General features: G+C 43.6%; 4 protein-coding genes and 1 long non-coding RNA gene across 11 annotated transcripts in view; 2 read left to right on the top strand and 3 right to left on the bottom strand.

Annotated features, from left to right (window-relative positions):
* FGF6 (fibroblast growth factor 6) overlaps positions 1-1,868 on the top strand; it is a 3,671-nt gene extending 1,803 nt beyond the window's left edge. The window contains exon 3 of the mRNA XM_065665060.1: positions 1,692-1,868. Within this exon, the coding sequence (XP_065521132.1) occupies positions 1,692-1,868 (177 nt within the window). The remainder of the gene's footprint in view (positions 1-1,691) is intronic.
* Positions 1,869-18,133: 16,265 nt separating this feature from the next.
* LOC136010559 (uncharacterized) lies at positions 18,134-34,868 on the bottom strand. 7 transcript variants are annotated; one of them, XR_010610934.1, is made up of 10 exons: positions 30,561-34,868; positions 29,057-29,346; positions 28,009-28,099; positions 26,695-26,883; positions 24,285-24,399; positions 23,840-23,928; positions 22,658-22,716; positions 21,909-22,026; positions 19,725-19,796; positions 18,134-19,588 (listed from the first exon to the last, which is right to left on the bottom strand). It is a non-coding gene; the product is annotated as an uncharacterized LOC136010559 (long non-coding RNA). The 7 variants fall into 7 exon arrangements; XR_010610935.1 differs by having other exon boundaries at positions 18,134-19,796; positions 29,145-29,346; XR_010610925.1 differs by having other exon boundaries at positions 18,134-19,796.
* On the top strand, positions 21,787-26,692 carry FGF23 (fibroblast growth factor 23). Its single transcript, XM_065671928.1, has 3 exons — positions 21,787-22,356; positions 23,993-24,096; positions 24,609-26,692. Exons 1-3 carry the CDS (start codon positions 22,146-22,148, stop codon positions 25,044-25,046), a joined length of 753 nt encoding a protein of 250 aa, XP_065528000.1. The 5' UTR covers positions 21,787-22,145; the 3' UTR covers positions 25,047-26,692.
* Positions 34,869-35,018: 150 nt separating the features above from the next.
* TIGAR (TP53 induced glycolysis regulatory phosphatase) lies at positions 35,019-46,413 on the bottom strand. Its single transcript, XM_065671974.1, has 6 exons — positions 46,296-46,413; positions 44,261-44,298; positions 43,402-43,523; positions 38,708-38,785; positions 36,870-36,980; positions 35,019-36,455 (listed from the first exon to the last, which is right to left on the bottom strand). The coding sequence occupies exons 1-6, from the start codon at positions 46,325-46,327 to the stop codon at positions 35,997-35,999; spliced, it is 840 nt and encodes a 279-aa protein (XP_065528046.1). The 5' UTR covers positions 46,328-46,413; the 3' UTR covers positions 35,019-35,996.
* Positions 46,414-54,437: 8,024 nt separating this feature from the next.
* CCND2 (cyclin D2) lies at positions 54,438-91,946 on the bottom strand. Its single transcript, XM_065671990.1, has 5 exons — positions 91,168-91,946; positions 89,449-89,664; positions 86,637-86,796; positions 75,021-75,151; positions 54,438-58,691 (listed from the first exon to the last, which is right to left on the bottom strand). The coding sequence occupies exons 1-5, from the start codon at positions 91,360-91,362 to the stop codon at positions 58,536-58,538; spliced, it is 858 nt and encodes a 285-aa protein (XP_065528062.1). The 5' UTR covers positions 91,363-91,946; the 3' UTR covers positions 54,438-58,535.
* Positions 91,947-144,179: the final 52,233 nt, after the last annotated feature.

The following is a 144,179-nucleotide window of genomic DNA, read 5'->3' on the forward strand; positions in this document are numbered from 1 at the left end:
TTCCCCCTACCAAAACCAACCACATAATGAAGAATAAATAGTAAGTTTACCCTACAAAGTCAACACATGCACTTGAGAGTATTTTAGTGACCAGTTTTGTGAGATCAGTCCAAAAGGGTGAGAAAACAATAATAGCTCTTAACAATGGTATGCAGGTCATACTGAAATACCATCACCATCACCCTCATCTAGAAAGTGCTAGCTATGATATCTACATGCAATTTAATCTCCAAGGCACGAGCCAGGCATCTCCAATCTCAACATCCAGCAGAAAAAGTACTTGTTAGGGAGCAGGTTTGCAAGAGGCTGGGTTTGGGCGATAGGCAAAAGCAGTCCATCTCCAAGTAATGAATGGCACTGACTGCATTCATCTCTTTTGCCAAGAGACAACAAAACCATTTCCTTTGAAACAGCTGTACTTTCAACAAAGCGTTTCACTTGCTTAATAAAACAAATGTTGCAAAGGACGCATAGCCATTCTTAATCTGACTGATTCCGTCTCACGCAGATAATGACAATGGGGCATTTTAAGGTTCCAGTTTAGGAATATTCTTTTAATCATGTCTGATTTCAGGCACCTAAAAAGAGCCACAAGTCCAACTGTTTTGCTTGGCTAGGTCTTCCTAAAGAAATGCAGGGTCTGTCTTCAGAGCTCCCTTTGATTTTTCCCCCTAGTTTCAATCCAGTCTTCTTTATTTTGCTGCCGGTGTTCAAGGCTGGGTAGGACAGCCTTGGATGACACAGAGTAGGGTGAGGTGTCCCTGCCCATGGCAGGGCGTTTGGAACTAGATGATCTTAAGGTCCTTTCCAATCCGAACCATTCTGTGACTCTATGATCTTCAAAGACACTTTTAAAAGCTTTAAGAGATGAGCAATTTCCCTTGCAGAATGCAATGCCCTAAGTTAAACTCTTACAAGCTTTGAATGGTGGTTTTAAGAAGTCCAAATAGAGCAGCACTGGTGGTGTCTCGTGTGCCAAACATTTAATGTTGGATGATTATTCTGCTTTCTTTTTAAATTTCCTTGGTGCTCTGTGTATGTCTCCTGCTTGTCCTTGCACCTCCTCTGTCAGATAACTCCCTCTCCTTGGATTTATGTGACATGACATGAAGAAAAATAAAACTGCTTTCCTGGCTTAGAACCTGCGGCATATCTTGCTAGCAGCTAAATATAACAACACTAATGATTTAAAGAAAAGATTTAGTGCAGATCTGAGGTCTTATTCAAATGTCTTATTCAAGCAAATAGTAGTATTCAAGCAAAAAGTACTCCCTTGATGAGAACTGAAGGTTTTGACAGCTATCATGTCATTCTTTTATAGATTAAAGGACCTGTTGCAGAAGGGAGATACGAAATAAAGCTGCATCATTTAGACAAAAGAACATGATGCTGACAGAAACTACTGTTTTTATTGCAGCAAATAAAATGAAGAATTCTATGATTTATGATGAATTAACTTGATCTGTCACAGGAAGTGCACAGTCCATTATCTGGACAGGTGGCATCTGGGTTCATCTGACACCAAATTAGCACTGAGGAGGGAGATTTATTGTTGGATGCAGTCACTGCGGCACCACCTGTTGCACACTGCAACAGGCTGTTCTGTACTAACCCTAGTAAGAGGAGTTACTTGAGTCTTCTTGAGATATTTACTGTACCTGCTTTGTTCTTCCCCACCTCCTATTCTTTAGGCTGTTTTCCAAGATGAGTGCAAATTCAAAGAAACCTTGCTGCCTAATAACTACAACTCATATGAATCAGATGCTTACTGTGGTGCTTACATAGCACTCAGCAAACATGGGAGAGTGAAGAGAGGAAACAAGGTTTCTCCCGCTATGACAGTGACCCACTTTTTACCGAGAATATGAACATGGGCAAAGCTGAAGATTAAATCCCAGGAAAAACTGTTTCATTTTGCACATGGGAATAATCTCCCAGGTAAAGTATTTATACTGTTCATTGAAAAAAAATAATCTATATATCTATGTGTATATTTGGATAAAAATATTTGTACTAGATTCATCACATAGCATATGTAATACGATGCTACTTCTCTTCTACTCTGTGCAAATTTTACATGGCTGTGTGCCTCCTTTGGTGCTGAACAGAGAAAAATGCAAGCTGAATTGCAAAGGAAGTATTCGGAAGACAAAATGGCTGTGGGTAATCATCTGGTTGATCATAGATTATCTACTAAATAATACTAATTACCTCAGAAAATAACCTTTCATAGTGAGCTGTTTACATACCATGGGCCAAATCATCAGAGGACTTTGCTTCATCAGAGCTTCAAGCAGTTCACTCCATCTGAATATCTGCCTGCACCTCCCCTTCTACACACTGTGTCCTGTCTTCTAAAGCCCTCAATCTATTATATTGATCATTAGGATGCCAATTCCACGACTGTTTCTACACAAGCAAACTGCCTACTCCCAGAGTCCCTCTGTCTGTGAAGGGATTCTCCATGGTCTTCTCACAAGGACTTGCTGGCAAAATGGAGATCTGCAATCAATTTCCCTTAGGAAGGGCCACAGAATAAATGACAGATGGGCCTCAAACGCAAAATATATTTGAAGCTGCGGATTTTGAATGACATTTTGTGAGCCTAGTTTAGATTCACCTCAAATACAAAAGTGTACATCTATAATATAAATACATATGTATACATATAGACATGGGGTGTGTGTGTACCTACGTAATTACATACTTTTAATGAACCAAACATCCCAACCTCTAGATGCCCAGGTGCCTTTATATGCATACACACATAAAAGAGCATAAATACTTAAGGGCACTGTATTCCATTTAGGATGAGCCTTGTTAATCTCTAAGAATTAGAACTGGTCTGCAGGATGCATTTTATAAAATGTATGAAATTCATGAAAGCTCCCAGCAGAGGGTTATTTTAGAAAACTTCTGTGCTTTGAATTTTCTTGTGTTTACTGCTTTAAGTGTATTTGATTCTTCTCTGTCATACCTCACTGAAGTATGAATAACAGAGGAAGAAGGAGGCTATAAAAGTATGTCTTCCTGTGTTGGGGTAAATGATTTGTGCTGTAATTCCAATTTCTGTCACTTGCAAAGCATCTATTTCAAAGACAACACAGCAAGCTGTATGAAATACTCTCCAAAGCTCTCCTAGAAGCCATACAAATGGTGCATAACATTGCCTTACTATTCTGACAACCTTTTTCCAAATCACCAATGAAGCTACATTCTCTGTGCCTTTGAAGGAGTATTTTAAGGGGTCCTAAGTCAATAGTCACTATAAATGTCAGTTACCAGAAGCCTTGGGATTCCTGCACTGATGGCGTGCTCCTAAATTTGAAACTAGATTCAATGCAATGTCAGAGCATGAGCATTTTCAGCATAGATGGACCATGTTGCTGTAGAAGTCAACATCTGAGTGCAAGATAATCTCCCTCATCCAGCCAAAATGTGGCTATGTCCAGCCTTGACATGCCATTCTATTTGCAGGAGGTGTCTATTCATGATAAATTTGAGCCTTCTGACATGCATGACAAACACTGTCAAGGCTAGGTCCTCAGCTGGAGTAAACCAACCTAGTAAGACTACAGTTTATAGTTGCAGAAGACTTGGCCCAAAGAGCACACCTACAAGAATGCATCTACAGCCACGCTTTCTGAAAAGTTGTCAAGACAACTGTTTTGTGAAGAGGATACAGTTTTCCAGCTCCTTTTGTGTAATTTATACTTGAATTTGTTTTGCTCAAGTGTAAGTGGTGATCACAGTGTAAATGATGAGAAAAGAAGAATGGAACACTGCTTACAATACATGAACGGGATGCTTTGATATGGCGAAGGAAAGGAGTTACTCTTCATTTTCTGGTCTTGCAGTAAGCAGAGAGAAACAAGTTGGCACACTTTGTTCATCCACAATGTGTGCAGCAGATTGTTTTGGAAAGATGTGCATTTTTAAGAGAAAAGGCAGAATGGTTTGAGTAGGGAGAAAGGGTCAGAGAAAAGTTTGAAGGATATCAGACACTAACCTAGAGTCTCCAGATGTACAGATAGGAAGACTACAGCTGTGCTCAAATACATTAGCTGGTAACCTGTATCCTTGTGTTATATTCCTAATTGTCTTTGAAATTAAGTTTGAAGGATTGAAAAGTACATGGATGTAGAAGAAATCGTAGTTTAAATGCTAACACACAAGTTTGTTTCTGATTACAGCTTAAACCAGTGTCCTTAGGATAGGATGAAGTCTGTTCCCTCTTAATCCACTGCAGTCAAGATTAATTTATTGTTGCCAGTACTGACAAATAATGGGATAGCTGGCATAAAAGCTGAGAATTAGATTCACTGGTTCCATTTTGGACGTACTGGTAAACAGCAAGAACAAACTGTAGACCATGTCACAAGAAGTCTGTTTGGAAGCAGCCTGCCGGGCTGAACTTGTTCTTAAGAATTGCAGACCCTCGCGGATGCAGTTTTGGTGGGCATTTGGAAAGCCCCACCAGTCACTCTGCTGAGTTACTCTTTACACCGCTTTCCTTTTCCTTAGTGCATATTAGTGCCAGCCAGACCAACACTGAAGTCAACACTGAAATCGAAATAAGGTCTTCCAGTGCTAGGAATCTGACTAATATGAGAGTGAATCATGTCATTATCAGAAGTGACAGTGCAAGATGCCATTGCCAGGAGTGATAGCTGTGTCAGGAAATCCCTTCAGCACAAATAGCGCAGTATGGGAGTGTTCTGGAGTTTTAGACTAGTTGGGTATGATACTTTGACAGAGGTGAATGCATAGCTACTTTCAGGAGAGGAGTTAAGGCACATATTGACACATTAATGTGGATGTGCAAGCAGTCTAGTAGCAGCTCACAGTAGCAGAATGCACTGTGGCAGTGTTCAAGAAGTGATGCAACTTGCTCAGGAAGTGGCCTGATCCTGTTCTGCCTCAATCTTGAGTAGCTAAATTCCACTTCCTCCTTCTCAGGCCGTTAGCACCTGCATGGGAGTAGAAGGATTTAGGAAGACCACGGAACATTTTACATACCTCAGGATAAATTTGTTGAGCTGGCACAGAGGAAAAAAACCCTAAACAAACTATTTATAAGCTGGATGTACACGATACGGGGGCTATGGAGACAATATGGGTATAGTCTGGCAAACTCTAAAGCAAAACTTTCTTTGAAAGAATAGTTCCATGGATATGAGAACTCATGCAAGTGAAGGAGCTTCTCAAATCAGAGCCAAATTAGGAACCTGCTATTGACAGTTCTTGTGTGGTCCCTTTCAGAACATATATAATCTCAGCGTGCGTTAATGCAGAGTTATGATATGGAATACAAGCTTTGAAAGCATTGCTGAATGCCCCACACCAGCCTGTCTTACCCATATTTTGCACATGGGATTCTGCGTGGAGTTGATACCTGTTTTCAAGGTTTCTTCTTCTTAGGCAAATCCCATAATAATTTAAGACCTAATCCACCTGCATTAGGAAACAGTCTTGGCTGGCACTGAATTATACTCTTCAATAATGTAATTTTCCCAAAACATGCAGAGATGCAGCCACACGCAGTGGGAAAGCAGAGTAATTTTTGTATACCTCACTAACTATTTCAATTCCAAGATTTTATTTTGCACAGTAAAATGGTGCCAAAGTTCTCACACTGTTTTTTTTTTCACTAAAATATACCTCATATTCTGACTCAGTATGGACTCACAATTGAGACTGTAAATTTGCAAGAAACACAAAACTGTCCAATCGTTTGTGAAATTGCTTCTATTTTTATATGTATGTGCTGAGCACAATAGTTTAATGTATTCATAAAATAAACTTTTATACGTTGCTGGTAGTGTTTTGACTCCAAATCCCTCTTAACATTTGTTTTTCTCCTTGCTTCAAAGTTGCTGTGTTAAATCCCACACAGAAACACACACGGTTTTTGTTCATCCCTTAAACCAGAGGATGTATTGGTACACTCAGAATTGTGGTAGACTTTTGTGTCCTTCAGACTCCTTGCCTAGGAAGCCATAAGGGAGTTGTGCTTGTTGTAGCAATCTGGGAGTTTCACAGAAGAGAAGGAAAATAAAAATGCAACCTGATTAAAGACTATCTGTTGTAGTCACCTGTCTAAATTGCAGTGATTTTACCTGGGGATTTTCTAGTGCATCTCTTCTGTTGGTAGTGCTCTTCAGTGCGGAGCTGCCCTTACATATCCCTTACTTCATTAAATAAGAAAGGCCCTTTTTTGATAAATGGCATTTCTTCTTGCAGCTTGGGAAAGCAGCTTCTTGCAGCCATCTCCGACGGTTTTTGCCTCACTATGGCTCAAAGTTGGGTATTTTGGTAACACTGCTACATTTCAGTGATTTGGTAAGTTTTGCTCTCTCTTTCTCCACTCCCGAGTTGTCATTTCATCAGTCCTTCAGTTAAATGATTACGGACCTCTCCCAGAGGAGACAGATTAAGGTATTAGAAACCAATAGGTGGGAATCTGCCACATGCTTTTTGGTTCAAGTACGTTGTTTAATCCATACCAGCACTATATCAAAGAGCGCACAAGTCTCGTAAGCCCTGACTGCTGGTGGCCCTTCTCAGGAGCAAAAGAACATCAGCACCACTACACTGGCTAAAAACCATTCTCTGCATTGTGTTTTGGCTTCCTATGATCGCCCTTTGCTTACAGGTTGTCGGAAATTCTTGCATATCATTGCTCTCTGTATGTGCCACATTTCACCTGGGAGAGGACTATGTTTTGCTGGTGGGTTAAGCAATGCTTCTGTCTGCTATAGAAGTGCCATGTTTACAGCTCTGAAGGCTGGTTGCTATAGGTGGAAGTGGGAATAGGAGAAGATACACAGCCTACATGCAGTGACTGGAAAGAACAGGACAAACTGGCAGCTGATGTAAACCGACCTACCGCCAGCAAAAGAGAAACATCAGTGTTCCCATATGGATTCATCTGCAGAGGCTGGGAAAAGGCTACAGGTGGCCAGCTCACAGGACACCCCCTCAGATACAGGACAGTTTCTTCTCCCTGCATCACAGTTTGCCCTTTGAAGGAGGATGCTGCAGACACACCTAGGCAAATGCCCAGGTGCCCTGTGAGGCACAGAGAGTGCCCATGCTCCCTTTGCACCCAGTGCTTTCAGTTTAGAGAATGAAAAGTCTTCAGGGAATTTGGAGGACAAGGGATAGTAGCTAAGACCATTGCTTGGTTTATATAATTTCCTGCTTCCTCCCAGGTAATTTGAAACTTAATGATGTACCTGCTCCTCCAGGTACACCTGTGACACAGTAACCTTCCCATCTTTGATTTTGGTTTCTGCCCCAGCAACTCTCCACTGCTCAACTTGGACAAGCTGTGGGATGCTTATAAGGGAGAGAGAAACTTTAATACACAGGAGCAAAACCAATTGAAACAAAAATAATAGTCAAATGGCGTTAAAGAGCACCTCTGATAACTTATTGTGCCAATCCTGTTCTAGTCTCTTCTTTCCTCCCAAGTCTTTTTGTCTGACCTGTCACCGAAAGCATAACTGCTCTTCTGAAAAGTCTCTCCTTGCACCCACAGTGGAGCAGGAGTATCCCAGCATGTCCCTTCCCTCCCCCTTCCCCCAGATCGTGCTGCCCTCTGTGTTCCCTGGCCTGAAGCCATTGGCAGAGATCCAGAATCCATCCACTTACTCAGGCTCTGGCTTCTCTGATGACCCACCATCTATATGAGGCAGCAGGTGCTGTTTTCATTAGCACGATGAGCCCAGGTTGTCAACAGCTCCTGATAGACATGCCAGCCCGGAGCTGGCTGGAGGTGACAGTGTGAGGAGGAGCACAGGTGAGGGCGGACAGCACTCCATCTTCCTGAAGCCAGCAAACGCTGCTCAGCAAGGGTAGCGAGGTGAGAATAAAGCAAAGGGCTAAATAGGTGTTGGGAACATCCTGGTCATGGTACCAGAGACTGCTGCAGAGCTTGAACCCAAACTCTAGCTAGGTGCAGGGGAAGTTACATCAGAAGAATTCCCCCTTTCCACCCCTTCTAACAGCCCCTGTGATAGCCTCATGATTCATTAAGCTCTGGATGAAACTCTGTACAGCAATTCAAAAAGGGTCAATCACCAACACAAACAGATGTCTTAGAGGGGTCACCAGCACAGCTTATGCCTTGCTGGAAGGCAGTCTAAGAGCTGATGGCATCTTCCTATCCAGCCTTGACACGAGCCACATCTGCCCTGTGCACTGAGCAGAAGCTGTCCTTCCCACTGGAACTCACCCCTTCCAACACACATGGCTGCAGAAATCACCTGGAGGATTCGTTCCCCTGAAGAGAAAGGAATGAAAGGGCACAGGCAGAAAGAGCCTGACCTCCTGAGGCTGATGGCTGCAATTTTTATTGGCTGTTATTATTATTGCCCTCTGGTGGCGATTTTGTTATTTCGCAGCTACATGTCAGAGACCAAGCGTGGGTTCTGTACCACGGGCCTGGGCACAAGGGGGCAAGGAGATGATCACCTCATGGCTGTGATTGGATACAGGCTTCAGGTCCCTCGGTTGCAGCCTTATACAGGAAAGTGACAATTGTAGTTGTGAAGCCACAGAACACGGTGTTTGGGATACAGGTATTTTCTTGATGAGCAACTTTTCATAACACTAGGCAGGTAAACAGGTGATGAAAGCTACTTCGTTTTTGCCCCTAATTTTCCAATCCAAAGATGTGCCAAGTTTTTTGCAAGCACAGAGGCTAAGCCTAGGCATCAAAGGTAGTGCAACACACAACACCTTAAAGGACATAGACATGGATATGTTGGAGAGGGTCCAGAGGAGGGCCACAAAAATGATCAGGGGGCTGGAGCACTCCTCCTGTGAAGAACAGCTGAGAGAGTTGTGGTTGTTCAGTCTGGAGAAGAGAAGGCACCAGGGAGACCTGATTGTGGCTTTTCAGTACTTAAAGGGCTTACAAGAAAGAAGGGGACAGACTTTTTAGTAGGGTCTGTTGTGATAGGACAAAGGATGACGGTTGTAAAGTAAAAGAGGGGAGATTCAGACTTGATACAGGGAAGAATTTTTTACAATGAGGGCACTGGGACAAGTTGCCGTGAGAGGTAGAAGGTGTCTCATCCCTGGAAACATTCCATGTCAGGGTGGATGGGGCTCTGAGCAACCTGACACAGTTGAAGACGTCTCTGCTCATTGCAGGGGTAGGTTGGACTAGAGGACCTTCATGGACCATTCCAGGCCAAAATATGATTCTGTGGCTCTATGACATAAAATGACAATGCTCATTGAATCCCCCTGCTATTGCCCGTGATATCTGTGGCAGGAAATCCTGGTTAGCAGCATGGAGCACCCTGAGTGGGAAAGCAGAAAGCAGCACCTTTTCCAAATTATACTGAAGACGGCAACTTTAAAACATGTTGAGAAACCCCCCCCCCCCAGCGCATTGTTACAGATGGTGCTGCGGGCCCATTTGTAAGCTGTCACAGATGATGGTACAGTCTTCACCGCTCAGCAGAGGCGCTCTTTGCAGGACGCGGAGCCCCGGGGCAGACGCCGGTGCTCTGGCTGCCAGGGGGCAGTGTGTCCCCTGCAGAAACGACGGCTCGGGGGGTGGGGGAGAAACGCCGCGGGGAAGCACCGCAGCAGGGTCATCCTCGCTGCCAAAAACGCACGCGGAGACATTCACTAGGCTGAGATTTAGCTCATCTGGAACATCCAGAGCATCGTATAAAGCTATGGACACTTCTCATCACTTACTGCGCTAGCACAGCTTGTCTAGAAAAGTGGCAGGTGTGACTAGTTTCACATGACAATGCCGTCGGAGTTTTCCTCAAAGGAAGAAAACCCTGGGCTTTCAATTCAGTAAAAACCCCAACACCTTCAGAAGGGTTGTTTACGTATGTAACTGTAGCTCACATGCTAGAACATGCACGCAGGTACATCAGAAAAGCGACATCTGAAAGCATTCAGCATTTTTCACACATTTCTTTTTTAGATCAGTCCCTGGGGCTGGTCAGCCCCTGAGCCCTAAGTCGTTCCTGTCATATCCCTTCCCACTCTGCTATTCTGGCTCTGCACCCCATAAAATCCCATTAGTGCCCCATAGCATGTAGTCACTCAGCAGCAAGTCCCTCCTGATCCCGGACCAGTGTGAGAATGGGCCTGGCTGGACAGAGAGGCTGGTGCTAGGGCCCTGTGGGCACTAATTGGCCTTGATGGCCCCTACCGGCCTCACCTGGTCTGAAATACATGGGTTGAGATACATCATCATAACCCTGGAGATTAACAACACGGCTGTCTGGGAACTGGCAGCATTAGCATGGATTTTCACTATTCCGTACAATCTTTCTGATTCTGGAGCTGGAGGAGAAAGACACCTCGGGGACAAAGTTCACACCGGGGTTCGGTAGTTACCGAGGAAGCAGGGAACAGCTTACACGATGCTCGACTAGCATTTGGGAGTCCCAGACTCAGCTCCCAGCTCTGCCACGGGATTCGTACCTAACCCTGGATGACGAACTGAAATTCACTGCACTTCCGCCTGCGTGCCGGCAGGGGACGCTGCAAAAGCGATAAGGTAGGAAACTAAATCAGCCATGCAAGCTGGACTGGGGCAACTCTGATAAGTAGAGGGCACACAAACACTTCAGCAATGGATTTGCCACGTGCTCATAATAATCACTCCCCTCTTCTGTATGCTGTCCTTCATGCGGAAAAACTGCAGCCAGATCTGCCCCGTCATGTTCTCCAGGCTGAACAAACGCTGCTCCAACAGCCTTTCCTTGTACATCATGTGCTTCAGTCTGCACACACCTTAGTCCCCCTTCCCTAGACTTGCTCCAGCTTGTTAATATGTCTCTTGCAATGTGTACAAAGGGTTCAAAACTAGACACATTGTCAGATGTGACCTCAGAAAAGGGAAACAAACACTTCCTTCAATCTGTTGGCTATGCTTTTGCTAATGCAACCCAATATGCCATTGTTTTTTTATTGGTTGCATTGATAGTCTTTCTTACACTGGAGTCTCAGAGGGCAAGGAGTGGCAAAGGCAGAGAGTCTATAAACCAGGGATTCCCCCTCCAGCCTCTCAAGGGAACTGTCAGACATTCATTTAAGACAGTTTTGGGTAAGAGCATGACAATGGGGTGAGGCTGTTGTCTGGATTTCATTAAGTGATTTGCAAACAAAATGTTGTGAAACAGTCCGGTCCCTATGGAGCTTAGCAATGCTCAGTTCCATTCCCACTGTTCTAAGGAAAGCACAGGATATTCGGCATCTTTGACAGACGTTTGCAGGCCATGATCTAAAGGTGTCTCAGTGACGTCAGAGTGCTGGTCAGTATCGGCTGTGTAACTTAAGATACACTCATAAAAGGAAATAACCCTGAATTGGTTTTGCATTCTGGTTTTGGGGTTTTACTTTTAGCATTTACTGAGGCCACCCTGCTCTGCATCAGTTTAAGCAGTGGAGGACAGATTTAGGTCCCAGGTACTTAACTACAGCTGACTTTGTTCCTTGGAAAAACGACCCTATTGCAAGGTCTTGTGCCTCACATTTGGAATTACAAATGGCTCAGTAGAAGCCAGGAGGACATTTGATTTCCTTGTCAGAATGCAAGATTAAAGGAGGAGGTAAGAATCTCTTCCAGCAATTGGGTAACAGGGGGAGACTGAGGCTAAGACAAGCAGTGGGTGAATATCTCTATGTTTAATATATATAATGCAAACTGGAATTATGGTTAAGTGCAGTGACCAATCCTGGCTGATGAAATAGCTGTCACTGGAAAAAAGTCCTAAAACCAAACAACCAAGTATGCAGCCACAAGCGGAGATGTCTTTTTTCTCCCCAGCCAAGCCCTGCATCCAGCTCAACCTAAAAGCATGTTTGTTTTGGAAGCTGTAGTCTGCTGAAAAGTGTTTGGCCAAACTCCAAGGGGCCAACAAGTCCAGATGAGCTGAACAAGCTGTGTCCTTGGATCATGAGATGTGAACGTATTATTCAATCCTGGACTGAATGCATGCATGCATGTTGCTGTTGGTTATTTTTTGTTACAGGGTGGGGACCAAAATGCCTTGATTGGGACTAAATTTCTGCCCCCTAAATTAACTGTTTATGATTCACAATTTTATTGTGTGCTTATGTTTTCATGGGCCAGAGCTCGCAGCCCTAGAATAGCTCCTCAAAGAACAACACAACCATACCAACTTATGTGGAATGAACAATCACCAGCGACAGTGTATAAACCAAGAGTCATTTGCAATTATATTTGTTTCAGGGCTGTCTGTAGAAGAATAACTTTTTTTCCCTAAGTATTTTTGATGAGAACTGAGTTGTTCCAGGTGATCAGAGCCTGTTTCTTTTTCCTGGGGTTCCTCTGTCTGTGACCTGGGCCCAGGACTCACTGGGCCAATGCAAATCTTCCAGTTTATTGAAGAGGCTGCCAAAACATGAGGAAGGTAGCTATAATAACTTGCATTCATGTCTTCCAGTGAGATCATCATCAGTTTTCAACAGCACTTTAACTGCCGCAGTTATCCAGGGAGGGACAAACAGCTTATATTTGCCACAAGGCCAAAACACAAGCAGTTACTGCAAAATAGTGGACGCATGACAAATCCTTACCATACCTTGACCGGTATGAAGCTGGGCCTTCAGATCTCAGGCTGAGTTGATGGGAACAAGCAGCTTATTTGACTCTAACTTCATGATCTCGCCTAGCTTGATACATAGTCCCTTAGTGAAAATATGTGAAGTACTTAACCATGTAGCTAACAGTATGCAAAAGCACTAAATTCCAGTGCTAGACTAACAGCAGTGTTGGGAAATAGGAAACTTCTTTACATAAAACAGTTTTACCAAAATAAAATAGTCTCTCAGCCTACTTTTAGTCACCTTGCAGTATAGTACAACAGGAGATGGATGCATGAACTGATTTTCTTGTGAAGGCTAGATTCTTTGTATTCCTAATGACCTAGAAGCATGCACAACAGGAGAAAGAATACGTCTTGGGCATATCTGTCAACTTCGTGTTGCAGATTTTAGAGGGAAACTTGCAGATTTGAAAAGAAGGATAATCTCAAATAGAACTTATTTTCTACACCCCTGTAACAGTCAACACGCAGGAGTACAGGCCACTCGGGTGACTGGGAAACCTCTTCTGTGGGAAATTTCTCATGCAAGTTTGTGTTCTGCACAACCTCACATCGTGCTGAGCTGTTCATCAGCTGCCATGAAGGTGTTAACTTGAATTAATTTCCACTCTTTCCCCAGAAGTGGAGCCTGAGGGGTGAATGAATCACAGAGGGGTCTTGAAGTGACACCAGTGTCAAAGAGACACGTACAGGCTAGGCAGCCTCTGGCATGTAAAAAGGTCAATTAGGGCTATGGAAATGTTAAAAAGATTTTTTTTTTTTTATTAAAAAAGTGTTAAGTTGCATTTTCAAGTTTTAAAGAAAATGTCAGCCAGCAAATCTTTGTTTTTGGAAAACTGAGCAGTTTGATGAGAGTCCAAAGCTTCCATAAAGATGACAAAACCAGCCTACTTGTCTTCTTTGAAAAAGAATGCATTTCCCAGCCAGCCCTAGCATGACACCAGCTTGTGCCAGCTGTGAAACAGCCAAAGATCAGTAAGGCCCAGGTGCAGGATCAGTGTCCCAGCAGCTGATGAACCTGTGCATGCAGGGTCCAGTGTGTCGCTCAAGGTCCTCCTTGCCAGCAGCATGACAGGCCAAGGAAGCATCATGAAGAGCTATTGTGTCTGTAATACTCAGAAACAGTGTAGCTGCAAATCTACCTGAAAATCCATTCTGTGATGGAAAACATGAATTGGGGGCAGAGGCCAAGACATATCTTTGCCAGATTTCCATTCAGCCTAATAAACTCTTCTCTATATGCTCCAGGTGCCCCATCACAGAAACACCTCGCAACCAGACCCCAGCTTCTGAGCAAAGCTCAGCTAACCCAGTTTTAGGTGAAAAAATGAAGTCACTGTTACTTATCTTGCCCTGCCATTTACAAAGTTTGAGCTCCATGTTGCTTTAGCATCCAGAATCACATGTTAAGTCTTGCAGCAGCTTCAGAAATCTTTGTACTTTCCTTGCATTAGAAGTACTGGGTATAAGAGTAGTGCTTGTTTCAGACATCGGCGTCTTCATTTACTGTTTAGGTTTTCACGTTAAAAAAATGCTCTTAAAACTTAGAGAGCAAGTGTTTCTTGAATCAAGTTTTAGTCTCAGAGATCTCAAAAGCAACACATGCACTTGTACTGAAGCAATTCTAACCATATCAGTCGCATGCTATGTTATTACTGTCCCACAGAAAAAGGGCTCTTGGCTGATGATGAGGTTGTCTGCATATTTCGTCTTCTGACAGTTTCACTGCATTCCCCCCTCCCTCTTCACATTTTCCATTCTTCATTTCTTTAACCTAAGCCTTTTTGTCTCTTCCTCCAGGACAGAATCAAGTGAAACATGTGAACCCAAGATACTGGAGTAAGTTTACGTCTAGGTTAGAACAAAGTTTATTATCTGTTCTCCTCTCTAACAGGGGAAAACTCTCCTATCAGTTTATTGGAAACTGTCAATGGCACATGTTACCGTACCCAACTTCATAGAATCAGAGGGAGATTTTGGTGGGAAGGGGGCCCTGGGGGCTTCTAGTCTGAGCTGAGCTGACAGCAGCACCAACTCCAGAGCTAGATCAACTCACTCAGGACCTTGCTCACACAAGTTCTGAACATTTCCAAGGCTGTGGAGCTGCTCTGGGCATATGCTTGATCACTCCCAGGAGAAGAACTTGTAACTTCTCTCCAACCAGACTTGCCTTTGTTGCAACTTGTGACCATCGTGTATTTTCCCCTAAATTACTAATGATACTTTTGGTCTTAATGAATTTTAACATATGGGTTTTGTACAGAAAGCGTACATCACAAAGGGCTGTTAGAGCAGACTGTTTGAAACAAAGCACTATCCACGGAGGTGGAGATGGCTGCGAATCAATTCACTCACTTTTTTCCTTTTTTCGTTTTCCTGGCTAAGGTAAAAGGTATGTTACGACTTCTGCTCCTGTTTTATTAATTTGAACTCCTCCTTTTTTCAGTGCCGTTCATTAACCTAATGTCACTCTGGTTTGCAAACACTGTGCAGAAATACTTTATAGTTGCATTTCAAATGTGTTTGTCAGAATCTCGTGTAATATCAGTGTAGCTTTAATATCTTGCAAGGCTGTTCTTTGTTTCTTTACATCTGAAACCAAACTGATGCTACTGAGACCCATTTTAAACCTGTCATCTCTTCTTCAGAAAAGAATTCAGAACTTGCCTATCCACTAAAATACAGGTGCAAAGCTGTGGAGGTGAGACTAGACTGGCTAGACATCATCTTCATTTATGTCTGGATCAAATATCATTGCTGCAAAGTTGATAACTTAAGGGTTCTGGATAGTGTCCTGAATTTTTCCTCCCCAAAGCAGATTTGGAAACATAAGAAAATGTTAATTCTTATTATGTTAAAAGGTTATATTCTTAAAAATTCTTATCTGAAAATAAGAAAACTATCGTGAAAGGAGAAGTGCCTTTTAAAACCTTTTGCTTCTGCTTATAAGGCTTCCACCTCCATCCCTACTAACCCCCTGTGTAAGGGCATGCATTTCTCAAGAGTAAAATCGCATTGCAGCTGAAAAACCAAATGCCGTCAAAGGCTGCAAGTAGTTTGCCATGCTAGCAAACTACATCTTACAACATTGGACTCCAACCTGAGTGCTGCCAACCCCTACATGGTTTTATGAGAAAAGGAATTCACACATCTATAAAAGTATCTGTAAAGCTGAGTTCTCTACTTTGTGTGTGTTGATGTGCAGGAGAAAAAAAATCCCTTGACCAGTTCAATGGCAGCACTATTTCAACAGCATTTGGCTTGGAGGGTTTGGATTCAGTATAGTGGCCATAATCAAACACTAAAGATTACCAAAGCATCAAGACATATAAGTTCCCCTCAACCCTTAACACCCAAATGCTTCAATTTCAAGTCTGAAAAATAGCACAGGAAAAGAAAGCTTCCCCAAGGGCACATTTCTATTTATACTGCATTATGAGATATAGGAAACAATGGAGATGTGTCCAGGGAAGAAAGAAGGTTCTTGTAATGAAACAAGGTATGGACAAGTGCTGCAGGTTCTTACTGTTAGGCATGCGGGTTTTATTTTATAGAGGGTGGACTGAAGAAAATCAAGGTCTTCAGTTTGGGTTCTGAGCAGCAAGAACAACAATTAAAGGATGCTCAGAGAAAGCATGCAGAGACCTCCATGTGAGAGCTCAGATTGAGCTGGGCTATCTAGTTTTGAGGAGAAAAAAAAATGAGAGATGGTACAAGTATGTGTGTAGGGACAGAATTAACTTGAAACTCTCATTCTTATGGCACCTTAGAGCCAATTGCGAGTTGCACACCAAGAGGTGGAATTCTGTGTTTTTACATATATATACAGACTTTAAGTCAGATTTAGATTATCAGGAGAACTTGATACCACAAGACACTGGGAAAGGGCATTTAGTTCAACCACCTGCATCACTCAAGCAGATTACCTCAGAGTTTGCTCCTATACAAAAAGCAGCAGCTACCACAGCCAAATGTGAAAAGATGTCTCTGTGCATTCTTCCTTCACTCTCCTGGTGTACTCACTCACAACTATACCTCCCATCTTGACCACTTATCAGCCACTTAATCCTAGGCTGGGACCCACCCTCAGATCCCCACTGACATTTCTCATTTGGGCAAGGACATCCTCTCATGTACCTACTACCAAGCACATAAGATAATCTGTGGGGTTGGTTGTATCCAGATGCTGACCTGAGTTGCAAGAGAAGCATGTCTCCATTGGAAAGGGGCCTCTCATTCACAGAGAAATGGGTCCTACAACCTGGGAGACTCCATTTCAATAAACTGAAAGCAGCTCTTTGGAAACGGAGGGTATCAGCAGCTCTAGTCTACAATACCTAAGAAAATTCAGACCCTTTAAAATGACAGAAACACTCTGTTCAGAAAACACAACCTTTTACGGGCTGGTTCTGCTTTGACTGGGAGCTTTGCCAAGGATTTCAGCTGGAGGAGGAATGAGGCCCTTCATTTCAGTTAGCTAGAACAAAACAACACAAACAGCATCACAAATGCCCATCTGGGACATTTGCAGGCAAGGAAGTCTGTTTTCTTATCTACCTCCTCCTCAGAATACAGTGAAACACTGGGGCCCTTTCTGCCTTTGTTGCATTAAATTTTGACAGCACACAGCCTCTAAAGCCGGAGGTAAAAAGCTGCACCCCTTTTTGGTCCTGTGAACCACAGCTGGAAGATTACGCCAGTCTTCCGCCTGACTGTAAATAAAAGTGTCAAGAATAAAGGATGGGCACTTCTCAGGAAGACCATACATCCCCCATGCTGTGGAGAAAGGCATCAAGGAAGCTACTCCAGCAATATCACTGTTTGAGCTGTCTGCGCAAGTGACTTAGCAGTTCTGAAATTAGAAACGTCTACTACATAGAGAAAGGGTGAGGCGGGGGAATAGAAGACTGAAAACAATATATTTGGCAAGCACATTGCAGAAACTTCTAGTACACACTGCAGTCCCAGACCCAGTGGGCTGTGCTTACCTCATTTGTTTCACGTAGGTGAACCTAGCCAGGATGTTTTCTTTACTCGTGGGCAGTGTGACAAGAATGGGACATCCAAATAAGGTCACTCAGGATGTGTTTAACAACACCGGGTAAAGTCTGTGGCAAAGGCTCCTGCACACACAGACACACAGAGCATCCACTGTACGTACCGTTGGCTTAGTGCGTCATTATTCCTAGAATAAATTCTGGAGAGCCACTCCACCCTTGTATTTGCAACACAAATACACAAAAGATGTGATTGTCCCAGAGCCAGCTATTACGGTGACTTTAAGGAAGGGAGGCAGAGAGAAGGGCCCCTGATTTCCCTGCCTTTTTTGAAGAGATGGAGTGCAAGGGAAATTGTTTAAAGCAGAGGTGGTTTCAAATCTGTCAACCCAAACTCCCTTGTGATCTTTGAAACAGCAGAGAGCAAAAGGCTTCCTGAGGCCATCCCAGACACCCAGAGAGCACAGAGTTCTGCAAAAGGACAAGCCACACACCTGTTTAAATATAAGTCAATATGCTTTATTAAGCAACAGTACTACAGGTGCTCCTACATGATGAAAGCTTGTCCAGCACTGAGAGGGAACGTGCATTTTCACTCGCAGGCAGTAATAGGGAAGGCAACCCCATTGTACTGAGCAGGAAACTCCCTTTTTTAGCCTGAAATTTCTGGATGGTGCATAAACCATTTTCAAGGGGTCTGTAAAAAGTGACTGAGAGCAAATCACTTCTAGTGACTTGAATTTGTTGTAAAAAACTTGCCTTTCCCTTGTAAGGCCTCTGCAGTTGATTGCAGCGATAAGCAATAAAAGAAAGGAGTTACTTTGCTAGCAGTGGGACAAGGGATGACATACAGTTAGTGAGATCAGCGTTTTACGGATTTGAAACTATAGTTTTGATCCAAAAATGACTTCATGCTGAAACTTAGAGCAGTCAAAATGAGGGAAAGTCAGATTCCAGGCTGCCTCCATGACCCTCACTCAGTCCCTTCTGTGTACAGCTCTGGGTATAATTTGCAGTTAAATGACAATATTTAAATAAATTACAAATCTTTCCACTGAATATTTGCTTCATTCAGCATGAAAGGTGTTTATGTTCATTTACAGATGTTCAGTGGTCTGGGCCCCATTTGCTGTGTGTCCTGGGCTAGCACTCCTACCAATGAGGCACAAATATCAGAGGCATTACAGCTGAGGCACCCAGCCCAGTCTAGCACCCAGACTAACCGCCTGAACCAGCCCTGTGCTGTCCCTGAAGCAAGGAGCACGGAGGCAGCAGGAACAGGCCTGGGATGAAGGCATGGCAGAGAGAGGGAGGGGAATGAGACCTACTAAAGGGCAGAACATCAATAGTTTCTTCAAATTTCAGCCTGTGAGCTTCTCTTCCATCTTTTCCTTTCAACCTTGCTCCGAAGTGAAAATTTCCTCGCTTTAACTCAGTGGTTCTTGACATCCCCCATGGGTGGTAACTCCACGCTGTCTCCAGCTGCAGGATGCTTCCAAGGAAAGCCCTGTGCCACTGTGGCACTCGACACTGGTTGTATAACATCACTGAGATGGGATGTGGACAATGTAGCCATCTTGACCATAGGATCATCCGTGTTCAGTCCTAAAGCATAGGTCAGACCTACTCTTTCCCATCAGAATGTCTCATGATACACATGTACTCACATGGCTGTTTTCACAGCACCCACTTTCCCTCCTATCTGCTTAAAAGTGTAGGCTCCTCATGGAAGCAACTAAGCTGTTTTCCTATTTGAACAAAACTGAGCACTACCTGAATATCCATTTGGACTAAGTCAGCAGTTAAAGATGAACAGCAGTTCTGAGTTTGCTGAAATGTTTTTGCTCTTCAAATTCAGTTCTGGTTTTCTTTCTTTCTTCTAAATCGAGTGTTATCTGTAAGACTGCAGCTGTTTACTTACTGAGAACTGAGAAAAGCTGCCTTGATTCATCAAACCTCTCAGAACAATATAGAAATCTAAAAAAAGCAATACCAACATATGTGGTAAAGGTGCAGAAATATTATTGCTGATGTAACTGCATAATAATACATGAGAAGAAAGGCTGTTATCACTAACAGACACAGCTGAAGAAGTCAACAAGCTTTCACACACCTGGTTACTTCAGTAACAGAATGGGTAGGAGAAGGTAAGTGGCATACCAACAGAAAGAACAAATGGAGCAGCCTGGAATAAAAAAGAAATGGACTATTAAAAAGAACGACGTGCAGTGGCCATTCATACATTTAAAACAAAGCCTTATGAAAAGGCAAAATTTGCCTTATGACCTTCACAGAGACTTAAATACATTCACTTTAGCCCAGCAGCTTAAACAGAAGTCTGAGGAGTCTGGAGTTAAACTGACCCTATAGGAAAATTTTGAATATGTCAAACAACTTAAGCATGTGAAAGCAGTCTTTGCTTCTTTGACACATAAAACACTGAAACAGCTGCTCACATCTGGCATGTGCTAAAATGGGGTTTCAATACATTTTTCTAACATCTGAGATCTGTTTCTCTGCAGCTATGACAGTGGAGAGAGATCAGCTCAGTGAACAATGGCAAGCACAGAAAAAACTTCACGATGAATACGAAATACCAAAGCAGAAAAACTGCGTTAACAAGAGACTCACAAAAAACCCCAAAAGGACACACTACCCTCTCGCAGAAGGACATGAGTGCCTCTCACATGAGTGCCTCTCACAGAAACTTTTGCAACAGCTTCTGAGGTATACATATGCACATTTCCACGGTACTCTAGTGGAAGGGAGCAAAAGAAAAACAAAATAACCAAACAATAAACCAACCAAACCCCCCAAACATTTGTTTTAATACCAGAGTGAGAAATATTGGTGGATAATTTCAACAGTAAATAGACACATCACTTTAAAAAGAAAAAAAAAAACCCTACTTTCTTTCCAAGGTATCCTTTAAATGGAAGCATGTCAGACGTTATAGCCAGTAAAACGTCTGTAGCCTAGCTTGCCTTTCAGTGAAGACAGCTTTGTCACTTTACTTAGTGAAAGATACGATTCTTATACACTTTGGCTAAACAGTGCTGTCATTTACACAATGTATATACCCTGATGCAAGTCTCTGAATTTACACAGGTATGACAGAATAATTTGGCAGTGTTTTGCTAATTTTAAGCAATAAAAGCAAATCAAATCAGCTTCTTCAGTTGGTTTCACTTGTATCAATCCATCAATCCATGTTTGGTGCTGGCGGCATTGCTCCACAGCTTGTTAACGAAACTAAGAATTCTTCGTACTCTGTCCAACAAGAGATTGTAACTGAACCTAAGACTGCTACAATTAAAATCCTCATTTTTCCTTAAAAAAAAAAATGTTATTATTCAGTACTCTTTTCAGTTTTGTATTAATTTTTGAGATAAAACTTAATACAGTCTCGTTTTACAACCTGTTCTTCCTATTACCCTTTACACAGTGTTGCATTAGTACAGCATTTTCATTCAATAAAGGGAAGTATTTGTTTTCTAGATCAGAAAATTTGGTTGCAAAGATGCAGAACACTGGCAGGACAACTGGAAAGCAGGTATTGTGTCCTGGAACACTTTTTAACATCACTGTCCACTTACTACTTTTCCCTTTGTAGTCCTTCCAAGGTTGCTTGCTGTACCTGAAGTACTAAAAATGTGCCAGTATGAGTGATTCAGGTTTGATTCAGATCTTAGATCTACTGGTCACACTAACCCCTATGACTCCATGAAAGACTGCCAGCCAGATGTGCAATGCAGGAACAAGCATGCAGTTTTAAATGTTTTACAGGTAATTTTCAGCTGTTTGGCCAGCTTTAAATTATTTAAGTGACTCAAAATTAATCAGGAGAAATAAAAGGGACAACTTATTCGAAGTGAGTCATGCTCATGTCAAGTTTCCTTTGCTTAAATGGAGTGACACAAATATCAGCACCACAGGATTACTGCTAAACTTGTACCATAATGAAGGAGGAATCAGGCCCAGAGCAAACTAATATCAGCTTTTGATACATTTGCAAAATATTGTATCAGTATTTGCTGTTTCCAGTAAATCAGATCCAGTGTGGAAACCGAGAGGGCAGGTGGCAATCTAAATAAACACGCCTGAAAAAAAAGAGATTGTTCAGGTCTGGAGGGTCATTCCCTTCAGTAAAAGTAAACTGCAGTGGATTGCTCTTCCTGGACCTAACAGTAGGGGCGTGGGAAGCTTTCAGATGTCACAGGGTTGTCGATAACATTTGAACATATGATTAGCTTTTGTGAGCTGTCTTTAGAAACCTTACATTTCTTCCCCCCCGCACCTTAGCCAGAGATCCTTCCCTTGAGGTTTCGGGCCACTTAAAATGTTGCTTTGACAAAAATCAAGGATGTGGAGAAGTTTTTCCTGTGTGATGTCACTTTGTTGCCCTTTATAAGACTCTGCAGAAAAGAAGGGAACTTATCTGAGGATTCGCTCTCCAAACACAGGTGACCAGGAGCAAGCAAGAAGCACAGATTCGCATCAAGTTGCAGATACTGACCGCAAGGAAGGGTGAGCCATGCCACAGAGCAGTGCCTACTACCTGCTGCTGGTACTCTGTAGCCTGAAGGCTACCCTCGCCTTTCCCAACTCCTCTCCGCTGCTGAATCCCAACTGGGGGAATGGAGATCGCCTGATGCACCTCTACACAGATACAGAGAGGAGCAGCTTCCATCTCCAAATCAACGCTGATGGCTATGTTGATGGTGTTCCTCACCAAACCATTTACAGTAAGTAGCTTACTATGGAACCTCAGTCTTCAGGGAAGTAGGGGAGGGAGAACAAGGCTTTTGCTACTTCACTACCTATAGAAAATCCCTTTCTCTTGTTAGGCAGGCAGACAGAGGAGTATACCTATGGGAGGGAAAAATATATTCCCTCTTGTAACTAAAAGGTTCTTAAATTGCCTTATCATAATTAATTTTCATTAATTTTTTTTATTAATTAAAACAGGTATTTTTCTCCCTTTGCAGAATACCTGGCCCAAACACTATGGGTGATAGAAAAATTAGGGTGTTTTTTGAGACTTACAGTTCTTTCACAGCATTTCAAAAGTACTTCTCTTTTAGCAGCACTCAAATCACAGGTAGCTAGGAATCATAAAGTCATGTTCAGTATTATTGCTGCATAGAGTCTTCTTCATAAACTCAATTAAAAACATAAGCATATGTAATGATGTTTTTACAGAAGTCTATAAGGAGCAAAGGGTGTTTTCCAAGTTATCATATAATCAAGGAGAAAAAAGGGTCATGTTCTGCTATTTTTTTTGTTTTGTGTTTTTTTTAGGAATTACTAATGAAAGTAATTATTTTTAGGAATTACTAATGAAAGTAATGAACACTGGCAAGAAAGCTTGCACTGTCTTGCTGTTATTCTTCCTGCATCTTTAAAGGTGTTATAAAACTCATTTTAGGTTTATGGGTCAAGAACAAGAGTGATGTTTTAGAGAATAGACAGGAAAACATGTTTTTCCCATATCTGCCATGAAGCAAACACACCAGTATCGGGAAGGGTGGAGCAAGAAGGGTAAAAAATCAGACAACAAAAGGGGTCATAAAAGGGAGGGTCACTGAATCTCTGCTGGTCACCACAGTACCACTGAGATAAATGAGAACCAAAAAGTTCTGCACAAGGGCTGCAACAACACCCTGCAGCTGCACAGGCTGGATGTGTACAGCCCTTCTGGACAGGACCTGAGGGTTACAGCAGGCACTGAGTCAAACACTTGCATTGAAGAGGAAGGCAAACCATCTACTGTGGTCATCAGATCAAGGAAGGTTATTCCCATGTTACTCAGCACCAGTGAAACTGCTCTTGGAGCTCTACAGCAGCCCCAGTTCAAGGTGGATGTGAAGAAACTGGAGCTGCTGTGGTGGAGGGTTTTCAGGATGGTCAGGGGCCTTGAGCAAGATCTATCAGGAAAGGCTGGGGGAGATGGGCTTGTTTAGTATAGCAAAAAGGAGGCTAAGGATGACCTAATAACACAGGGCAGTCACAAAGGTGAGAGAGACAAACTCCCCTAGGTAGTGGCCAATAACAGAACTAAAGGCAATGTCCCCATACTGTGGTTTGGGATTTCAGAGAGGATGCTAAGGGAAATTAAAAGTTGTCTTTGGGAGTTAGTGCAGCACTGGAACAGGGCACCCAGTGGGGTGGTGGTGTCTCCATCCTGGGAGCATTCCAAAATTCAGACAGACAAAGCCAATAGCTAACCTGATCTCGGGTGGGCAGGTAGTCCCAGGTCTCATGGGGAGGTTCATTCAGACCCGCAGAGGACACTTCCAGCCAAAGCATCTGTGGATCTGCAAAGCAATGGTGCAATGTCAGACTGGGTGATGGGCTCAACATCTTTGTTTTAATAAACAGGTGCCCTAATGATCAAGTCCGAGGGTGCTGGCTCAGTGATAATCACAGGCGTGAAGAGTGGACGCTACCTGTGTATGGACATGAGAGGAAACATTTTTGGTTCGGTGAGTGACTTTTACTAAGACAAACCTGAAAGGCAGTCTGCAACCATGGTGCCTACTTCCTCAGCTTGTACAAGTCTGTACAACCACAGTAGGAGGATACAGATTTAAGTGAGCTGAGAACCTGCCACTTAGGTTAAACTTTCCCCTGTTCTTTGACTGTATTGTATTGTAGAGCTGACAAAAATCACTTGAGTTCCTGCTTGTGTAAATGAGGGCAGAACGAGATTCAGTGATGGACCAATCTGATTTCCTGCTGTAGCATAGAGCCATGGGTTGGGAGTAGCTCAGTGCTCGAACAATTCTCTGAAAGAAAACAGTGTTATCGTTATAATAGCTTTGCTGAAAGCATGGGCAAGCATCTCAGATCTACATCTGACTAAGCCTGAATTACAGGGCTGGCAGATCAGAAAAACATTTGCTGCCAGATCTCACCCTTTTTTCCATCTTTAGTTGGAACCTGGCATTCACCAATCCCTCTGCTTACAGGTGTCTTTCTTTCTTTTTCCCCTAAGCATTACTTCAGTCAAGAAGACTGTGTGTTCAACCACAAGACGCTGGAAAATGGATACGATGTGTACCAATCTCCCAAACACAACTTCCTGGTTAGCTTAGGCAGAGTTAAACAAGCTTTCCTCCCTGGTGTGAATCCACCACCATACTCCCAGTTTTTATCCAGGAGAAATGAAATCCCTCTGTTTCGATTCAACACACCTGAACCCCACAGAAACACTAGAAGTGCAGATATCGACCCAATGGATCCTCATCAGATCCTGGTCCCACAGAGAAAGATCTCTCTGTTTGGATCTCAGCTGCAGCAGCAAACGGACTTTTCCCACGTGCCCAGAGAACCCATGAGAATCAACCAGAATGACGTGGTCAACCCAGATGACCCTCACGCTATGATGGATGCCAGGAGGCACGCAAGTCCACGCTTCTATATTACAAAATAATTGTGGTACCACTGCTTGTGAATTGAAGACACGGGCGAATATAATAGCAAAAGGAACTGTCTGGCATATTCAGTTTGAATGTTGAAATGGCTACTGGAAATCCTGGGAAGAAATCCTTAATTTCCAATTTTGTACCTATAGATGACAGTTTATGGAAAAACACAAGGTGGTCATTTTCCAGATGGGGATGTGCTTTACTGGAAAGAAGATAAATTTTTTAAAATAAGAATACAAACCACACATTTTAGGGTCTGAATCACCACCCTAAGCATGCATCAGCAAAAACGCTAATCCACCTGAATGAAACAAGAAACCAGTATTATGTTTCTGATGTAACTGGGAAGAGACCTGGAGCATCTGAGACACCAGTTAAGACAGGGAATCCCTTACTAGCACCATCCCTGGCTGTGCAAGCACAGCAGAGAAACTGTTATATTATTATATAAAAATTACTATTTATGTTTTTCGCTGCTAAGTTGGCTCTTCAGTCTCTTTTTATGCCCATATGAGTAAAAAAGTGACAACTCTGCTGTCGTAGGAGCAGCACACATGGAAAACTGGAATAACTGACAGGAAAACAGGACAGGATCTAATGGTCTTGTGTAGAAAGAGTAATTTCTGACACTTACTGAATCCAAGCTGAGGTCTGAGAAAAAAAAGAAGAAAGTCTTACTGTCTTTCTAGTGCTTCTCTATCATACTTCTATATTGACTGAGTTCTACCATCACAACATGGAAACATAACATAGAAACATTAGTTTTGCATATTTCCAAGCCAGAGAGAAGTTCCAGGATCACTACTAAACCTAACTGATGTAAGTTCTTAGGGGCACAGGACAAGTCAAGTGATGAGGATTAGACCAAGGATTCTGACTCGTATTTTGATGTTTTCTATCCTCTGAACTAATCATAGTTCTGATTGGTCTCAAAAGAAAAGGAGTGATTCTAATGAATTTAGGAGAATTTCAGGGCAGGCAGGTAGCTGCATACTTTCTTGCTTATTCAAATTAAAGCAAGACTTTTTACCTTGCTGTCTATACAGTGGAGAGGTATGATTTCATTTATATATTCTAGTTTATTAATTCAACCTGATTCCTATACCATTCTTCTTGGCTTTTGCTCCTTGAGAACTCTGGACTGCAATTACACAAGCAAAGTTTTCATTTTGCTTAAATTGCCATAAGTAAGCCCACAGAGCTCTCCAGGATCCAAGTCAACAGACCTACAGCAATTTGAATTGTGAAAAGTTCTTTCTTGATCTATATCAGACTTTGATGAGAAATGTTGGTGGGGTTAAATCTCTGTACCAAGTCTATAATAGTCTATATATTCTCCATATATTCTGTACATTAGAACAAAGGAAGAAGGGTTGCTCATCGCATGAGCAGTCAGGGGATTTAGCCCTTAAGCTAAGAGTGAATTCGCAGTGGATTATGCATCAAAAAACATATTTGTAACTATAGAGAACTGCATAGAAATGTTGAAAGAATCGATTCTTCAAAGGAGATGCTGGCAATCACCAGCTATAAGCCTTACTTATTTATATTGCAATATTTATTTATTTATTTAAGTGGGCCTTAATTCCCACAAAATATTTATAAATATTTATAACAATGTATTATAGAGATTATTTCCTTTTATAAACGTACCAATAAACTTTTCCTTCTTTCCAAATGACGGATTCTGCAACTTCTGTTTAAGCTCCCCATTCCAGAAGGACTCGAGTGAACAAATGGTATTAGCACTGTCTGAGATTTTTTGTCTCGCTATCCCCTGTCTTTTTCAGCATCATAGGATGCATCTTCTGGGATGTTTCATTCACCACAACTATGAAAGATCTGTGAAAGGTGATGAGAAAAAGTGTTAGTAGGTCTAGACTGACCATGAAGGGATTGTCATCTCTACTGGGAAACAACTTCTGCAACCCAGAAGCAGTGGGAAACCACTGATGTAGCAGCTAAGTCCACTAGGAAATATTTGTCATCCTGGCTTCAAGATCTTAGGATAAAAGATACTTGGTAAATTACCATTACAGCTCACTTATTGCTGCTCATACAAACCATTGTAACTCCATTCCTAGGGCTATGCTGAGGCTCTGTTTCGCAGCAAAACAAGCACAAAAAGTGCATTTCTCATGACTGAGTACAAAGTGCCAGGTAGACATTACCCATCAGTGTTTCACCCCTGCTTCTTTTGCCAGGGTGGGGTTTTGGAATTACACAGCTTAATGCCTTGATATAACCTCCTATCTTCCCTTCCGAGACTGTGCTCTTTCCTTCCAGAGCTGCTGAAGGTGCAAGGACAAGAGGCAGAGGAGACTGAGCTGGCCTTTTAAAGACCTCCCAGCTATTTTTTTTCTATTGCTAGATTTTATCTCACTGCAGACTGTACAATTTTACAAAGTGCTCTTCAGTAATAATCCTGTAATCCTGTTTGAGAACAGTCCCAGACAGTAGTGGTGCCTAAAGTACAGAACAACATAACAACATAACAGCAATAACATGGGCTCATGCAACCACTGTTTCTGCTCTCCTGCCTGCTGTGCAGGCCATTGCTAGGATATTTTCATCACCCACCCTCTTGTCTTCCCCTAAAGTTGTCTTCAACCCTCAGCTTGATTTAACACTGATTCACCCTCTTTTTACATTATTATCTGATTCTGTGTTTTTTTAGAAAATCACAGACATTCAAAGAAAGTCCATGGCTAGGAAAGAAAGAGTTTCATACAGAGGATTTATGCTGGAGCAGAAAGACAAACAACATTTCTGCACCCTTTTCAGCCAAGCCCCTGTGTTTTTCATAAGGACAAATGAAGTTTTATGTTTGAGTTATGTTTGCTTGTGAAAGAAGCATGAAAAAAGAGTAGGGTGCCAGTCAGATACAGGTGTCAAACGCTACCTAGAGATGATTATGAGATATATTTGGCTACTCAAAAAAATAAGAGACCCCTTCATTTTTTTTACCTGGAGTAGTTGTTCTAACAGAGGAAGACAGGACATGAAGGGCCACGCCTGGTTCAGGCTTCTGTTTCTGACAGTGACCAGAACCAGCCATCTGAAAGGATAGTTCCAATAAAGATAACATAGCACCTGTTTTTTTCCAAGCCTTGTCACACTGTTTTAGAGCCTGGAGCATGACGATTCACACATCTTAGAGCATCCTTGCACTTCCCTTTAACCTTTATTCCACTAATTCTGTAAATCTTCATTAACCTACCACACATCCCAGTCTACTTTGTGTTCTGTTAAGTGGTTGATCTGGATAATATCTAACAGAAATTTAGTATTTTGCTTATTAACTTCATTGAGGGCTATGTGGTTTTGCTGAAGCATACTGTGGACAGCAGCTTGAATTAGACCACAAACCCATTCCAGTACTCTGAGCAAATCCTCATCCCCAACAATTCTTCGCTGTATTCAAGCAACATCAGGTACATAAGCCAGGAGTCTATTTGCTGAGGCTAAGGCACAATCCTAGATGCAGCCTAGATGTTTTCAGAAGGCAGAAGGACTGATTTTAAGACTCAAGAAGTAGTAAGATTGGCAAATTAGCTAAATTTAACTTCCACTTCTATGATTTCTTGGGTGTTTTACTGATTCCAAAGTCCTTCTGTAAAGTAGGTCTCCCCTTCTTCAACCCTAAATGAGATTCATGTGCTCAAGAGTGAACTTCACTCCTGTCTGTAAGCTTTCAGGGTAAGCAACACACTTAGGAAGTCACAGTTTAAAACCAGCAACTTCCCAAGTGGGATATTGCCTACTTGTTCCCCCCAAACTAACCATGCATTAAGCACCAACTCCTGGATCTCCTGGTAACAGGAAGTCTTTTACAAAATGCTGTTAGTGTTTTATCTGAATAACTCAGGGGTTTTGATTTATTTAACCCAGGTCGTTGTTTCCCATTTTCAAGATAGAACTACATTTCCCAGCTCCTCCTTGAAAGCGGCAAGAATTACAGGTGAGATCTCATCAGTGCCTGCAGAATGGCAATGATTGTACAATGTTTCCTTACCTTGACGAAAGACACCTTTCAGGATTAGGCTTGCCTTTCTAAATGCAACACCACCAACTCTCCACTGTAAGTCAGAGGTTAGTATTACCCCAGGTTTTTCTCCTCGTTCGTTGTTTTCAGCAAGTATCTTCCAGTTTGTAGAGGATAGTCTTCTCACTGGTACCAAAGTGCTGTGGTGGGTGGTTTCATGCCATGTCTTTAATTTCACACCTCCAGTTCATCATTTCCTCCTCTGTATGATATTCTGACTTAGTTGTTCATGATGATTCCTCACTAATATTTCCACATTCCTATATTTTTATTCAAAGTCATAAAAAAAAAAATGCCCCATGAGGAACTTAAGTAGCAACTTTGCTCCAGCTCAGTGCTTGACCTTGGACATTACTACTTACTCATATGCCCATAAATTGCTTGCATACCTACTTCACCCTTTTTTTTTTTCTAGTAACATTAATCTTTTCCAGTTGACCTGATGGTTTCCATCGTGGCATGTTGTCAAGTGTTCAATTAAAATTCACCTAGATCATTTTCCATCATTTTCCCCTTGCTAAACATCAGTTCTTCCATTAAAGGACTATCAGTTTAGTCTAGTGTGAACTACTTATGGCAAAAATTCATTTAATTATAGTCAAGGTTTCATTTACATCTCTTGTCTGTAATTACATTCTCCTTCAGCATTTGTTCTAATGCCTGGAATGTTACTAAGGTGAAACTAACAGTTCTGTAAGATTACTCTGTCCTCTGTTCTCAAATAAAAAATATTTTATTTCCTATTATCTAGTCACATAGTTCCACACCCAACTTGACAGATCTATTTAAAACACTTGCTTAGGGATGTGTAATTTTAGATGTGCTTTCAGAATTCTGGGATAAAGATTAGTCATTTCCCCTGACAGGAGCATATTAAATTCTTTAATTCTTGGCTTTAAATGTGGTATTTTGCCTTTCCTCATTCCCATCATCCATCTTCTTTCACCCTTGTGTTCAATACTGCTGTAAAAGAAGTAATTCATTTTGGGGATATAATTTAAGACTATTCAATCTCTATTCCATCTACACACTGCAACATTTCTGATACTCCTTTTGTTGTTTTCTATTTTGACACACACATATCTCAAGACAGTTTTGCTACTTGATTTTGCAAATTCTCGTAATTTCATATGTAGCTTCTTTCTACTCCTTATAGTTTCTTTCCCAGAACCAGTAACTCATTCGGAAATTACTCTTGATCTAATCAGGCCTAGAGACCCTCCCTGCCATTTTTGCCTGTTTGTGATATAACTAGGTAATTTTTATATCTCTTTAAACAAGCAAAGCTTTCCCCCTTTCTTCCATATTAAGTCCATTTAAGGTTCTTAAGTATAGTTGACCTTGTTAATTTTGTGACTCTTCAGTACAGCTGACCTTACAAAACTAATTTTGTGATTTCCTCCCTTCTGAAATAAAATTTTTTTTAATTCACTTTTCAATAGCTAGCTCTACCAAAAATATGCTCATGACTTACCACAGTCAAGTCTAGTGCATCACCACTGCTTCACTTCACCTATGGCTTGATCAACCAACTGGGCATTAAGAGGGAGAGAAAAGATCACATCCAGTTAGGCTCCAGAACTGGTTCTGCCTGGACCTCAAGTGCACTCCTTTAGTGCCCAGTAATTGCCTAGTCCCAGTTTGTGTTTTTACCCTGGTACCCTCCTATGCTCATATTCTCAGGGACCTCTGCTATTGTTCTCTGATTGTGTTCTCAGGGGCCCCACTGCCATCTTCTGGTGTTCAGGTAGGACATTCGTAGACCCATCCAGGGCTCCCCGCCTGCCAGAAAAACCCAGGGACGATTACAAGTGACATGAGAGCCATCTCAGCACAGGAGACCTGCCCAAACAGCAGGTTGGATTTACCACACACAACCAGATCATCCGCACAGTGGGTTTGCCATAGCTGTGGGTGTCAGGGAAACAGCTCTGATACTGTGCAGTTGGTCTGTGCTCATGCAGCTGCCATTTGCCTGGGATTACTACATATCTGAAAACCTCAGGCTCACAGCCAAAGCCCTCAAAAGAGAGACACATCTGGGGAAAATCTGACATATTTTAGGTCCAGGCATGTGGGCTGTGGATCTGAGGCAGTGTCATGAAATACCAAAAGCTTGGATAGAGAATACATCTGATCTAAATTCTGTATGTAAAAAACCCCAAACTAAACCTCTTCCTATTGCAAAGACAGGGCTATGTCTGGAAAACAGAAACCCATGAGAGAACTGTGGGAACAGAGCAAGTATCTTGAAAAAGAGCTGATAGTTTAGGGGAAGGAAATTGTGATATTACCAGAGCACTCTGCCAGAAGGCATGCCTGATGACTGCTAGACATTTAGCAGACTTGCCAGGAGATGGTGGTCGTGGAGCCAAAACTGAGGAATAAGTGTGCTACCATGCAGGGAACTTTGAATTCTGACTTGTCTGTCCTGTCACCTTTTCCAAACCAAGCCCAGAATGGAAAAGCACTCCTTAAACATGAATGATGACTTTATCAAAGGAGGTCACAACTTCCCTGCCTTTGGAAGCATCACTTTTTTGGGAGCAGAATACCACTGGACTCTTCAGCAAAAGAAAAGATTAGCTCAGAAAGGAGGGGACTGAGTTTCCTCTTGCTCTTGGTGTTCTTCACAGTCACCTTTTCTTCTCCTATTCCACCTGAAAAGACCTGTCAAGACAGCTTTTATTTTAACCTTGATCAGTTTAAAAGACTGGCAATTGGTTACGCCACATCTGACTATAGGCCATTATGTGGACAAGCAGAGATGTTTCTAACATTTATTTCAGCACTATTTTCCTACAAAGTATTCAAAAGGAATGTACCTTTTTCTTATCACTTGAAATTCTTATCATCCTGGTAATGTATTTAACAGCTTGATTTGCTTCCACAGCCTCTCTTGCATCTTGGCAGCTACTGCTGAAAATCCACCCTGTAGTTAAAGCCTTGTCTCCTGCTGCTAATTAGAGACTGGCATTTCACAAGGACAAAACATTCATTGCCCACTACTGAGTAATCCCTCAAATATTTATGTTCTGTTACTATTCCTAACAGAACCATCTATAATTGCAGCTCTCCTTTCCCATGATCCCAATAAACTGTATGGAATTACTGTACAAATGTGCAAGAGCCACTTTATTAAAATAGCAAGAAGATAGATTTCATCTCAGTGTTGATTTAAAGACTTTAAAAGACCAGTGCTGTACACAAACCTAAAGAAAAAAAGGCTTTGCAATTAACTTCAGAAGCTTCCAAAATTACTGATTTACTTTTTAATGCATAGAGAAGCTTACATCTGATATGATGAAGGTGAAATAAAACACATAACTGTATTAGGGGAGGCTGTAAGATCACCTAGGCCAGCATCATGTCTCCAACAATGTCAAGTGCAGATACATACAGGAAGACTGCAACACAGCAACTGCAGAACACACTTGACTGCTTATACTCCTCCAGCCACTGGCCCATGTTTTTGCACCAATTTAGTGTGTTTTATAAAGTGTTGATTAGGACATTCTAGCTCTTAAGTTTTTAACTGAAAAATGTTATTTCATTAACATAGGAGCTGTTTAGAAAACTGCAACAGTTTCACCCTTTGGTATTTTTCAAGGTCACTATTGTACCATCTGCATGCCCTATGGAAGAGTTAACCCAAGATAAAAGAATTTGTTAACAGTAATAATGACCATAAAGACAAGGTTTCTCAGGATGGGTCTGAATTTTAACCACTTACACATACATTAAAGAAGATAAATCATACTACAGAGGAAAAGTCGAAGATCCATATGGGAAGAATAACACCCAAGTGGCAAAGCATTTAACAAGTAAGTAGATGTTCCCCATGGATACTCACCTCATCAGCAAGAACAAAGTGTTAATTAACCTACTTGAGGGTAGGCAAGAAAACAAAAGAAGCCTCTTAAACTCAGGGAAGCACATAAATCACTAGGGTGTTTTGAAATATTTGACAAAAGTTACTGACTTACGGGAGGATCAGGTGCCCACTCATTTTCTAGCTGATGAAGGATGCACATTTTCAACTTGGTTACTCTGGCTCCAAGAAGTATTAATGGAATGACCGACAAAATTCAGGACATGACAATTACAGAAAAGTTCAAGCTATTTAAAGTCCAGCAGCATGGTCTCCTGCTATGTAAGTAGCCTTCCTGAAATAAACGGACACTACCACGGACAGGCAAATTAAGAATGGCTCACCCTTTGCCATTAACTCCGTTAGTAGTCATCAGTAAAACTTTTCTGCCTTCTTTGGCTGTGATCAATTTAGCATTCAGGAGCCCTTTAGGAGGACACAATTCACAAGAAGCTTGAGGAGTCTGTGCAGAAGTCCACATTCCCATTTTTCCTTCCTGCAAACACAACTTAATTCTCTATAGTGTATTAAAAATTAATCCTTTTTTTTGGTGAAAGACAGACATAGACACTGAAACAAGTCTTGAGCAGTTCCTCAAGCTACCACTGTTATCTCTGTACTTTCAACTTGAAACTAGGCCTTTTTAAATTTCACAAATACAAACTCACTGTCTGGGTGGTAATCATGCCTAACGTCAATAATGGTTGGATTTTTCCAGTTTCATAAACCAAGGATTTTTTCAGTTTCATAGAATTCATAGAATCAACTTGCTTGGAAAAGACCTTCAAGATCATCAAGCCCAACCTTTACCCCAGGACTGCAGAGGCCACCACTAAATCATGTCACCGAGGGCCTCATCTACATGCTTTGTGAACACTTCCAGGGACAGTGATTCCATCAATTCCTTGGGCAGCCTGTTCCAATGCCTGAGCACCCTTTTTGTGAAGAAATGTTTCCTAATACCCAATCTAAAACTTTCCTGGAAGAGCTTGAAGCCATTACCTCTTGTCCTGTCAATTGTTTCTTAGGAGAAAAAAAACTGATACCTATCAATGCAGAAGTTCAGTATAAAACTCCAATTTGAACTGACCACCCCCAATTAAAGATATCCAGTCCTTCGCTTTATGTAATGTGTTAGAGGTTGCAAGACCTTGCTGGCACCAGTTACCAGTATGCACTTTTTACACACCAGGTAAGCTGCTTTCCTCTCAGTGGACTAGTTCTCAGACACAGCAGTAGGTGGCTTCATGGTTATTTAGTGGATAAAGAAGTAGAAAACCTTAGGTTCATTTCCAGGTTCTGGAAAAGACCACCTTGGAAGCTCACCACTGGGCCAAACAGTTCCCATTTCAATCTCTACATTTTAGCATATTAGTATTGGACAAACAACCACAGACAACAAACACAGAACCCATTCTGTGTTCAGGTAAGAATCAAGAGGAATTTCCTACTGAGTGACAGTCAGAATAGAAGCAGCAAAGTACAGTCACTAGAGTCAGATTAAGTAATACTATTGCTGGGTTTTTTTTAGTAGGATTGCAGTTAAGTAGAGCTACCCACCTGTTCAAGGAAACAACAGCAACCTCTTTTTACTCCTCAAAATTCAGGTCTCTGCTTCAAGGCAGAGAAACCAAGTAGTTTAAAGGGCACTGGACAGCATATTTTTAAAAATTATGAGAAAATTAAAACTTTAAACAGTTAATTTTGAACAGTTGCAAGCAATTTAATCCTCAACATTTTACGTCAGTGGTTCTTCCAGGTTAGAGTCGGGATAGTGCTGATCTGTTAGCCCTAAAAAAGGCTCTTTTTCACAGTAAGAGACCAGCGTGGGGTTTTTCAGGAAAAAAAAAAGGGAAGTTATATGACCTGAGTGAAGCTTCATAAAGTAATATTAAAGATTTAATACAAAGATTTTAGTATTAAAGATTTGTATTAATTAATTAAATTAAAGATTTAATTAATTATTAATTAAATTAAAGATTAAATTTAATTAATTAATTAATTAAATTAAAGATTTAATACAAAGATTTTTACCTCAAAAGAAATACAGATGAAATGGAGTTCTATTCAGAAGCCTTTAATTTATTTTTTAAACAGGCTTAAAATACGCAAATGAAGAAAAAGTATGTGGACATAAATAACATAAATCAGATAGTCACACTTCAAACACCCCAGTGGGGAAAGAATGCAGTACTAAAGCAACTACAGTCATCCAGCAATCAAACTTGCCTAATTCTAGGCAAAATTACTCATCCATCAAGTGTCTGATTACAATTGACAAAAGGATTCCAGTCAGGTACGACTCACCCTATTGATAAGGTTCCTTCTCAGAAGAGAGCCTGTTATTTCAACTATGTTCACATGAGGTTCCTCATCCTGCTTACAGTTAAAAATAAATACTTTATGTTCGTGTGCAGTGCTCTTCAACAGAGGTCTCAACAACCCTAATGGTTTCTTACAAAATACTCTTGTGAGGTAGGTATATCATCGTCCCCACTTCACAAATGGAAGAGAGATTTGCCCAGAGTCTCACAGCTACTTAGCTCCAGAGCCAGGAACATGTTCCCCGACTCTGTACCAAACCTTTTCCACTAAGCAATACTCCTTTTTATGTTATACTATTGCATTCAAAAAAAGTTATTTTAAGACAATATATGTTTAATATTACAATATAACATATTGTAATAAAACAATGATACAGTATAGTTCATCTTTGAGGTACCATTCCCCTCCCCAACTCTTTTCCTTGGAGAAAACCAAATAATTATGGACTAATGAAGTTTCTGTAGGTGTAGATATACAAGTGACTAAGTATTAAGTTTCTGTTCATAAAGAACATTTGTGTTATTTCTCAAGTGCCAACTTATATTGGGCACTAGGACCATGCAAATCATGTTATTTTAAGACGGTAAGCAGCTTTATGTCTCCATTTTTGCAGTTTAATGTCAGTAACTCCAGTCAATCCCAGTACTTACTACAGATACCTTTTCCAAGCGCAGGATAATGATGATCTAGAACCACTTCCTCCTACAAACCGTCTTAAAAGACTTTTTGAGCTACACATTCAGCTCCCACATCTACTAAGTGAGAATCTTGATTTAGACAAACACATGTGATTTCAGGTTTTAACAAATTTCCATTTTCAAGTTTTATAACAAAGTGACTAACTCCTGTGTTGGGACTGACAGAAGACAACTGAGACTTTGTTAAATCTGATGGCAAAGTACAGTTGAGATGTGAAACAAAATAACCAATCCAGTTCCTCATATAGGCTCCATGACTCACCACTAATATATTGGCATCTAGTATTTTAGAAACTCCACCGTTATCACACCTAAGTTCTGCTTCACTGCAGTGGTTTGTCCAAGGGAAAACAAACTGTTCTTCAGATGTTCCTGAGTTTCTGCTTGCTGCACCATGGACATCTTGCTCCTTCTGTTCCAATTCAACAGCCAGCTGACACAGAAATTCAAAGAAATCCCTTGCACGTTCTTTTACCTACAGGGAAAGGTTAGAAGAGATCATTGGGAAGAATGCAAGAGACTTTGCCTTTCAGAAATCTGAGATGGAACTACTTCAGTTAAAAGACAAACATTAATCACAGACAAGTCTCAGAAATCAGTGTGAAGTTACTGAATGCTGTAAAAACTCCTCTGCCCTCTGAAGCCAAGACTGGAAGTAATTGCCATCATCCTTCTCCAAATGATAGCTTCATGAGGAGACAATCTCAAAATCAATACTATAGTTCTAAAGAGATTCCCTACTTGGCAGACATTGTAATCAGGTCAAGTATTTTTAGCTTATAAAATAACGATCTTTAGTTGGGATAAGCTCTCAATAAGATGTTCCAAAGTACGTATGCAATAGCTGCATCTGCACTGAAAGTAGGGCAGAAATAAATAAATACCATACTTCATCCAGTGTTTCTCCTCCAGAAGGAGTGAATGAAGGACATTGCTCTCCAGCAGCCTTTGCCATAGCCTTGAGGTCAGCCAAAGGCCTTCCTTCTGCAACACCGTATTTCTGTAAGAAACAAGAGAAGGTTTAGCCAGATATATCAAGTCTCCCATACCACTTTCAATGCAAACATCTCTTAAGAGCTTTGTTTTAATGGATTCTCAAGTGTAACACACGGGCTTAACTACTTTTTACATTTTATTCCAATACTGGGGGAAGAGGTAACTTTTTTTATCTGCTATTTAAGCTAAATGTATGTGCATACATACATATATGCACAAAGTGTGTGCATATATATATATATATATATATGCTGGTATGCATGTGTATATTTTCAACACTCATTCTTAGCATACAAAATTCAAGTGTCTTTGTAACTGACACTACATTGCAAACACCTTTGTATGTTGCTGTTCACATGAAGATAAACTGTACTGTCAAATGTTACGCACATTCCAGAAACCCTGATGTTGATGACTAGGATACAGACACATACTTATTACTGGGGCTTTCTAGATTTCTATCTCACTATCCACTTATTATGGCACCTAACTGCATATCCACAACAATTAATTTATTACGTCTTCAGAATTTAGAAGCATTGAAACACATCTACTTAAGCCTCTCAATCCCTTTCTCTACAGCAAAATATTGAGAATTTAAGAACACTAAGACAGATATGAAGAATTCAGTGCCTTGAAACTGCCAAAAATGAAATCCTAATCTTATTTTTCTAGACTCCTCTCATGAAAGCAAGGCAGGAGAATAAAACTTTCCTAATAGGATCAATGACATATGTTCTCTTAAAGGACTTTGCTTCTTTCATGCAATTCAAACTTAATTCCAGTTATAGAGTAGTGACTTACAACATGTGCCCTGCAGACACTGTACTGGCATTTCTATACATCCATACAAGTGCTATAAAAGGGGAAAACAAGCATAACAGCGTAACTTTCTAGAATTCTGTATTAGAAACTGTAATATCTTTTTAAATTATCAGGTGATAAAGCAACTAAAGGAGTTTGGGAGAAATTTACTTGCTGATTTCAGTGGAAGAACTGGAATTTCTGATGGACAACAAAGATCCAAATAGGAAATGCTACAGTCATGTTACACTCCTTAAAACACATATTTGCATGCTGGCAGTATGCCATCCCACTTTTGGTTTTGTAGCATTTCCTTATTTAAGATTCAGCTGACAGTCTAACTGTAGCATCTGAAGGGTGGTTCATATTAGCAGTAAACAGCCAGCATCTGAATTTATTCTTATCAAGACATACTTAAAACCAGACAGGAGGTACATGATGCATGTTATCAGGCAGAGAAGCTAATCAGGAAAGAAGATTGTTCCATAGACAGAAGAAAGCTTTCCAGGAGTCCTTGTGCAAATGAAAAGGTATAAACAGCTGAAAAGTCAACACTGAGTTGTGCCATCAGGCTGGAGAAGGTAGGCAGACAGAGTATCTTTAACACTTTACATATGGAGTTAGAAAACAGCTAAGCTTTTTATTACACTTAAGATAATTCCCTCTACATGTAAATCTTACCTTACTTGCATCACTAAAGCATCACAGTTACAGCACTAATCACTACATTTTGGCTTTGCTTCACAATTCTGCAAACAATTTACAATATCCGATGTGAAGAGTTCAGTTTTCAGTGATTAAAAATACATCAAGTAATGCTCTCCGCTATTAAATTTACCATTTAATAAGCCAAGATATCCATCAGCAGCAAGTTACATTTCAAATTGTTCAATGTTCAATATTAAAACAAACTGTTTTGGCACTTACTCTCTCTCGAAGTCTTGCATCACACTTGATTTCCAAATCTCTGCAAAACTTATTTTTTCCTAGAATTGTAGCAGCAGTCTAAAAAGTGAATACAAGTCACATCAATGAGCTGTTTTCTCATGGGATAGCCAGACCATCTTAGACCACCACAACCAATGTCAATCACACTAGCAGGACCCAAAAATCGAAGATAAAAAAGTTTTCAGCTAGCAGTCTGTCAGAATTGGATATAAGGCTGCGTCAGGCCATAAAAGGCAGAAAACCTACATCTTCTGAAAGTTCTTTCACAATTCAAAGCCCAGAACAGTTGAAGACATTTAGCACCTATGAAAGGTGTGCAGCAAGATGAACAGCAGCACGGGGTTTACCAGGATAAAAGCCACATCTTCTCTCAAGCATACTGCCACTCACAAAGCAATCATGCCAACACATTCTTTGTAGTATGTAGGTCAGATTCACAAGCAGTACGTTCCTAAAAACTGATCAGTTAATCCAACCACAAAAGGAAAAGTAACATCTAACAAATGAAATTACTTTCTGGCAAGTGGCAACTCAGAAACCAAATACTCTTGAAGCAGTTAAGAGGCAGGATGATGTTTGCTGTAACAAACTGAAGTTGTTCCAAGAAACGCACTGCATGATATACTTGAAAGGAGAAAAAAAAAAAAAATCTAGCTTATTGTATTCATCAGCCTCTTGATGGCATGGCTAAGAGACACAGAAAACCCAAAAGGCTTAGTTTGCTCTTAACAGGATGACAAGTCTTGTACTATACATCTTTTTTTCCCTTCCAAGAAAACATGATTTTGGGAGTGCACGGAGGGCAAAATGACTGATTAAGAAATTATGATATGATACCACTTTGGAAAAAGTTTTGCCTAAGGGAGGCTCTAATGTGTTGGATATCGCACACCTGTCTAGCTGACACAGGAGCTAACCTCCTCCTGTTCTTACATGCACTAGTGTGTGAAGAGCATACTGGATTCACATACCAGTTTTGACTGGTAACATCAGCTGGAAGTATTGTGCAAATGTCCATGTCCAAACAAAGTGACATTCAAGGGACTCATTTTGGAAAGGCTCCTTGGATTCTGACAAATAATAAAAAGCTTTGCTGTACTAACAAGATTTTATGACCTATTTAATGCATTGCTCAGGAAAGGCTTTAAGTTGCAACTTTAAATTTCTGTCACAGAAAAATATCAAAATTCAGATACTTCCTTGTAAATATGAATAACACAGTTATTCATAGTATGATAATACTCTGAAATTTATCCAGGGCTGAGATCCTGTTCACTACGTAGAACAGACAGTGTTCACCTACTGAGCATTAATACATACTCTGAGTTGCAAGTATTAAACATGAAGCCTTATTTACTCTGCTGAAACCAAAATATGTTCCGAGAGCTTAACTTCCTCATAGTTTCCCTATGCCATCGTGTACTAAAATATAAAGCTTCAGAAACGTTACTGAATCTTCACATTACCACAGTGAGAGAAGGGATATTAGCCCCATTTCATACATGGAAAAGACTCAAAAGATTATCTCTGATCCTTCCCAGGGCCCAGCCTGTCCCAGTCCTGAACCTGGTTTCACTACTGCGGAGTTCTTGTCCCAACAGCATTAGCACCTCACATAGGCCCCATATTCCCCTACAGACTTCGGTGTTATGCTCTGTTAAGCTTAGTAGTCTTATGGAGTTCTGCTGTGTTCACAAAACATCCTTGCCTGCCCAACTAGTCTTTTTGCATTTCCACATTGCTGGTCTGTCCTGCTTTCTCCTGCACTGCTGATTTCTGAAGCCAGTCTCTGATCCCCTTTCTAGGCTTAGTCTCTCAAGCTGGCTTCCCTGCAAAGTCTCTTCCTGTATTTCTTGTATCTATTCATGTTGCATCTCCTGTAGCTCCTGGAGTTCCTGCCCAGCCAGTACAACTCTCTCTGCACACATCCCAGTTTTCTCCTATCCTGCTCAGTCTTGCATGTTCAGCTGTTAGCCACGGCCAGTAGCCAGAGGACTGCATACCACTGCTGGTTCCAGTAACCACTGCACAACCTGACTACAGCTGATGCAGACTTTGCAAGAAAAGTAAACTTTATCACTAACAGTTTCTTTAAAAAATATTTTTTATTTCTTTTGCAAGGGAACTTACACATTCCTCTCACACTTGAGCTATTAAGTGTGTCGTGGTTTAAACCCAGTCAGCCATAAATGAGCCATGCAGTTTCTCTCTCACTCCCCCCACTCTTGCCCTCCTCCTGCTCCTGGAGAGATGGGGAGGGGAATCGAAAAGAATGTAACTCCCACAGGTTGAAGTAAGAACAGTTTAGTAACTAAGGTATAACACAAATCACTACTGCTACCACCAATAATAATAATGATAAAGGAAATAACAAGGGAAGAGAATACAACACCTCAACACCAGCAGACCGGTAACTCACCACACCCAGCAGTGAACTAGCCCTTCCGTGTAACTCTCAGTTACATCCTCAGCATGACATGCTGTGGTATGGAATACCTCTTTGGTCAGTTTGGGTCAGGTGTCCTGTCTCTGCTAACTCCCGGCTTCCCGTCCTCCCTGGCAGAGCATGAGGCTCAGAAAGCCCTTGGTCAGACTAAACATATGAGCAGTAACTAAAAACATTGGTGTTATCAGCGCTGTTCCCATACCAAAAGTCAAAAACACAGCGCTGCACCAGCTACTAAGGAGAAAAAATGACTGCTACTGCTAAACCCAGGACAAAGTGACAGTGTAGTAAAGGACACCTCCTCGTAGATCTGCAGATGATAAAAAAAGTGAGTTCCAAGCAAATGGGAACTGCAGGTTTGCCCAACTTTGAAAAGCTTCCGCAAAGTCTGGCTAGCTTGTAAAAAAAAAATAGCAAAATACACTTCCTTTTTGCAAAGGACAAATTCAGGTCTGTCTTCTACACTATGAGCGTACAAATGTTTCTCATGGAAACAGTTGTCTCTAAAGTAAGGAATAAAATTAACAAGCTCACTCTCAAGTGGCTGAGTGTTCAAAAACAATTCCCCTAAGGCAGGCACATAGCACAGAGTCCCATGAACATTATAAAGCACTATTAATAGAACCATAGAATCATAGAATAGTTTGGGTTGGAAAGGACCTAAAGATCATCTAGTTCCAACCCCCCTGCCATGAGCAGGGACATCTCACACTAGATCATGTCACCCAAGGCTTCATCCAACCTGGACTTGATCACTGCCAGGGATGGAGCATTCACAATTTCCCTGGGCAACCCATTCCAGTGCCTCACCACCCTTACAGTAAAGAACTTCTTCCTTATATCCAATCTAAACTTCCCCTGTTTAAGTTTTAACCTGTTACCCCTTGTCCTATCACTACAGTCCCTAATGAAGAGTCCCTCTCCAGCACTCTTATAGGCCCCCTTCAGATACTGGAAGGCTGCTATGAGGTCTCCATGCAGACTTCTCTTCTCCAGGCTGAACAGCCCCAAGTTTCTCAGCCTGTCTTCATACAGGAGGTGCTCCATCATTCTTGTGGCCCTCCTCTGAACTTGGTCCAACAGTTCCATGTCCTTTTTATGCTGAGGACACCAGAACTGTACTGTAATGTTTTTAAATATCATCGCTGCCATTCACACACTCAAATAAAGTGACTTATCAGGCATTTATTAGTCATTTTTAAAATACCCAATTATTGCATTACTCTTTTCCTGTCTCTCTAGTTTGCTTTCTGCCTAAGTTGTGCTGCTAGAGCAGTTCATGGGACTGTGCTGCAAAACTGTTGACTAATGTTGATGATCCACGTTTTAAGGGAAAAAAGGTGATTTAAGCTATATCTTGTGGATCTGGTTTACATCAAGGCTTCGCAGTTTTTTGTAGCAGGACAATGGAGCAAAAGGCAAGCAACCAGCAGGGCTATCAAAAATTGCTTATTTGTTTCAATGAAGTGAAACCTACACCTCTCCTGAAATCACAGCATCAGTCACAGCAGAGAGAATTAACGACAGGGCTTCCACAGGAGACATGACCTTCCTTCAACAGCTGATCATGAGATCAAAAATCTCTACCTTTCAAAGCTGTTTCCTGACGTTTTTGAGCATTTTGTAACTTTGCACACAAAATCACATGTAATCCCATTCAGTAATTAACATTTTTTTCCTCTTTAATTAACCTACAAAAATAGTGCATCAAGATGAGAGGTGTGCTATCTACTCAAATCCAACCTCTCCACATATTTAATGATCCTTGCACTGAATTTACAGCAAAACTTGATCTTGCCTATATTGGTCTGCATTCCTCAGAAAGACACAGCATCCGGCCATAATGCATAAGACAGTAGAACAATATCACAGGAAATTTGTTTTGTTTCTTCAAAGAAAAACTGACTTCAGCCTGTGTTACCTCTCAGTCCCAATTGTCCCTTTAGTAAGAACCTATGCCCATATAAAATAACAGCAAATCCATTAGAACAACATTGCAAGACATCCTGCAAAGCAAGGTAGCCTTCACTGGCTCCTAACAGAGCTGTTCTCACTGAAATTTCCTCAGAGGCCTTCTTGAATTTTACAAAACTCAAACTGCAGTTCTAAGTTCCTCAAAATACCTTTTGGCTCTCTGTCACTGTATTATTGTTTGCATCATCAATAGCAAATAAATGCCAAATTCTGAAGCTAATATTTACATTCAGTTGCCCCAAAAAGCACTTGCCTGCTTTGCTCGAAGGAGGTCACTTGAAAAGACATGAGTAAACTTCACATTACTGAGAAACAAACCAGCAGCATCTGCTTGTCTGAAACCAGTTGCAGAGAGCGGCTCATCCACTCCTTGACCTAAAATATAAAAACCCATCAACATTAAGACATGCAAATTTTTGATCATTTAGCTGAGCAAGCACAGCAGCAATAAAGAATCTGCTCAGTCATGATAAAACCCTTCTCCTTCAGCAAACTCAACCTCTGGTAAAAGTCACTGTTCCTCTGGCCTTTCATAAACTGTCACACAGATGACAGAAGTGGGAGTACGGACTAAGAAGACAGAAGGATCTTTACTGATATTTATATTAATGTATACATATGACAAATTTAAACATTAAACAGAGACATACATTTTCTAAACATGAGCAGTCATTTCAAAACATTTGTCCTTTTTTAGAATGTCACTGGTAGGCTTCCTGCAAGAGGTGCCTCACAACTGAAATTGAAATGTTATAAACAGATTTGTTGATTGTAAAATAAGAAAAAGAACATTACAATTGGGATAATGCTGCTGATACTAAAATACATTTATGGAAAAAAATACATGCACATGGGAGAGTCAAGTCATTAGTTGATATTCTGTGGAGATCAACTTCGAACCTTCATAGCTGCATGCAGTTGATAGCGGTATGTAGTTGACAGTGGTAAAGCTATCAAGCTAATGTCCTGGCTTACAAATAACATCTGTTAAGGTTTACAATATTATTCCATAATAATACTTAACGTTTCAGCAATTGGTTGCAGGATTTCACATTTTGCAGGGAAGAATTATTTTCCACCTCTAACAAGCTCGCAGAGTAACTGATACTAACCTTGCAGTATCTTGTCTTTGTTGTATCTTGTTTCGCCACTGAAAGAGATTATAAACAAAAAAAAAATTAACTCACCATGATTTTGCTGAATGTTCAAAACCTTTATTGTATTAGGCACCAACAAGAGACAGCAGAGTCTGGATATGAAAAATGAGATATAATACAGCACAGCCTCTTTTCAAAAACACATATCTGAAGACTTTTAAACAACAAAAAAATCACCCCATATTTTCAGGTGGTCAACCCCAATCATGCCTTCAATATTTACTAAGACAAACCTACCTGGAATAAAAGGAAGTAATTTCTTAAATTTATCATAAATGCAGCATAATGCATCTAGTACAATTACACCTCCATGCTGGAGAGAGAGAAGTTGCAGGAAGACTCCAGAGCCCTCTTATAAAAAATTTGTGCTAACCAACTGGACCTCTGCAGTTTAAAGGGAAGCCAATTCAAGAGATTATCAAAGACAGCAGCAGAGCAGGCTGCACACCTTGAAGAAAGAGCATAACAAGCCAGAGCTGTAGAAAAACTAGTAGAATGAACATCACCTTCTTTATGAATATTCTACCTTGAAAACCGTTAATTGACAGTATTTCATGAGAACCGTGACTGAAACTATGTGCAGACTTATTTAGGGAGGGAAAGTCTAACGACTAAACTTCACATGAACAAAGTTAAGCATGCTGACTTTGCTGAACCCCCTCACCTGACTGAAATGTCACATGCTTAAGTTTTTGCAGTACTACGGCCAAATGCTCTACTTGGTTTTTACACAGACAGCCATCAACAAGGGTTTGTGGACAGTCCTCAAGATGAGCCCCAAATAGGTAACTGACCACAGAAGGCCAGTACCCTTAAGATATATCACTGTATTTTAGTATACTTTAGACCCCTGCACAAGGGGAAGCAATTTAATTCTTTAGGCTTGCCCCATGTCCTGACAGCTACTTTCAGCATATATTATGCTAAAGGAGAAAAAAAGTTTAGCTTTACTAAAAATTAGACAGTTAATTACTGCTAGCTGCAGGAAACTGGAGCTATTCAGCCTAGTTGACTACAAATCTTTGTCAATATCCACTGCAGCCTGAAGGCAAAACTCAGTAACTTCAGTGAAGGCTGTCCAGCCTGGAGAAGCTGTGTGGAGACCTCATAGCAGCCTTCCAGTATCTGAAGGGGGGCTAGAAAGATGCTAGGGAGGGACTCTTCATCAGGGACTGTAACGACAGGACAAGGGGTAATGGGTTCAAGCTTAAACGGGAAGTTTAGATTGGATATAAGGAAGAAGTTCTTCACTGTAAGGGTGGTAAGGCACTGGAATAGGTTACCCAAAGAAGTTCTGAACGCTCCATTCCTGGCAGCATTCACAGCCACGTTGGACAGAGCCTTGGGCACCATGGTTTAGTGTGAGGTGTCCCTGCCCATGGCAAGGGGGTTGGAACTGGATGATCTTAAGGTCCTTTCCAACTCTAACTATTTTGTGATTCTAAGTCACAAACGCCAATTCTTTAATGTTCCACAGCAGAAATGTGAGGACTACCGCTCCTAAACGAGCAGCCTGCCCACCCGGAGACCTTGTGGCAGGAGAAAGGTCTCGAGAGCAGCCACCCGAGCATTCCCAAATAGTGCTTACTGATGCTACGTACAACCCCGCACTCTCACCAACACCAAACTGCACCGAAGCGGCTTCACCTGTCCGGCCAACTGCAGCGTACACCGCGGGCTCACGCACCCCGGCAGCAGCGGTAACGCCAGAGGCCGTACCCAGGCCATTCCGAGCCAGCCCCTCCGGCCCCAGGGCCACCTGGGCCCCCTTCCCGGCTCCCTCACGGGACACCCCGGCGCTCATCCCGCCGGCCAAGCCAGCCAGCCTGACTGACTGACTGACGGCAGCCGAGTGCGCCAGAGGGACGACGGGGGGTCGGAAAGGAGGACCGGAACTCCGCTGACATCACAGCCCGTCCCGTCAGGGGAAGGGGGCAGAGGGGAAGCCGGTTAAGGCAGCCGGCGGGGCTGGGGGTGTCGCGATACTCACTGCCGGACGATGGTCAACCCGAAGCGCACCATGGCGCGGCCTCACCGGTACGCAAAAACCCGGCCCGGCCCCGCTGCACCCCGCACTGCGGCGCCCGGCCCCTCACGCCGGCCGGTGACGTCACGGCCCCGCCCCGGCGCGGCGGCGGGAGGGGCGGGGTCTCTCCGGAGGTGCCGGTTCGCGGAGCTGCTTCCCGCCGGCACTCCCTCGCGAAACTCGGCCGCGCTGGGGGCGGCTTCGGTGCCCTTCTCTGGACCCGGCCCAGACTGGGGTAGTAACAGAGAGGAGCCGCGGGGAGGAGAAAGGAAAGCAAACCTAGCACCTGCACCCCCTCCGTACCGGGGTGGTGTTTTCCGACTCGGGAGCAAAGCGGGCGCCCGAGCTAGGTACAATAAATCAGCTCTCTTCCTTTGCCTAGCAGTATGCTCCCTGCGCCGGCTGACAGCGTACGTGGGAAGATACGAGACCATCTGCATTTTGTAGCTGACGCTCTTGTTACTTACGCATTAGTTTCTGGGTGAGCAGGGGGATGCTGCTTTCACTTGCTGTGATGTGACATTCAGAATCTTACTTTCCCTAGTGAGAGTGAAAAAGCAGAGCGAAAGAAAAACCCAAGAAAGAAGTCTTACAAAAGTAGACATTTATTTTGCTGTTCCTCCCCACTTACCGTTTTCGAAGATGCGTGAAAAAACACATCCACAAACTGCAAGGACACAGCAGAGAGGATGTTTCCCTGAACGCAAATACAACATTCACCTCAGGAAAAGTTCTACTGTCCAAAAATACAAAGGATTCAAATGGTTGATATTTAGGAAATGAAGCATATCTTCACTGCGGTATTGATGCAGAATAAATAACACATAATATGTATTTTATGGTTGCAAAAATCAGGGCAAGAAATGGGAAAGTCGTGTAAGGGTGAACAAAAATATCCAAGGAGCTATAATACCACACAGGAACTAAGAAAGTACCATGTAAAATTAATACTTTAATCATTTTGCTCATGGTGTTTTCTAGTATACAGTGAGAGAAATGACCCAATTGCTAGTATTAAATAATAGCATTATGAAATTAATCACTGCTGGTAAAATGGACAAAGTAACAGAAGGAGCAGCCACAAATCATCCTTTTCCTTTCAGAAAGCTCAAGTTTTATGGGTTACAGGCAGTCTGATTAACCAATTAGTTGGTCAGATAGCTGGGTGTATTTCCTTTAGGATTTCACCACCAGATGGAATAAAGGCTATGTAAAAATCAGAGACATTCTTCTGGGTTGCCCAGAGATCTGATCTAATTTTGAAAGTGGTTTGTGCTTTAACACCAAGCACATTCTGAATGTGAAGACTAAAACATGTTTGTTTCATTTGATAGCAGTTTAAAACAGATGCTAAATTAAACATTTAATGCAACAGCTTGTCTGTCTCATTCACCTTTTATCTTCCTTTGGCAAAGTGGCGTAACCTTGTATTTCTGCAGTGCCTCTCCTCCATGGATTTCAGAGCTGACATTTTCAAAGGGTGAGACCAGTGGCATGTCTGGTCTCTGAACCAGCCATTGCCAAATGACTCAGCTCTGACCTGTTGTATCACCATTAAAAACAACTGTGTTTTGCTGGGATGATAAGACCCCAGCTGCGTTTGAAGTGTGCTTTCGAAGGACAAGAAATATATAGGAGCCAACGGTGTGTCCGTACTCTTATAAGTGCACATTTTGATACAGATCCCTCTGCAAAAGTGATGGCCCTTCAGGCAAAAGTTAAAGAGGCTTTGTCTGAAGTCCCACAGTTCGGGTTTGTGAGAAGACAGCTCAAAAGGCCTGCAGCTTCTGGCTTAATGGCCTCATGGTTTGGCTACTAGATCATGTTTCCCTTTTCCATTGTTCAGTCCTCTTATCTTTGCCCCTGTCTTCATCTTCATAGCATATGCATATTTTTCCCTGAGCGTTTACATTCTTATTTTTCATTTCTTCTTCCTCAGTCATTTCTCAGATCTGCTGTAGCACATCAAGCCTGTATTCATGAGGCTGGTTTTTAAACTGACGCACTAAAACTAAGCATTTACAAAGGACAACTACTAAAATGAGCACAGAAGCTCATCAGATGAGGAACAGTATTTTGACAAAGTCATTTTAGGAAGAAAAAGCTTCTGTAAAGCTGGAAATAAAACATTTTTGAGTGAGGATTTTTTTTTTCCTAATAAATATTTTATATTCGAGTAATGTTGACTATTTAGTAAACTCATCATCATACAGGTGACATGTCACTACCATTAGATGGTATCATTGATACAGGGCAGTTATTTAGTCTCCATGAAACATCAGCTGGCAATTAGCACAAACCTGAAATCCTTACCTGGGCTATATTCCCTGCTGCCTACTTGTCATTTGGGATCTGATCTTGCTTCCTGCTCCTACAAGTAACACCGGCCCAGCAGAAACCTGGGCCAAATTTCCTCATCACTTTTCTCCCTCACTCCTCTCCCCAAGTAGTGTGGCCCTAAAGGATGCGCTGTCATGCAGAAATATGTAAGTTGGTCGAATCCTAACGCAGAGATTGTGCTGTGGACAGTTCTCAACTCAGACAGGCTGCAGAACGCAGTTGTGCAATACCTTTGTGGCAACTGCAACGGCTGCTTTTATGGAAAAGCAACTTTAGGAAAGCGTTTAGTTATTGTTAAGACGGTTTTCAGTGTGATACACGGTCTGCAAAGTGGGAGCAGAGCCATCCCCGTGTGCCTCTTCCGCTGAACAGAAAGTTCTGTGTGCTCCTGTAGCCGCACTTTAGACCAGTTTGCCCAAACCCCCAAGTGTAAAAGAGCGCAAGTCACGGTTGCAGGTTTTCTGGCTGATGCAGGCGTTCAGGTGAGCCGTTGGAGCAGTGGGAAAGTGCAGCTGAACACCGTTCCTCCCCAGCGGCGTGGGAAACCCCGGCAGCTCCCGGAGCAGGGCCCGGAATAGCTGCCGTGGTAGGAGAGGCGTTACCGTCATCTAGCGGCGCTCCGGCAGCCTGCACCCTCGGGCTTTACCGTCCCGTCCTAGCCAGGTTTCCCACTCAACAAGCTGTGCATCTCGCTTAGATTACGCATTTGATCTTTTGCCGCTAGCCATCGAGCAGAATCACATCCAGATTTTACGGATTTCTGTTACAAGTTTCTTTAACGTCAGGACAAGCCTTAATACCTAAACCGGGGAAATAAACTGATGCCATCAGAGCACTTCAGAAAGATCCGTGCTTTGTCATGGGTAAGAAGCAAATCCAAAGAAATCAAAATAAAAAATTTGTGGGGAAACAAAGAGGTTGAGCCTGTGGAAGGTGGAACATCTGAGAGGAAATGTTGTTTGGGTGTGCTGGGTAACAATCACAGGATCACAGAATAGTTAGGGTTGGAAAGGACCTTAAGATCACCCAGTTCCAACCCCCTGCCATGGGCAGGGACACCTCGCACTAGACCATGTCACCCAAGGCTACCTCCAACCTGGCCTTGAATGCTGCCAGGGATGGAGCATTTACAACTTCTCTGGGCAACCTGTTCCAGTGCTTCACCACCATTACAGTAAAGAACTTCTTCCTTACACTTAACCTGAACTTCCCCTGTTTAAGTGTGAACCCATCACCCCTTGTCCTGTCACTATAGTCCCTTATGAAGAGTCCCTCCCCAGCATCCCTATAGGCCCCCTTCAGGTACCGGAAGGTTGCTATGAGCTCTCCATGCAGCCTTCTCCTCTCCAGGCTGAACAGCCCCAACTTCCTCAGCCTGTCTTTATATGGGAGGTGCTCCAGTCCCCTGATCATCCTCGTGGCCTCCTCTGGACTTGCTCGAACAGCTCCGTGTCCTTCTTATGTTGAGGGCACCAGAACTGCACACAGTGCTGCAAGTGGGGTTTCACGAGAGCAGAGTAGAGGGGCAAGATCACCTCCTTCACTCTGCTGGTCACGCTTCTTTTGATGATGGTTGCCTTTCTTTTCTAATCCTGAATTAATTCCTCATCCCCTAGCCTGTTATGTCCCACTCACAGTTCCGTTCGAGTTCTGAAACCCTAGCCATCAGAAAGGTCATTCTGCTGCTCTTCAGGGATGCTTGCTAGTTTCCTGCCAGCCAAACCAAGAGGTTTTGCTCTAAGCAGCATTACCAAGTAATCTGAGGAGCTGCAGCTCCAAATGTGGCCAGTCTACTGACCTTTCTCTCTTGCCTTCACCACTCTGTCCTAATTCTTCATGTAGTGTCTGCATGTTATGTTTTGGAAGAGCTCAAATAGCATCCCAGTTTATTTTTAGAGAAAACTCAATAGCAAGACAGAGCTATCATCACATCATTTCCACAGAAGGACAGACATTTAAGGAGACAGTAATTTCCCCCGTACCCTTTAATTTTTTTTACTCTTCCCATCAGCTCCTTTCTTTCTCTCTAGCAGGTTGCAACAAAACTCAGAGCAGCCCCTCATGCCAGGCATATTGCATACAGATCTCACACCTATGCATAAATACCTCAGCTTTACTCACCTTCATTTGTAAGCCTAACAGGTCTTGATTTAATGTATCTGCTAGCAAGGGGTGCCCTTCCCCACAGTGCACCTGAAGCCCACCTGAGTGCTAGCCTGGTATTCTCCCTGACAAGTGTCTGTACTAAGACCCCTTCTAGTTTTCACTGTTGTCTGCATCAGCAGCAACATCAACTGCCACACACCCCTTTTGGTGTAAAAATGTTGTGATGCCTGTGCAGCTGCACACGGCTGAAATGCAAATCACCTTTGAGAACCACTTTAAATATCACAGAATCATAGAATCACAGAATGGTCAGGGTTGGAAAGGACCTTGAGATCATCAAGTTCCAACCTCCTGCCATGGGCAGGGACACCTCACACTAAACAGTGTCACCCAAGGCTCTGTCCAACCTGGCCTTGAATGCTGCCGGGGATGGAGCATTCACAGCTTCCCTGGACAACCCATTCCAGTGCCTCACCACCCTCAATGTAAAGAACTTCTTCCTTATACCCAATCTAAACTTCCCCTGTTTAAGTTTTAACCCATTACCTTGCATCCTATCACTACAGTCCCTGATGAAGAGTCCCTCTCCAGTATCCTTGTAGGCCCCCTTCAGATACTGGAAGGCTGCTGTGAGGTCTCCATGCACCATAACATACCTATATATTTAATATACCATTATGTTAAGAAAAATGAAAGAGTGTGGATTTTTGTATCTTTCAAGGAGGTACAAAGTAACTGTGGTACAGCTAGCTTTGTCCAAAGGTCTGAAGGGATCCCCAAAGTCTTGTTAAAATAAACTTTCCCTTAATTGGGAGAAGTGATTCAGTGTGCTGTGGGGGGCAAAGAAGTAGAGCATAGCCTGGTTCCTTTTGTGCCAGCTGGCTGGCTTCGATTTGCAAACAGCACAGAGAAGGCTCTAATACAGCTCTCCAAAGACTGAATGCAGCTACTCTATGCTTATGCCTGCAAGGGGCTACAGAAGGGTATAAGTGTATGAGCAGTTTTTGCCTGCACGAGCAAAGCCATATGCTTTCCTGGTCTGTTTCTTCCCCCTGAAATATAAGATTAAAATACACGTTTTCTACCTTATTATCTCCACTACCATTAAGCAGGCCATATGTTTCATATGCTTTGTCTCTCCCACTGTTTACCCACAGGACATTTGAGTTAGTTATAGTATGTTTAAAAATGCTCATCATTTACGCATCCTCCTGAGCATCCTTCCAGGCAGAGTACAGGCGACTGATGGGCCGTGACCGGAGACAGTGAGCTTCAGTGACCTTGGGAGTTCAGGAAGTTGAAGCACCAATATACTGCTCAAGTGTTAACACCATATTGAGAAAGATGGACCCCCCACCTCTCAAACCTCTTGGCACCAAAATCCTTATTTTTCCTGGTGAAAAAAAAAAGGAAATTACTTGGCCAGACTTAGCAGAAACTCTACCTGCCTTTACATCAGCTTTACATTTATTGATGTGACTGGTAATTCACAGTACGGCACAAGAGTGAACTGCAGCTGGTGGGAAAATTATTAAACCTATGAAAAGTCAACAGTGGAACTCCCACTGTCTCCAGCAGGGATAGAATTTCATTCTGCTTGTGCTGGTTGCATGAGGTTCATAGGGAATTTGGCCTTTTTAGAGCAGCACAGAATGAAGAGTGGCTACGCAGTTCATGGACAAATTAAAAAATACAGCAATTGCAATAGAAATGGTTGAAGAGACTCCTTAAAACAAGCATTAAGGATACCTCCTTTGAAACACACAGGAAAATTCCCTGCTTAGAAGATAAACTGCGTTTCTAGGCTCTACAGAAAGATTTTGGGAAATACCAAATAAAACATAACCTAACTCGTATACTGAGATTGGGAAAACCGAGCAATTGTGTGGTGGTGGTTGGTTGTTCTGGAATCTCAGTGCAAAAGCTTTTTTTCCTTCGCCTTGGAAGTTTTCTTACATACAAAAGTCAGTCCAGCATGCGGTTGTTTTAAAGCATGATTTTGCTATGTTGTCCCTCCTTAAAATCCTCAGGCTGTCCTTTATGTAAAGTGTAGGATCATGATGGGCAGAAATTGTTTGCAGATGGTCAAGAAGATGACAATACAAAACGATTTCACAGGCCACATAATAATGGAACTTAACCCTATTGTATGTGGCTTCTCTGCATTCAGCCAGCTTTCTTTAAAGGAGGGGAACAGGCTGTTGTCCAATTAATCTCAGTTTTAGCTTCTGCGCCCTATATCCACATACACTTACTTAAATGACAAAATCTCTTTTCTGCTAAATCTGTATTTAGTAAAACCTCTTAAAACACAAAGCTGTGGAGCACATCCATGTAGTTCCTGGGTGACTATCGGTGACACTATAGTGGGAAAGGAGTTAATCCCCTAAAACCTGAAATTAGGTCGAGGAGTACCCCTTTGAGCTTTAAATCACAAACTGGAACCCTGACAAGTTCCAGTTCTTCAAAGGATCAAAGTTATGCCTATGAAATGCTGCAGATTGCAGGTCATGTTGTTACATGGTGGCCAGAGAAACACGTGGACTTGTTATGCTTTAAAATCTCCACCTTTGGTGCGGTCAGCCTCTGAAGTATGAGGCTAACCCATCACTTTGCAGGGAAGTCTTGACAGACTTTGCCTAGTCCCGAGTTTTTAGAGGACTCTCAGCCTCATGATTTAGGTTGTATTTCCTATCCCTCCATGGCTTTTTTCTATTTGTTCATACGTATTAATTTTGCTCATATATTTATTCATGTTTGTAATACGTGTTTTTCGAGTATTTCTCCTTGCTGTTCATTACATCTTTTTTTCCCCTGTTCTGCCCCTCCCCCCCCCCCCCTTTTTTTTGTTGTTGTTTTTCTTTCATTTCTCTAGTTTTGGCTGTATTATTCAGTTTATTATGGGGTTACTTTTTTCCCCAGTGTGTCTGCCCAAACACCTCTCCATCCCTCACTGCCTCTTCCCAGGGGTGCCCAAAGGCCTGAAACTCAGTAGAAGATGGCAGTGGACAAGGCGAGACACTGAGGTCAGGCTGAGCACACCACATGGGAGGCTGGTCACTTCACAGCAAGCATTCACAAACAGAAGATGTGGAAGCAGGAGAGGGAGAGTGTGAGCATCCTTTGACCTGGCCACAGGCTGAGAAAGGAACCTCTGCACCTGGAGGCTCAGCTCTTCTTGCTGGCTTCACCACAAATCCCTCTCCTTTTATTCACAGTTTGCCCAAAGCTCATAGAAAGAAAAACAGTATCTTCTTTTTTTTTTTTTTGCAGTAGTATTTAAATGCAACAAGTACCTGACTGGAGATTACAACAGTGTTTCAGTTAGTGGCAAAAACGTGCGCTCCATGTACTTACGAGGACTTTTCCACCAGCTCAGTTTAATTTCCACAAACTGTTTTAATCCAGCAATTTACGATTTTTAGGATTTTGTTCTCCTTGAATCTCATGGGGTCATTTCACAGAAGAAACATGCCAGGGTTTTCCTACCCAGCAGGCAACGAGCTATGTTTTAGAGGAAAACTGTTTCTGAGACTGCAGCATTCAAGAGTTCACGTTTTATATGCCTGCTAACACCATCTACCTAGATCAGAGACTTTAGAATCCGATCTTCTTTTGTACCATCTTCGCACTGAATGAATAAAACCAAGACAGACAGACTTAGGTCAAGGTGAGTTTATTGTCCATACTGCATACCTAATCCCGCCAAAACACTTTTCTTAGAACCATCTTTAAACTAGTCAAAACAACAGGTTATTAATAAAAATGACAACACTGAACAAAGAAGACCTTTTAAAAGGTAATCGAGACTACACTGTTATCAGAGTCTTATCCATCGAAAACAACCTCGCGTACTTTCTAAATACTTTTGTTTACACTGATCATGTCTACTACCGCACTTTCTAGCATCCCCTGACCATATAAACATCCACACCTCTTAAAGAGCACATTGTGAGAGAATAACGTTGACTTGATATGGCATCACACTCAATGAAGAAAAAAACAAAAACAAAAACAAAAAAAAAAAAAAGAAAAAAAAAACAAAACCAAAGTTTGAGAACAGAAACTGTGCAACTGAGAGTGATTTCTGAGGTACATGAGAACATGGTATGGAACATAGTGGAAAAAATCCAGTGGCCAGGTGGTTTGGGGAGTAATTGAGAGCCCTCCAATTATGCCAGCACAAATCATTGACACTGAACTGGGATTAATAGTATTTTTCTCTTTTCACAAGCACGTTGGGGATATAAATAAATAGCTTACAAGGTGCTCCTACACTGCAGTTAACGGGAGAGAGGGGAAGATCATCAAAGTACCATCAATAGGAATGTGGGAGAGAAATGCTGTTAGTAACTGCCAATCCTTTTGGTATTTGTGAAGGTATAATCAGCATCATTGTTTTTTGAATTAATCAGTCGGAAGGTTTACGATTTCTTCGGTACAGGGAGAAAAATTTCACACCTCATTTGCAATAATATGCTTTTTTTTACCACCTGCTAAGCAGGAGCACTACGCAGTGTTTCTACTTAGTTGGCTAGTGTGAAAATGGTCAACTTGTAGGTTTTCCAGACTTCAAATACAGCTTGCTTCTGAGTGTAACTAGGCCGTTAGGATCTTCTGAATGCACTCTTAGCCCTGGTGGTGATCTACACAGACCCACCAGGTCCCTGCAAGGGACTGGGGCTCCGTTCCAGCACAACTTGCACCTCCAACCACTGTGCAAGGAGCGGACCTCGGTGGCAGACCTCACCCCCACTCCTGGCAGCACTGTGGAGCCCCAGAGGGATAATGCTGCAGGAGGAGTTTCCTACTTGGTACTGGGGCACTGCAGGAAGTGGGATGAAGAGCAGGGGCAGGCACCCTAAGTATTACTTGCACCTACACTCAACCTACAGCACAGAGTGGAACAAACCATGCTAACATGATGGACATGGTGCCTATGGCTGCTGCGGGCAGCCGCACTACAGCTCCAGTGCATGGAGAAGTCATTCCACTGTCTGGGGACCCTCTGGCACACCTCCCTATGAAGCCCCGTTTGCTAACGTAGGAGAGCTGTCAGGGAATGATCTGATCTGTCACATACATGCTGTGTGCAGCTCCCAAGTCCTGCTTCCACGAAATTAGCTATTTTCTGTCCTCCAGAAGAGACAGTACTGCAGAACTTCAACTGCTCCCAATGTGGAACATGAAGGTGGGAAGTGATGGTGGTGAGAACAAGGCTGCCCCCACCACCGGTGTTGGGAAACATGGATCTGCTCTTGCGAAGCCATCAGTGGAGAGTCAAAGTCAATGCATTTTTTCCACTATGAAAAGGATACCAAAGAAGACCAAAAGGGAGCCAGGGCCCTGGCTGCCTGCAAACCCCTCCCTGGAGCGGCCAGAGCATGGGCCCCGGGACAAAACCAAGCTGTTGTGTTGTGAGGTATTGTGAAAATGGGAACCATTTCTGTTTTGTCCAGTAAACCTGAGGTAAGTATACCGTCATTGCAGGATGTGACCAGGAAGGAAGGGAATAAAAAAATAAAAAAAAAGAAAAATAAAAAAAAAAAGAAAGAAGGAAAAAATAAAGTAAAATGAAAAAAAGATCATGAACACGCTATTAGGAAAAAAAAAAAACCAAACTGTACAGGGCATTTCCAGTAAATCAAAGAACTCATCATATCTCCACTTAACCATCTACTTCAGGATTTGAAATTTAAGCAGTAAAATAATATATTATAAAAATGTTTATAAAATAGCAGCACACTCAGTGAAACAATACAGCTAAGTACTGTTAATGTGAATAAGAATGAAACAAATCATAGCTTCTTAGCAGCGCAAAAAAAAAAAAACCAAAATGAAACCAAAAAACTCCCCAAAACCAAACCCCCCCCCAAAAAACAACCCAACAAAACCTTAGAATCTTACTCCATTTTCTACCCTCATCTAGCCAAATACGGCTGAGTCCATTCATATAATATTCTTCGAAGTAGCATGTTCTTTCTGGATTTTTGTCTTAAAAATGCAAACATTAACATTTCAACCAACAGCTTCATACTGAATATTTGCAAACTGTTAATACAACTGTGCAAAAAAAAAAAAAAAAGGGACAAAAAAAAAGAAAACCAAGTTGCTCCAACTCCTTTCCCATCTAAATGACTCTTCGTTACAGATGGAGCAGAAAAATAAATTCAAGTACGCTGAATACACCTTTGTAATCAAACTCCAAGTCGTACACCTTGGTGTTTACCACTTGTGTCTTTTGCACCAGCAATTTTCTTTCGTTGTCCACAGATAAGCATGCAGGTGGTATTAAGATCCTTCTGTGACACTGAACAATACAAATTGTCAGGCTCTTATCCGGAATGTCATGACAGGAATGTCATTGGAAGCAGGTGTTGGCATTTCCAGCAACACCGCAACTAACCAAGTACACCAGATACTGGAAAATATTGACTATAAAAAGCTATATGCTTTGCTTTTGTGACTTCTCTTTTTTTCTTTAGTTTTTCTTTTCTTTTTTCTCTTTTTTTCTTTCTTTTTTGTTGTTTTTTTTTTTTTTTTCCTTGGCAAAATCATCATAAACCATCTCATTTAATCCCTTAGGAACAATTTTCAAAGTGCTTTTCGAATGAAATGGTTTACAAAAACCCTCACTATGGATCAATAAAGTTAATGAAATGCTGAAAACGTGTGTGGGGCAATGGGGAAAGGTGGGAAGCTGGAAGAGGGATCAAACCCAATCTCATCTTCTTTAACACAGTGAGGTTATGTTAAAAATGAAGATGGATAGAGCATCATTTAAATGTCTTTACGGCCAAGCTAAGGAGCTGCCACAAGTTAACATTGATGTGAAGCATTAGCACTGTAAAGGAATATAATGCTTTTCACAGATGACCCACTGCATCTTGCAATCCAAAGGTCGGAGGTGGTCTCATTGAATTGGTGTATTCCCCCACCTAATGTGAACACTCTGTAACTTTGGCCTGGACCACAGTTGGGTAATCGGAATTGCCCTTTTGCCAAAGATGCTGCTGTGTTTAAAATGAGCCATTTCTGAAGGAAAAGTAGAAAAGTTGAGAGGGGAGAGGGGGAAGTTGAAAAAAAACCCCAAGAAAAATAAACAAAACCCAACAACAACAAAAAAACACCTGCTCTTCTGGCTGGCAAAATAAAGCATCTTCTTTCTTAGGTAGCAGCTACCACAGACAGCAAGAGTAAACAAAACTAACATACAGAGATCCAACAAACACTTCTGACTAATAACAGAGGTGACAGATCAGCAAATCTCTTCTGCATTCAAAATGGTTCAATTGCTTCAGGGATCTTTTCCCACTTTGCCCTAAACCCCTTATTCTATTGCTTTGCAATCTAGTCAAGCCATAAAATCGCACACACGATTCCTTTCTTAAATCTAAAAAAGGGGTGTATGCACTAGGTCATAATACACAGACAAGTATACTCTACTTTGTTCCCACAAATGCAGGCTTACATTTATCTAGCTACTTTGTATGCTTTTATAAGCATTTAATATCACTGATACATAATCAAATAGCAATTACCAAATATATTGTGGGATTCCCTTCTGTAGAACATCACAGGCACCAAATGCTTTTTTTTTCTTTTCATTATTCAGTTTTTGTACTTTTTTTTTTTTTTTTACCTAAAAGAGCTTTAAATACGTTCTATGTGGGAGCAGATTAAAAAAAAATCACTCTAAAAATAATAACAAAAATAAAAGGGCTGGGGGAGCAAGCATGACTTTCTGTGCCGATGTCCTCACAGGTTGATGTCTCTCACATCTGTGGGAGTGCTGGCCTGGTCCAGTTCATCCACCGTCTTAGAAGGATTGCTTTGCTGTTGCTGCTGCCGGACTTGACTAAGGCTGTTTACTAGCACCGCCTCGATCTGTTCTTGACAAGCTTTAAGGCAGTCCTAGAGGGCAGAAAGCAAATGGATCTGTTAGTGGACAGTGCAGCCCTGTGGAGAAGGACTCAAGGGTGCTGGTCAACAAGAAACTGAACACGACCCATCTTCAGTGTGCATGCGTAGCCCAGAAACCAACTCTGTCTTGGGCTGCATCAAAAGGAGTGTGACCAGCAGGTCAAGGGAGGTGATTCTCCTCCTCTGCTCTCGTGAGACCCCACTTGGAGCACTGTGTGCAGTTCTGGTGCCCTCAACATAAGAAGGACATGGAGCTGTTGGAGCAGAGGAGGCCACAAGGATGATCAGGGGGCTGGAGCACCTCCTGTATGAAGACAGGCTGAGAAAGTTGGAACTGTTCAGCCTGGAGAAGAGAAGGCTGAGTGGAGAGCTCATAGCAGCCTTCCAGCATCTGAAGGGGGCCTACAAGGATGCTGGAGAGGGACTCTTCATCAGGGACTGTAGTGATAGGACAAGGGGTAATGGGTTCACACTTAAACAGGGGAAGTTTGCATATAAGGAAGAAGTTCTTTACTGTAAGGGTGGTGAGGCACTGGAACAGGCTGCCCAAAGAAGTGGTGAATGCTTCATCCCTGGCAGTGTTCAAGGCCAGGTTATACGGAGCCCTGGATGACACGGTCTAGTGTGAGGCATCCCTGCCTATGGCAGGGGGGTTAGAACTAGATGATTTTAAAGTTCTTTCCAACCCTGACCATTCTATGATTCTATACTAGAAAAACATGTAAGTCAAAAACATGCAACCAAGCCTCTGAGACCACTACATTAAAATTATACTACATAACACTTGGAGAAAGAGTAGCATACAGCATAGCAACACAACCCTGTAGGAGTCCTACGATAAAACATGAAGTAGAAACAAAGAAATGCAAAGTACTCAAGACATTTAAACCATACACAGCGACAAAGAAGATGAGTGTTAAAGTATTATGGGATGTTCCACATTCTTGATAATACGCTAGAAGACCAAATAATATGGTTATTAAAAAAAAAAAAAAACGGTTGTGAGAAAACATTGAGAAACAGTTGGTTATAGCAGAAACCAAAAAAGAAAACCCAAGCCATAACTGTACAAACACAACGCCAATTACCTGCAGTGTTTTGGGACTGTGAGAGTATAACTGAGTAAGGCACTGGGTAAGGTGGGTGGATCCTACAATAAATGTGGATTTTCTCCTAAAGGCAGCCTTTCCACAGCACTGAAAAAGGTACCAGTATTGCAAACCCACCGATGCCTCGGTCTGCCTAAGAGCTGAGTCTCTCACAAAGGCTTCAGGCAGTGGGAAAAAGCAGGTTTTAGTAGCAGAGTTTTACAGCAGAGTACTTTAACCAGAGTTGTGGCAGCATCTGACAGAGCTGGTGACACCTGGTACCAGCATTCCCACTTTCAGGCAGGGTAGCTGAAGACAAGAGCTGGGCACTGACCTCCACACGGTTCCATGGGCACTTGTCAGTCCAGCAACCCATTATGGGGTATGTGCAACACCGGGGAGCTGAGCTCTGACCAACACTCTCCACTTTCTCTACACAATACCAGGTTATTGAGGCAAGTTTGAAATATTCATGTATGGAGGTTTAATTTATCATCCTAGCCAGGCTGGGAGAACACGTCAAATGCAGAGTACCTTGCAAATGCTGACAACGTTTACGTTTGTAATGGTCACAATTAACCATGGTGGCTCACGAACACACATTTTTCTCGGCTACTATCCAGCAGCTGCTAGCTGCAAAATCACGTCCTCTCCTTGTGAAACTGCCCTGCTTAATAAAATGAAGCATCCCAACCTTTCTCTGAAGGTGCATCTGCCAACAAGAGGCTGTGAGGGATGGCTTTTCAAACTGTCCCAGGAAAAAGGACATGGATGAGGTTAGAGCCAGTTGTATCACAGACAAAAATATTCACAGTGATGTGGATGACACCAGCTAAAGCCAGAGTGAGTTGTCATCAAAATGTCTGGAGTGTCTGGGCTACTTGTGTACAATCTGACTCAGAAGTTTGTTCCATCAGCCTGATGAGTAACACCACAGTGAAGCAGTGTACAACATGAAAAACGTGCTGCAATACTGTGGCCAGACCAAGCCTTCCCCATGTTCACCTTTTGTCTGAAGAGGGACTGTGGGACTGTCCCTGAAAAAGCATCTGTGGTCAAGTTAACTGGCTTGCAGCCGTACTGTACCTACCCCAACACAGCCCCACTGTAAGCAATGCTTCTCACTGCTAGCAGCTTTCCCAAGTCTTAGTCACTGGAGCTAAACTCCCCCACACTTTGCTCTCTACCTCAGGCTGGCTTTTTATTGAAGGGGAGAAACCACAACAAAAACTGTGCTGCTGTGTCCAAGGAAAGGGTTAAGGAAAGGGTTAAGGAAAGCAGATGATTTTACTAACATTAGCCATAGTTTTCAATGTCTGTATTTTCTGGAGAAGATTAATTAGAATTTGGCAAGGCACATGGTGGGGGATCAGATACCTTTGGATATCCTCAAGAAATGCAGCCCAAGGTCACTGAAGATCCATGTCTCAGAAAACTACATACTGCATCCATTCAGAGCCCTTACAGTTGAGGGGCCTGTGCTTTGGAGGAAGGCAACCACCATCCCTGTTTGCATCTAAGCCCGGCTGAGCACAGGAGGGTCCTTTCAGGGGTGCATGGGAGGAGTTCCTTGCCAGCCCAGGCACCCATGTTTCCCTCCTCTGGAAACCAGATTAGAGGAAAAATGGTATGTACATGCCATGCTATGGGTGCAGAGTCAGAATATAAATGAAGCGTAATGTCAAAAGAAGGTGGGACATGGACGGTTTGTTTAAGACGGCCTGGGGAGCACTGAACACTGAATTCATGTGACTGGCTGTAGGCTCCTTGTAACACAGAGCACTGCACCTTGCTGCTGAGCTACAGTAGGCACTAGTGTAACCCACAATACAGCAAGGGAGCGCTGCAACCTGCTCTTGGTTGCACCAGTCCTTGCCTGTGCACTGGAATGACTCCTACATCAGATGTAGTGCAGAGATCACCCCAAGCTCTTTGTAGTCGTCTCCAGGTCATGCCCTGATCTCTGTCACTCCCATAATTCATCCTGATGCTCTGTGAGCAAGGATGATGCTCTCAGAAGATCAGAGATATGTCATGGCCACCACTACTGCATTGCCACAGCTGGTGCCTAACCACAACCACGTGCAACCAGTGGGTAACCCGGCAGCTCAGAATTACAGAGCACCTAAAATGCCAAGTTGGCTCAGTGGGATGCATACATTGTTGGTGTAAAAAAGAAATTATCACTCCAGAGAAAAAGCAGAAAGGCTGTGTTGGAAAACACTGGTCTTCATGTGCCTGGTCACTGCACAGCTCCTCCTGAGCTAACTGTGCCAGGAGGAGGTTCGACAAAAAAACACCATTATCAAAGACATTGTTCACAGGTTGGCTTCATCACAGCAGGATTTTGATGGAGGAGGGTACACTTAAACCCAGGCCTCCCAGAGCTGCCTGTCCCTGCCTGCACTCCCTGCTAGACTCCCATTCCTGGAGAGAAGGGAAGCTTTAGCATTTAACTCATTGGAAGTGGAGCCAGAAGCCTCAGCATGGAGACACAGAGGCAAATGCCTTTGAAGAGGTAATAAAATGTGAGCACAGTGGATCTTCTAGTGATGAGATCCAGGACAGATAAGCAAAAACCTCATGAGGTTCTTCCTTTCCTTTTAGCAAAAGGTAAGGAGAAGGGCATCTCTGTCTGAACACCACCTTCCTGCTGCTGCTGGCAAAGCTTTTTTTTTTTTTTTTTTAAGGTAAGAATAGGTACTTTTGTTTAACTGGGTAAACACTGGGTTTGGGGATTTTTTACTTTTTTGTTTTTAAGAAGCTTGCTCTTACACTATTGGGAGCTTAGTGATTTCCTAATACTGGAATTGCTTTTTTAATGATGGGAGCTGGACAAATTCCTCAGCCTTTCTCCCACAGCACCTATCTGGCAAAAGCTCAGACCAAGAAAATCCCCCATTATTAGCTTGGGCAGGTTTTAGGTGTGTTGTAATCATTCACATTTGTGACAGGGCAATGGCAACAAGCCACTTCAAGGGTCAAGGCATTTTCAAATGGAAGCAAGAGCTGGGGCACCAGTTTGGAAACTCTTGTAATAGACTACCCTTGTAATGGCACTTTTTGCTGGGGAGGATAAGACTCTTCTTTTAAAGCACAGTGGTGCACAATTTCAAACTAGTATGTCCTTCTGAGAAGAAGCCAGATTTTTTTACAGGCAGCTTCAGACTGCAGAGCTTAATGAGGCAATTTCCTTGCAGCCAGCCTCAGGGAAGGAAGGGTGGTGACACGTGGAACGCAAGGCTTGAGCAGTTGGAGCCAACTCTGTCTGTTTCTAAACACCCTGATATATGATCATTTACACTGTTATTATACAAACTTCTGATGGTCAGTATGATGTTTCACTGCCTGTATGATGAGGGTAAAATGTCCAGGTAATCCTATAGAGAAATGGGAATCTCTGATGTCTTCATTTTGTACATAAAACAAATGAAGGGGTCCAGACTGGAACTGTCACGCTTTTCATAGATTTTATTTTGTATGGGGATCCACAGGCTACTGATGTTTTTTTTCTGGCATGTGTTAGCTCTGGTCCACACTTACATTTTGAACTTTAAATAATACACCACTGAATTCTTTAAAATAAAGAACACTGTGGTAAAATTAGCAGCATATTGCATTCAGCATGAAAGCTTCCTAAAAAAGTGCTGCTATTTGAATACTAAAAATCAGGGGTTTGTTAGTCTGAGTAATACATTCTATGTAATTAATTTGTCTATGAACTATCTATCCAGGAGCTGAAATTGCCTGGCCAGCACAAACCAGAAATGGTGAAACTTATTTTTCAGGTTGCCAAGTTGTACTACCAAAATCTACTAAGGGGGAAAAACCTAATGCCAGATTCATGACTGAACCTGAGACGTGCAGCAAAACAAACTGGAACACACCAGCAGATTCAGCCTAAACTCTCCAGTACTGATGACAGAGATACAACAAACTCATCACCTGAGGCTGCGGCTGTGCAATGGTTAATCCTGGCTCTGTCACTACCCCATCAGCCAGCCAGCCTTGTTTGCTGGAGATCATGCACAGGCCCACACCGCCGCTTCTGCCATGGTATTCAGGTCACACAGTGGGTTTTTACTCACCATGGTAGCTGCGGGACAACAGATGATCCCTGGCACAGTACAGTGTCAGAGTGCTGTGGACAGATTTAAGGAACGTGCTTTATGCCAGATGAGATGCCAACTAAACCTGTCAATGGCTTTTTTAATAAATTGGAATTAGCAGAAGGAGCTTACATCTGGTCAATGTGACACGTGAGCAAAGTGCTTGTACTCTTCTATGAAAAACCATAAACCCACATTTGCTGTGCACTTGAATCACTGTCTTAGCAAGCAACTAGCTCTAGGGCCCATGAAGTAGACTGTCTGGACGATCACCGCATGGGTGAAAGGAAAAAAAAAGAGTTCATTTTGAGTATCTTATCATCCCAACTGTTATTGTGTAATACAGCAAGTGGCTTATTTTGTAGATAGGGTTACCACTTCTGTTTCATCGAATCACAGAATCATTTGGGTTGGAAAAGACCTCTAAGATCATAGAGGCCAACCGTTAACCCAGCACTACCAAGGCCACCACGAAACCATGCCCGTAAGTGCCACATCTAAACATCTTTTAAATACCTCCAGGGATGGGGAGTTCAGTCTGCTTTACAGGAATTTCCTGTCAATCCAAAGTTAAGTGACACAACACAAAAAACACGAAAAACTTATCAGGACAAGCAGCCTGGCCTTTGCAAGATGCAGTGTTTTTATCCCCTTCAGGCTTCATGTGGATTTGCTGCATGTCTGCAAAGTTTACTGAAGGACTTCCATTTTGCAACCTCCAGACAGTACTGACAAGAGAAAATTAAAGCTCTAAAAAACCATATAAAACTATGAATTCCACTATTCAGCAGATTTTCCTTGAAAGAACCCACTAAAGTAAGAGGCTCAGATTTTGCAATATCGGGACTGGGCCATTCCTCCAGAATACTGTAGGGTTGTCTTTGTTGTTTTTATAACGAAGGTTTTTAAGTGTGTGTCACATGGATCAACTTCCCCATTCTTCTATATGGTCTAGTAGTTTTAGTGATTAAAATAGTTCAGGTACTTTCCATTCCATAGTTTTATTTTTACTTCAGCATGTACAGAACTAAAAAAGCAATAATTTTAAATGAACTTTTGGGTTCCTTTTTTGGGTTTTTTTTGGTGAAACTTTATCATCCTGGGTGATTACACTAGCACACTCAAAATGAATTTGAAGGAAAAGAAATGCTTTTCTGTGTTCAATGAGGAATACCCTCATAGCTTTGACAGGAATGCTGGCAGTGAAAATGACTGGAAGGAGGAATCAGCAGGATCTACTTATTTAAGTCAATAATAATTGAGGATTTCCATTTCCATTCATGACACTCTTGATACAATGCACTCGCACTAGGAGAGGTCCTGCAGAACATGATACCTATGTAACACATTTTCTTGAACTTTTCAACACCTCTATAATATATATGCCCTATAATGCCCCCCATCTTCCAGTTTCAAACTGATGTTCACAATACTAGTAACTTGGCCTGAGTTTCTGCCATAGACTTACTTAGCCATTTTCAAGTTTTCCCTCACACCCCATCTAAACTGAAGCTGATAGATGGTATCTTTGGGATGACAATGGTCTCTGCATCAGATCCTGCAGTACGTGAATAGCAGTACACCACCTTCTGCACAAAGATCACTCTTCTCCAATGCTGACAGTGGAGGGCTGTCACAAGAAATTAAATCATTTCACCCATGCATCTTTTACCTCCCTCTCCATTTTGAATCAATCCAGAGTTTCTGTGACCATAAGGGGACTGCAGCTCTGTTATTTATTGCAACTACTCTCACCATGACACTACTCTAAACCAGATTTAAACCACCAGATCAATTTCACAGCCAAGCAGTGTGCATGATAGCACACCCCTGTATCCATACTGGTCATGTACCACCTAGCTCTGCCAGACCCTGTGGTCCCTGTGGCAGCGACCACCACAGCTTCAGCACTGACTCCGGCAGGCAGGGAGGCATGGCGTGCAGAAGCAATGAACTTAGCTTTAGTCTCTTCCACAGCACTTTTTCTGTTGTGATTTTTAGATTCCCCTTTTGCATCTCAGTTTTGATCTTGCCTGGGAGAAGAAGCAATAAAGCTTACCCCAGCAAGCTTCCTAATCTTTGTTTGTTTATCAAAACTAAATTTAGGGAAACATCTGCATACATGGGAACTGGTCTGAGCCTTGCAGCCACCCAGCTTTTGCCCATCCAAGATGGCACTCATTTGGGAATACCAGTGCCCAGAGAAAATGCATTATGGCTGTATTTAAGAAGAAACTAAAGACTGCAACACTACAGTTAACAAGGTTTCATTTTAGTTTTGTTTAATTTAAGTATCACTTAGCCCTTGACAAGATCTTAGCTTTATGGCAAGGTGCTGTGCATCAGCAACCACAGAAGAAATAGGGCCAGCACCAGCTAAAGCCTAGACAGATAAACAGCTTTGATCAGACCAGTGAACACCTGAAGGGAGGCAACACTGTATCTCAGAGCCCTACATGGGATGTACAGACATCCAGCTGCCAAGAGCGCAGCCTGGTAACTCAAAGAAAGCTGACAGGGATTGGCATGAATGCCATTGCCACCCCAGCCCAAGCTGCGCCAAGGTCAAGCCAACAGCAAGGCAGAATCATAGAATCATAGAACTGTATAAGTTGGAAAGGACCTTAAGATCATCTAGTTCCAACCCCCCTGCCCTAGGCAGGGACACCTCACCCTAGACCATGTCACCCAAGGCTCTGTCCAGCCTGGCCTTGAAAACTGCCAGGGATGGAGCATTCACCACTTCTTTGGGCAACCTGATTCAGTGCCTCACCACCCTCACAGTAAAGAACTCCTTCCTGTTACCTAACCTGAACTTCTCGTGTTTAAGTCTGAACCTATCACCTGTTCTCCTATTTGCTCCAGTCCTTGATGAAGAGTCCCTCTCCAGCATCCTTGTCATGAAACCCTTTGCAATTTCAAGGCTGAAAACAATCCTGATCAGTGACCAAGTGGGTCATTTCTCAAGGGCAGCCAAAAGCTACAACCCTACTCTCCTTTACAACCAGCAGCAGAAGAGTAACAGTAGGGCTGTTCTTATATATAACATATATATACAAACTATACAAAATACTGACCTATAACTCAATCAGATACCTCTTGATACTCCTGCATTTCCTGCGCTGATCAGATTTAGGAGCCTGGATCCAAACCCTAGGTTCTTTGCTGAGTGCTTAGAGTCCCAAAGCTGGCAAAGCTGCACGAGCTTTCTGGCATTTTTTTATTAAAGGGTGGTTGGTTTTCCATGTATACATTTAATTACTTCACATGTATCTGTTAACGCCCCCATCTCTTCCTCTTTCTTAAAACTTAAAATTGCAAAACGGAAACCAGAAAAGGACTTTTTTTTTTTAGGTGTGGGACCTGGTATGATAAATAGAAAGGATGCTAGAGATATGTGAAGTGACAATACTGTTCCCCGGTCATGTATGCACTGCTTGGATAATCTAAGAAAGCAGCAATCAGACATGCATTAAAGAGTCAGGATTTACATAAATTCCAGCATGGAACGTGTCATCTGTACTCCTAAACACAAAAGGCGGCAGGATTCCTCTGCTAGTTCACATTTAAGCCCCAATTCAAACCTCTCCAAAGCACATGCTTCATTGTTGACATAAACAGGGATTCCTTCCCAAAGCGGGGCCTTCGTGTGCCGAGTGCTGGCCTTTAGCTCGCCGACATTCTCCAAAACAAGAGCCTGAAAAGCTGCTGTGGGAATATCATGCCCATTTACTACATTTACCGGATCTCAGTGATCTCACATCTAATGGACGCAGTTTAAAAACAGAAATATTTTCCCTCCTAAATGTCTATTTTTGCTACTTTAACAAAGAGCATCTATTACAGATAAGTGTCTATGTCTCTGTTTTTCCATCTACAAGTACAAAAAATAGTAATTGGCTGTTCCAAAGGGCATTTCATGGAGACTAGTGAGGACATCTCACTTTAAAAAAAAAAAAAAACAAAACAACAACAAAAAATCTTATCTATGCCAGAATTTCTCCACTTGCTATCACTACATTACTGTACTAATGCAATATGTAAGATCACTAACACTAAACATCTGAAGGATGGCACATTTTTCTCTGCATTTTTTTTTATCTTTTAAGCAGTTTCAACAGTGTACTTTTTAGATTCAGTTCCACTGTTTGCTTCAACAGTCAGTTTGTTGGTTTCCTGTTGCTCGAGTGGGTATTTCTCATAGCAACAGGAGAGAACAATGTTTTCAGAACTGGAAAAAGTGAGAGTGAAGCCAAAACACTGGTAGGGTGATCCAGGGGCAGATGCCATGCTTGAAATCATACTCCCTGCTTAACGTGACTTGGGATTTCACAGACTCACAGAATCAACTCAGTTGGAAAAGACCTTTAAGATCATTAAGACCAACCATTACCGCAGGACTGCCAAGACCACCACTAAACCGTATCACTGAGGGCCTCATCTACATTTCAAGCTAATTATCTCTAACAGGTATACTTAGCAACTGTGAGAAGGTGAATTTACCCTGCTGTAAGAGATGCTGAGATTGTCCATTGAAAAGGGGGATTTGACAAAAACTGTCACGATCCAGCTGCATTGTAAAAGGCCTGATGAGCCAAGAAAGGATTCCCCACCGGAGGGTGGGGGCAAGTCTCTGACCAGAGCAGCGCTGGGCCATAAGCAGCTCCGGCAGCAGTGCCTGGGCTGTGGAGCCGGTTCCTCGGGGGCCTGGCTTCCTCAGTGTGCCGGCCCAGGCTGTATTTATGAATGGATGTGACGGAACTCCACCATGAGCCCGCAGTGTAACTGCATCACCCCATTGTTGTTACACACGCACAGCACTCACTGGGGAACAAAAAGCTGAATGAAGCAGAGCAGCTGCCAACTCAGGCAAAGACAACTTAGGAAACTATCTCATTCTTCCTTTCTTTTGGAGGCTATTTTGTCTGTTGTTTCCTTGCATACAAAATGCGGTCTGCAACAAGTAAAGCAGGATAAGATACAGCAAGTCCTGTTACTTGGTTCCAAAACCACAGGCCCTAAACACTACAAAGGAGGGGATAAATGGTGTATGTGCTGTAGGGACAATGTTCAAATGGTATCCATTCAAGACATATTTCCATGATTTTATACTGCAGCTCAACAGAAGCATGGGGGTGGGGAAATAATCCCAGCACTGACGTATGTCACATGTTTAGGTGGAGATATTTTATATGCCATTTATTATGGATCCAGTCTTCAGAACAGCCTGACTCTACATTTGCAAGGGCTCAGATCCAGCTGTTTCAACAAGACTTTATGAAAAGCTTGGTTCCTTTCTTCTTTCTACCTCAGGCCCTTAAATATTCTTTGGATTTTCAAAACTACTCAATACACACCAATTCCCATCTGGAAACACATGTTCAAAAAGAACTTGTGCCAGAATACAAGGCTATACATTAGGTCTGCCTGAAAACCTTGCCCCTAATGTTCATACTGGGGAGGACAACTCCTTTTGTCATCTGGATGCAGCCTTGAGAGCTGGGCTCTAGGAAGAAGATGCGCCTGACATGCACATATAGCTCTGACTACCACACAGAGTGAACCTGGCCAGCCCTTCTGGCAGCTATGGTGACACAGAGTTTATTACACAAACAGCCACTATCCAGCTTAGTCTGGGATCTAACCTTACTGGCTTTTGTCAATGATGGAAGCCTGACCACATTTTTAAAATGAGGTAACAGTTTCTATGTTTCAGTGCATTCAGCCTAATAGAAAGAGACTGGAAGGGACTTCTGAATATCACCTAATGTAACCTTCTGCTCAAAATAAGATTAAGTAGATAAAAGTTGTGTGCCTGATTTTTACTGACTTTATCCTACAAAATTCTTGTCCAAGGTGCTTTGTAACACGTAAAGACCTTATCTATCTACTCCAGCAGTACTTTCCTGAGCTCCTCAGAAATCTTAAAGTACTTCTCCTTCATGAGGAGATCTGGGGTACCAGAAAATGGAAGGGCACAGGACAGATTCAAGGGAGATGTAAGCAGTAACCAAGCCAGGGCATGCTTACCCAGCACATGATTTATGAGAACACTCACAGGCATAGCTAGAGAGGGGGTTTCCAGACGCATGGCTAGCGATACACTGAACACTGGCTGCTCTTCCAGGAAGGGAGGAGGCAGACTTGCCCAAAACACGTCTGTGGCAAAGCAGAATATTGACTGCAAGTTCTTAAATTGTGCTCTACCCAATCAGCTATCCTTCCTTACATCCCATAATTGTACGTGACGGGGGATGCTTGTATCCTCCTGAAGCATCTGGCTCCACCAGGGACAGGATACTGAATGAACTGGAGTACTTGTCTAGGATGCTATGGAAATTCCTGACTTCCTGAGTTGTTTATTTTTCCATTCAATGACCCACCAAGAGATTCACAGGGAGCCCAGCAGGTTCCTGTGAGTAGTCTGTTAACTCTTTGCCCACTGGCCTCTCCTCTTCAAGCAACACAAAGGAAATATTCCCACTCTCTGGCAGCAAAACAGATCAAAACATGCAATCCCCCATCCATCAGAGCTGTGTGAAGCCGTATGAGACTAGCTCTTAACGACTCTTTGGGACAATAATGATTAGAAAAGGCAATTCAGATACACCATGCAGAACTACTTTCACTACCCCTAAGGCTGCTGAGCATCTCAGCTTCTCCAAGGGGAGCTGAGATGTTTATTTTGGTAGATGTTTTTATTTTGTATTTTATTTTGAGATGTGTTTATTTTGGTAGATGGAAGGAGTAATGAAACTGAGGTTTGCACGGCCTTGTTGTGACTGTCTCTTCAGACTGTGATTCAACCTTCATCACATGGCCCAGGGCACTGTTTATCAGAAATAGCTGTTATCCCTAGAATGACACTGACGGGATGCCATGTACTATCTGAAGCACTGCTGTGGATTCACACAGGATAGCTGACACCGATGTATTTCTGAAAGAAACACTCTTGTGTTGGTTGTTTGCTTACACAACAGCTGGGTTCTAAATTAAATGCTGCTTATTAGTAACGTATTTTTGGTCTAATTCTTAATGAAATATTCACTAAAAACATTATAGCACTAAATGCCAAACGCCAGTCTTAGGTACACCAGTGTAAATCTCAAATAACTCCATTGATTTCGGACTCCTGGTTTCTGTGGCTATTTTCCAGCAAACAGATAGCACCCTCAAATTATTATTATCAAACAGTACAAGTTCAGAAAAGCTCACTGCACTTATGTTGTATCAGGATTTCATTATCATTTTCTAGTTTCATATGTTTGCATCTTTGAAGCTGAAATTCTTCATGCTTCACCTCCAACAGTGACATTCTTTAGAAAGCCAATGAGAAAGTCCCATCATCTGTTTCCATGCTAAGCAATCACACATACCAAAAGAAAAAGAAGACCCTCCAGTTGGGAAAGACTCTCCCCCAGCTCTCTGCTGCTTCCTGTGGGTTACCAGTGGCACGGCAGGGGGTGGGTGGGCAGAGAGAAGTTCTTCCTCTGCAGAACTGTGATTTCTGTGAGTTCCCTTGCTTTTCCACCATGTGATGCCCCTGAAGCCCAGGAGCTCTCACTGCTTCCTCTTCCCTAACCTCCCCTTTGAAAACAAAACCATTCACAGAGTGATGTTGAATTAATTATATCGCTACAGGAACAGCTCTCAGGCATCAGAAATTAGGAAGTGAGAGAACTAAAGCTGTTCATTCAAGTCCCAGAGTAAAATATATTACATTAGTCTTTACTCTTCACTAACAGAGCCTTGGGCTAACTCTTACACAACCTTGTTCCAAAAATACCTTTTACAGATGAGGCTGATAGTACTATCTATTGCTAAGACTGCCCCATACTCCTCCGAGACCCTGTTTAGAGTTGCTTATCTCTCTCTTAAGCTTTAATATGTGGAAGCTTCTAGTCCTGGGCCCTATTGCATTTTTTCAAATGAAAATGTCACAGAGAAAGTTTCTACCAAAATATTTCTCCCATTCCCAATAGCTGGCTAATGAAAAATACACTATTTTGCCCAAGTTAAAAATTTTGGCCACCTCTGGTTGGGCTGAGACCTCAAAGCCTGCAGGAGACAGACCCTGAATTAAGGCCACCTCTGCTACAACAGAAACAGCTTGAAAAAATGACAGCACCTCTAACTTCTGCAAAGACCTCAAGGTTTTAGCAATTACATTGTTCAGAAACTTCTGTCCCAAGTGTGCTCTGACTTGGGAAACTCTCCTCTGCAGTCTGTGGGCTAAGACCAGGAGCAAAGAGAAGAAGGCTTGTTTCTGCCCAGTGCCGACAGACTCCTGGAGAGTAGATGTGACCAGTAAAATGTGGAGTTCTTTGTTTTTGGAAAGAGTGATATTTTAGTTGAGTTTTTTTCAAAAGGCTCAGTCAGATCTGGGAAGATTTACATTAGGGTGGCAAAAAGCACATTTCTGACAAAAACCCATCTGCTAAATTTCAAAGAAAGGCATGAAGAAATTCTGAATGCGAAAAACAGCATCCTTTTTTCTTCTCTCTTCTAATGACTTAAGAACTATTAAGCTGTTTTGGCAGGTATTTTCTTTCAGACTGAAACAATCAGGATAGAAAAAATCAGCGTAAGAGAGAAAGTCTGTCCAATCTGCAATATACTGTAAAATGGCCTTACATTAAAAGGCATTGGGATGCCTGAGAAAGCTTCACTATCTCTTATAAAAAAGAACACAAGCTTTAAGTGTATAGCAGTAAGTATCAAATAAAGAGAATCCAGAAAAATTCCCAAGGCAGCAAAATTAGCCATGTATTCCCTCCTCAAATGTCACCACGTGCAATATGCTTGTAATGTGCTTGGAAAGTCGAAGTATGGCTCCACCATACCAAGGTGAAAGAAAATTCCACCAGAAAAACACCCTGTGACTTTTATTCTGTCCTACAAGCCTTCGCAAACATTCCCAGTACATAGACTGAGCATGGGAACAAACAACTGGGATCATGATTCAAGCAGAGCTTCGCACGTAAGGCAGCAAGGCACCAGACAGCTTCCAGAACCACATGGAGAAGAGCAGTAGAAAAACCCATGAGTGTAATTCCTACCATGAAGAGTGGCTGTGCAAGCGAGCAGCTGGATCTAGCCTTGAAAGACCTTCTGAACATGACCCCATACAGTAGGGACTACAGTAACCCAAGTGAAAGGTGCTTAAGGAACAGATTACTACAGCAAGGGTTGCATCAGAAAGGGATGCTCAAAATCTTTTTGCTGGCAAAAATGATGAAGGAGGGAGGAAAATGTGACCAGGGACTCAAGGCACAGCTAAGTATCACGTAAGGTCCCAATGACATAGCCCATGTGTTGAGCTTGCTTACTCTCACCTAGCAGCTAAGTATCATTAGCATCATGCTGTCACTGCTACCCAAACTTCTTGTCCATGCTGAAAAAGAGCAAGAAGGGAAAGATCCTTGTGACTGCACAGGGAAACTCTTACAGGAGATGAAGAACCACCCTGAACAACTCCCTGGCATCTCCAGAAAGACAGAACCCAGTTACTCAATGATCAAAACCAACCAAACACCACAAATATAAACACACGAGCAAGGACTCTCCCTTCTGAGAAGTGCTAAAGTACTGTGGAAACAGTATCAGTAGTTTATCTGGAACTCACTGATACGGGAAAAATGGTCTGGTGAAGGAAAGACTACACCACTAATCAGACAGCACAGGAACAGTGATAAGCTCTGCTGAGGGTAGCTGTTCTAGGTTTGGGTTTTGAGGGTACCTGAGCACCACTTGCTTCTATCCTCATAAAGCACTTCCAAATAACTACCTAGGGATTTCTGTGGGTAGTGATGTGTTTCACAGCAGCAGAAATTTAAGGCGAGTGAAATTACAAAGTGAAAGCTCCCCCTAAACTTTGCAATTACTGGCTTCAAGCCTCCCTGTCCATGCCCTGCCGCCATACCAACTATCTGTGGCCCTGTTCCTCACCCCATGCTGTCACTCCCTTGCTCTCAGCATTATCCTTGTCCTGCTAACAACCAAGCTGGTCCATCAGGCTCTAATTTCCGTAGTTGGAAAAAACCCAGACCTTCTCTTGACAATATTATGATGGATCTAATAATTGAACAGTGTATTTATTCTGCACAGTAAAAGCAAAAGAAAGTTTTATAGCTGGGACATATTAAAGACGATGCATTGGAAACTGATACTTCGATGGTTAAAAGAGCATTATTTTATTAGTGGCCTGCATTTCAGAAAGCCTCACTCATTTTCTTTCCTTTTGAACTTTATGATGGCAAAACATGTCAGCTTCCCAAGAGATGAAACTTGTGTTTCTACACAGACCAAGCACTTTAGATTTGCAGGAGCGTAGGTTCCCTGCAGTGCCTAACCAATACAGGGGGGCAGCAGGAGAGGCACCATCCCAAGTGTGCTCCTTTCAGTCCTCCCAGCTTTCTGGCAAGACGGCCAGCAGAGCTCTTAGGGCTGGGTTTTTTTCATGTCCCCACAAGAAGCTCAGCCCAGACCAGAAAGCTAAATTTTGAGTGAGTTTGAGCACCACTGAAGCGCCATCAGATTCACATCTCCTACTGATGATGGGACTTTCTGACAAGCCACAAATGCCCCTCACGGGGCAAACTTAGTAAAGTTACAGACAAACCAGCAGACAGCCTGAGTTGCACCTGCCTCGACCTGTGCCAGTGCTGGAGGATTAGTTTGTTGTTCACCTCCTTCTGTCAATGATTTTTATACGATAACTCAGTGAGGGCCAGAAGAGGGTTGCAAACACAGGACTAGCAAACATACAGGTTTGCCTTATGCCCCAGGGCACACTGTCATCAGGCTCGCCCCATTGCCTGAGGCAGAATCCAAGGCAGTTCCCCCAGACAGCATGCCTGACCATTAGTCAGGGTGGGCAGAGCAGGCTCTCCCCACCAAGCTGCTAAACAAAGCATGAATGAAAACTGATCTCAGGAGGCCAAGGAGCTTTGGACATTCAAAGCGCTGCAAACAAAGTGCTGAGTCCACTCCTGCAAACTGCTTGTTCCAGGAGCATCCCCTTCTTCACTCCACTGGTCTTTCAGGATCAGGCTGGATTTGATGGCCTGGTTCTCCACTGCACCCTTAGAAGTAAAAAGAGAAGAGGAATGTGGGACACTCACCACATCCGTGTTTGTGATCTTGGCCAGGAGGTCAGTGAGGCTGTCCCCGTCATCAAGCTGAAGGCCACAGATGGCTGCCCCCACACTTCCAGTTGCTATCATTGACGGTGGGTACATGGCAAAGTTGAAATCTGCAAGAACAGATCTGGGAATTAGGCCAAGCCCAGACCAGAAAAGCTGCAAAACATCAGAGGCAAGCAACATAAAAAACCACACCCAAGAATAAAACCCAGGGAAGTAAAAGAAAGGGAAAAGTGCCACTCTTTCTGGTCCGGTGGAGCTCATTAGTCACACTGCTCATCACAAGCAGTCAAAGGAAGGGTAACAGATCTGCAAATTAAAATGGAAATGCAGTTCAGTCTTTTATTCTCACTGATGCATAAAGTAAACCTGGACAATTTTTAATAGTCTTTCCTTCATTTTAAAGAAAAGGAAAAAGAAGAAGGAGGCTTTCTGTTATTTATGTCAGAAATTTGGGTCTCAGTCACGTTAGAGCTCTCTGTATAACTGGAAAACTAACTGGAATAAGCTATTACAAAAGACCAAACTGAGATTTTTAGTCACGTCCATTTTTAAAGACTTAATTAACTTGAGCATTTAAAGACCTGTCCAGGAAAGAGGTTTTAATTAACGGTTCATCTTTGCCACCTTTGCAATTAGGAAGTGAGAACACTTACAGCCCGCAGCTATGCAATACAAGAAAAAACAAAGATCACATTTATCATTAGTACTCTTTCTTAACAAACAAGTTGAAAATACATTTCAAAACTTCCTCTCACACATCTGTGATCTATGGAGATCACGAGAGAAATGAAAATAACACTCAATGTTCTTGTGACCTTTGCAAGACAAATTTATGGTTTATGATACTGCCATAGGCACTAGTTTATCGTCATGTCTTACTAAACAGCATTTCCAGGAGACCTTCTAGGTTACTGGTATCTTCCTAAAATGAAACTTTGTTATTTAATTTCTTTGGTTCAACAATAACTCATTAACAAACCCTTTTCTACCAGTTTTCAGCTGTGGGGACTGGAGAAGAAGGAAGAGGAAATCCAAGTAATACTTCACATGAAATAAACCATAATCAATATTCAGTGTATTTATAGAAATAGATTGTTAGAGAAAACTGCCCTTCTGTTAAGGGAAGGTTCCAAATCCCCTCTGTCCAGCTAGTACAAACTGTAACCCTGTTGATGTTTGCTGAAGTTTTAGACACATGTACAGTTCTCGGCCTCCCAGACTCTGAGCTGGCAGGTACTGCAATAGCTGTGGAGACAGCATGCTCTTCTCCAGACTAGAATGTGTCCCTGGAACCCATGAGGAATGAAGCTCTAAGGTAAAAATGAGACTCAGGTCATAACATTCATCCAGAGGGACTGGAAGGTGGGGTGTTAGAAGCAGGGAGAGGAAAGGAGGAAATGAAACACTGACATAGGTTTATCTGTCTCACAAAGCCACCAGGAGGTGACCACCTACAAGCCCACCACTGCACACTGCTTCCTACCAGAAGAGCTCCAGAGACATCACGCTCTGACAAACACTTCTGAAGGAGCAAATTTCCATGGACTGAAACAATAAATATGGACTGCATATACTATAAACATAGTAAATATGCACTACTGTAATAGTAAGAACCCACTGTATATAGGAAAGCTGATGATCTTGAAAATTAAGTTCTATTACCCCCACTAATGAGTCAACAGAAGACCCCTGACTCCTACTTACCAGTGCAGGACAGCCCTGATGTGTGATCTCAGCACAAGTCGAGGTAACAGGAATTGCAGTTTCATGATCAAAATCACCTTTACATTTACCTCATGTGGATTTATAGACACATATGGAAGGGCTAGCCCCATTCAGACTGTAAAAGGATGACCAACGAAAATAGGTAAGGTTACCTGACACATAGCACATGCACTCCCCACAGAGCCCACCCTATCTCCAGCGCCTCGGGCTGCAGTTGCACTTATCATTAGGCCAGACCTCGAGAGCAGGCCATAAATACAGAAGATTTTAAGTCCTTGAAACAGCTCTAATTGTATGCAATTTTGCCTCTCTTCTTACCCACTCCTACTGATGGAGGCCGCAGGACTTGACACTGGGTGACTGTTGCAATAGTTTGTTCCTATGGGTTGATCTTGTAGCTAGTGGCTCCATGGAAGAAGTGTGACTGTTGAGCCACTGGTTTGCAAAGTCCAATATGAAGGGGAGAAATGGCTGAGGGACTCCAATAATGAGAGAATTTTACAAAGGTTGCAAATATATGTGCTTTCATGACTGTCCAGAGTCTCCTCCTGGTCCACAGAGCAAATAACAGATGTCTACAATATTTAATAATGTCCAAACATTTATAGAAGAGACCTTGCATCCCCAAAATCTGCTCTCATCTACACAGAGTGACTCATCAGCAATCTCAGTGATTTCTTTAGAAAAGAGATAAATTAAGACTTCATCTCCATGGGTCTGTTTCTCCTCTTGTACACTCTGCATTTGCCTGGGTTTATGAATTCCTTGTGCTTGCATTTGATGCTAATGAGGCTGCACTTCGTCAACATGGTCCTAAGTTGGGAAACGACTTTTGCATTTAATCTTTCAACTTACCAAACCATCTCCTAGTTATGCATGGGAAATATGGGTGGCATAAGGACTAAGGACTTTCCATAACTTACCCCTCCTTGTCTCAAGTTTCAGAAAAGATACAGCAAAAAGATGATGTTGAACCTCTCAAACTCTGCTGATGTTTGGACAGCCCCTATGGAAGTTATGATGCAGTGCCTGAGAATCAAAACCCACCCTCTGCCACCCCACCATGTGAGCCAGCAGCAGGGAGAAAGAGACCCACTCAGAGGCCTGGATGGACCCACAGCCTCATGCATGGTCACTGAGCCTCCAGAGAACAGCAGCTAGCTGGTGGTAAGCAACAGGGAGCTCCCAGTGTCTTGCACTCAATGCTCAAGACCGGCCAGGCACACCGGGCTGAGTGAAGGACACAGCTCCAGCCTGCCCTCTGAACTTCCTTGCCTCCTAGGGTCTTGTACCAAGACCTTCACATTATCCCAATGCTGGTTTTCTCGTGGTTGATTTTATACCTACTCCCAGACACCGTCTTCCTAGGAAGCTGAATAAAGAGCCACAGTGCCCCTGCCAACTAGCACTGCTGTAGGTCTGCTTCCACGTGGGGTCACATGCGAACATTTCTATGCCCAATAACCTTGTTAGTTCCCTTAATGTCATTCATAATGCAAATGAGACAGCGAGCGAATGGCCAGAGGCCCAGAGTGACTAAAGCTCAGCATCCAGAAAGTCTTACATTGCCTCTAGCTCTAAACTAACTTCCCTCCATAACAAGCACCATAAACTTGGCTATCAAAGCTACACATGCCTAGTCTTTGTTGTACAACAGGCAGCGATTTGTATCACTGGCTTCTATTTTTAGCATATTAATTAACTACTGCAACTGGTGAGGCAAGTGTCTCCAACTGGAGAGTGTGGCACCATTGTCTGAAGTCATCACCTCATCTTGCGCTATTGAAAATCATGGCAGTGACCCTCCTGCTGATATGAATTTAACCTGACATGCCCACAAAGGGATGGGGGGTTGTGCACCAATTTTGTGCACATGGTTCTCCACATCACCCTGGACCCTATTAGTGTGGAAAGAGCTCATTGAAAGAAAAGAAGCCACATTGTGCTGGGCCACCTAGAGGGTTGAATAGAAAAGGCTGAGGAAAAGAGCAGGCAGTGGAATAAAGGCCGTAATTAACATATTTCCATATTCAAGCAAAGCAATAACTACGTGAAATGTTTGTCAAGGTGCAATGAAAGCATAAATATTAAGTACTGTATCTGAGGGGATGCAGAACCCCCCTCCAAGTCCTGTAAATTCCATCAAGAAATTCAAAACAAGCTTTTTATATGTTATTTTCAATTATAAACCTCTACCCCTGCTTCCCCTGTGACAACAAGCCAAATCCTGCCATTCTCACCCAGGTAAAACTACCCCCCCGAATTAAGTCAAAAGCTTGCCCTGGTGTTAAAAAAAAATAAAATATTCTAAGATAAAAGACAGGGAGAGAGGACCTAGATATGTGGAGCTGAAACATATGCTTTTACTTTAAATTCTTGTTGCAGATGGTGACCCCTGTACTAAAGAGGGAATTTTACAAAAAGCACTTTCTACTGGGCACCTGAAGCGAGGCCATGCGCTAAATCCTTCTTCTGGACCTACGTGCAACCTTGGTTAGCAGGCACTCGGAGCTTGTACTGAAGACATGGCTCTGACTCTAACTTTGTCGTGATTTATGCAATTCCATGGGAAAGTACAAACCAGTCTCAATGAAAGTTAAAGAAGTAGTGCAACAATGTGTAGTCTGTGAGAATCTGAGCACACAAACAAGGGAAGACACTGCATTATTAGAAAGCAGGACTTGCTTTGCCTTCTATTACTAGCAATAAGAATTAGAAACTATCCCATCCCCATTTCAGTATCACCTTTTTCTTAAAGGACCGCAAAAACAAATGACCAGCCTTGCATAACCCCACTGACTTCAGTACTGGAAATAAAAAAAAGAGCTGATACAAGAAAAAGTGCCCTTTGAAACACAGCCACCTCTGGACCAGCCAGCTGGAGTCATCAAGCAAATTCAGAGTGCCCTAAACCCGCACCCTGCTTTCAAACTGGAGCTTACACAGCAAGGGCATGAACACAGTCACATGCCAAGGATGTTTTTCTGCTGGTGTGCCACATGTAATCCATGGTCAGGTTCTAGAACCCTGCACACTGCAGCTGAGCTGTTTTGCTGGCTCTCTCCTGATCCAGTGGACTTCACTACCTCTGAGCCAGGAAAATGCAAGGTTGACAGTCAGTCTAAAGCAGGAGGGAACCGGAGGCAGGAACCCAGAGAGGTCCTGCAAGGGGAAGCCCTAACTCACAGCCAATAAATGAGAACTGCCGGAAGGAAAAGAGCACTGACAAATAACCAGGCTGAACGTGCTCAGTGTGCCAAAGCCAGGTGGGAACTCTATCTTCTTACAATGATGCTTATTATTGCTCTGGCCACTGGCTGGTTTTTTTTAAGAGCCCGTTTGAAGCTATATAATTTGATAGAGGTTTATTTTCAGAGTTTCAACTGCAGAACTGAAAATTGCTGGCTTGAGGAAGGTAATTCTCACAGGGTGAGGGGTGGGAAGTAGAAGAAAGGGAAAGGAAAGTTACCTCCATCAGGAAAACAGTATCATCAACAGTCATAAATACTGGTTTTTAAAGCTCGGTAAAGGCCGAATTTCACCCAGCCTCAAACTTGACACAGCCAATGACTGTACTATGGAGATATGCATGGATCTACAATCTGCAAACTAAGTCTGAAAGAAAGGTCTGAGGGAAACAATGTAAGCAGTGAATTAATTCTTGCCTCTCTGATCCAAATGCAATTCCAGTATCAGTGTGTTACTTTATTTTCCCCAAATGCAGCTGGTTTTAATTGCATTGGCCATTTTTTTCGTCTTGCTTTCACGTTTCTACAAGACACTGCAAGTTTTCCCCGTGTTAACTATTTCTTCTTCTCAAGGCAAAACCATATGACTCTTCAGCCCTTCAAAAAGGGCATGGAAGTGCCAAGTATAACCAAACAAAAACTGTCAAGTGAAACAGGATGCAAACTTGCTCCTATCCTTTGAGTAGGTGGGATGGCAGACACTCAGTTCTGTTCCAGGACTACAGCAAAGTATTTGGCCTTTATACAAATGGGTCTAAAGTATCCTAAACACTTACGCTCCATCACAACCATCCAAGTGAGGTACAGACAAGAAAACACAGTGTATGGACAGTGTATGTAAAGTGTATGAGCAATCACTACAGGATGCTCATTAGCTGATCATAAACACTATTTCTGAACAACTGTTTGCACCAATTATTATTTTCACTGGTTCTACACCTTCACTAAGGAAGCCTAACCAAGGATCAGGATTGTGTTAGCACTTGAACCACCAAAAGGTCTGATCTACAGCTGGTCAGAGGTCAACTTGAAAGAGGATAACTTATCTGGAAGTCCTGGAATTACGCCAGCTTGTATCAGCAAAAGGGTCTCTTCCTCCATTTCCTTCTACCTCATCTTTCCAGATTTGATAGATCCCACAACTTAAGGAGTCTGCTCATCCAAAAAATTCCACAGGTCCTGCTGACTTGTTGGAGCTTTCACAGCTCCTGTGGCTTCATTTTGATGGAAAACTTAATATACTGCCTCTCCCAAGAACCAACAAGAGCGGTAATAAATTCACATGTATTATTCTTTCTTCTGTCATGCAAGAAGCATTCATGCAACCACGGCCATTTTGCAATATATATTTTATTTCTAAGAGATTAATCTACACAACAAAGCCTCTGTGGACTTCTTTCTTTCCCTCTGCAAAGAACAGCTCCCAGAGAAAACTCATACCACACTTCAGTCCTCTGAGCCCAAGTAAGCCAGTGTAAGAGCCCAGTAACTCTTACACTGGCTGAGAGGGGAAGGATGCATAGTAGACTTTCCCAGCAGGAGCCCTGAGGACCAAACACACCTCTTGGTGTTACAAGGCATTCTGTGTGGTTGCCCTCCACATCACTACTGGGGTTGCGGGCCTAATCTTTCAGTCTTTGCTCAAACAACACTCCCATTGACTTCCACAGAACTTCTGTCTGAGTAAGGGCCCAAGATTTGGCCCAGGAGTTTATAAAAAAGCCTTCTCAGCTTTCAAATGTAGATGATTAATGTCCCAGAAACAGTGGGCAGAGGTTTGGCACTCTGTACAAAACTGACTTAAGGCTGAAATTTTCCTCAACTTTCTCAGCCTCTTTGCAGACACAGGCTTTGAAAGCCACTGGTCTATGAGATGCTGCATTGTATCCATCATGGGAACATCTCACCTGCCTTTGGACTCAGCTGAAGCACAGAAGAGACCATGCAAAGGGCTAAGACTAGAGATCTACAGGTTGCCTTCTGTCCCTGCAAGCCTGCAAAGCTTTTTGCTTGCAAGTTTTGTACGCCACTTAAATACAACACTTAAAACCTCCTCACTGAGATTGGTCCCTCCGTTACAGCTTGTGTTCAGAGACGTATAGCTCCTCCTTCTGAAAGCCTGACCTGGACAGCCTGCCTTCCTTCAAAACCCATTCCTTTACAGGCTCTGACATACAAAGGGGTATCCCTAAGCCAAACCAGTGGCTCTAGCCTCCAGCACGAGACTGTAACATAGGGAAGCAGCTGGGCATCTGTGGCTCTGAACAGTCTGGAAGAAGAAATGGATAGCACACTGAAGTTGAGGCAAATCTCTTTTCAATGCCAGTATGGCATGCTCTGCACGCAGCTCTGTAACTGGCGCCCTCTCCCACTACTCCAGAAGCAATTCCCTTGGAGCATGGCACATACAAGCAAGTGGGCAATCCCTGAGAATACATTTCCAAAGTGTGGCATGCTGCTGTGTGAACAAATGGAGGATGAACGAAGTGTGCAAAGCAATGAACAAATGGAGGTAGAGTCAGAGTGGCAAAACAATGTGATCCCAGAAAGCAAAAGAATTACTTCCATTGGGCTCACAGATAAACAGTAAGCAGTAAGCATCGATTTTGCCAAGCTATATTGTAAAGATGAGGACTCCAGACGCACCCTCTTAGTGTCTTTAAAATTCAAAAGACTCCTGAAGCTGCTCTCGTGAGACCTCACCTGGAGTACTGTGTGCAGTTCTGGTGTCCTCAACATAAAAAGGACATGGAACTGTTGGAACAAGTCCAGAGGAGGGCCACGAGGATGATCAGGGGACTGGAGTACCTCCCATATGAAGACAGGCTGAGAAAGCTGGGGCTGTTCAGCCTGGAGAAGAGAAGGCTGCGTGGAGACCTCATAGCAGCCTTCCAGTACTTGAAGGGGGCCTATGGGGATGCTGGGGAGGGACTCTTCGTCAGGGACTGTAGTGACAGGACAAGGGGTAACGGGTTAAAACTTAAACAGGGGAAGTTTAGATTGGATATAAGGAGGAAATTCTTTCCTGTTAGGGTGGTGAGGCACTGGAATGGGTTGCCCAGGGAGGTTGTGAGTACTCCATCCCTGGCAGTGTTCAAGGCCAGGTTGGATGAAGCCTTGGGTGGGATGGTTTAGTGTGAGGTGTCCCTGTCCATGGCAGGGGAGTTGGAACTAGATGATCTTGAGGTACTTTCCAACCCTAACTATTCTATGATTCTATGCTTCTATGAAGGAGATTTTAGCTTGCATAGGGACCCACCAGTGGGAAATGACATCGCAACACACTAGGCTATGCCAGTGCATACCAATCTATGCACTTACTGGGCAGTGAGCGAGGCAACTGGAAGAAAGCTGGCCTAAGCATGGGCAATTCCCAGCCAACAGATTGAGCTCTCGCTCAATGACAGTACTCTGTCTGCACAGCCACGGTGCTGTCAGCACAGTCAGGGAAAGGCTGCAGGAGAGATGCCACTTTCAGGCCCTTCCAGTGGAGAAGCAGGCTCCTGAAAGCACTGAATGCAGGGCAGGCAAAAGAGAAAACTTTTTATTCAGGGAATAAGCTTCTGTCTTACTCAGAAGCCATATGTTCAGATGGGACCAAGGGCAAAGAGGGATATGTTCCAGTTTCAGTCATGCTCATGTGAATCATTAATCACCACAAGGACTGGGGAGAGGCTGTGGATTTATATCCACACAGCTTCGTTCAGAAACTGGCCTCAAAATAAATACAGAGAAACAGAGAAAATGCAAGAATGATAAACCATGACTGAGATGAATATACAAAAGAAGTATCATCTCCTTTTGTGTAATGCTCAAATAGAAAGAATATAGAGATGAATACCAAAATGATCCTACACATCCAGCCCAACATCCAGAATTGTTAATGGCTGCTTCCCTCTCTGTTTGCTGACCCAAAGTGTTGCAGGACAGGATCACAAGTGGCTCTGCAAATGCAGGGAACACTTGGGAATTTCTGGTGTTGTGCTTTCGCTGGGAAAGTAAAATGGAGCAGTTGGCGAAGAAGAACTCAGGCTAGAGGAAAAGGTTAAAAATATGCCAGATTTTGCATGATACATTAAAGATGAAAAAGTACTTGAGAGCAAAGAATGCTGCAATGAGATGAATTAGGAAATAAAAATAGATTAATTTCTGTGCTCCAGACCAGGGCTGCTAGCCAGCCAGCAAGGCCAGGTCTGGTAACAGTAAAGAGTGAAAACCAGGCTAAAAACAGGCATGGAGGGAACAAGGGAAGGGGCAGCCACATGTGAAAGGAGGTCATATTGCTGAAAGGCGGCAAATGGGGAAATGAAACACCAGGCTTAACCCAAGCTGGTGGAGAGCAGAAGCTTTGAGGGAGAAAGGGAAAGAAGAAACACAGCAGCCGATGACAGCTCTGCAATAAATGGGACAAGAAAAAGGAAATGACAACTGGATCTGGAAGGAAGTCTGATGAGAAGGGGCTTTTCTTCACCAAGGAGGGCAAGAATGACTTTGAGAAGAGTGGCAGTGAAAGGGAAATACAGTAGTAACAACATTTCTATAATGCAAATGCGGGTAGTAGCTTGCTAACAAACTGCGAATGAGGTAGGAAATGAGGGCTTGGGTAAGACCTCTGCTTTCAAAACTGCAAGGGGTTGTGGGTCCTTCTCAAAAATCAAATGCCAACCCAGTGGTTTGTGGAAAATGGGTTAAGAAAATAAAATCTACAGCCAGCCTCATGGTGTGCTGCCTTTTGGGAAACTCCATATGCAGTCAATTATGTCTTTCATTTGCAAGAAAAGAAACTCTTAACTTGTTGCCTTCTTAAACTCTACATAGAGGACTTCAGTTCATGCATAGCATGAGATGCATAACATGAGCAGCAGGTCACACAGTGGAAGCACATGAGACAAGTGCATGACTGGGCTAAGGGTTGGAACTCTTTCTGTTTTAGATCTCAGTGAACGAACTAGTAACGCATGGAGCTAACCATCAAAGAATTCACGGAGGGAGTGGAAAGAAGCCATGGACTTTGGAAAAGTCCTTCATGGCCCACAGTCCTGCAATGGTCTGATTACGTGGAAAACTTCAAGGGCAAAGGATTACAAAGAAGAATTTGAAAAGTTATACCACAATGAAATCTAGGTCACTCAAGAAAATGTCCTCTTGGATTAAAGAAAAACAAACCCAAGCTCCAAACCCCCCCAGAAAATACTAATGTAGAAGGCGAAAGGGCAAAAGCAACAAAAGAACAAAAGAGAAAGAAGACTGGTCTGGTCTGGAAGACAACATCCAAGTATGCTGGAGGATGATGGCTGATGGCACTGTGAGGATCCAGAGAAACATTCATGGGAAAGAAAGAAGAAAAAGGGCAGTGAGAATGAATCAGATGTATCAGATTAACCCTGAAGTAAAAACCTAATTAGTCCAGAAATGTCTGATGAATTACGACAAGTGATCCTGCAGACTTTCAGCAATACTTCTGTTGAGTCCTAGGGTCTTTTGCCTGAAAAGGATCACGCAGCCATGGGAAAGGAATGGAAAGCTTGAACATCTTGGTAACCAAGTTAATTACCCTAACACTTCCCCGGTATAACTCTCTAAAACAGATCACCCGAGGTAGGCAAAACCGGCCTGCATAGTAAAAGAAAGAAGCAGGCATAGCACTGGACATTCATACCCAAAAGCTGCACCGTCTTCTTTTCCCCTCTGCAAACATGCAGGCAGAACAGTTCCTATCACACAGGACTAGGTATGTCAATCTGTAATGAACTCAAACACTAACCCATATACTACTTGATGATAACCCTGGCAAACACTGCATGCTGTTCATCTGTTCCAGGACTAGCTTCTAAGAGACGGTCTAAACATTAATCCTCTGGATGAAAATTAAGAGTACACTTATTTTGTGAAAGTCACTCGGAAAACAAACAAAAATCCCCAAACAAGCGTTTTGCAGACAGGTATAAATTCAAAGCTGCTCTTTCACAGAAGCAGTTATTCCCATCTAAGTCTTCAGAAACTGTATTCATCCAAACATACAACAGAAGAGGAGTGTAACAGTTCCCTGCTTCCTTGGAGTGAAGTGAAGGAAGCATCTAAATGTTTAATAACTTGTCATTCCCTATGCTTTAACAATGTGGTAGTATCACAAACATGTTAAAATACAATTTTTACTTTTTATCTGGACAGCATCCAGCTAATGAAAAATTTACAAACACATTAATTTAATACACTAGCCCAACATATTTTGGGCTAATGTGTCAAACAGCTTCTAGTATTTTGGCTGTTCCCACATCTACCCTTACAATCTGTGACTCTTAAAAATTAACAAGTGAACAGGGCAAAGTAGAAAATCATATGAGCTACTCCAGCCTTACTGACTTCACTGCGAAGGAACTGCACATGTTATTAGGAGTTAGGACTGCAACTGCACTACAGTTCCCGACTGCAAGGATTGTTTCTCCACAGTTTTGGAGCCTGATTCATGATGCCCTATGCAAACTGCCCCACCAGCTTCAGCGCTCTTCCCGCATCACGTAAGGATGGAACGGATGAAAAACCTTTGTAACACCAGAAATTAATGTGCCCTCCTAACCACACAGCAAGCAGCAGGTACACGCAGAACACTTTTGCCTACCTGTGGCACAAAGGGCAATGAACGTTTGTGCATGCTTCCGGATCAAAAGCAACTTGTCTTTAGGTAGAGGCAGCTTCCTTAGGATGTGTTCAATGAAATCGTGTGGGGTGACAGCTGCGAGGTTCCACTTCAACTTCCCCAGCACCACCAGCTCCCATTCCTGCAGGGTGAGGAGAGGGAAGGGAGAAGAGAAGCTGTAAGCAGTGCTGAAAAAAAAATCCCCAAACCCCCGTCACCTGTTTTTTTGATTGTATTTGTATTGTCACCTATTCCTTGATTGTAATTATATCGCTGATTGTATCACTGCTGAATTGGTCTTGCTCAAACATTTTTTTCCATATGCCCCTACTGCTTTGAAGTTGTTGACTTTATTCTTTTTCTTTAACACTGGAAATGTCAAGCTCTACTGAAAATAATGAGACATGGCAGCTCTTGCCAAGGTTTTACTTTTTTTGTATCCAGTGCTGAATGCCCACCCAGAAAGTTTAGCCTGCAATTAGATATTGCCAAGGTCACTGTAGTCCTTTCCTAGTAACTTCTTTTAAATGGCTGTAGTCCTTACTTTATAGCCATTTAAAGCCCTAAGGATAACCACGCACAAAAATGACCTAGATAGACATGCTTTTTTCCAAGACTGGGGAAGTTAGCTTGATGGCATTTTCCCGAAACTGTATTCAAAAGCGCCTGCAGATAAATCTGATGGCACTTAAATGACTCCAAGACAGGCTCTGCAGAAAGGAAATGCACACAACGCAGCCAAGAAGTAGCCTGTGTAAATTATCTGCCAATATATCATGTAGGATACATTCCCACATTCTTTGCACACCCAAAACTCCCAGTGAAATCAAAGAAAAGCTTGGGTGGGTATGTAACTACTGGCCATTCCCTACAACGGGATTACGTGTAGAAATGGTACCTAATGAACAGATCTAGCCGTGGGGTTCAAGCAGGGCTAGACCTGCATCCTTCAACATTCAAAATAGGTTTTGTATACCTCACAGTGCCCTGCAGTGAACAAAGTTCAGGCCTTGGACTCGATTCTGTCTCACGCATCAACTATTAGCTATTAACTAAATTCCACGCACTGATTCTTGAGTCCTGATGATGCGTGAGGCTGATGGAGCCCAGCGTGGCGGGGAGCCCCAGCTAAGCTTGTAGAGCTGGCAAGTTGAAAAAAAAAAAAAGCCCTTTAATTTTGCAGCTGAGGAGACGTCAACCAGCGTTGCTGAGAAACCATAAACATGGACCCCACAATGCCATTTCTGCCGTTGTTTCTCTGAATAGATGCCCACTTTAACAGCGAGTTACTTTCCTACAGACATTCCTACTGGATTATGAAAGAGCCCTCCATAGCTTGGAAAACCTCATGTTCATGTATGTAAAAGGCCCCTAAAGATAGATTGGGTTTTTTTGCTTCCTCAAGAAAACCTGTAAAATGTTTGAACATAATGGTAACTACGCTAAGGACTGATCTTCCCAACATCACTAATGCCATAAGTTTTGATACAGAAGAGCACTTAACATAGGTGATAATACAGGGAAGCACCTAAAACACATGCTTAAACTCATGTGGCACAAAAAGGTAGGCACATCCTTCCATGGTTTCTCACATGGCGGCTGCAGCACTTCCCATGACAGTGTGCACCACTGACAGGACTCCTCGTGCCTGCCACAGCCATGTCAGGGTTTGCAGCACACGACTCTTCACTCTGCAGAAGCATGAGCTCCAACCCTCCCTGGGGGAATCCCCACCGCCTTCGCCCAGTGATTCACAGGAGAAATTCTCCTCGGATCCAGCCAGGCGATGTGCACTGACCGGGATCCGTGAGCACACAGCCAGCTGACTGAGAATACGTATCACCCAGAGCCGTAAATACCTGCCTGGCACTCTGCACCATGAAGCACTATTACAATTATTATATTGTAAGTATTACCGATTCCTTTAAATCATTCTTTTTGTTTCTGCCTTCACCATGCCCGAATTGCTCCTGAACTATCAGATGTAGCCTTTTACACCGGGGGTTGTTTAACCGAGATGCGTTTTTACCTCACCACCTGCACCAGTGATAACCTACAACGTAGCAGTGTGGAGACACAGGGCCGTGGCTCCCCACCTCACAACCCAGCCACTTACCGGCGGGCACCGCGGCCCCCCCGGACACCACCCCACCGCCATACCCTCCCCACCCCCTTGTGCTCCACCAGCGGGGAGAGGCACCCCCGTTGTCCCCGGACACTGCCGGGAACCCCCCGCCTCTCCGGGCCTCAAGCCCGCCCCGCCCGCCGGGGGCGCGGGGCCGCCTGGCAGCCGCTCAAGGGGTGAAGTCACGCCCGGAGCCGCGTGTCTGCCGCCAGGTGGCGCCGCCGCGCCGCGCCGCCCGCCCCCCGCGCACGTGCGCCCCGGCGAGGTCCCCGGTGCGGGCAGACCCGCACCCGCCGGTGTCCATGGGACACACGCACACACACACACACGGGGGGACACGGCACGGACATGGCAAAACCCTGCACCGACGGGACGGGAAGCGCCGGTGGATGGCTGCGGAGGAGGCTGAGCCCACCGGGAAGTCCCACGTGTGTGTGTGTGTGTGTGTGCGTGTGCGTGTCCCACAAACCAGTCTCCCTGCGGCTGCGGGTCGCCCCCTCTCCGAGTGTTCACCACTTTTTGACGTGGAACGCATGATTCTGTAGAAGGTGGGTGGGGGGTGACACAAGTGATGGCTTCGCCGTGTGAGAAAAGGAGAGGGTAAGAAGGCGGCCAGCGCAAGCTGCCGGAGAGAAGGTGAAGAGGGACTGGGTAGGGGGGGCTGCTTACCAGCAGCTCTTGGGGTTTGATGGAATTGTCCGTATATATGCACAGCTTCTCGGCTGTGAGGGGGATTGTCTCTTTCAGCTTGGAGGCCAGGAACATGCACACTGCCCCCAGCAGTTGCAGATGGCACTTTCGAGTGGGCACCACAGCTAAGAATCTGTCCAAGTAATTCATGGCCAAAGGGAAAACTTCTTCTTCGCACTTCTGCTCTTCACAGACCTGCAAGCAAGGGGAGCGTGGGGAGGACGGGGCAGCGGGATGAGGGTGGAGAAAGGAGAGAAAAGACACAAGAAGGAAAAAAAAGAAATAAATGAGTGATCCCATGAAACAGACCACTGCCTCCCCGCTATGGCTCCTGCTATTTTTGTTTCCCGGGGAGCTAAATTTTGGGGGAGGGGGAGATCTCTGGAGAGGCTGGGAAGGCTGTCAATCGGCTTTCACATTCCTTTAGTTCATTCAGTAAGAAATGAATTCAAGACGCTGTGTGGGAGAGCCGAAGAGCCCCATCCAGCAGCAAGCGAGCAGCCTCCGACTTTTTTTTTTTTTGCGACCCAATTTTTTTTTTTTTTTTTTTTTTGATTTCGTCATGTTTTCAAAAAATCGATAAAAATATTACAACTTCCCCGGGGGTCCCGGTTTTGGTGCTGGTGGCACCCCGGGACGGTCCCTTATCGCTTCCGACAATTGCAAAAATTCCCTAGGGGGGTGTCCCCCAACCCTGCGCCTCTGAACCGGCATGGGGGGGGGGGAGGACGGGAGACACAGCGAGGGCGAGGTGGGGTGGGGAGAGCCTGAGCAGCCTGGATCCTTTTAGCAGGAGCGAGCGAAAAATTACTTCAAAAATTTACCAAAAATCGGAGCAAGGGAGAAAAAAAACAATTCGCACATGAAAACCAAGCAGGGGCTCTGGGCTTTCCAACGCAGTGGGTTTGGTCTGGGAAAGGTCCCCCCCAAAGGAGATCCGAAGGGGCAAATGATGGGCGGTGGAGCCAGGGCAAGGCAAGAGAGACTGCGGGGATCTGGGCCCGCTGCCGCCCCGCCTGAAGTATCGGGGCGAAGGGGGGGCTCGTCGCCAGCTCGGGCTTCCCGACAGACCCCCGCCAGGCCGAGAAGGAAAGGGGGCGCGGCGGCGGGGTGCATTTCCGAACCCCTTCTGGAAAGGGGGGGTAGACGGGCTCGGCGCCTCCGAGCACAGTTGCAAGCAACGCAACATGGCGAAAAAAAGGCACGTCCTCACCACTGCATACGTGGGCATGAAACCCTCGCTGGGCAAAACGCGGGGGGCACCGAGCACCCCCTGTCCCTCGCCCTGCCCGGGCGCAGCTCCCTTTTCCCAGAAAAGCCCCATTCCCAAGCGCTCCCGGCAGCCCGCCGCCGGAGGCGGCTTTTCTTTTGCTTTTTAATTGCAAATGACTTTTCCAGCCCCCCACCCCCCGCTTCCTCCCCTCCTGCACCCCGCTTTGCAGCAGCCCCCCGGAAGGGGCGATTTACCCCGTGAGCTGTCGATGCTCCCCGCACCCCTTCCCCCACCGCACCGCTCGGCATCGCACCGGGTGAGCGCAGGAGGGGGAGGAGAAGGGGCACACTCAGAAGGCAAGAAGAAACCCCACCGCGACCGGAGGGGCTAGAGGCTGCAGGGGAAGAGGGGCCGAAGCGAGGCGGAGGTGCTGCGCCCGCGACCCGCCACACCGACGGGCCGGGGGAAGGCGCCGGGATACAAACCTCCAGCATCCAAGTGGCTACCATCCTCCTCATGAAGGGCTGGATGTCCTTCTGGACGCACTTGAAGTAGGAGCACTGGGGCAGATACCTCTCCTCTATGGTTAGTAAGTTGTGCAAAACGCGGTCATCGTAGAGCAAGTTTGGGTCAGGGAGAGCTCTCCTCATGGGATCCACCTCGCAGCACAGCAGCTCCATGTTTCCAAAGAGATCTCCCTCTTTCTCTGATGGGAAAGGTTTCCTTTTTTTTTTTTTCCTTTTCCTTTTTTTTTTTTTTTCTTTTTTCTGGAGGGGGGGAAAGGGGGTGGGGAAAGGAGAGGGGTAAAGGAGGAGGGGTAGGTGGGTGGGAGGAAGGCGGCAGCAGGGCTTTCCAGCTCGCTCCTGCCTCCCTTGAAACTCGTCTCTCCCTCTCTTGATTTCTAGCCTAAAGTTGAAGCAAAGTGACGCAACTCGCCGGGGCAGGCAGTTCTCTCTCGTTATTATGGAGAACAGCAGCTGGTCAGACGTAACATCAAACGCTCTTTTTTTTTTTTTTTCCCCCGTCTCTATAAGCTAACAAGGAACCAGGAGGCCCTCGTATAGGGACACGCACATACAAATGACAGCTTCTCTTTTGCTTCCTTCCAGCGACTAAATGAAATCCGCTCCACACTTTCCTTCTGTGGGAGCCCGTCTGAATCTATTTCCCCCTCCTTTTCTTGTAGCAAGAATCTGAGGGCTCCCTCTCGGTACCCACCGCGACGATAGGGGCGATGGCTGCCATGGCTTAGGGGGGTCCCGTCCCATCCCCCCCCCCCCCCCCAAGCCTTTGACCCCCTGTTCCCTCCCGCACCCCTTTATCTGCAGCCGGAGGGGGACAGGGCTCCGTGCTAACTGCAGCCTGCTGCAAACCCGGAAAAGACCCCACTGATCCTTGAGCGGTGGGGGTTCCCTGGGGTTTTCGGGGTGCAATCTAATAATCACCGCTGTTTCCTCCGGCACATACAGGCGTTTCTAGCAGGCAGACCGTTCTAGCGCTGCACGACCACACTGATACAACTTTCTAGGAAACGGAGCGGAGGAGGAGCGAGGGAGAGAGGTTGGCGGGGGGATGGGGGGGGTGTTAGGGGCGTTATGTCCTGCCCTGGGAGACTTCCACCTTTCTCGCACTTAGCCGGCGTCGCAGTCGCTCCCCGCCTGCAAAATGTGTCAGCTTTGCGAAGCCTCTACCGCTGCCTGCTACGGTCGAGCGGAGGCTCCCGAAGGGGAAGGTGCTGACCGGGGCTGGCTGGGGACGAGCTGCCCGGGCGGGCGCGCAGCGGAGCGGCCCCGCGGGGCATAAGAGGATCCCGCTTTCCGGAGCCGCCGTCTTGCCCCACAGCCCCACCTCCCAACCCCCCCCCGGGACTCCGCGGAGGTGGGCTTGGCGGCGGGGAAAGAAATACCGCCTTAAAAGAGTGAGTGGGGAGTTTGGGGCGCCGCTTCCCCTCCCTCCATTTGCATAGCCAATAGCTCTGGGGCTCTCGCCGCTGCGCGCTGATTGTTACCGGGCAGATTATATTTTAAGGACGCATGCTGCCCGGCATCGAAAGCAGCGCCGTAGAACGGGGGGCGAAGGGGAGCCCCCTCACCTGGCCGCACCGCCGGTCTCGCGAGCCGCAAGGTCCTTGCCGGTATCGGGAAAGGCAGGCTACCGGCCGTCGTTGCCCACGAGTGGGCAAACGCCTCCCGTCCCACACCAGCTCTCTCCCCTCTGCATCAAAACCGATGGGAGGGACGGGACCGGCTGTGTCGTGGGTTGCATCTCTTCGAACTCCAGCCCTTGCAAAAACCGGCTGGGACGGCTCGGCACCTAAGCCGCCTGTCGGAGCACTGCTACTTCGCCGACAGCCAGCAGGACCCCCCCTTCCCTCTCCCCCTCGTGCCCCAGTAACTCGGAGCCGGCCCGGGACAGCCGACCTCTGCACGCGTTGCTAGCCGCATTTCCCCGCAGAATCAGCTCCGTGCCCCCACCTCCCGTTCCGTCACCGAATCGAGCAGCTCCGGCTACCGCCGAATCGCGGCGGCAGCAGCGCCGTCCGGGAGCTGCCCGGCACCGTGTGTGGCCCCGCGTACCCGCACCCCCCGAGGCGGGAGCTTACCAGGGACGAGCCCGCCGTAGGCGGAATTGGGCAGACTTTGACCGGCAAAGCTCGCTTTTTAGGAGGGCGAAGGAAAGGAGCGGGGAGGGGGCACCCCCCGGCGTACGTCGAGGGCGGCGAGCGGGGACCCGCTGCGTCGCGGCGTGCTCCGCAATGAAAGGCTCTTTAACTTCCACCATTCATTTCCCCTTCCTGGCTACTCCTGTGAACAGGGAGCGTGTTGTGTCAGCGCACGTTTTCCTTCTCCAAACTTAAATTCATAAGCGCTCCCGTCTGGCTTTGTAGCCCGACAATGCAGCGATTGTGATTTATGTGGGTTTCGGGCGGGAGGACAACGGGTGTCCTAATTGTCCGGCACCGACTTTCCGAAGTGGGGTGATGTCTGGGGCACGACGCGGCTGCCGGCGCGGGGACCGGGGGAGGGATGTGGGGGGCCCCCCGCACCCCGCGACGGGGCGGCCGCCGGGGTGGCAGCCACGGGTCCCACGGGCGGGCCGCAGCCATCCCGCCACCTTCCTGGGAGGGATGGGAGGCTCCCGTTAGGACAAAAACCCCAAACCCTGAATCAGTACATTGAAGCTTGCCAGCTTTGCACGTGGAGGTGCAGCAAAAACCCACCGCTAAACACCGCTTTTCCCCGGTGCAACGGCTTCTGTATACCCGGTGCCCGTTTCCAGCGGGGAAACGCCGACCCTCCGAAACGCGGCCGCGGAAGCAAAGGTTTCCGGTGTGCCCCTTCGCCTTGTCCCCGTGCCCGCGGGCGCTGCCGCATGCGTTTGGAGGCGGCAGATGTTTTAACAGCCTCCGTGTAGAGATTACCGAGTGCCATATGTTAGATGCCACCCTCCCTCCGGAAAAAAAAAAAAAAAAAAAAGGAAAAAAAAAAGAAAGAAAAAACTACTTTTCGCACGAGCTCCCGATCTTTTGGTGAGCTGCCTCCCCCGTTCAAAAGCACAAATGATTCAATGAAATACCGCCGGTAGATGTTTTTTCTCCCCGGCGGCCCCGGGACCGCGGTGCTCTCAGCCCCAGGTGGGCGCTCCCGCGGAGCAGCGCTGCTCCTTGCGAGGAGCCGCGGCCGCGGTGGGATCCGCGCTCCCGAGGTCGGACAGCCCCCCCTTTCCTCCCCTTCCCCGTCCGCAGCCTGGCGGGAAGGGGCTGTCCCGCTCCCAGCCTCACCGCAGCCGCCGGGGGGCAATGCCGCGGTCCCTGCTGCTGCCCTGGGAGCCCCTCTTCTGCGGGTCGTCAGGTCTGGAGTCGCGGAGCCTCATCATCAGCGTGACACGTAGTTACCATCAAATCCGTTCTGTGTAATGGCATTTTGTTGGTGTTAGTCGGAGAGCGCTGCAAAACGCGGCGACTCTTGGCTTTTTAAAGAACAGATCCTTAATTCGTCATAATTTCTATTTATTTAATTTCTTTTCTTTGCACATCCCGGAGAACAATCTTGGAAGATGCTTCAGGGGACAGTATGAGATCAAGCTTTGCATTCGAACCGCAGACCAATAGACACATGTTGTGTGTGCGCCCCGGCAGCCGCAGGTTTTTTATTTGTTTAAATGAAATAAGTATTCCCTTGCAGTGCTTGAAACCTGAAGGCTGGAGTGTGAAAAATGCGAATCTGAAAGTGAAACTGACTGGAAGCCAAAAAAGAAACAGATGAATGTGTTTCCACTGTCCAAGCTGAGGAAAGCCCCAAAAGCAAACAAACACGTGAATAATAAAATGTGCAATAGATTTGGAATAAACCATTCCAGCTTCAGTCACTGGAAGCAGTCTATCCTGGTGGTTTCTTTTTATTTCTTTAATTGTTTTTTTAATATCTGATTTTTTTTGCTGTTCAAAGGTAAATTCCTTAATTCTGTGATGTGCAGGAACAATATGATAAAAACTATCTTTTCTTTCCTTTGGTTTCTGATTAAAGACCAGAAAAGGATTTGGATGCTGCAGGAAATGCTGCACACTGCCCATGTATTTTCGAGCAGTTGTTTTTAATAGTACAGGCAATTTTCGGCTTTAAATACCTGGGTAGTGGCAGCTTTATCAGTTACAGCCACCTTAAAGAACGTAAGTACTGAGCAGGTGAAATATATCCTGTAATAAAGCTATGTTTGCCTTTAGAGGATGATTTTATGCAGGCAGAACAATTACAGCATTAACTAACGAATTCTGTGTGATTGCTTAACATATTTTTAATTACTTACTCCTTTCTGGTTTATGCAAAGTTTCTTCATTATCCTCTCTTATTCCTTGGCTTAAACTTCTATAGAGCAGTTAAGGAGAAACTGCATTTGTGCAATGCCCAGTGCAAGGAGTGCACAACCCCACTGATAGATTCCTTCATTAGTTGAGATGGGAAGGGACTCAAAAAAGAGCTTCAAGAGTGATCATATGCCTGGGAATCATGTTTTAGGATGGAAGACTTTGTAAATTCATCACAGTTAGCCCAAAGACACTCCCAGGTTTAACACAAATGTAAACTAGAGAAATCTAGACAAATTTGGGGAGATTTAGGGTGGTAGAGCAGGTAGCGGTACATTTAGGCTAACCACAAAGTGAACTTTTCAATTGCAACTTTACTAATCCCTTGATATTTTATTCAGGACTGTGTTTTTAAGGTTAGGTGGGTTAAAACCTAAAAAAGCATATTGTACCACAAATCACAGTTGCAGAGTTGGAGGAGAAGTTACTGCATGGGGTTGTGTGGCCAGTGTGTGACCCAAAACCAGAATCAGATACATAATCCCCATGATGTGTTCTGGCCTTAAAATGATTTCATCTGTCAGTCTATATAGAGCCTATAGCCTGTGGTAACATGGGCACATGCAGAATTCGGGTGAGATCTCGCAGTTTTTCCTGCAGCAAAGGAATTGAAACCAATGAGAAATTTCTGCTGGAGCTGAAAGTCTTGGATTGGGATTTTTCTCACGAGATGGGAAACAGGGAAATTTTTGTGTTACTTAACTCTGGTGGTGCCACAGCCTTATCTTGCAGGGGTGCCGTGTCCCTTGCAGTGAGTGCTGCTGACTCCATCCTCTCCTTGGTGAGCTGGATGACAAGGCTGTGAGTGGTTTACAGAGAGCAGGAGCACATAACAGGTGCCTCCCCCAAGCCAGGAAGTCAACTGGAAGGGAGAGCTCTTGACATTTGTTACAGGATCGGGCCCCTGGTGTGCAGAACTGTACAGAAACGCCAACATTTGTTCTTACTAGGTGGTGTGGGGGAAAAAAGTTGGCTTTTGGAGCAGATATTTGAAAGAACAAAACAGTTCTGACAAGTTGCAGGTATGAGCCGTTGATATCTCTTTCATCATTAACAGTATGATAGGATCTGAAGGTGACCGAATCCTTTTTTTGTTTTGTTTCCTTTGCTTATGAATCAGCTCACTTTTCTGCTTAAAATAGACTTTGCTGTTAACCTCTTGCATTCTGCTGTGTGATTTCCCTACTCTCTAGGAGGTTCGTATCAGTCATTAGTTCAGTGCTGGCTTTGATATTAGATGCACAATCTTTTTGGCTTTCCAGACTATTAGAAGAGATTAATAAAAGACTCTGTACCCAAGGCTTCAGCTGTTCACCAATTTTTGAAGCACCCTGCTGTCACACACCTTCCTTCAAAAGTAATGTTCTGACTTTTCTCTGTGGTCGCAGATGTGGAGTTTCAATTCCATTTTATTTTCTTTGTATCTACACTGAGGCAAAGATTTTACATTTAATGTATGTGTGTAGCATGCCCAGGTCTCAACAGGGAAGGGAGAGGAAGCCCTTCAGAGTAAATTGCTCCTTTTATGGGGAGATGGGAAGGAATACTGCATGCCTTGGTTGTCTTAACACTGCTGTGAGCTGCTAAATAATCACAATATTTATTCCAAGAAGCAGCTGTATTTTAAATGTATGTGTAATGATTCTGATAATCTGCAGTAAGAGAATTATCCTGACACAGATTCCCACACTGAATAGTTTGCTGAAACGTATGAGGCACATGCAGTCTGATGAGATATCTTATATGGAGGTAAATCAGTATGTGATTTTGTTTTGGAAGCCATGTGAATGACTCTGTTGAGTGGCAACTTGTTATGAAGATAAGTTGGTAGGCAGATATATAGAGCACAGATGAGTTCTGAAAATAGGTGGGGTTTTATAGGGAAGAAAAACTAAGTTTCCCATCAGCACTGGGCTTGTTTCCTCTGCAAAAGCATCATAAAACACCCATAAAGAAATAACTCGTTTCGCAAGTATTCTGGCTTAAATAGCCATTGATACAGTATTTTGGGTGTCCCTTTTGCATTCCAGGGACTATGAAACACTGTCTAGATTTGTTGCCTTTAGTCTTCTTCATGTGGTCAAACAAACAAATGGAACAAATAAAGTTCTATTGCCTGACAAGCAGACAAGCACATAGAAAACAAAACAAGAGTGAAACAAAATAAAACAGGGTCAATAAGTGCCCTCTACTGAAGTAAACAATTTTGCTTGTTTGTGTCCTCTTCCAAAACTGCTGAATTAAAAGTTATTTCCCATGGATGAATAGTTCAGTTTATTAGTCTGTTTTGTGTCAATGACACCAACACCTGGGAAAATGAATTACCGCTAAAACATGAATAGCCTAAAACATGACATAGCATAGAATATTAATGACCAGCTGAATGCAGTAGTATAATTTGCTTCTTTTTTTCTCTCCTTTTCTTTTGGGAATGCAACATTTTATTCCTGTAACAGCCTGTCTCAGCACTAGTGTGCTACAACTGAAAAAATCTGCATTTTAGAGTTAGCCATGAAATAAAAGCATTTTGAAAGGCTGTGCCCCTTTTTGCAGTGACAATTACAGCCAAGCTTCAGTCATTTGTCAGGTGCCACATGTTTTTCGAAGATATGGTTTTGTTGAGAAGTAAAACACTGGGGGTGGTATGAAACCTCTCTCAGGTGTGACCTCCTTAGCATCCCTTGCTACCCAAAGTCCTCATGCTCAGCCCTGCTGCCCTTATTGAGGCTTTGCTGGGCATTTGCATGGGTAATGGGGAACAAGGACCTCGGGGACAGTCTCTTTGCCTTTGTGTGATGGGGTGATGGACATCTTTGTTTCAGGTTTTAGCCCCAGCCATTTCAGATCTAAGCTCCCAGCATTTTCATGCAGGTAGTGTTTGGCTGACTGAGCATGATGAAAGTCGTGTCTGCTTTGTCTGAGTTACAGCCAAGGTCTGAAGAGTTCCTGCTTGGTCTGGGCAAAACTCCTGATATGGGTTAGAAGGTCTTTTAGGCAGGGACTGAGACAGGAAGGTGACTGAAATGATAGCTGCCCTCCTGTTGGAGTGGAAAGAAATTCTCACAGGTCTCTGTGAAATCCACTGCTGCTGCCCCTGGAGAGCTCCCAAGGCTCCTCCATCACCCCATGGGGGCAAAACATTGCAACAGCAGCTGGGAGATGGTGAGCAATTTCTCAAGGGCTACCTCTCCCCAGGGCTATCAGAGGAAATGTTCTTCTCTGCCTGCAGCTCTGCTCCCTCGCTTCTACATTTTGGTTTGCCCTCGACTAGGAAACCCTTTCCTTGTTGCTGTTTTCCCTGATTCTGAAGTTGGTGTTCACAGGTATAAACAACTTCCTGTGCACAACTTAATGCTCCCTAAAGGGTGTTGCTACCCTTCAGCTGTCTCCCTAGATGCAAATGTATCTAAGTGACAGAGAAACACTGTTCATAGAAAGAGTTGTCTGGAAGTCATCTAGTCCAATCCACCGCTCACAGCAGGGTTGCCTTCCAAGCTAGGCTGAATCGCTCAGGGCCTTGTCTAGCCAAAATACCCAAGGAAGGAGATCCCACAGCCTCTCAGGGTAATCTTTCTCAGTGCTGCACCACTCTCAGGGAAGAAGAATCTTCCCTTGTGCTGGGTCAAAGTTTGTGGGGCTGCCACATTTGTCCATCACCTTGGAGTTTCCTGAGTATTTGAAAAACAGCAAGAAGCAGTGACAGATTCTTGCTGTCCATTGGCATAACTCCATATACGTAGCTCAGGATGTAGTGTGCAGGATCTGTAGATGTGGATTTTGTTGGCAGATGTGGGCTTTATTGGTAAATGGAACTAAACTACATTATTAACTAAGAAAATCACTAGCACAAGTTCCACAGTGCTTTCTTTCACTGAAACCTCTAGACCTCCACCATTGTCACCTTGCTTGGTTTCATTCTTGTTTTGAGCTATGATCTTTCTTCGTCCCTGATGTTGCAAATCTGTGCCCCTAGCAAAACTCTCTTGTACTGCTGTCTCATTTCTCTGCATGCTAAAAATCTCAGCTAGGCTTTCATCTCATCTTGACATGGCAATAGCCTCTTTGAACGGGCAGTTAGTTCCTTGGGCAATGCTGCTAGCTCCTCATCCTCTTCTTCAACTCTTCCCTAGGTACTGTCCACTGGCAGAGCCAGGGCACTGGGCTAGAGGACCTTTTACCTTAGTGGCTGTTCTGATGCCCAGACATGAATCGTTTCTTTCTTGGGTTTCAAATTTTTAAGTATAAGGTTCACTGGTAGCAATCACCATCCTCAGAACAGGTGCTTCACAGTGACCCACAGATTTGGAAAGCATCATTTCTATTTTATAAATGGGAAACTGAGGCTCTGTGATATAAAGCAACATCCTAAAGGAGCTTTGCAACATATCTCTTAGCAGTACTGCCTTTCCGATGTCAGAGCACTACCTAAACAGAATCACCTCCCTCATCAGAGAGGATATGTAGTGTCTTTAAATACCAGTTTCATTTTGTAGGTGGTTTCCACCTTTATGTTCTAGCACTGTCTTCTTGTGTTCTTATCTCACAAACGTTTCACTCGGAAAAAAGGGAGTGGAGCTGGTTTCTCTGTCCATGAATAGATGGACTATTAGAGACTGTTGGCACCTGAATGAGCTCGTTATCTTCAGATAACAAAGGAATTGCTCCATCCTGGGGAAGGTCAGGCTACCCAGTTTCTCTGGAGCAGGCTGGGAATGAGGGACAAGCATTGCCTTAGAAGCAGGGCTCAGAGGCTGAATACAGAGAAAGCTTGGGAAGGGAAAAGGGAAAAGAGGAGCATACTTCTGCAAAAGAGAGTCCTTTTGGATGGGGCTTTGAGCAACCTGGCCTAGTGGAAGACGTCCTTGCCCATGGCAGGGGGTTGGAACTGGATGAGCTTTAGGGTCCTTCCCAACCTAAACCATTCTATGATTCTGTGATTCTTTATAATGAAGCAGTACTTGTTAATGAGAGCTGCAGAAGAAAGGCTTCGATTTGGTGTGGCAACACCTTGTGCAGGAGTGAAACAGGGTCCTCCTGAGAGGGCCTGGAAAAGGGCTGGCAAAGGATGGTGAAGAACTGAATGCAAGGAACTGCAGATGGGCTCTTCTGCTTTATTTAGCTCTATATATTTTCTTGCACATCTCAAGTAGACAGTAATTATTTTTACAAATGTTACATAGTTGATCTGCTGTGTATTTGTTTATCCCTGAGGTGGCAAATTAAAAGTGGAGGGCTTACAAGGGTGGAGTGCATGCAGAAATACAAGCTGAAACTGCTGGAGAGCTGGGAGAGCCAGCATTGGTCTCTGGTTCTGTCTGTGTGTCTAGGGGAAAAGTACTTGAGGGAGGACCTGTGTCCTGAGAACACGCTTAGAAATCTACTGTGCCTGGAATTTGTTTTAAGGAAGCATAAAAAGCACATGGGGTCAACATGCTGTGACCCAAACACAGCCCTGCTATGCATAATCAGAATATTATGTGTAGGGTTTTGAAAGGATTTAGCAGGTTTGGGGGACTGCAGGTCACTTTTTTTGCTCACTTTGCCCTTTTTCCTGTGAAAGTCAGAGACAGATTGAAATCTGCTGACTCCAGCACTTAGAAGATCGTTCAGAGGACCCGGCTCCTGGCTCTGAGTTTCCAAATCCTGCTGAGAATCAGAACACGTCCAGAGGAACGTCAGATACCTAAAGTTAGAAGGAGAAGTAATTCTGCTTATCTTCTCAGCTGAACCTCAATTATAATGTTTGCTGACAGCTTTCTGATGCTCACTGTAACTGTAGCTTGTTTTTTTATGTTTTCTCACACTGCAGAAAGAGCATATTCTTGTCATGCAGCTGTTGCTTACTGTGTCTTCCTTCTGCTTTTGGTGGATTTTCCCATGTTCGTATCCGTAGCTTTTGAGTCCTTCTGTCACTGAACAGCTGTGGGCTGATACTAGATAGAGCTGAATTTTTCCTGTGTTCACACACAAGCAGGCTTGTGAACAAAAGATTTTAAAGAAAGCTGATAAATGAACAAGGTCTTTTGTGCGATGCAATGTTGCTAACATTGCAGACAATAAAAATCCTTGTATTTGTACTCACTGAAAGCAAAGGAAGACATAACTCAATCTGTTTTATCTGTGAGCCTCCAAGCTTTTCCCTACAGGCTTGAGAGAGGCTGTTCTATAATGAACTCATCTTTCATGTGACAGAAAGGGAAATGCTATCTCACAGCCTAATGGTTATATTTCTATCTGCCATTTAACTTGGATGTTGCCTTCTAAGGGGACCCCCTGTTTTTAGTGGTCAGAGCTTACTTAAGAGAGGACCAGGACTTCCCGGGTAGCTCCAGCTCTGACACTTGCAAATGACATAGCTTCCCTCTGTCTACCAGGACAGCACGTACAGTTATCCCGAAGTATGTCCATCTCTGGCATTCTCTGAGGTTCGATTCAGTGTATTTTGCCAGCTGTTTGGCAGGCAGAAGACAGTGGGCCCAGCCCCGGGCACACTGGCTGCCATTGTCTCCTGAGTGGGATGGCAATAGGAGCATACATGAGGAAGTATCGTGTACACTCGTCCCGTTCTTGCATCTCTCTCTCATTTCCTTGCAGCTTTGGTTTTGACTGAGGACCATGGGGACATCAGCTTTATTTCTTTTTCCTGTTTCCTTAACTTTCTTTTATTTTCCATTCCTGAAGTAATTCTTCCACACATAAAAATAAAAGCCCTAAACCAGCAGCAACTGACCCATTTAGCTGGCACCATCCACTGTCCACTCTTGCACGAGTGGGCATAAGGACACAGACAGATCCTGGTGCCATGGGAGGGGGCTCCATGGGGAGTTCTCTTGCCAGCTTACCCCAAGCAAAGTGCAGGAGGCTTTTCTGAGGCGGGAAGGGCAGGGTGTACAATGATGAGTTTGGCACAGAGCTGGCCACCCTTTGCCCCCTCTGCCAAGGGGCTTTGCCAGCATGGACATTTGTGTGTGCCGGGGAGAGCAGTGTGGGCTCAGGATGGGGAGGGGTGGATATGCAGACAGATGGACAAGGGAGGATAGAAGGGTTATGCCCAGCTCAGCTCAGCCTCCCCGAGAGAGGCCTGTGTCACAGCTGCTTGGGACACTGCCAGTGGTGGGCTCTGGAGTGAGTGTGGTGGGAGGCAGGGGGAAGCACCAAACCCAGCCTTGGTATTGCAACAGAAAAAGAAAGCAATAAAGTAAATTTTGGAATAGCTGGTGGCAAGACACAGGGGAAGGTGGATCCTTGGTCTGAACTGGCTTTGCGCTGTCCCATTGTTTTCCTGTACTGCTTCATCTGCCTCTTATGTGCAGGATTGCAAGGTTGCTGGGGCAAAGATTTATGTTTGTGCAGTCAGGAACCTGGGGACACGTCCGTATGCCTGCAAGGAGACCTAGGTTCAGGTCCACCATCTCTTTGGGCAGCCCAGTCATTGCACTGGGGTACACTTCCCCAGCAGGGAGCTGCGAGGAGAAATATGTGAAGGCTTCCATGGCATTCATCTGTTATAGAAAATGCTGCTACAGATAGAAGGGCAGAGTAAAAATTTTCCATGATTTTTAACAGTTTAGGACAGTGAAACCAGCCTTGGCAAATGTCAGCCCATCAAGCCACACTGCTCTGTTGGTGTAGGTCTGTGTACATTACAGCCTTGTAGAGAACAGTGAGACTTGAGAGACATTTTTCTTTCAGCCAACTGAAAAAAATGCAATCCTCTGAGTGAATTAGCTCTCACATAGACTGACACAAAGCCAGAGTGCCAGCTTCTGCTCTCGAAAAGCTATTTCCCATTTTCATCCTATGTGAGAGATTGACATGTAACTGAAAGGGATTAGGAAAAGAAGTGTAAAGGAGTAAGTGGTATATGGGGTGCAGCTAGTCTACTGTTGGCACTTTCCAACAAATGTGCACTTTTTCTTCTACTGGTCCTTCCATACGAAAAGGGCTCCTTATAAAACATAGTAGAGCCTCTTTAGTGTCCCGCAGTCCTTTCCATGCTGCTCTTCTCTTCCTGAGCCCTACAGAAACTTGGCAGCTACAATGCATCTGGTGTCCTGTGATTGCTGCTCAGCATGCTGAATGGTATCATCTAATTTCTTCCTTGGGCTCCCTGCCCTTCGGTTCAGACCCACCTGCTGCCTCTCATTGTACTGGTGCATGTGTGGCCGCTACCATAATGGGAGCCTGGCTTGTGGTTACCAGCCCCACTTGGGATGGTGTTCCCCAGTCAGCATAGATGAAGTGTCATCCTAAGAGCAGGGTCTCGTGCTGGGGAGATGTTGCTGCCAACCCTGCCCCATTGCAAATACTCTGCATCTGACACTGAGAGCCTAGGAAGAGGTTCCTCTGAATCCTTTTGTTTTCCGCTCCCACTAATGATGGCTTAATAACTCTGCTGAAAGCATGGCAGTGTGAGTGAAGGGAAGAGAACTGTATGGGACGTTAGGCACAGAAGGACAGGGCCAGAGAAGAAAAAGTCAGTGGAGAAAAAGGGAGCCTTTTGGGGGGCAGAGAGATACAAAAGTGTCAGTTGTGTGAAAAGTGGAGACCTGTGGCAAAAAACACAGCTTCAACTCTGCATAGGGTGCTGTGCCAGCAGGAGCTAAGCTACAACAGTGGGCACTGATGGAAAATGACAGCTGCAGTTTAAGTCAAGGAAGGCTTCAGGGCCATCTTCCATCACATTTTGACAGGCTGCAGCATGGTACTGGCCCGGACATCCTACATCATCTCAGTTGGCATGAGGAGGAATTAAGAAATCTGGCAGAAATCTGAGCAAACCAAGGAGCTGAGGTGAAGGAACATAGTATCGGCGACAGCCCAAATGTTATAAAATGATTTTAGCTAAAGACTTAAAGAAAACACAACGTGTTGGGGGCATTACTTACTAAATATTTTACACCAAGGAATTATTATAATCTATAAGATTGTATTAGTGGGGGCAATACTTTGTAAACAAGAGAAATCAAATTTTGCTCTAAAAAGTAGCATGGAGTTGGAAGGGATCACCTCTATCACCAAGGCAAAGTGTCTGCAAATCACAGGCCACTGAAAAAAAGGTGCTGAGCTCAAAGGAACTCATCAACCACTTATTCCCTATGACCCCACCACAGCTCAGGTTTTTCAGCACTCCATAAGAAAATCCTACAGGAAAAGACCAAAGCAAAGCCATGGGAAGGCTTTATCATGGAAGAGCGGGATGGATCAAGGGCTTTGCTGGGATAGTTGGCTCCTGTACTAACAGGGAATTTTACTTCCCTGGTGATGCTAAAAAACAGCTCTTCATTGAATAGCTTCCAAAGTCTTTGTCAGTGAGCAGACTGTTTTTGTTCAGAGAACGTCAGCATGACCACTAGCCAGGGATGCTGGAGGTTTCAGTGCTCTGAGGAGCCCCACATGGTCACCCACATCTTCCTTCAAACTGTGGTTGGCCAAGGAAAGGCAAAATCCATAGTTTTCATGGAAACATGTTGTTCATCAGTTGGTGGAAATGAACTGCTTCATCAGCTGGTGCATCAACTGGTTGAACCTTCTTTCCAGCTCCTACGTAGGTGATACTAACACCTATGTACTGCAATCACAGGCAAAGTTCTCTCCTCTGGAGTTTTCCCATTTAGTTATTATCTCCCTTTTTTTTTGTAAATTTCTAAAACTTCATCATCACTGGGGAAAAGTAAAAGAAAGAAGATTGGAAAGCAGATGGAAATTAACCTTGCTAACTGCATGGTACTGCACAAGAAAAGGTGTATGTCTGATGTGCCCTGTGAAGTCACTGGAAGCCTAAGCACCTCTGATGGTGGGCACCATCCTGCTCAGTTTTAACCAATTCTGAGGTGTTTAATTGTGTAACATTTTTTGATAAAGCTTTTTTGCTCATGTGCCACAATAGTAACTTCCCAGTTAGAGATCACAACCTGAAGTGGGATGAGTTTCTTAGCCCAACAGCAGCTCCTTTTCACCCACCAGGATTAGGGGTGGTGGAATAGATCTCTCTTCAAGGAGGGCAGGAGCTAGGGGGTGGTGGGGAAGCACTGCTGAGCTGACAGGGGCTTTGTTGAGGGAGCTCTCTGCTCCTGCCTTTCGGTGATTAAGAGGAGGAATGGTCAGTGGTAGACCTCCATTTGCATGTTTGCTACCCAGAAGTCCTCTGACGACAGTTGGAGTCAGTGCCAAATCAAAACCACCTGGATGTGGAGGAAAAAGGGTTGCCAGAGTCTTCCCTGTGCATTTCCCCTTCTGAATGATGGAGGTTTCTTTGAGTAGTGGTGCAGTCCAAGGTGGAGTTCAGGGCAGAGCCATTGGGGGTACTGCAAGACAGCAGGTGATGAGATGAAGCCTTCTGATAAAGGGGTACAATAGTAATGTAGCAAATTGTCGGGTGGCACCCAATAGTTGCTACATTGCCAGCATAAACCTTAATGTACCATAAGCAAGGATTCCCCTAAAACATATGAGCTTAAAAACAGTGGTACATTTCACTCCTTCTAAGTTTGAACACCAAAGCCTTGCTTCAACCTCCTATATTTTTTGCTGCAAAGATGAAAATTCATCTGTAATCTATGGCTCCAGAACTTGGGACCATAGACAAAGCCACGAGACCTTATAAAACACTTAAGATCCTGTGACTGTGACTATGCTGTTTTCTGGCTTGTTTTGTTGTTTTGTTTTCCCCACAAAGTGTTGGCCCAGCAGAAATGTTCTGTGAAGAGTGACAAACCTTTGCGAGTTTTCAGGGCCAAGCAGAGCTGGATGTAACATTTCTGACGAGGTGGAGAGGGAAAGGCTGTGGTTGGAGAGGAGCAGGAACGCTGAATAACATGTGAATTACAGGTGGGAATAAAAGATTAGAATTTCTTGTACAAGGCATGCAGAAATCAGTAGTATCATTTCAGTATTTGTTATCACAAAGAGAAGAAGGTACTAGGTAAATTCAAGGAAAGAAGGGCAGATCAGACAGTTTCCATTAGAAAATCCCAATCCTGTAAAGTGTTGAGCTCTTTTGTAAACTGGTTTCAGTTTCTATGAAATCATGTAAAGGAAAACTCAGGAAAAGACCTGGTCTAACTTTTCTTTCTTTTTCTTTTTCTTTTTTCTTTTTTTTTTTTTTTTGGGTAAGATAGTGTATTTTTTCACTTTGAAACACCTCTTTCAATGAGACTTTCTATGGAGTTTGTGTGGTCTTGCTGTCAATGAAAACCTGAGTATAAGCCAAAATCCTCTGGGCTGTTCTGAAACTATTTATTGCTGATGAAATTTTTGTCCATGGAGAAGTGTGGAATTTTCAGTCTTCTTTCTGCTTGAAGCTGAGCTGAAATTGGACTCCCAAAATCCTTTGGTGTGAGCAGAATCCACAGCTGCTGAGTACACCAGCCCCTCCAAGCCCATGGAGCCCATAACCTAAATATGTATTGAGTGGATGAAAGATGCATCATGCAGGGAGAGTGGCGAAGGGCTCGATCTGCAAGGGGCTTAGCAGTCCTGGTCTCAATCCAACAAACTTTTAGAGGTTTTAGATTCATTCTCAGTGATTCAGTAACTATTTTCATACCTGAAGTTAAGCACCTGCTTAGGGAATTTGCTGGATTACAGCCTGAAAACTGGGCAGCCTGCGATCAGGTCCATTTTTAACTCACTACTTTCAGACTGTTTTCCTCCTCAGTATCACTGCCCTAGTTCAGATCCCTTCTTGATTCTTCTCCCACCCTTTCAATTTCTAGGCTCCAACAGAAACTCCTTAATATCTCTGAAAATTAATTTTTCTTTGTTAATTCCTTGCTTTTGTTTATATTTCTCCCCAAGTTTTTATAACCTGCAGCTTGCATTTATGCACAAATCATTCATTCATCCCTGATCACATGTTTAATGCATTTTAATGACACCCATACTAACGCCATAATTTTAACACCTTGGGAAAGAAAAAACAAACAAAGTCCTTCCATTTCGATTCATTGCTGTTTATCGTTACCCTTTGTTTCCGGTCTTCTAGCCGGTTTGCAGCCCATATGTTAATACTTCTTTCCCAAGCCAATTTGGACTAATTTTTCTGCTGATCATTTCATGGGACATAGGATCAAATATTTTTACTAAAATCCAAACACATTGTATCTCTTATATTCCCTTCATCCACTAATTGTGCAACCCATCCAAAAATTGATTAAATTTATCTGGCAAAACCCAGTCTTCTCAACCTCTTGCTGCCTGTTTCTCACGATTTGCTTACCCTGGAGATGTCTAACAATGTACCACCTCCTCCACCCCCCTTGTTGTTTCCATACTGTATTTTGGATAGAAGCTGAACTTAGGGATGAGGCAGTCTCATGGCCCTCCCACATTGCAGTGGGCTGTAAATACTGGGAAGAAGGAGTGCTGCTGAGAAGTGAGTGTTACTGGGTGCGCTACCAGATGAAACACTTCCCTGCCAAATAAGCAGTGGTTCGGAGTTCTTGCACACAGTGTCACTCTTGCTCTGTGTCCCAAAGGGCACTTTCAAAAGAGTAGGCATCAAAAGAAAAACAAACAAACTTGCTGATCATTTTAGACATTTGGGTCTCTCGCTCGTGGTCTGAGATGATCCATACATCAGTGCTGGATAGGCTAACAGTATGTTATTTAATTTCTTACACCTAAAAATACCTTGAAAAAGCCCTTGATGTCTCAACTAGGACTGGAAGTAGGTATGTTGGAGTGAGCAGGCTCTGAATTCCCTGTATTTAAAAAGGCTTCTTAGGAAAAGATCCACTGCAATGGGAGGAAGGACATTGTTGTGAGCTAGTAATGGAGGTAGATGCATATTTGAATCAAAAGGGTCCACTGTAACTAAAATGTACAGTGCTTCAAGTTATGAGGAGGAGCAAAGACTGTATGGAAGGTAACAAGTACATACCACAGCAGATACAACCCAAGGCAGTAAAATGAGAGTTCGAAAATAATAATTGTGCTCTTTTAAAACCTAAATTTTCGATGCTTTTCAAATCATATTCAGGTTTATGATATAAAACATTCTGGTAGAGAAAACAGTGGGAAACAAAAATAGATCATCATATATCTGGCTTAGTACAAACTATGTGTTTTCTCCGTGTGTGTTGGTACTCCAGCAGAGCTATGTGTATTGCATACTTGATAGCAATTTGGTGACCACAAATGATTTATTTTATTCCAAAGCATAAAATGCTGAGATTTTCAAATCCATCCGAATCTTCCTAACGGGCTTCCCAAAAGTACTTTGTTTTAGGTGAGTCTGATGTTGAAATGGCCCCAGATGCTTTGACTGGCAGAGACTCCACATTAGACTGTGGTGTATTGATCCTTGGAAAGGGAATTGCAGTCCTGTGGCTGGGCTATGTGATCAGACCAGGTACCCCAGTGATGTAGTGCAAGGAACCTGTAAGTCTCTTTAAGCAAGAAGCCTCAAGCGGTGAGAGAGCACTGATGTGGTGGCTTGTAGCAATGGAGAAGATTGTGAGCTCCCTCATTGCTCCTTCCCAGGAGGCAGCACTCTGACACCACTGAAAAGCACTGCTGAATATTGAGCTAGCTTAAGATGAAATACGTAGGGTGAGTTCAACAGATCAAATCAAAACATATCAGTCAAGGGATGCTGAAATTGTTTTGGTAGCAAGTGACAAAATTAAGAGTTTTGCAATCCCTATGTATTTTTACTACTGCATTTGATGAATCCCTCCTGAGGCAGGAGGAAAATAAGCGTTGTGATATTTTCCTGGTATCGGATATTTCTAGTCCTCCTCAACTCAGGTTCTGAATAATTTCATTTTCCAGCACACAAATGTTTGCATCCTTGCATACCTGCTCTCTCCTAATGTCAAACCTTAGTTCCTTTTTTATCCGAAGCTGTGTGCTTGCAAAGGCATCTCAGAAGAAAGCTGGAATATTCCTTCTGAGTGTAGGGAGGTTTGTTTAACACTTTAAACTGTAGGTGAAATCTTGAAGGCATTACTTGATTTTATTTAGGCTTTTATTAGGTAAAGTCACTTTTGATTAAATTGATGCCTGTGTAAATACAACACTATGGCCACCCTGCCAAAGATCTAGCCTTTGGTAAATGAGTTGGAGACAAGCACATCCCTTTTCTCCTGCCTTACTGCAGGTGGACTATCGTGCTCGTTGAGGATTAACGGGTAAACAGCAGCAAAATGTGATTGTGTTTTACTGGGGAATGTGCCCAGATGCTTTGTATTTTTTGTTTATCAACTCCTTCTAAGAAAACATCTGGGCCAATACCCTGTTTGTCAGCTCAGTGAGCCCTGACACAAAATGAGTACCTTGTAGTGTAGGTTTGCCCTTCATGTAAGTTTGCACCAATGGATCTTTGGTCAAAGACATGTACACGACCTTTTAGGTGAGAAGTCATTGTAGCAGAGCTATAAATAGATCTGCGCTTCTCTATCTATCTCATTTGGGGGATACATGTTTTACAATTTTGAAAACTCATGGATGCTCAGGTTTTTTTCTGGCTTTCAGTAAATTGAGGTATCTACACAACACAACCAGATCAGATACAGACCTAATGTACCTAAAATGTTTTCCCCATGACCTAATTCCTCCTGGTTTAATCCATTTCGGACACTCTTTTGGAGAGTTTGGGGTTTGCTTGTCTTCCCACTGCTGCCTGGCTGTTTCTCCAATAGCAAATGTGAAGAGGCTCTGCTTAGGCATTGTGCTTGCTCTTTTCCCGTGGAGGAGCTCTGTGTGCTGAAGAAGTCCCAGAGCTGTGGTGCCAGGAATGGTTTATTTTTCCTCTTCAGTTTGGTGCATTAGCAAAGCAGAGTTGCCAAGGATAAACCACTGGATATCCAACATTACTTTTCCCTGTTCTTTGCCAGCTGAAAGGTAAATATGTTTTAACCTTTGGGATATTTTTTCCCCTTTCTTTCTTTTTTCTTCTCATTGATCAGAGAGAGCTTGCAGTAATTTCAAAGGAAGCAATACAACATTTATCTCAACGTATATGATGCTGCTTGCCATTATGCTCTACCTCCAGACACCTGCAGCACTGGCAGACTAATTCCAAGGAGGGAGTATGCTTGGCATTGGTCTGTGTCTGTGGATTAGGTCCACTACTCCTCTGGGAAATCCACAGCTGGAAAACATTAAAGTTCACTATTCCTGCTATGAAAAGGCTAAGCTAGTGTACCTGAGGGTGCGGTATGCTTTGAGGTGATCAAACAGCTACTGCCACTTAACAGGGTAGTCCTGCCCCCACCTCTCATCACCCCCCTCGCCTCTCTTGTGCCAGTGGTGGTGTTTCCCAGGTCAGGCAGGGAGCAGGAAGCTGTTAAGTTGTTGCAGCTGTGGTAGTTTGCTGTCAGTTTAGGTCGTATGTCCCCCCCCCGTGTCCCACAGATCAGTTCAGTGGGAGGTCAGCTGAGCTCAAGAGCTTGTGGCACACAGATGTGGAGAAGGGCAGGAGGACCGCCTCAGCTCTGTGAAAACGGGGCATTCAATCAGTTCAGACATAACATGAAAATGTGGTTCCTACAAAATAATAGTCTGATGGCTTCTCTGAATCTTGCAGGAGCAAATCCCTTACTGACAGGAAAGAAAGTAGAGTCAACTCGTATTTACCATGATAGTAAATGGATTCACAGGTATTTTCTTCCTCCTAGTTTTGTCTGCTGTCTCCATTTAGGTGACAGTGTGTTGGAGAAGGGACAGTCTGTTGCATGCGTGTGTTGTGTCTAGTGCTATGAGACTTATGCCTTCATCTGAATTCTCTAAGCACCACTGCAGTGCAAATAATAACAACATCATAATAGCACAATGGGGGAGAAAAGGAGAGATTTTCCAATCCCTGAAGGACCTGGACAATAAGTCTTACAAGGAACAGCTGAGGGAACTGAGTTTGTTTAGTCTGGAGAAGAGGAGGCTCAGGAAGAACCTTGCTCTCTACAACTACCTGAAAGGAAGATAGAACAAGGAGGTGGCTAGTCTCTTCTCCCAAGTAACAAGCAATAGGAGAAGAGGAAATGTCCTCAAGTTCTGCCAGGGGAGGTTTAGATTGGGTATTATGAAATGTTTCTTCACAGAGAGAGTGTTCAGGCATTGGAACAAGCTGCCCAGGGAAGTGATGGAATCAACATCCCTGTAAGTGTTCACAAATCATGTAGATGAGGCCCTCAGTGGTTAGTGGTGGACTTGGCAGTGCTGGGGTGATGGCTGGACTTTCAAGCATTTGGTGATCTTAAACATCTTTTCCCACCTAGCTGATTCTATGGTTCTATGAAAGTTTCTGAGATGCAGCAGCACTTGGCAGTCCCAAAATGACTGAGGGCTTCCCCTGTCTCTGAGTTAGGGTGGTTCTGATGACTTTCCTGAGGCAGGGTAACATAGCTTTTTTTTAATTAAAAAAAAAGCCTCTACATGTAAGCAGTGAAATTACAGCCTTTAATAAACCTGGTGTAGTCTCAGCCAAGCAGACTACATCAAATGGTCCCCAGTCTTTGACATGCCACTGCAGAGAAGGGAAGGGTGGCTGGGTCTACTGGGCAGCTTATCCCTGGCCCTGTAGGCAGAGCAAGATGTCCATCCTCTCCTCCATGCACCCCATGTGCTGACATCAGTTCAGTAACTGCGGCTGCAGGGGAAGAATTGGGACAGAGGACTCATGCTGCCACAGCTCCAGCTTCTCCTGGCTGGGCTGATGCCAGGCCCCATGCTTGCAAGAGCTTTTCCTGCCATGGCTTGAATATGGTGGCAGTGTGGACTTTGCTGCAATGCACAGGTGCAACAGCCCTGTCCTCTGTGGAAAGTCTGAAACTTTTGGCTGATGGGTGTTTGCCTTGAGCTTGTAGTTGAGAGGACAGGAAGGACAGATGGCCTCCTGCACATCCCAGGGGATTTGGGTTAGTGCAGGTAGTGCAAAACCCAGTGAGAAGAGAACACAGAGCAGGCTCCCAACTTTTGGGTCTGTTGTTTACAGCTATATAGAATCAGAGAATCACAGGGTGGTTTGGATTGGAAAGGAACCCCCCTGCCATGTACAGGGACACCACACACTAGACCATGTTGCCCAAGGCTCTGTCCAACCTGGCCTTGAACACTGCCAGGGATGGAACATTCACAACTTCCTCAGGCAGCCTGTTCCAGTGCCTCACCACCCTTACAGTTAAGAACTTCCTCCTTACATCTAACCTAAACTTCCCCATTTTAAGTTTGAACCCATTACCCCTTGCTTGTCGCTACAACCCCTGATGAAGAGTCTCACTCCGTCATCCTTGTGGGCCCCCTTCAGATACTGGAAGGCTGCTATGAGGTCTTCATGCAGCTTTCTCTTCTCCAGGCTGAACAGCCCCAACATTCTTAGCCTATTTTCATATGGAATATATGTATTTTCACTGCACTCCTCTTTGCTGTCGAAGACCGAATTATTTTTCTACCACACTGCGGTTCCTGAAGGTAATATACTACTATTAAAGCTGCACTAAAATAAAAATAAATCCAGTCTTTCCCAGTGTTTTACATCCATGTAAATGCCTCTGGGATCAGGTTGAGTACTGCTGAAACTTCACCACAGCTGAGAGGAGAGATGTGGCCCACTGCTCTTTCCAGGCGCTGAGGGATACCATGCACTGACTGTCACAGTTTGTGTGGTGGGTGATCGAGGGAGTTTCCATGGCTCTTTGTGTGCAGTAGGTGTCATTAAAAACTCAACATTTGCCATCCTGCCTTGGCTGTAGCACTTGGATGGTTGCAGCTCCCAGATGCAGTGTGGTCAGTCAATGACTTGGTGTGTCGGTTTGCGACTGTCCTAGAGGCACTGTTTTCTCTTGAGCAAAAAGAAAACATGTTTGTGGGGTCATGGTAGCTGCAGGTCTCTGTGTGTGACCGCAGCAGTCGCCTAGACCTAGGAGCAAGAAGAAGAATAAATAAGCTTGCCTTGTCATGGTGATTGGTCTTGACAACACCTCAACACATTTATCTAGTGGCTGAGGTCCTTAACCAGGTTGTGGACAACTATTTTTCTATTCCTAGTTAGGTGCAGACCTTGGAACTTTGGGGCATACCTCTTTTGTCTGTGAAAGGTTGTCTGATGCTAAAACCTCTTATGGATGCATGCAATGCTCAGGTATTACAGGGATTCAAAGTTTCTAGGTCTCTTCTCAGTTATGATACACAAGCAGAAAGATTTGGAAGGAGAGGTAGTGTTGGTTAGAGCTATTGATAATGAAGTGCATTATACCAGCCTGACAGTGGCAGCCTGAAATGTCAGATCCGAAGGGGAAACATTTTGCATGAATATTTTGTCCCGAATGCTCTCTACTTCTACCACCTTTTAATAGTGGGGATGGGGGGAAGTGAAAAAATGGTAAATGAGCAAGGATCTCATAGGTCAAGGGTAGGCCAGCTGGTGTCTGTTCTTTCATCTTTTTTCTTTGACTTTCACCATTGTCAGATTGCCTACAAAACCAGCAATCCCAAAAACAGAGGAACTGTTCAGATTTTTATAGACTGTCTCAAGAAATGTGGTAAAAGACAAAATTGTAGTAGGTACAGGTCTGAGTAAGAAAACTGGGTAAATTCCAGAATTAAGAGGTTAATGTGCAGAGCAAATTTTTCTCTGTATAGCAGATCTGAACAGTCTCTGAACTGCTGCAAATTCTGATGATCCTGATCCTTTCCCTACAGATGGTGTCTACAACTTTCTCACAAGAGGTTGTAGAGATGGAGGTGCTGATCTCTTCTTTCTAAATGTGAGGGAGTGGCTTAAATCTGCATCAGGGGAAGTTCAGGTTGGGTATTAGGAAAAAGTTCTTCTCTGAGAGGGTGGTCGAGCATTGAAACAAGCTCCTCAGGGAAGGGGCCATGGTGCCAAGCCTGATGGTGTTCAAGAAGCATTTGGACAGTGCTCTTACACATATAGTTTAATATTTAGGTTGCCCTATGCAGAGTCAGGACACATGGGCTTTATAGGTACCGCACTTTCCTTAACTTGGTTCAGTCATTAGGTCTTTATCTGTCTACCTCATGTCCTGCACATCTGAGTGGGAAGCGGAGAAAAGACTAGAAGCTGGCTTGCAAGTTTTCACTGTCATTTCATCTTATTAGCCTGAAATAAATTCTGAGGAGTCATGAAACATTCTAGTCTGAAACACTAAAAATGTTTCCGTAAATTCTGTAATATTTTTTTACATGATAGCAGAACCATCTTCTCACCTTTTGTAATTCTAGTTTCATAACTGTACTGAACAGAGAGAAAAATTCTCATTCTGAGTAACATACATGTTAAGTGGACTAAGCAGACCAGATAAGAGTGATGAAGATTCTTATTTTTATGGACGAGTCACAAATCAACAAAATTAGTTGATTTTTCCCCTTTCCAAAATCATATGGACAGTGTTCATAAATGACTTTGGATGCCTAACCAGACTTCAGAGAAGTGGGCAGAGCTCAGGCTTTCCTGAGCTCTTAGTTCTCTGCCTGAAAACTGTGTTTTAAGGAATTGACAAAGTGATTTTAAAAATTCTCCATAGGTTTTTTTGGTTTTTTGTTTTTTTTTTTTTCTGGGAAATGAGATGCTTCACAACATTTTCCCTTTCCAGGATTTCCTCCTCTAACAATTAAGAGATAAATCATTTCTGGATAATTCTATTTTTAATCCAGTACATCATAACTGAAATGCAGATCCTTTGCAACAGGATGTTCTTGAGAAAGCAGGACTGTGTAAGGCAAGACGAGGAATCTCCGACGGGAATGTTTGGCAGACCTGTGACAGAAGAGATGTCTGACAGTCAGTGCAAGTCAAAAAACCAGAAGCATACCTGAAAAAAGTGAAACAAGCAAAAGGTTGAGTGAAATAGATCCCCTGAAGCTTACACAGTGTTGTACACTGGGAAACTTCCACAGAAAGAGAGACTGGAACAAGTGGAAAAGAAAAAATGCAATCATCGCCTCTTACATCTTAGCAATGTGCTAAGTCCTGTAACAAAAATATTCTGAAAGGTATCATTGGGCCCGAAGAAGCTCATACATCCCCGTGCTGAAGAGCAGCAAGCGCTGCCTGTGGAGATTATCATGGTCCAAAAGCTGTGCTGTCCTGTTGACTCAAGCACAGTGCCATGTAGGCATGGTGTCCTTGCGCTTCTCTTGTGTCACTTTTCCTTGCATGAACTGTTTGGGGTTTTTTTGTGTGGTTTGTTTTTGTTTTGTTTCTTTTTGTTTTTTTTTTTTTTTTTTGTTTTATTGGGGGAAAATATTACCAAAAGCTCATTTCAGAGAAGATCTGAATGAAGCTGTAGCACAACACAGTGTGAGAGTTACCTCATGTAGAAAGGCTCATTTAGGACTTTGTACTTCATTAGCCTCCAGGAAACACTCAGGGCAATAACAGTAAATGAACCAAAAGCATCAGCTTTTATTAAATATCAGAGCTTTCAAATATAACAAAAGTCCTAAAAGTCTACTGAAAGCTGGAACACCTTTACATACCAGACACAGTATCTGAGGTGCCACCTGGTAAAGCAATCAATCATGAGTGTGCCTTTCTGTGGGCAAATGCAACTCCCGCTGTTCAAGTGTATGAAAGCAGTACCTTGAAATGACTCCAAAGCTATAATGGTATCATGAAAAGAGAGCATAAATTCTTTGGTTAATCTAGGCAGCCAATTGGTGTGAAATTTCATGTAAGCTTAGTTTTAACACCCTTTGATACTTGTTTTGCAGTTTTCACTTTTTTTTTTTTTTTAGATTTTTTTTTTCTTTTCTTAAGTCTCTTACAAAAAGTCTTTGAAATCAGATGATGTGTGAAATTTAACCACTTCTGGTTTAAAATTCATATATATATGGACATTATTTTGGGGTTTGTGGACTACATATGTATAAATACAGAGTCAATAATAAAAAAGTCCTAGTGTCACGGATGCTAAGTTTTTTCTGATTTCACAGCTGATTTAAAACTGAAATTAGATTTCATTCTATTTCCAGCCATTATCCATGGTGTAACTAAGAAACACCATCTTCATATTATTGATGGAGCTGAGTGCACACAGATCTTGCTGACTAGGATGGGCATAACTACACTCCTTTCTAGCCAGTAAACCCTGGACTTCAACACTAATGATTTTCTGCTAGTGGTCATGAAGCTACAGGTGCAGAAGCATTGATGTGGAGCTTGGTGTGCTCTTCAGTGCAAGGCTCTTCTGGCCCTATTCATCTTCATGGAATTCTTATTCTGAAGTGGTTAAAAAGTCATGTAAGTTGCTATGCAAAACCTCACAATAGGTAATTAGGCTTCTGTAAGTGTGAGCTATACCTCATTTAGACTTGTCAAGTCAGGGAAATAATAAAACAGTTGGCATCCTCCTCTCTTCTGCCACACATGAGGAACACATTTAATCTCTCCTGCCACTGTTTCATCTCACTGACCATTGTCTCCATTCTTATCTCTGGCCCTTCTGACAGAAAGTCTCTTTTTCTCCTCTTAATGTCTCTTCTTTAAGCACCTGTTTCCAAAATAGAGTTTCTGAGTACTACAACTTACTCCTGCACCAAGTGTAGCAGAGCTCGAGGAAGAAGAGCAACCTAATAAAGGTTTGCACATCGAATGGGGCAGAGTTAGGGATGGTGTGATACAGCATCCATGGTCCCCAAACAGCCATAAATATTTTCCAGATGAGGCACTGCAAAGGGCTGAAGCGGGTGAGTCCCATGAGTGTCTGCTTGTGGTCTTTGCCTAACTCTCCTGGAAATAGACATTTAGGAGGTTTGTATGGAGTCAATCAAGTTTATTTGGGGTTAATTGAGGCTAATTATTTTGGGCCCAGTGTTGACATGGCTAGATCTGGCATGGATGTGGAGATGGCAGTAGCAGCTCCAAGAAGGGCATGTGGGGATGTCTTGGAAGAGCTAGGAAGGTGCGAAGGGAATGAATAGATGGTACCAAGCAAGACACGGAGCACTATTAGCTTTCTAAGCACAACCCAGCTACCCACAGGAGAGCAGGGGAGGTGTGTTGTGTCAGTAGTTGTGGGAGGGGAGAAGAGTGTGTCATATGTGACTAGATGGCCTGAGATGCACTTCCTTGAAGCTGTGGGTTTGTGCTCGGGACATTATGGTCCACCTCCAGTTGTCTCAGCCAGTGTCATTTTAAAGATGGCCGAGGATGTCAAGTCAAATGTGATAAAGGAAAACAATGGAGCTTCTTTCTGAGAGTGAGGAATGATGATCTGAGGGCCAACTGAGGAATAAAGCCTTGATATTGTGCAGGTTTGAGTGCTGTGCCTCTCATCCAGCACTTCGTTAACTTCATCTGCTTGCGGAGGGGTCAATGGTAGCGTCCACAGGCTTACAGCTTGGCAGCTGCTTATGTACTGTAGAACAACATCCAGAATTCATCCTCTAGGACCAGCCTTAAAAGAGGGAGGGATGCAGGCTCTCTACTATCAGTGGGACCCACAAAAGAGGTCACGTTACGACAAAACACATTCCCAGCATAAGGCCTATCTGTCTGCAATTTTTGACCTGAATTTTCTAAGCCCAGTAAATATATACTCACTAATGCAAAATTCCATGCTGGCTAAATGGATTTCAGTTAACTTTCTGCTATGAAAGCATTTAAATTTTAACAATAGCTGTCACTCCCAATATAATGCAGAAATAGTTTAGTAATATAGGCCTTAAAACACTGCTCTGATAAATATTTACATTACTTATTTGAAGTTAAAAGCTTGGTTGTGAATTGTTTTCATTCCAGCAGTGTAAACATCCTTCTAGAGTATGCACTGTAATGTTGAGATTGAAGTCACCCACTCTATTTGCCTGATCTTATTTTACCAGTGCAAAAATATTTTTTAGTGGATGCTGATGAAAGTTTTTTCCCCCCCTTTCACTGGACAAATATCTGTCTTTTCTGTACAATACAGAAGGGAAAAATAAGGCTAGGTACTTACAGTAAATGAGTATTCAGTCAGCAAAAATCTTCAGTTCTTTATTTGTCATATGTTTAAATAGAAATTTGAATACATGAACCTAAGCCACAGGCCTTCTTTTGCAAAGGGCATTTTCCTGGTGATAAATTGATTTTGCTTATTGTTTAGTTAATGTTTTATGCTTATTTGATAGAGAAAACAGCTTTATAAAATGAGAAAGAAAAGCTATTTAAGGTAACAGCATAAAGAGCCTCAGCTGAGAACTGACGAGCAGTAATAGATAAATAATGTTATATGGGTTTTGAACTGGAGTGCCAGCCATATTCATGTGGTGAAAGGGAAGGATTTGAATGATGGCAGCAGAATGCAAGCCTCCCCAGTATCATCAGAGCCTGAAGTGGCTGTAGAAATTCAGGCAGTCATTTAATAAAAACACCTCTTTTACTATGGAGGCTGTAAATTATACAAGCCTGTCAAGTTACAGCTCTGCCTTTGTGCTCAGCATGATTGTAATGTTCTCAGTCCATAATTTAGAAAAGGATTAAAGTTCTCCAATGCTCTGCTGTTTTTACAATGTTTTGGTGATAATAAGATTACCTCAGCCTCCCTCTCTCATGTGAAAATGTTGCTAGAAAGACATACCATATATGAAGGTGGGGTTTTCTCACACACATATGAGAGGGAGAAAATACATGACAGTGGTGTCTGGCATTAAAACCTTATTGTAGGGCTGGAGGTGCCTCGTTACTCGTGGGTATTGAAGGCATGCAGCCAATGTATGGCTTTGCTCTGTACAAGTCTCTATAAGTATTTAAGGTCATATCAGTAAGGGTTCTGTTTATTGAAAACAAAGTAGGTTTTTTGGGGGCTTTTTTTCTTAAAGTTTTTAAAAAACTTGCAAAGGCTACAGAGGTTTTAGAGGACCTGTTGCTGGAAAGCCAAGTTTCTTTACTTAGCATTGTTTATCAACTGGATAAGCCTCAGAAGGAGAAAACCATTGCAACTGTTGTATGCCAGAAAGTTTTAGCAAAACAGATTTTCTACCATAATAAAATCATGTTTTTAAAAGCCAGTGGATATTCTGGGGATGGAAGAAAATTATACCTGCTCTGCCGCTGTAAATTCCCTATTTTCAGTAGTAGGAAGCTCTGATTTCTCTCATCATTTGCCTCAACACATCAGGTCTTCAGCCTGCAACTGGATTTAGACTCCTTATTGCTGGTTATGCAGTTCTGGATGTAGATTTTAGGGCATGTGGGTATCATATTTTTTAAGAAAGTGGAAAAGTATTGCATTGACAAGTTGGTTTTGGCTTGATTTTTCAAAGATGACACTATGAAGCCACACAGAAATAAGGCAGGGGTCTTGTGGAGGACAAGTTAGTCAGCAAAAGTGCTGGAAAGTTAGGCAAGGATGCATGAAAACCAAAATTTGTCATATGCTGCTTCAGTATTGCTCTGATTTATCTCTTACACATACCAGACATACTTAGGTTTTAATTCCCATGCAAAAACTTGTGTTAATATAATTTGCTTGAATTATTTAGGAAAACGAGAGGATTCTAGAAGATATCAAAGGCCTAGTGCCCACCTAGAGTCAGAGCCTACAGCCTGTATTATAAAGGAAAAATAGGGCCACAAAAAAGACATTAAATTCTTTGTGTTCTAAGACCCAGGACCAGGCAGATCCCCTGGAGTTAGCTATTATTTCAGCTATCCCCATTATGAATGACCCCAGAAAGCAATTCTATCAGGAATGATCGACTGTCGTCCGTGAACATCTTGATCATGCCTCTTTTCCCTTCCACCCTGATACTGGGAGGAAGAATGGAACAATTCAGCCATCTTTAGTCCCTAAGAGTCTCCCCAGGCTGGACGAAGGGCAATTTCATGCGACACGTTGTAGACAACTCTGGTATCATTGAGCTGTTGTCAGGCATAATTTTACCTTCAAAAACCACAGTCCATTCCTCTGGTGTGGAACAGCCAGTTCGCAGAGCAGTTCAGCTGCCTGCTTCAGTTGTGCTGCCCTGGTTGTCCTTTACACGCTGTTTCTGTGCAGATGCAGAGGAAAATCTGTCTGCAGTGCCACTGATGTCTGCAGCTGACCATGGTGAAATTGAACAAGTTGAAAAGTGTTCAAGGCCAGCTTGGATGGGGCTTTGAGAAACCTGCCCATGGCAGAGGTGTTAGAATGATGATCTTTAAGGTCCCTTCCAACCCAAACCATTCCAGGATTCTATGAAACCTGTGCTGACCACCTGAAAAACTCCTTGGGAGAGCACTTCAGATACCACACATGTTCAAAACAATAGTGTATATCTCTGCAGCTGGGAAACTGATGGGGATGGACCATACTAGGGAAGAAAGAGAAAATCCATCCTTTCTGAGCAACCTTTAGGAAGAGCTGTCATTGTAGATCCCTATCTGTTTACTTCTGGACTTTGAGGCCACGGCATTGAGCTGGCATCACCCTTTCTGCTCTCCCCCTTGACTCTTTCTGTGTGCACTGCATCTGAAGCTGTATTTTCAGCCAGTGTAGTCCAGTCAGGCTAGCCTGAAGTAGAATGAGTCAATAGACAGAACAGGTACCACTGTTGCCTGTGTCCCTTCTGGACGAAGAGCAAGGGGAAGATTGACAAACTGGGGCAAATCTTGCAAAGGGCCTCTAGGATGGTAAGGGGTGGAGCACATAATGTACAAAGGGAGGCTGAGGGCACTGGGTTTGTTCATCCTGGAGAAGACTCAGATGGATCTAGGTGCAGTCTTCTACTGGCTGAAGGGGAGTTATAGAAAAGGCAGAACCAGATTCTTTGAAGGACACAGAGAAAGGAGCAGAGGCAAGGAGCACAAGTTGCAACAAGAAAAAATCTGGGGTTTGATTAGGAAAGATTCTTCCCTGTGAGAGTGATGCAGCACAGGAATAGGAGGCCAGGAAAGATGAGGGATACCCATCCTTGGAAGCAGTCCAAGCTTGACTGGACATGGCCCTGTGAGATCTCATTTAGCTTTGGAATTAACCCTGCTGTGAGCAAGAGGTTGGACTGGGGACTTCCAGAAGTCCCTCCTCGCCTGAGTTATCCAGTGTCTTAAAGTTCAGGCAGGCTGCTCTAGGTACTCCAGAGCCGCTTTCTACCTCGTGTTGCCACTCCAGGTGCAAGCTGCCCTGGAGTTGCTTGGTCAGTTAGAGCTTATAGATAGAGCTGCAGTGCATGCATCTCATGATACCGCATGGAAAAGAAAACCTGCTTCAGTTCCCCTGGTGTTGAGGGCTTTTTAACAAACAATGGGCATGTGAGCAATCCAGGACTCTTGCTGTTGGTTAGAGTTTGTGGTAAGGATTAATGGCCTAGTTCACAGGTTACTTCAGGGCAAAGTTGTGGCCACATATGCAGAAGTTCTGCAGGAGGGAAACAACTCCTGGATGCTGAAGAAGGGACCAATCAGCTAGTGTTGCTCCCGGATGCTGAAGAAGGAACCAATCAGCTGCCTTTGCATATGTGTAGAGACCAATCAGCTGTCTTCGCATTATGTGTGGAAACCAATCATCATAAAGCTTAAGCACGGGACCAAGCTTGGAAGCTATAAAAGGCAGTGCTCCGAAGTGAATAAAGGTCCGTTTCTGATTACATTAATCAGCGTGCTGTCTGCTGATCTTCCTCACCCTGGTTATACCTCCTAAAAGGTTTTTCCTAAACAGTAAGCTGGGAAATCATAAAACCAGCTCAATTTTGTGTACTTCCTTGTCATCCCCCCTGCTTCCCTCACCTGAAACCTCTTGAAAACTTTGCTCAGTCAGCCTCGAGTTTCCTAAAAGGACACTCTACCCTGGGATAATATCATGCCTGTGAATGTTCAGGCTGATTATTTTCCGTCTAGAGGGAGAGTCAAAATTGGGCTTATAATGGAGGTCTTGTTTCAAACAACGTTGAAAGAATTTAGCATTTATGACATCAGTGGGGTGGCATGGGTGTGGAGTTGCATGCGAGCAGGGGGAAGCTGGGCTCTTCTATGCACCAGTGGTTTTGTGAAGAAGTCTTTCACTGATGGAGGTTTATTCAAGCCCACCTAAACACATGTATATATTTATTTACTAAAGCAAACCAGACTACAAATGAGACCAAAATCCGCATTTAAACATCCCCACAAGCAACCTCTCTATGACAAATTCTTTCTCCAGCCCTGCTTAAGAAAAAGCCTGGGAGAGTTTATTTTCCTCAGGCTTTACAACTCATTGTTTTCCACAAAAGCACCCCTCTGCTTTTCCAAGAGTAAGGATAATTCTGTGGCTAAAGCACATGACTAGGACTTGGGTTTTTCTTCCCAGCTGTTGCACAGACTTCTTGTGTGTCCTTGAGTAAATCTGATTAATCTTACTGCACATCTGTAAAATGGATGCAGTGCTCTTTTTCCTCATTCACAGGAGCTGCTGTAAGGCTTTTAGACCTTTACAAGACAACCGCATAGAAGCAGAAAGAAATATGCATGCAATTTCGTGTACGAATGTGTGTGTTAATTGAGGAAAAAGTAGAATTTTTTCTACCAGAGTGTATTTGACAGAGAAGCTTATTAATTTTGGCTTATTAATTCAAGTTTGGATGCAAGGTCTGTTTCTAGAAATGTTATGGGTTTTCCTCCCAAACTGAAGAGGATGTTTGTTTGATTGAGTCTTTCTTTTTTTTTTAATGAAAATGAGAAAACTCAAAGCTACATTTTTTAGTGAAAAATTAGATCTTGTTTTGTCATAGAATCATACAATCATAGAATAGTTAGGGTTGGAAGGGCCCTCAAGATCATCTAGTTCCAACCCCCCACCATGGGCAGGGACACCTCACACTAAACCATCCCACCCAAGGCTCTGTCCAGCCTGGCCTTGAACACTGCCAGGGATGGAGCACTCACAACCTCCCTGGGCAACCCGTTCCAGTGCCTCACCACCCTAACAGGAAAGAATTTCCTCCTTATACCCAATCTAAACTTCCCCTGTTTAAGTTTTAACCCATTACCCCTTGTCCTGTCACTACAGTCCCTGATGAAGAGTCTCTCCCCAGCATCCCTATAGGCCCCCTTCAGATACTGGAAGGCTGCTATGAGGTCCCCACGCAGCCTTCTCTTCTCCAGGCTGAACAGCCCCAACTTCCTCAGCCTGTCTTCATACGGGAGGTGCTCCAGTCCCCTGATCATCCTCGTGGCCGTACTCTGGACTTGTTCCAACAGTTCCATGTCCTTTTTATGTTGAGGACACCAGAACTGCACACAATACTCCAGGTGAGGTCTCACATGAGCAGAGTAGAGGGGCAGGATCACCTCCTTCGACCTGTTGGTCACACTCCTTTTGATGCAGCCCAAGATACGGTTGCTTTCTGGGCTGTGAGCACACACTAAAGCCGGCTCATGTTGATTTTCTCATCAACCAGCACCCCCGAGTCCCTCTCTGCAGGGCTGCTCTGAATCTCTTCTTTGCCAAATCTGTAGCTGTGCGTGGGATTGCTCCGACCCAGGTGTAGGACCTTGCACTTGGCATGGTTAAACTTCATAAGGTTGTCATTATTATATTTTTTCAAGGGGGAAGTGCATCTTTCCAGCTAGCTATACCCCAAGTGTTATGGGAAAAGCAGTGCCATTCTGACTAAATGCAGCCACTCTGAGGGCTGGGAAGTGACTGAACACATGGAAATCCAGCTCCATCCCATCATACTAGCTCAGCAGGCAGATACGCAGGTTTTGTTTTATTGTCAGGGTCAGTGTACATCCCTGTACCTCACCATCCACTTCTGAACTCTGCTGTGAGGAGACAGTGATTGCCAGCTTCCTGTGATTGTCACAGTCACCATCCTTGTCTCTTGAGTACTTCACAAATGTTGACAGAGATACTTCCAGGAAAAGGTATCTACTAACACATTTTATTGCTGAGAGCTGAAGTTACAACATTGTTAAAGGTGTCCCCAGATGTGTGGTGTCCTGCTAGACACAAATGTGTCTTGAATTTGAAGGAGCTACGTATGTTGGAAGAGAAATGTAGCATGAATATATTCCACTCTCTGCACTTTGAAGAGTATAAATACAGCAATTCATTACGGGCAAGAGTTTTTAAACTGGTGAACTTCTGTGCCTCGCCTCCAGCTGTTCATAACGTGATATCTCAAAGGTACTAGATCTTCTGTATGCTGCATGTTCACAGCTGAAACTGAATTCTTCTGTCAATGGGGCTCCTTTAGATTAATTCAAGATTGGGTTCTGGAAATTGGATCCAAAATCACTAGCTGCATTTAAAAAATAATAAATATGATGAAAAGTTTGAAACAATCTTCACCTTTAACTTGTGTTTCCCATTCAAACTCTTTCATAGTAATTTTTATCAGTTGAAATGGGCCCAGCTCAGTCACATATGATATTTAGAAGAAAATGGTTTAAAAACAATTTTTGAAAATTATAAACCACTTGCAAAATGAGAAGTCTTAAAAAAGGTGTTTGCATTTTTGTGATAGGAAGTTCCCGTTAATTTTGAAAGACTATAATCTGCACCCCACACTTTAAAGCATAAGCATAAGAAATATTGCCAGTGCCAAAAGTTCAGGCTGCAAGTATTTACGGGAGTGGCTGAAAAATGAGATTTAGAAAGTAGTTCTATTCACATTTCTTTCAGTTTTCCTTCATCTCCCATTACATTTTTAAGCTTTCTCATCAACAAGTGCTGAAGATTCACTGAAAGAATACCAGTGAGCTGGTTATGTCACCACATATCTTCAGGAGCTTGAAATTTAAACAGAAGAGCACCATGAAGTCTGGATAAATCCCACACACTGGCAAAATTGCCTCCAATGTAATCTGTAGCCATTTCTGTTTCTAACATTTCAACTCAATATTGTACATGGATGATCATGTTTCTGCTGACAATGACTACAGACTCCTCATTGGCTTGTGGAAGAGGAAGATGGGAACATTTCAGGCATGGCTTTATGAAGGAAGTCCCTATGGAAAAATGTGCCTCATGGGTTAGGTACTAGCTCAAGACTCAGAAGGTTATTTCTGCGCTTCACATGCACACAGGCTTCTTACGTGATCTTGAGCAAGCCTTTGAAAGTGTAACCCTGTGCCTCTGTTCATGCATGTCATCTTTGCTAGGAGTGCAGGAGATGCAGCTTAGCCTGAGGACTGGTGGTTAGTGGGGCATGGTGGGACTGGTGGTGGAGTGGGGCAGGGCTTGGGAAGGAAGCTGTTTCTAACACCCTAGCAGAGTGGGCTGACAAGCATAGATCCAGGGAGTACATGGTCCTCACTGCAGGATCACCCAGGACCTGCTCCCTCCCCATATCAGAACTGCAAACTGAGTGGCACTAGTATCCCCTTTGAGATACCGTTATACCTCTTCAGCTCTGACTGTACTGGTCTACCCTTCAGCTTCACGTTATGACTACTCCTTTTTTCCACCTTCTTCAGCTTCTGTTTCTTTGAGTTCCCAGGGACTTTGGGATGGTGTCCTAACTTCACTGGGGCAGCTCTGAGCCTCTCTGGCACTATAGCTGGCAGGGACTGTTGAAATTATGATGTTTTTTGAGCTCACTGATCACACTGAAAAAGATACCTTGTCCAGCAGTCCCTGTGTCAAGTCCCCATATTGGGAAGCTGAACTTGACTATGACAAGAGGGAAAGTTGCCATGGTATAAAGATGTCTTATCATTGCACCCCTTCACATCTGGGCGAGTTGTTCCAGTGGATAACTCTCCTTGGAGTGGACATCTTACCCCTAAGATATCTCTTTTCACATGTCACCTTGCTATCAGAAGTCTTGTTAGGCTTTTCACTTGCTAGGTGAGAGCTCCGTGATCTTACCATGGAAGCACTTAGAAACCTTTGCCTGGGCACATCTTCTTGGATAAAATAGACAGAAGTCACTCAAGTGTTTTTCGAGGCAGCCTGTTATTGCAGGCAAAGCTAAGCTTTCTGGTCTCGTGGGATGTCAGAAGTGGACCTTTTTTTCAGTGGAAGGGGAGGACTAGGGAAAGGGGTGGAAGCTATGACAGAAGGGCAGGAGAGATGCATCTTCTGGCAAACTCAAGGCTGTGCTACATGCCCTGCTTTCTTCCTCACTGGCAGCTTGGCACAGGCAGAGCAGACCTGGTGCTGGCTGTGGCTGTCAGCTCTGTTAAGTGGTAGCTGTCTTTTTTGCCTATGGTGAGAGGTCTCATGCAAGGTTTTCAGGACTGTCGCAGCACCTTTAAGAACCATTCCTAGCTTTTTAATGTCCTCTGTTTTAATAAGCCCAAACAGTCACACCACATTCAGTGGCAACAGCTCTCTTCCCCATTCTTCCTTGCTTTTCTTGCTCCTAAATCTTATTTACTAATTCACCACTTGGGGGTTATGTGCTCAACCAAAGCCCTGAGCAGAAAACCTTTCAGATGCACCAATGCATCCCAGTTACACTCCTATTTGTGTGTGTGCTGAGTCACATGCCTACAACATGAGTTGCTCATTGCTCCCATTTTAAGCCCAGACTTGCAAAGCATACCACACAAGCTGGTCCCTCAGCTCAGGTAGAACCCCAGTGGATTGACTTGGGTGCTGTACTAGTCATGGGGCCTTTTTCCAGGATCAGAGGCTTCGTACAACATTTAGAGCTTGGCTTATTTTGACAGTCAGCAACTGCCAAGGCAATAATCTATTTGTTTCCTTATCAAGCAGACTAATAAACAATGCTGCATTGCTAAATCTGTCTAAAGGGGAGACATGGCCTTTAGTCTTATTCAGCATCTTATATCAGCCTGTTTTAGCCAAGTATATTTACATGAAATAATGGAATGAGTTTTGCAAATTTCTCCCCCCCCCTTTTTTTCTGTTTTAAGTGACTGTCTAGCCAAGTTCATTTCCTCTCCTGTCTGAGCTCCTCTCTGAAATACATTATCCCACTTATTAAAAGCCAATAGCACTGTGCTTTGCTTTTCTTCCATGCTTTCAGAAGAAGGGGCATGCAGGGGATGCTTGGATTAAGTGAGTGGGGCACCCCAGAGCTGGGATTCTTTATGAATGAGCTCATATCCTCTCTCCGTATGATAAGAGGAATGCCGTTTGCATCCCAGAGTTGACTACATAAACATACACACACTTGAACGGGTGAGCATTTAGCCTGAGCATAAACTGTAACGTCCAAACAAAGATCTGAGTGACAAGGGATCATCTGCCAGCCCTCTGCACGGGCAGACTGCAGCCACTTCTTGGTGGCGACTTATGGTTCCTTCATTCCCAGTGAAATTCATCCCTGCCGGGAGGGGGAGGGAGAGGAAGGGAGAGGAGATGACAGATCCCTGTTTGCATTCTTCAGAGAGAGCAGCTGCAATTGTCTTACTACAGTATGTCAACATGAAATTATGACAAATCAGGCAGGGATGTACTGGCAAATGAAAACAATAAGGAGGAAGCAGAACAGAGGGAAGTTGGGAAGAATTAACTATACCTAAAACTCTGGAGGCCTATACCCCCCTGGTGGAAAATGCCTTTGAAAATGTAACAGGACTGAAGACTGTATTCTTCAGTATGTATATGCGTATGTATTCTGTATTCTTCACTGTGCATGTAGGTATTCCTGGATGTGACTAAAGGAGCGTGTGCCGAGTTTTCTCTTTGGTTTAAATCTGCCACTAAAATGCTACCTTTTTTTCCTTGTAAACATTCCATAGGAACCTTTCAAAAATGAACCTGAAAGTAGCCAGAGAAAGGTCAGTGTGTCACCTTTTCCTGTGAATGGGACACAACCAGGATCCCCACAGAGCCAGCTGAGGACCCAGCACTCTTCCACTTTAAGTGGTGCCAGGCTTTGACCTTGGCAAAGGTAAGGGAACCTCCCTGGCCTCCACGGTTACATGGTTTCCTAATGCCTCCCTCTTTTTTTTCCCCTTTTCTTTTTCGTTAAAAATGTTATTGTTTAATAGCAAAGGGACAACTAGGGTTAGGAGAAAGGCCTCAGCTTCCTGCTTGCCGCCTCTTTTCTATCTAACAGAAGTCCTTGAAATGAATGTTTCCTTTATTAAAAACTGAGCCTTCTCCAACCCACACAGTTTCACAACACTTGATAGAATGCACATTTTTCCAGTGTCTTTTTTTTTTTTTTTAAGCAATGTTCAACAATAAAAAATAAAGTCAGTAATGGGGCCATATTCAGCCTTAGTGTAATTGGGAGCAGCTCCCTCTGGTCTCAATAGGAGGTGCACTTACTTTCACCAGAGCGGGATTTGCTAGCTTGTGGACACCTCATATTTAGGATTGTCACTGTTCTACTAAGAGTGGCTTATAAACATCCTCTGATCTGTGAGTCTATTTACTTGCTGTGCAGCTTGGCTGCAAAAGAAAGGAGGGGAAAGGCAATGAGCACAGGATCTTTACCTAAAAGCTGGCTTTATTTCCCTCCGCTGGTTCTGCTGCCTCTCTGCCTGCTGCTCAGAGCTGGCTGGCACCTCTGAGGAAGCTGCCACGTCACACCTCGCTGGAGTCGGGGAGAGCGTGGTGGGTTTGCTCTGGAGGGTGGAGGGTGCATGAAAATATTTTCTGTGGTTTCAGTTTGCATGTCTGCATGGAAAAGTCTAGTGAAATGTAATAGGTATGAATCCAGGAGGGTCCACAGAAATATGTGAGGAGAGATTTCAAGGAAACCAGTGCAAAAACCCCAAAACCTTTTCAGGGGAAGGAATATTCCCAATAAGCTTTCAAAATCTGCTATATTTTTTTTCTGTTAAATTCCACAGGAGTTTTCCATAGGGTTGATCCCAACCTTCCCTCTTCCAGGCTCTAAGCCTTACATTTTAATGAACTGAAAGAGCTTTGCTCTGTGCTCACTTACATTGCATCTGTCATCAGTGGCACTTCACTAGCAGCACTGAAACCCTTCTGTGCTTGCACTGCTTTTCTGAGACAGTGTGAAGTCCCTGGTCTCGGGTGGATGTCTGCATGAAAGAGCTGCCTTTCACCTAATTTAGTCTTCAAAATTTCAAGTAATATGACAAACGTATCCTGCAAGATCATATCCTTCCTGTTAGGTTCACTTCCGGATGCACAGTGCCCTATGTAACTGTTCTGCAGATCCACCCCTGGCACCCACAGCCACCTCCTCCTGGAGATCATAAAGCCAATGATGTTGGTGCAATGGATGGGGAGGGAGCCTGTCCTGACTAACAGCCTGGGCTCCTCTGCCCTGAGGAGCCTGGTACAGCTGCTCTATCCAACTGGGTTGTGGCAGTGCCCCTGGAATTAAAGCAAAATAATATTTATTATTAGATACAGCTTTCTGAAAGGCTTAATGAACCTGACTTCCTTCTTTGAATGCCTTGAATTAGGTTAATAATATGTTCCCTATAAAACTCACTCATGGGGAGAGATGCCAGGCGTTACAAAGCATGCGGGGCCAGAGGTAAAGGTGAGTTCCTCTGCCTGGGCCTGGGACAGGTCTGCAAGGCTACGAGGAAGTACGGAGCAGCATCTTGGGATCTTGGCAGCCCACAGGCTGGAAGCCCCAGAGTTGGTGTGTAGCTGTTTCTGCCAGTTGCATGGGACCTCACAACACTAAAGCATTGCATGACATGAGGCATTCCTCCAAGAAAGGGATTTAAGGTGTGCTGAACATCAGAACTTGTTTCTCATACACCCTCTCCTTGTGAAATTTTGCTGTGGTTCTCCCACTGGTGGGGAAATTCCACTCCTAATACTAGTTACTCTCAAAAACCTTCTCTCCTGCCTTTTTGACAAGTAATAGCAAAAAGCTATCTCCCATGCTCTGTGCTTTCCTGTATGCAACTTTTATTTCTTCTCCAACCAGACAGCTTTATTACTTTTCTTTTTATTCTTCCTTTACTCATAGCTTCAAACAATACAGACTTGTCAGGCTTTTTTCTTGTGAATCTAACATGAATGTAGATAAATTCTTGCCAATGTGATCTTAAACTTTAAGGCTACAGTCACAGGCTGTGTTCTGGTTCCTTCGTTTTGCTGTCACTGTATAAAAGAAAGTGGATTTGAGAAGAAATTTTTAGCAAAGTATGTCTCCCTGGGCTGGATGGGACAGGAGCACAAACGTATGCTAGGAAGCTCAGCAGAAGGATTGGAAGAGTTGCAAGCTCAGGAAGGCTGGCAGTGTGAAAAGATCATATACAGTTAATCTAAAATGCACCTTACAAAAAAGGATCAGGGCCAGCATTATCTTTAAATGGGCAAGTCACCTTAGTTTGACCTAATGTTCTATCTGCTAGGCTGTCACAAACTACCTTAGCCCAAAGACTGTTTACAGATCTCACCTCCCAAAGCTGTTCTTATATTTTGCTCTGATGATTTAATGTGTATATGTGCAGTAGCCTGTCAAAGGGCAGAGGGTTCCCTATGCCTCCTTTGGTACTGAATGAAACACATGGGCAGCTTGCTAACAGAGATCAGAGGCCAAGCAGAAGTGAAGTCTACAACCCAACCTCCAAAGTATAAGCTTGACACAGTCCCATCAAGCTGAGTGTGGGAGCGCTGTGGTATCACTCCGTCTTGACATTTGGGAATTGAAGCACAGATGCACAGAATGGCTTGGTCAGACACAGGAAACCTACATAGGACCTCAGAACTGCACCCGTTTCAGAAGTCTCTGTCCAGTGTTTTACTGTAAGACCAATGCTCTTCTCAGAACAGTTTCCCCAGGGTCTTGCACTCTGTGCTGCTAACTTTAACTGTAATGAAGTTTAGAAATAATGATTTTTGTTCTGAAAGTTTGATGGCAGCAGAGGGGAAGCCCTACATGCGTAGGTGAAGTGAAGAAATGAGAATGTCTAACCAGAGAATTAGCAGAATAGGTGTTTTATCTGCAACACTTTCAGTTTGCTTAACAATACTAACCCCTTTTTGATGTGCACTTTAATTTCAAGCAATGAGTGCATCAGTGCCTTTTACTTTCAATTTGAATCACAGTAATTTTAAGCTGATTGCAGTCCCATGAAGCACCTACACTCTTTATTCCCCACCTTTGTGAACAAACTCCCAGTATCTAATGATACCTCCATATCCTCCTCCTTCTTAAATGGGAGCATGGAATACTTTTGTCATGATGCACGCATATCTTGATTTATACCTGAAGCCTGTAGAATAGCAGAAGTCACAAAATAAGCCTGAAATTGTGTGGGTGCATGGTAGATTGTAACGCATTTAGTATGTGATAATTAAAGCAGAGGAAAAAAGTCTGGAGGTTTCTGTGAGACGGTGTTGCACTTTCAGCAGCAGTTGATAATTTACAAAGAGGAATTATCCTTCCTTCCCCACTGGTAAATATGGTGGAATAATAATGTGGTGGTGGTGATGATGATGATGATGATGATGATAGTCTGCTGGCTGCTAAGATATTGTCCTCTTGTTGGTATGTTTGTAGAAACCTGCAATGAACAGGACAAGTCACTGGAAAGCTATTGAAAGATTCCAAAGACACTTTACACAGGAATTTGGGTTTCTCCCACAGTTTACAAATCCTTTCCTGTACTGTTCTTTTCACTAAAAAAGTCCTACTAGTGCTGTCTGAGCAAGCCACATGAGCCAGACCCACTTGTATAAACACAGTTGAATAAAGTTGTGCAAGGTAGGAAGTACACTTGCAAGCAGGTAGTTCCTTTTCTTGCTGTGTTTTCAGGATCTTTAATATAACAAATTACCAGACTCTTTCTTTTCTTTCTTTTTTTTTTTTTTTTTTTTTTTGTCTTGGTGAATTTTGGCTTTGCAGCAAAACATGAGACCTTTGCGCTTGTAAGCAGAGAGCACTGAATGAGAAAACCTCATGCCCTACTTCTCTCTTGCAGTGCTTGCTCTGGGGCTTGACTGGGTCTTCTGCTGTATGGTGCTTTAGTGAGTTGCTTGGTGCATCACACGTCCTGAAAGCCGCAAGCAACAGGACCCCAGTGAGGTGGAGTGAAGAACCCATGCTGCTTGCTGGCCAGCAGGAGAGCTCTGTGAAATACTCAAGTTTCCTACATCTCATTGTGAAGGTATGAGAGGCAATCCATCCGGTATCAAAAAGAAAGGTAATCATTTGGCAGGCCCCACTTTTCCTGTGTCTGAATAGAAATGCAACAGATTTATATTTACTGTCATAATTACCTGCATATCTTTGGAGAAGTCAATGTCCCTTTGATTCAGTGTCCTCATCTGTAAAGTGAGTTAAGAATAAGTCCTCTGTGAGACCACTGTACTCTGTTGGTGAGTCACAGTTCCAGTTCCCTCTCAGACCTCTCCCTTAGCACCTCTATTCTTGCCCATCCACTCGTAGAGTCTCCCTCAAGTTTTGATGTCCTAAATCAATGCTGACTCACAACTCATCCTTTCCCACAACAAATCCTAGCTGCTTGTCCTGGCCCAATTTCTTCTTGACAGTGGGCCCTGATCTCCTTTCCTTGTTCCTCGCTTTGTTCTTACAATCAGCTAAACTATTTTTGCCAGCATCAAGGAAAAAACAGACCAACAGTTAAAACCCAGGATATCCTTCTCCACTATGGCCAAAGTTCTTGCACAGGTGATGCCTGAACTTAGTTGCATGGCAAAGTGATAAGCCACTGAAAGCAAGGGCTTAGCTGCTAACAGCCCTTACAACAACTTACATTTCTGCCTATAGAGCAAGTAGCATCCTACTTTTGGCTGCCCCCAGATGTTCACAGCATTTCTATGCCATGTTTCTACAGGGTGAGATCTCTTCTGGTCACCTGTGGCCCCCTCCCGTTCCCATGAGTTGTCACAGCAGCATGAGGGTATGGTGCTAGCATGCATGGGGGAGGCTTGAAACAAAAAGTTAACTGTGCTCTTACAGTTCTTTGAGAAGATCAGTTTACTCTCTGGGATAGTTTCTAATTCCTTCCAAGCTCTAAAAACCTTGATCAGCATCGATGAAATAATTTGTGCTCTGCTTCCAATTTCTGTTGCCTCTGTGACCACCTGATTGTTTGTTCTCTCTTGCTTGCAGCTGTATCTCTACAGCTTCTCTGGAGGAAACAGCTGCTGCTTGTCTTTTCCTGAGCCAGGATGCTAGTACTTTGTGTCTGTTTGATCTGTACTGAAGGCAGTTTGCTTGACACACTGAGGTGGGTCCATCACCTTTGACAAGAGCAGAACTGGGGCCTTCTCTATGTTTCCCTCCTTTCCTTCCTTCCTCCCTCCCTCCCTCCCTCCCTCCCACCCTCCCTCCCTCCCTTCCTTCCTTCCTTCCTTCCTTCCTTCCTTCCTTCCTTCCTTCCTTCCTTCCTTCCTTCCTTCCCTCCTTCCCTCCTTCCCTCCTTCCCTCCTTCCATCCCTCCCTTCTTCCCTCCCTCCCTACTTCCTTTCCTCCTTCCCACCCTCCCTCCTTCCCTTCCTCCTTCCCTCCCTCCCTCTCTTCCCTCCCTCCCTCTCTTTCCTCCCTCCCTCTCTTTCTCTTTTTCTCTTTTTCTCTCTTCCTTTCTCTTTCTTTCTCCCTTTCTTGCTTCCTTTCTCTCTTCCTTGCTTCCTTTCTCTCTTCCTTGCTTCCTTTCTCTCTTCCTTTCTCTCTTCCTCTTTCTTTCTCTCTTCCTCTTTCTTTCTCTCTTCCTCTTTTCCTTTCTCTCTTCTCTTTCTTTCTCTCTTCCCATCTCGCTTTCTATCTCTCTTCCCATCTCTTTTTCTCTCTTCCTTTCTCTCTTCCTTTCTCTCTTTGCAAAGGTGCACACCTTTGGGAGAAAGTATTTTTTTATTTTCTTTTCCCCTAGTTCAGCAGCGCTACATGATAGATGGAGTTAACTCCGTTGAGTTTTGCATGGCCTTCTTTCTAATCATTGGCCCTTCGAGGAATGTGGAGGAGGGGCCAGCCCCTTCTCAGCAGTTATGGGAAATGGAGACCGATTAAATCATAGGCTTTGCCCTGTCAGTAAAAATGTAAAAATGTCAAACATGAAAAAAAAGTATTTCCATATTGGGCGATGTGTTTTGGGTTGGCTTTTTTCTCAACTATAATTGTTCCAGCAGTATAAGAAGGTAACACAAGGTTTAGATTAGTCAAGCACATTTTTGCTTTATGTATATAATGACAAAAAGCCCAGACCTGCCAACCTGCCCCCAGGCCTTGGATTTTCAGTAGATTTTCTACTAAAGTTCCCTCTACAGTCCTTAGAGGAGTCTTCAAGGGTGAATTGATGAAGACATGCTGCCCGTACCATTTGCATCTGTACATCTTGAGCTCTACTACAACATCCTCTGTCTGAAATTTGTTTCATTAGTGTCTCACTCAGTGGGAGCAAGGACAGCCCCAATTACCCCTACCCTGGGGCAGCTCAGTTCACCTCTGTCATGGCAGGTTTTCTTGTTAGTGGGATGCCACATTAGCAGCCTGAGCCCACCCTCCTCCTTGCTGTGCACCCTAAGCTGCTGTGCCTCCAAATTGCAGAGGGGACCAATCCTGATCTCCTTAATGCATTACTGAATGACTCCACTGGTCTTAAATGTCACAGTAAGACCCTGAACAGGGCATGACAGTGTTGTTCACCTATCTATATCTTCCAAAAAATTTCAAGGTCAGCTCTTTAATACTTGTTGAGGCAAGTTCATAGGCCAGTGTGAGACTACAGAATCATAGAATCATAGAATGTTTAGGGTTGGAAAGGATCTTAGATACCATCTAGTTCCAACCCCCCTGCCATAAGCAGGGACAGCCCCCACTAGACCAGGTTACTCAAAGCCCCGTCCAGCCTGGCCTTGAACGCTGCCAGGGATGAGGCAGCCACAGCACCATCCTCACGTAGTCATTAGAGGTAGCTAGTAAGAATTCATCCCTGGGGAGAGCTGTCTTTGTAGTAGCTGAGAAGATGGCTAAACCCCCAATTTGAATAGGTTATTTAGCTTTCAAATGGCTAGAGATAGAAGAGGCAAATCTCAGTGACTTTGAGTTGGAAGGTGTCAGACCTTGCCAGTGGTAAGGAGCTACTTCATAAGCAGAAGGATGGCAGATTCTGGAGTGGGAGGAGGGGTGAGGGTGAGCTGGGTTGAAGAGGCTTCAGCCAGTAACCAGAAGAGCATTTTCCATATGTCAGATTGGAAGCTGCCAGCTTTGCTCATGCTGAATGATACCTTTCCCCATGATTAGTCCCATTGATTTTAGCAGCTCTGCTCACAGAGAGCTAGATCAGACCATGGTGCTTCTGCCCCAGGAAAGGAGCCACCCACTGCTGAGCTACCGCTGGGTCAGACCTGTCTCCTTGCTGCTCTGGGAAGGGAGAAAACCGTGACGGGTCTGTAGCTGGCACAGCACATGCTTCCTGCTGCCAGATGCCTTGGGAAAGGAAATGAAGGATACATCAAGTTTGCCCTTCTTCCCACTTGGGCTAAGGAAAGGGCATAGTCCTCAGAGGCTATTATTCCCCTGTGTGTGAGAAGCAAGACACAGGACACGTTATGGCCCCTTGCTTCTTGCATTGGCATGCTGGCCATGATCTGGCCCAAAGTGAGGTGCTACTCTGCATGAAAAAGGGGCAGAGGCTGGCTCTCCATGGCCAGAAGGCTTTACATGGCCCAGAGCATGAGGTCAGTACAAGCCCCTTGAAGAAAGGTGTAGCAACAATGCATCCAGTGCATTTACTGGTGAACACAAAAGCCATTTACAAGGAGAAGGGGGGGAAAAAGAGAAGGAAAAGAAAAAGGCATGCATTTATTCTCAGGGCAGAAAGAGTGTATGTGCCATCGAGCGATCGCCCACTGAAAGGCAAAGAATTGGTTTGTCACAATGCACCATTCGCTGGAGGTTTCAGATCCACTATGATATTATGGCTGACGGCTCAGAGACCTTGCCTTGACTACCAATGTAATTGGCATGGCTGGATGCTTTTGATTGAGTTTTAGCTGCTCCCCGGTAAATCTGCTGAATGATTCTGCAGGACCTGTGGGTGTGCAAAGCCCCCATATTACTCACTGACCTGCCCGTCTGGCTTGCTTGTCATGCAATTTACAATAACTAGCACTGTCCTTGTAACTCTAAGGTAAGAAGTGAAAACCCTTTCTTTTTCCCCTAATTGTTCTACTGGTTTTACAGTTACCAAGCTGTAAAGCACCTCATCACTCTTGTTAATTCTTTCTTCCTTTTGAGCTGCCAGTTAGTAATCAATTATTACCCTTGTCATTCATGCTGCAGCACAGCAGCTGGTCACAAGAAGCCTCTGTTTCATTGGGCTGGAGCCAATCAACTCTCTCCAGCTGTCCCTTGCTGCTCTGAATCATAATGTACAGTACTTGTTGCTTTACAAGTTCCTTTACCAGACTGCTTTTCTAAAAAAGAACCACCCCAAAATAAAATGAAAAAATGTTTTTGCTCCCAGTACTACCCTCACGGCACATCTGGCTGCTGAAGGGTAAACTCCCTCATGCTGCATTTTTATGAGGGGTGGGGGGAAATACTCGACGTTAGCACAACAGATATTTTTGTCATATTCTCTATTTTATGAGATGACTGCATTGATATAAAGACTGCTGACAGATCAAAGGTTTCACTGGTAAAATGATATGAAAGGCAGAGACATTAACATCCATCAAGGTCCTGTTAGGATTTGCAGAACAGGGGTTCTGGGCCTCCCAAGTGAAACCTAGCAGGAAGGTCTGCGAGCCTGCATAGCAAATGAAAAGAAAACAAGAGAGGGCACACAGAATATTGGAGGAGGTAGTGACCCACAAAATAGTAGCAATTCGAGCTGCAAGGCACCCTGATTGAATTGCAGTGGAGGCAAACGCTCTCAGGCTTGCTGCTCTTGTTATGGAGTGATGCACCGCTCAGCACTGCAGTCTGAGCTACCAGCTAGGCTTTCAGATGACTAATTCAGAGTGGAAAACAACAGTACCACCAGCTTCCCTGATTGTCTTTGTTCCCAGCTCCCACATGCTGCTGAGATAAGAAATCTTGCAAAAATACCCAGCCAAGATGCTAAGTATCAGGAGGAAGTGTCTGTCTTTGGGGATTTGATATTATCATCCTGTAACTTACGTTCCTTTCTGTATAATTTAATCAAAAGGAAGAAACCTATTTCACAATTCCACTACTGATGTGGGTATTTTCATTGGCTTGATGGGAGCAAGACACAGGAATGAAATTTTGGGAAACATCTTTTCTAGTTACTTCTTCTCTTCTGTGATATGCCCCAAAGAACCAATTTCATGGGAGCACTAAGCAACAAATTCAAGCATAGTCTAACCCCCACTAATTACATCCTGCTACAAGAATTTGTTTTCTTGGTATTTGGGAACCCAATTAGTGTTAACTATATGATGGCCACTGGTGACATTATCTGAAAGTGTCTAGGTTTTATTGCTGCTGTAGCTCATCCCAGTAAACTCATCTCTGCCAAATTGAGCACAACCCCATTTTACAAGAACACTGCTCATATCGTACAGTGCATATTTACCATGGGTTTGGTAATAGCTTTACCCCAAAGGACATAGCTTTATCTGTAGAGAAGTCAAAAGAAATGCAATGCAGTCACCCACATTCCATGGGACAATATCTACTGCTTTGGCTTCTCAGCTGTTTGCGCCAAAGCGCACAGGTGCTCATAGTGCCCCAGTACTCTTCATACTGACATACTAGTCTTGGGAAGGCTAACATCATGGGATATGGTGCTGTGCAGATATATCCCAGTTAACTTACTTAAGTTATCATAGGTGTCAGGGCAGGTTTAGACCCTAAGGCTCCATAAAGTGTAGCTTCTTCTGGCAGCTCTGCTCAAAGGACTGGATGTCTTTGATATGAAGGCTGTATTAGGCAAGGCTGAGCACTATAGCAGGTAGACTGCTTTGGGTACCGTAACAGCCTTGCAGGCTAGTCTGATTATCTCCACATGGCCTGGTATAGTGCTGTGTTGGTGTCCCTTGTGAAAAGCAGTGCATTTTGTCATTGTGCACTTTAAGTGTGGAATTACTTTTTGGTAAAGAGTGTGCTCTGCTGATGCCTTCCTTGTTTGTGATCAAAGCCCTGCTTGGGCACAGAGGTCTGCTGATGTGTACTGCTGTTTAACAGACTTGCAGCTGTTAGAGCTCCTGACTCTCAAAGAAAACAGAAGCTCACAAGGAGTAAGTAGTCCCCTTCAAACAGCAAGGGTTCTCAAAGAAAGGGCTGTTTCTGAAGTATGAAATAAATAACCTCATAAAGAGATCCCAAAAAGCATAGTAGAAAAGAGATTTGCACATCTGTCACATGGATCCTTTGCTAAGAGCTCAGTCCCATCTCAGTGAGTGGCCTTTTCCATGGGAATATTTGGGAGTCTGGTGCCATGAAATCCTGTAGGCAGAGAGCTGACACCGATTTGCACTGACTGTTCACTCCAAGTTTTTCCAAGTTTCCTGACCTCCCAACATCTTCTCTGAGTTTCTCCTAATAGAAGTAGTCCTCAAAAATCTTTAAGAAACAGCACAAGATGAGAAAAGGAGAGCTGTGTGATTCTGGCTTCCCATATTGTTTTAGAAGAACTGCTGGTTGGACTCCATAACCTCCATCATTGAGGACATACCAAGTTTGCACTGGGTATTTGATTGGTCTCCCTGCTAATGAACAACAACAAAAATAATCTTGTGAAACAGGCTAATCAGAAAAAAAATATTTTTGAGTTATCTGAACGTCGAGGAATCAAATGTAAGCTTTAACTTGTGGGGTTTATTTCTTCAAATTACAAAAATAAAACTCCTCTTAAAAGGACAAAAAAACCCAACAACCCCAACAAACCCAGCATTTGTTCCCATACAAGAAAGTTTGATCTTGCTTGATTGTGTTTGGGTTTTGGCATGGTAACAGTGTCAGAACTGGCAAGTTCCAGAGAAAAGATTAAATTTTTATGAAAAGACACCTTCTGAGATACAAATATTCTGGTGGAAAATTTTTGCTAGCTCTGCTTAGAAGCCAGGTCTTTGTTTCTGGCTTTTGTACAGATGTCTTGCAGGTCTGTGGGAAGAAGCTCGTGGGACAAGTGAGTAAAACCTTTGGTGCTGTGGCACTCACCAATACAAAACATAAGACTTAAGGGGTCTGAACATCACAGTGAGATCTGCAAAACTCTAGTTAGCCATTTGCACATGCTGATCCGTCAGTGGTCTCAGCAGGAGACAGACTGGCTGGTACAGCACAGTGATTCTGGAGCTATTTTTGATTCTCCCAGGGCTGAGCTGGCAGTTTGATATCTGTAGAACCAGGGGCACTTTTGCCTAGAAGACACCACTTTGTATCTTCCTTCTTTCTGCACTGGTGGAGCATGGCTTCTTCCTGTCTGTTGAAGAATTTGATTTACTCTCTTCCACTCACGGGCAGTAATACTTAGTCACCATGTTCATTGCACAACTTTCCCCACTGATGACTGAACCTGCCCTTTATAATGTCACCATAATTTCTTTTTTCTCTGTCTTAGGTGCTCCAAATGACATTTAAGCCTCTCAGATCACAGTACACATACTGAAATGGCTCACAACAATTCGCTTCCTATCCTTCAAGCAATTAAGATCCTGCTGCAGCAATAAGAAACCATCAAAACATCATCCAGAAGGAGCGTAACAAGTAAGAGGCGTTGCAGGAGTTTGAAACTTGTCTTTAGCTTCAAGATGTGAGGATCTGAAAGAAAATATTCTCCAGACAGCTGGTACCGTTATTGTTGCCACTGAGGTCAGCACCTGAGCAAACTGAACAGGAGGTGACTCATTGCTGGAACATCCCTTTCAGCATTCTGCCTATGAGAAAGATAAAAATATCATCATGAAGTCCATCACTTTGCATCGTACTTAGCATTCTCCCATGGCTGTGTGCTTGTGTACTTGATCAGTCATAGTGAACTTCATCTTCTTGCACAGCATAAACTTTCACAATGAAGTGTGGAAAGTATTTTGTGAGTATAATAGAATATGGATCTAAATATATCACATGTTCATTTAGAATTATATGAATGAACATTAGTGCATCTACTGACATCAAAACATTGGATGGTCCTTAGGTTTCAGAGAGGAGAAGAAAACTGATGCATCCTTTACAGATCAGCTCCTGCACAGGTCCAGTTGAGAAGACTAAATTTTCTTTGCTTTCTCTGTCCTGTGATATGAACTCCAGATCTAGGTCACCTTTTTATTCCAGGATCCACAGCAGACTAGGGCTATTGTATCCAACATTTTGTGCCTATCTGGAATATCTCTATCCCAACCTACCTGGTACCACCAGAGTCACAGCATGTAATGGAAAAACCTCCCAGGAGCCAACAAAGAGAAGTTTGTAAGATTTGCAGAATAAGTCTTATACAATTCCATATTTCTCTAGAAATCCGAGTCAGGATTCAGCTCACCTACTGCCAAGTGTCTAGTGAGACTAGACATCTGAGATATAGCTGCCCAAAGGCAACAATAGGAATGACAGTCATCTTGCCAGTCTCAAGGCATCTCTATTTGGGCTAGACACATAGTCAATGGAGGGAAACATGGGCTTCTAGTTTTAGTGTTCTGATCTCTCTTAGATGTCCTTGTTCTGAAAGGAAGAATTATCTCTATTATTAAATTGATGTGAAACTATACATCTCTGATAGTTTGAGAGTACGACGAACTTAGCTTTAGGACTTGCAACATAAGGTCACCTACCTGGAACACCAAGATAAGCAATTGTGTCATCTTACCTTGGTCCAAGTGCATTAGAAGTTGTTGAGAGGTTAATACTGTACCAGGGTTTGTGCTAGATTATGTACATGTGACAGATCCAAATCAATACTAAAGGCGAGAACTTCTTAAAGCTGTGATTACATCAGTAACAGCAATACTAAAACTGCTGTTAGATTTGTACTATCCTTTGACGTAACTCTAGAGTTCTAACTCAACAGTTCAACCTCTACTCTTTGTGTGACACTTACTTTGCTGGTGCCATGTGCGTATCATGGATATGACTGCCTCAAGCGAGAAAGATTTTTTGTGAGAGACTCTTAAAAGTAGATTTCCATGTGCAGAGTTTTATTATTTCCCATGTGATTTGTGTAGCAATATCTTCTGCTTTCTTCAACTAATATCCACACCATTTTAGTTTCTAAATCTCAATTTCCAGTAATTTCGCCCTGCCCTCTCTTCCCCCGGAATCAGAGGTTTGTGGTTAATAGCTTCCTGAGTATACAAGCTGCTTCATAACGTTTTGCAAATTAAAAAGAACTTCCCACTGAAATAAAATGTAAGTCTAATAAAAACACAAAGCAAACTACAGAATAAGGCAATATCCAGATGTGGGATACTGGATGAAATTGTTCTCTTCTTTGGACTTTGTACTGTGGAAATCAAAGTGCTGGTGATCATGGGAAAAGTGCTACTGGCTTTTCTTGTCATAATAAGCTAGTCTTTTCAATATAGTCTGGTCGCTCATTCACTTTATGGCTACAGTTTTCTATTCAGTTTGATCAGCCACTTGGAATTCCCAAGTGTCAGCTGCACAGTTTAAAAACTGCTTTCCAAAGGATAATTATGCAGACCTATTTTTAGATGCTTAAGTACCTGCTTTTAGAAGCAGAAGTGTGGATTTAGGCACCCGTCTTAAAAATGTAGCCTGCAGCAGTGCATTACTGTATAGACTCCAAACTTGGGTGCTGAACTAGAAGTATGGCACTGTGCACATTTCCTTTGTTAGTGTCTCTCCATGGTTTGCTTATTATCAAAGAGACAAGAGCTTACACACTTCCATAAGAAAATGACTCCACTAGAACTAATGCAGGTAATATCAGCCCTCAAAGTGATGGTGGTGGTTTGGTGACAGATCTATCCCACTGCCTTCAATTTTGCATCTCGCCTTGGACTTTAGTCACCCAAAGATTTGACCATGTTTACTAGACAAACTGTATTAATTAGAAGTGCTTTGGGTTTACCAGATTCTCCTGCATTAACTGAAAGTACCAGTGAAACCTACAAGGAGCAAAGTGAAGCCCATTGTAGAAAACCCATGTGAGTGGGATTTGATTAGAGCTTTGGAGCATTTTGTAACTGCTAGAAGAAAACATGATTCCAATTTCAGAGCATCGCTGGCCTCAGTTCATCATAGCCTTGACTGTCCTCTAGGGTTTTCACCACACTGGAGTGAGCCATATTATTGGATACTGTTTTCAAAATGACTTCTTGTTGATTTCCTCAGCTGTAGAAATGTACACATCATCAATCTAGAGTAATCTCATATCTTAAGGGTTATCTTTCACAGTTAAAATTTAGGTCTGCTGGACACAAGTGAATCTTTCCCAAGCTAGCTACACCTTTTCTCTATCCTACTTAATTCACTTGTGCATTTTTTTCTCACCTTCATCTGTTCACCTAAGACTACTGCTTCCAACTCATGTGGTCACTCAGACCAAAGCAGAATGGATCCTCCTCCTTCCCCCTTCATGGCCCTCAATCAACCTTTGGTCATTTTTGCATGCCTTTCTCTGCGAATGCTTTGGAGATTGCATAGTTTACTTGCTGTTCACATTTCAAGACTATTATAATACTTCATAGTTCTTCTACGGTGAGTTGTGTTCAATATCCATAACAGTTTTTCAAAATTCATGACTCTCATCTTTCCAGTAACATAAAGCATGTCCTATTGATTTTCTAAGGGGCATCTTGGTTGGCATTTTGAACTTTTTAAAGGGAATTCTACTCCTTAATCTTCTGTCCCTTTGGGGGTATCACTATGCGTGGCTCCTGCCACCATGGAAGGCACAACTAATCACTAAAAGGCATGCTTCTTTCAGATGCATTTAATGTGATTTCTAGAGGAAGCCCTTAATTTCATTAGTCCTGGGAGCATCCTCATAGAATCGTAGAACAGTTAGGGTTGGAAAGGACCTCAAGATCATCTAGTTCCAACCCCCCTGCCATGGGCAGGGACACCTCACACTAAACCATGTTGCCCAAGGCTCTGTCCAACCTGTCCTTGATCACCACCAGGGATGAAGCATTCACAAGTTCCCTGGGCAACCCATTCCAGTGCCTCACCACCCTCACAGTGAAGAACTTCTTCCTTATATCTAACCTGAACTTCCCCTGTTTAAGTTTGAACCCATTACCCCTTGTCCTACCGCTACAGTCCCTTCTTTCACTACAGGATCAATAGTTGCCTGGGCAGTGTTTGTCTCAACAGACATGTAAAACCAGCTAGCGCTGTTGCCTAAAGGAACAGTCCCACTCTTGTTCTGTGCCTGCTGGCTACTTTTTTCCACGGCCTTGAGTCTTACTAGGGAGAAAATCTGACTTCAAAACAACCCATGAAGAAAAAGCTTTTTCACCTTTTTGCAGAAAGACCCATGGTGGCAGAAGGAAGAAGTGGTGCAGGAGGTCAGATCTGTTACTTTCAGTGCTGTTTTATGCCATCCTGAAGTATTTGTTGAACTACAACTATGGGGAAAATATTTATAAAAATACTTGTCATCTCATTGCTTTCCTGTGCTCCCCTGTCTTCCTAGTTGCTGCTTCTAGTGCTTTAGCTTGAAAGCTCTCTGGGGAAGGGACCATTTTTTTGGTGTGTGACTATAGAGACTAACAGAACAGTATCAATGTCCTTGAGGCTCCTAGGTGCTAATGTAACAGCAGTAATCATCATAATCCAAAGGCTGTCCAGTTAGGGTGCTGTTAAAGCAGATTGACCTCTGTGCTGTTTCCAACTCTGTCTCTAGCTGCCTGAGAGAAGTCACATCATTTATCTGTGTCTGTATTTCAGCCATAAGCTCTTCAGGGCAGAGACTGGTTCATGCCCTAGGTTACATACAGGGTTCATAACCTTGCTTGTAAAGTACCTTTAAAT

This window comes from Lathamus discolor, chromosome 1, assembly GCF_037157495.1.
Source record: "Lathamus discolor isolate bLatDis1 chromosome 1, bLatDis1.hap1, whole genome shotgun sequence".
In the NCBI taxonomy this organism is placed as follows: Eukaryota; Metazoa; Chordata; class Aves; order Psittaciformes; family Psittacidae; genus Lathamus; species Lathamus discolor.

Excerpts from the sequence above, each read along its gene's own strand:
- FGF23 (XM_065671928.1), top strand. The coding sequence starts at position 22,146 with ATGCCACAGAGCAGTGCCTACTACCTGCTGCTGGTACTCTGTAGCCTG. Across the intron at positions 22,357-23,992 it reads TCCTCACCAAACCATTTACA|GTGCCCTAATGATCAAGTCC; the intron begins GTAAGTAGCTTA and ends TTTAATAAACAG. Across the intron at positions 24,097-24,608 it reads GAGGAAACATTTTTGGTTCG|CATTACTTCAGTCAAGAAGA; the intron begins GTGAGTGACTTT and ends TTTTCCCCTAAG.
- TIGAR (XM_065671974.1), bottom strand. The coding sequence starts at position 46,327 with ATGGTGCGCTTCGGGTTGACCATCGTCCGGCA. Across the intron at positions 43,524-44,260 it reads CAAAGACAAGATACTGCAAG|GTCAAGGAGTGGATGAGCCG; the intron begins GTTAGTATCAGT and ends TTTATATTTTAG. Across the intron at positions 36,456-36,869 it reads GAGGAGAAACACTGGATGAA|GTAAAAGAACGTGCAAGGGA; the intron begins GTATGGTATTTA and ends CTTTCCCTGTAG.
- CCND2 (XM_065671990.1), bottom strand. The coding sequence starts at position 91,362 with ATGGAGCTGCTGTGCTGCGAGGTGGATCCCATGAGGAGAGCTCTCCCT. Across the intron at positions 89,665-91,167 it reads TAGCCACTTGGATGCTGGAG|GTCTGTGAAGAGCAGAAGTG; the intron begins GTTTGTATCCCG and ends CCTTGCTTGCAG. Across the intron at positions 86,797-89,448 it reads TCAAACCCCAAGAGCTGCTG|GAATGGGAGCTGGTGGTGCT; the intron begins GTAAGCAGCCCC and ends CTCACCCTGCAG.